This window comes from Pinus tabuliformis, chromosome 5_1 (genome assembly GCF_031772625.1).
Source record: "Pinus tabuliformis cultivar Carrire ecotype Pingquan chromosome 5_1, CPIR1, whole genome shotgun sequence".
NCBI lineage: Eukaryota > Viridiplantae > Streptophyta > Pinopsida > Pinales > Pinaceae > Pinus > Pinus tabuliformis.
The window spans coordinates 928668827-928792125 of NC_142305.1; the positions used below are offsets into that span (position 1 = coordinate 928668827).

The 123299-nt window shown below is 40.8% G+C and overlaps 1 protein-coding gene across 1 annotated transcript; it reads left to right on the forward strand.

Moving 5' to 3' along the window:
* The first annotated feature begins 50773 nt into the window (after window positions 1-50773).
* Window positions 50774-118570, forward strand: LOC149167827 (uncharacterized). The gene is made up of 5 exons (XM_089430603.1): window positions 50774-51418; window positions 51506-51873; window positions 52083-53459; window positions 53838-56127; window positions 118496-118570. The coding sequence occupies exons 1-5, from the start codon at window positions 50774-50776 to the stop codon at window positions 118568-118570; spliced, it is 4755 nt and encodes a 1584-aa protein (XP_089286729.1).
* Window positions 118571-123299: the final 4729 nt, after the last annotated feature.

A 123299-nucleotide genomic window follows, 5' to 3' on the forward strand; every position in this document is an offset into this window, starting at 1 on the left:
TACTTGCTGTGAGACACAAACAACTCCCATCTCCCTAACATACCTCCATGCTAAGAAAGTAATTCATGAGCCCCGTGTCCTTCATCTCAAACTCTTTTGCAAGTCCTCCTTGCAAGATTTGATCAGTTGGTCATCACCTGTAAGTATGAGATCATCAACATAAAGTACAATGATCAACAATTTACCTTCCGCCACTATGTTTTACAGGTTCGCATTCGCTTCACTCTTCGTGAAGCCTAACCCGGTGAAGTAGCTATCTATCCTGGTGTACCAAGCATGGGGTGCTTGCTTCAGCCCATACAACAATCTCTTGAGCTGGCACACATGCGACTCACGGTCAAAGGTCTCAAAACCTTTAGGTTGCTTTATGTACACCTCTTCCTCAATCATGCCATTAAGGAAGGTTGTCTTCACATCCATATGATGTATCTTCCAACTCATCTGTGCTGATAGTGCCAATATATATTTGATTGACGAGTACCTTGCAACAAGAGAAAAGGTATCGTCATAGTCAATCCCCTCTACCTATGAAAAGCCACAGGCCAAAAATCTAGCCTTACACTTCTTCACACTACCATCTGCAGTTGGCTTTACCTTGTAAAGCCAATGAAAGCTCACCACTGACTTGTCCTCCGATTTCGGGACCACATCCAAAACACTGTTACGAACTATGGATTCATACTCCACCACGACATCAACCCAAATCGGTTTCTGCACTACTTCCTTAAAGGAAGATGGCTCTGTCACAACACATTCACCCATAAGAACCATGTATTCATTGTACCTCTCAGGTGACCTCTCTGCCTACGTTGAGAAGTGGGTTCTCCCACATTCTCCCGTGCATCATCCAATAGTTTGTCAGCTTCTCTGTTGCACTTTCTTCCCTCTTTGGAAGACTCTGCCTAGGTGGATGTCTCCACTCCTGAATCCTCTGCATGTGGCTTCTCCACATTAATCTGAGGCTCCTTAAGCTTAGAAGCTAAAAGCTCCTCATCTACATGTATCTCAAGATCCCTCTCAAGGGAAACTCGCATGGCCTTCTCCTAATCGAATCTGAAATCCCTGGGAACCATTGTCATCCTGCTAGTCGACATGTACACCCGATAGTTTTGAGGTGTATCAATGTACCCCACAAATATACCCAACTTTGTTGTCGGATCAAGCTTCTTCCATGCATATTTGGTCACATGGCAATATATCGACGACCCAAAATCCTGAAGTGACCAACATCTGGCCTCTTACCGGAACAAGCCTCCTCTGGTGCCTTCATCTCAAGTATCTGGTATGGGCTATGGTTCTGAACATAAACCATTGTGTTGCATGCCTCAGCCCAAAAGTGTAGTGGTAGGCCCTAATCATGCAACATTTCCCTCACTACCCCTACTATGCTTCTATTCTTCCTCTCGACAACTCCATTTTGCTAAGGGTTATGGGGTGTCGTCAACTCCCGTTTAATCCCTTCCATTACACAAAAGTTCTTAAAATCGTTAGAGACATACTCACCACCATTATCACTCCGTAGAACTTTAACCTTCTTGCCTGACTCTTTCTCCACCAATGCTTTGAACTCAATAAACTTTGTGAAGGTTTGATCTTTCTTTTGGATGAAAAATATCCAGCATTTAAGAGAATAGTCATAAACAAATATAACATAATATGTGTGTTTTTTCTGTGGATGTTGTCGAGAATGGTCCACACACATCTGAATGGACTCGCTTTATAATAGCCTATGCTCAACTGTCTCTGTCGTGAAAGGAAGACGATGTATTTTCCTAAAGTACACCCCTTGCATGTATAAACTTGCTCAAGCATACCTTTGGGAACACTGATAGAGATCTGCTACAATATCTTCAAAGCCCCATGATGCAAGTGGCCCAATCACCTATGCCACGAATCGCCAACATCTCAGATTTGCACCCTTTCTACTTTTGTACTAAAAAAAACACACTCCTCTGCCTCTATCTTATAGAGATTCTTCACCCGAATCCCTGTATTCTTTACTTGACCTGTGGCTATGTGTCGAAGGAATGACTTTCCTTTCAAGAAGATCACATCATAGCCTCTATCCTCAAGCATGGAAACAGATACCAAGTTCTTCTTTAGCCCAGGCACATACATACCATTATTCAAGGTGAGTGTAGCCCTGTTACACAACTTTTTGTCACTGTCCCTGTACTCCCCGTTCCTTGATCCTGGAGGACCTCTACAGTGAACCCTATATGCTTACCCTTCATGAAGAAACTCCCATTGTGTCCCTCTTCATGAGAAAATCAATTCCCTTTTTCACCATTTCCTTTCAAACTTCTGTTTTGCCCATTTACAAGATCGGCGCTAATGGCCTTTGTCTCCCCCACACCGATGTGTAGAGATTAGCACTATCCCCAGCGCTAACCGGAGTGACTGAGCTGTGTTCCAGTCGCGTTGGTCCTGTTATGGAAAGTTTTTAAATTAGGAGCCGAAACTTCCAGCTCTAGAAGCTTCATAATGGGAGTCTGGTAAATGGTTTGGCTGAATGGGGTCGAGGATGTTAGTTTGGGCTCCTTTCCCCTATAATGATGGAACTACCTCAAGGTATAATACCTTCTCCCATGAGAAGAGGATCCATCTCCCATCCATTCATCCTGTATAAGCCTCCCTTCTTCCCAAGCACAAGTTAGTGTTAGTGTTGGAGTGTTAATGTTGGTGTGATAGTGCTATTTTGGTTTGGAGTAAACAACAAGCTATTCATAATTGTAGCTATCTAGTTGTGTGAGGGAAAAATGTGATTTGGTTTGGAGTGAATCCTAAAGGGAAGAGTCTTAAAACTATTGTTGATTCAGACCATTATGTAATGTTAGCAGAAGTGTGTGGGAACTTGGTCTTGTCAGAGGAGAACCGCAACGTCAAGACAATGGTTGTAATCTCTCTTTGATATCAATATATATGCAACTATCGATTGATTTCCTACATGTTTTGTCATCTTACATATTCATGGCTTAATGTTTCTTGACTTTTTAAGTAGGTTGAATTGCAATTTTTCTATTATCATGGTTTTTGTGTGCTATTGTTTACTTATTTTAGGTGCTTGAAGAAGGAAGCGAGAGATAGCTGGAGTGAGCAAGCAAGGACATCATCAAGTGGGATAAGCGTGCTAAGAGGTAAGCCCTCTTAATTGGTTCTAACCTAAGGAAATCTTCCATAGAATGTATCTATTGTGGCTAGACCCATTATCAGGCTAGAGGAATTTGTTTGTGTCTGCACTTATAATTTTACTTCACCACAAATTATCGACTCCACTGGGGATTGATCCATCTTTCTATTTGTTTGAAGTTTCATGATTTTGTGTGAACTTTGCTAGTTTCACCATTTCCCTTTAGATCTATTTGCTTTGATTTGTTTATTGCTCTGGGGTTAAATTTCACAGTAGCAGGTCTGGTCTCTGTTCTTGGAATTTTTTATTTTTTTCCTTGGTTTTCTCACTCAGTGCGTTTTTTATCTGATAGTCATATCGACCAGTGCGTTATGTTGAGAAACAGTCACGCCAACCCCCTCTTGGCACTTTTTGTCAGTTAGGCAGTCGCGTCGATGCCTATAGATGAAGATTAGAGTTTTCCCTGAATCTTGACCAATGTGTCTTGCTCTTTGATTTTTGCCTTGTAGGTTGTTTTCACTGTGTTTCTCCGTGAATAGAAAGCTTCATTTAGTGTGGTTTGTGTGCTTGTTTGGTATAGAACACCCTCTGATGTGTTAAGTTTGGCCCCGTGTGAAGTTCTTTTTTATTTATTTTTTTGAATCCCTCGATCAATGCTATTTTTGGCCAAACATTCATGCCGATCAACGCTACTTTTGGCCCAAAAGTCGCTTCGGTCTCCGAGTTAAGAAAAAAACAGAATTTCTCCCATTCCAGTGCCAGTGTGTCTTCACCCTCAGACTCTCTTCTTCCACCTAGAAGTGACTAGGATGCTTTGTTTTCAATTGAATGAGTAAAAGAATCTCGTTTGTTCTCTTATTCTGAGTGTCTCTTTTCTCTTTCCAAGCATAGATTACATTTCTTGGTTTGTCAATTGGAGAATTTATGTGTTTGGTTTGTTTGATTAAGGGAAGAAGTTGCTTTTAGTTTCATTTATAATGCTTTGGATATGATTGATGCTTGTTTCTTCGAAATTGTGAAAATTTTCATTTAAAGTGCTTTATGTGAAAGATTCATTTTGCATTTTATGAAAAGGAGAACATCATTCTAGTTGACTTAAGCGAAAATATTGCATTAGTAGCATTATTGAGAAGCTATAATTGCATCATCATAAGCATTGGAAATGAAATGAAACTTCTTATGTTGTTATAAGAAGATTAAGTGCATTTAGGAGATTTACTAGTGAAAGATTTCATTCTTTGATTGTTGCATTGATTTTGTGTTCCCTATCTCTCAATTAGTGTTAACTTTCATCAAAGACAAAGATCTATTTTCTCATATAGTTGCATGTAGGAGTTTTGTCATATGACAGCGGTAGGGCATTGCATTTGAAACCTAATTCAAGATCACCCATTAAAATTTATTGAATTAACCTAAGGAATCATTGAAACTTAATGCTCACATTTAGTGGTCTAGGCTAGAGACGTGTTCCGACCTTGTTAAACCTAACAGTTTTTGTTCGCTTCGACATTAGACAGCGATAGTATGGAATTGTGCTTCTCGTACCGTCACGTATATAAAGGGAGACCCCACTAGGTCTGCAATCCTTTATCTGTATGAAGCTGAGTCTGTCGCCTTGTAAGCGTGATACACCGAACACAACATTCGAGGAGATTGCCTACCTGTACTTCTCGATTCGCCAGGAGGTATTCTATAGTTCACGATTACTTGGTAAGCCTTTATGCCTAGATCATCCTGAGTAGTCATTGATATTTTTTACTCTTTAAGCTTAAAAGATCACTTGAGCAGTTGTCCTTTCAAGCTCGTTAATTCTGAAAGCAACTAGAGTCACCTTTCTTCCTTTTCTCGACTCTTAAAACATGAAAAGGCAAAGTTTTGTTTCAGTGCTCTAAAATTAACTTCCCATGAAATATTCCTGGTTAAATTATATTCCTTAGTGATTCTTTAGGGTGGATTCCAATGGAAACATTCTCAGAGTCTACCAGTCAAGGGTTCCCCTCAGATGGGAATCCTAGTCCTTTTCCTTCTTTTGGAAATGTTGTTGCTCCTTATATAGCAACATTGTCCCTCCCCGAGTTAACCATTGGTTTACCTGTCTGGTTATTTTTGACCTCGGTGGTCCCGAGTGTCCCAACTCCTGCCCCACCATCTCCTTCATTCGAATCACATCACGATGATTCTAAGGTTGAACCCTCGCCTTCTTCCCCCATTTCTTCACCCTCCTCTTCTACTTCGCTTGGTGAAAGTTTGAAATCCAGTAACCAGGAGGCTAAGAAGAAGAAGAAGAAGAAGAATTCAGATAAGTGAGAGGCCAACTGTGTGGCTGTTACTCCAAATGCACCTCCTGTAGACAAACCTTCTGATCTTCCACGAAAGGTTAGATTCCCTTAAAAGTTGTGTAAGGGTGACCATCTCCTTCGAGACCGTCCTGGCGTCCCCAGAGTCTTAGAGGTATGGTCTCAAGATCTAGATCGACCATCCCCATGGACCTCTGGAGATCATGTCGATGTTGCACCTTCGGTTAGCGATGATAAGAAGAAAGGGAAGATTAGATTGCCCTATACATTATGTGAAGGAGAGCATCTTCTTCACCTTTGTCCTTTTATGGATATAACTTCCAAAGTTTTGGGAAACCTTGCAGCTCCTCAACCCAACTTCCTGTTGGTTATCAGAGGCTTTCTTCTGAACCTCTCTCAATTGGTAAAGAGATTGACTTAGATTCATTTCATGCCCATCCTATTTTTCCTGAGCGAGACTCTCTTGTGTCTGTTCCTGACCAACCATTGGTCGAAAAGAGTGTCGACTTGATTCCACCACGAGTTGCACCTTTGGTTAGTGATGATAAGAAGTAAGGGAAGATTAGATTGCCCTATACGTTATGTGAAGGAGAGCATCTTCTTCACCTTTGTCCTTTTATGGATAAAACTTCCAAAGTTTTGGGAAACCTTGTAGCTCCTCAATCCCAACTTCCTGTTGGTTATTAGAGGCTTTCTTCTGAACCTCTCTCGATTGGTAAAGAGATTGACTTAGATTCATCTCGTGCCCATCCTATTTTTCCTGAGGGAGACTCTCTTGTGTCTATTCTTGACCAACCATTGGTCGAAAAGAGTGTCGACTTGGTTCCGCCATGAGTTGCTCACTCTGTTCCGGGAGAGAATTGTGATCATACTGCTCATGTTTTGTTCGTCTCCTTAGATTCTCATGAATCGAAGCGTGACTCTCCCATCCCAGTTGTTCAGGAGGGTCCTTCTCCTATTCATGTACAACATGGGGGCAATCATATGATACCCCCACCAAGTAGTTTTGTCGTCTCTTTTGATTAGGGCCCATTGACTGCTTTCTGCCTCCCATATTATGTGCCTTTCCAGATTACAGTACAAGCCTATCACATGGTAGTACATGGCACTATATTAGATGAAGGTGCATCTATTAGCATCATGCCTTCTACTACTTGGCACGATTTGGGTTCCCCACAGCTTGTGCCTGTCACTCAGAATTTGTTGGCTTTCAACAGAGGAAGTAGTCAACCCTTGGGGGTCCTTCCAAAGTTCCCTATTACTTTGGGAGGAAATACCATCTATATAGACGTGATGGTAGTCCAAGGTCCCTTAGATTTCAATCTTCTCCTTGGACGCGACTATGTTTATGTCATGGGAGCTCTTATTTCTTCGCTTTTTGTGTGTTTTGTTTTCCACACGAAGGGAGAATTGTGACTGTTGATCAACTCTTGTTTATTGGTCACCAAGTGCCTCCTTTGCAACCATCATCCCCTATCAGCTCTTGCTTGCAAGAATTACCTTCCCCGCCATAGGTCAATCATGTGGCTATGTGTTCCATGTCTACGCCTGCTGATGATCATACAGATGGTATAATAGATTATGTACTGGGGGCATTGGAACCCGATCTGTCTATGGTACCAATTGACATGTATTCCTCCCATAGCATGGTTTTTCTGTCTAGTGAAGACCTCTTGGGAGCCATGTTCTCATATGGTTCATGAACAGGGTCGTGAGGATAGTTCCTGGTCTTGTGTCAACCTCGTTAAAAAATGAAACAAGGAGTCACGAGGATAGTTCTTTTTCTGTGTCAACCTCGTTAAAAAATGAAACAGTGTAGTGAGGATAGTTCCTGGTCTTGTGTCAACCTCATTAAAAAATGAAACAAGGAGTCATGAGGATAGTTCTTTGTCTTGTGTCAATCTCGTTACAACGATCCTAAGGATAGTTCTTTTACTGTGTCAACCTCGTTAAAAAATGAAACACTTCACTTTTCCAAATCAATTCTTTGATTAAGATCTCGTAAAATCCCAGTCGAGTCTTTCCTGGATCTCGAAAGTGAACCTTCATTTCATCCACCTAACTGAATGAAATGAAGCTTGGGGGCAATGTACCTCGTTTGAGTCATTATGTCGGGGGCATGCGAACTTATCTCAAGCATAGTTTTTCATTTCAAGCTTGCGTAAACATGAAACCAAATGACTTGGTTGAAACCAAAGGGCCTTGGTTGTTTCATTCCATCGCCACCATCTATTTTGCCGATCATGTGCTTTCACTTGGTTATTTTTCCTTTCCTGAGGGACCGCAACGATGAGTGGTTTTATTAGCCAGCCCTCTTGACCATTACATGTTTTGAGCAGTTCCACCATTACCGGAACCAGTTGCTACCCTTTATACCACTCATTCCTCCAGGATGAGTCACCTTTCAACTCTTTTCTCGACTCGTTAGCTCATATGAAAATATTGTCGAGTATTTTTCCCTTTTGACTCGTAAAAGAGAATAAAATGGGGGTTTTGCTTTCAAGATATTTTCCGACCCTTTAAACACGAAAAGATTTCCAAGCTCTTGTTGTTTTGAACTCGTTAATGGATGTGAAAAGTTGTGTGCCCAGTATAAGTTTACCCCTTTTTCAGACTGGGAGGCACTATTTACGAAAAACATATTTCTTGATTGAAATGGTCAAGCAATTCTCTCAAGTATCGTTTTCTACCTTTTCGGGATTGAGAGACACAAACGTACAAAAAGGGACCATGTGGAGTTTTATTTTACGTGTCTTTTTCAAACTCTCTAAACATGAAAAAGATATTGAGTTACACCTTTATCAGACTCGTTAAACTATTAAATGACATCGGATTTGTCACTATGATGAACATGAGCTTCTCCTTCCTAGGGCTTGTTAAACTTACTACATCAGATTCGTCCGAAGGATGAACTTACAGTGCAAGCATATGCTATCCCCTTCAAGCTTGCAATTAAAAATAATTAGGGTACTTGCCAGAAATGGTGGGGGGAAATTTGGAAATATATCAGTTGTGTCGGCAGTTCACTCTTGAACATGACACTTTCTGCTTCATGTTGGGTTGGGATATCCTCCTTTGTATCGTTGACCTTCCTGGGTTGGGCCATCCATTTTTTCCTTCCATTTGATATCTGCCATGTCATCATGACCACCGATCCTATGGATCCAAAAGCTGCCAAAGTTCCAAGATGTGTCGCCGATATGTTCAAGAGTTTTACTTCTACAGTGACATTTGCCTATGATTCTCTATATCATCCAAAATCATTTTTCATCCTTTCATCTCGTGTCGATGATGTGGGATACATTATGGCCCTCCTTCGACACGGCTGCTTCTTATCGACTTCAACTCATTATCCGGGAAGTTGACCGAGAGACTCCCTTCCAATACCTTAGAGCTTGCATGCCCTAATGGCAAGTTCTTCGCACTCGATAACAAGTTCACATCATTGGCTTTCAATCGAGTGATTTCATGGGTGTTCGACTTTAGTTCCTGTATTCACATTCCATGGATTGTGCTGATTGTACCTTGAGGAGCATTGTCATTATTGGTGGTTTCTCTCGCGCTTGTTAACATTCTACATCATTGAGTGGTAATCAAGCTACTTTAGCATGTTCGACGTCAACACATCTATTCACATGTTAGAATTTGTACATTGATCGGGTCGTGTTGGAGCGCAAAACCCTGGACTTAGATCACAAAAGTCCAAGTTGTGAAGTGATGTGACATGGTTATGTTGATATACATGTCTCTTTCAGATGGATGGTTGCGCCCATACCATGATTTATCAGATGCGATCCTTCTCATTATTGGATAGCTGCGACCATACCTTGGTTTCATTATGATCCTCTTTGACGGATGGCTACTCCCATACCTGGATCCATTTACATGATCATTCTCTCGATGGCTGCGTCCATGCCAGGATTCATGTATCATTTGACAGAGTTCTCAGTTATGTATATGTATCTGTACTTGCTTGCAGGTTTTCCGACAGTAGATTACGGTTCCTCGCACTGATTCATAAAGCATTTCATCACTCACTCTAGTTCGGCCTTCATGCTTTAGGGGCATCTATTACAAATCATTTTTTCACTGTCCTTGTACTCCCTATTCCTTGATCCTGGAGGACCTCTACAGTGAACCCCACATGCTTTCTCTTCATGAAGAAACTCCCATTGTGTCCGTCTTCATGAGCAGACCAATTCCCTTTTGCGCCATTTCCCCTAAAAATTCTGTTTTTCCCAGTTTACGAGGCTGGCGCTAATGGCCTCTGTCTCCCCTGCACTAATGTGTAGAGATTAACACTATCCCTAGCACCGACCGGAGAGACTGAGTTGTGTTCCAGTTGCGTTGGTCCTGTTATGGAAAGTTTTTTAAATTAAGAGCCGAAGCTTCAAGCTCTAGAAGCTTCCTAATAGAAGTTTGGTAAATGGTTTGGCCGGATGGGGTCGAGGATGTCAGTTTGGGCTCCTTTCCCCTATAATGATGGAACTACCTCAAGGGATAAGAGCTTCCCACGTTAGAAGAGGATCCATCTCCCATCCATTCATCCTATATAAACCTCCATTTTTCCCAAGAACAAGCTAGTGTTAGTGTTCGAGTGTTAATGCTAGTATGCTAGTGCTATTTTGGTTTGGAGTAAACAACAAGCTATTCATAGTTTTAGCTCTCTAGTTGTGTGAGGGAGAAGTGTGATTTGGTTTGGAGTGAAGCCTAAAGGGAAGAGCCTTAAAACCATTATTGTTGAGGCCATCATGGAATGCTAGCAGAAGTGTGTGGGAACCTGGTGTTGTCAGAGGAGAACGACAACGTCAAGACAATGGTTGTAATCTCTTCTTGATTCAATGTATATGCAACTATCAATTGATTTCCTACATGTTTTGTCATCTTACATATTCATGGCTTAATGTTTCTTGACTTGTTAATTAGGTTGAATTACAATTTGTTTATTATCACGGTTGTTGTTTGCTGTTGTTTACTTGTTTCAGGTGCTTGAAGAAGGAAGCAAGAGATAGCTGGAGCGAGCAAGCAAGGACATCATCAAATGGGATAAGCGTACTAAGAGGTAGGCCCTCTTAATTGGTTCTAACCTAAGGAAATATTCCATAGAATGTATCTGTTGTGGCTAGACCCATTATCAAGCTAGAGGAATTTGTTTGTGTCCACACTTATAATTTTACTTCACCACAAAGTCTAGGTTGCGAAGTGATGTGACATGATTATGTTGATATGCATGTCTCTTTCAGATGGATGGCTGTGACCATACCATGAGTTGTCATATGTGATACTTCTCATTATTGGATGGCTGCAATGATACCTTGGTTTCATTATGATCCTCTTTGATGGATGGTTGCGTCCATACCTAGATCCATTTACCTGATCATTCTATGGACGACTGCTTCCATGCCACGATTCATGTATCATTTGACAGAGTTCTCAGTTATGTATATGTATCTATACTTGCTTGCAGGTTTTCCAACGGCAGACTACGGTTCCTCACACTGATGCATAAAGCATTTCATCCCTCACTCTAGTTCGACCTTCACACTTTACTGGGCATCTGTTACACATCATTTTGTCACTGTCCCTGTACTCCCCATTCCTTGATCCTGGAGGACCTCTACAATGAACCCTATATGCTTACCCTTCATGAGGAAACTCCCATTGTGTCCCTATTCATGAGCAGATCATTTCCCTTTTGCACCATTTCCCTTGAAACTTCTGTTTTGCCCAGTTTACAAGACCGACGCTAATGGCCTTTGTCTCCCCCGCATCGATGTGCAAAGATTAGCACTATCCCTAGCGCCAACCGAAGCGACTAAGTTGTGTTCCAGTCGCGTTGGTCCTTTTATGGAAAGTTTTTAAATTAGGAGTTGAAGCTTCCAACTCTAGAAGCTTCGTAACGGAAGTCTGGTAAATGGTTTGGCCGGATGGGGTCGAGGATTTCAATTTGGGATCCTTCTCCCATGAGAAGAGGATCCATCTCCCATCCATTCATCCTATATAAACCTCCCTTCTTCCCAAGCACAAGCTAGTGTTAGTGTTGGAGTGTTAATGTTGGTGTGCTAGTGCTATTTTGGTTTGGAGTAAACAACAAGCTATTCATAATTGTAGCTATCTAGTTGTGTGAGGGAGAAGTGTGATTTGGTTTGGAGTGAAGCCTAAAGGGAAGAGTCTTAAAACTATTGTTGATTGAGGCCATCATGGAATGCTAGCAGAAGTGTGTGGGAACTTGGTCTTGTCAGAGGAGAACTGCAACGTCAAGACAATGGTTGTAATCTCTCTTTGATATCAATATATATGCAACTATCGATTGATTTCCTACATGTTTTGTCATCTTACATATTCATGGCTTAATGTTTCTTGACTTGTTAAGTAGGTTGAATTACAATTTGTCTATTATCACGGTTGTGTGTGTTTTTGTTTACTTGTTTCAAGTGCTTGAAGAAGGAAGGGAGAGATATATGGAGAGTGCAAGCAAGGACATTATCAAACAGGATAAATGTACTAAGAGGTAGGCCCTCTTAATTGGTTCTAACCTAAGGAAATCTTCCATAGAATGTATCTATTGTGGCTAGACCCATTATTGGGCTAGAGGAATTTGTTTGTGTCCACACTTATAATTTTACTTAACCGCAAGCCCCATGCTCCCTCTGAAAAGTAATCGTTCCCAATACAGTAACACTATACTTCCCATCGTCACCCATCTCGATATGCATCTAGATATCTTTCTCCTCCAGGTCATTGAATAACTCTTTGTCGCCAGTCATGTGGAATGAATCTCCACTGTCTAAGTACCATACACTTCCTATCATCGATGACACCATACATGCAATGAGGGAAAAGTTCAATTTGAACTGAGAGGCCAGAGTCTCACCCACCGCTTCTTGAGTGGATAATTTGTAGCAAAATGGCCCAACTGATGACAATGAAAGCACTTAATTTTCATCATGTCTTTCTTCTTACCTCCATGATAAGAACCCAATTTGGAATGAGAAGCTTTCTCTTTCCCCTTCTTCGCCTTAATCCCTAAGGCATAGTTCTCTTCATCATTAGTATTTGATGAAGAGCCATCCTTGGTGTTCCTCCTAATCTCCTCCTATATCAAATATGACCACTGTCGTTCCCAATCTGGTAGCTTCTCCCGACCATTGACAGGGTTCTGATAACTATGCCAACTCTTTGGGAGTCCTAGAAGAGAAAGACTCACCATATCATCCTTGGCAACCATGATTCCAACACTTCCAAGTTCATCACGACACTGAGTGAGCTTGGTCAAGTATTTTGGAATCGTCTCGCCTTTCTCCATTTTGATTTTTCGAAGTTTGTCCTCCTGTGCCAGTTTCCTTTGGTCATTGTTGTTCTGATACAAGTTCATCAATGTTTTCCATAGAGCATATGAAGTTTCCTTTCCATGGAGACTCGACACAATGTGGTCTCGAACTCCCTCAAGGATTATCTGCCTCACCTTCGCCACACACTTCTTCCATTCGGCCAAATTTTGTGCATCTGATGCTACTGTCTTAGGAATTTCTTGATCAACGAATTCCTTCAAGCCATTATCCTCTAGCACGATCTCCATTCTGTCCCTCCAGGCTATAAATTAGAGCTGCCTTCCAAGGCATACTCAAGCCGCAAACCATAAAACACCATCTGTCGATCGTGAAGTATGTATTGCAAATTTGAATTTCACCTATAACCCAAAACTTAAAACTTCAAAATCTCCTCTAGTATATTGTTCTCAGCTTTGATACCATGTAGAAAATCCTGTAGATTCACAAGCTCATGCAATTTACTAAACCACAGGACAAGAATCTACTTATACTTTCAACCAACAGAAGCCAATAGATTGATGAAAACAATATGAATAAGAAGAAGATAAATCAATGGCACATAACACAAGACGTATCTGGGGAAATCCACTGCTCAAAACCCTGTTATCTGTATTCCATATATCAGAAATATGAGTGAAGATACAAAGCTTGTTCTCACTAGAATAATTTGGCACAAGTATGCTCAACTCTCTTAGCTACAAGCTATCTCTTGGCCAACACTTAACCAATTCTGCAGCTCTCCAAGCCCCTAATCTCTTGCGTAATTCCTAGGATGAATAACCTGTATTTAAAGGGAATTCATGCTTCCAAAACTGCGAATCCAAACATAGGATCAATCTCTGATGCATGCATGATATTTACACTCCAATAAATAATACAACTAATAATACACTGTCCCTGCACTCTAGTCTCAACTAGGTCTTTCTTTGAACTAACTTGCATGAGTTTCTCATGAGGGAATCTTCAGTTAAGTGGAGTAGCACTAATGGATGCACTGGTGCACCAACTGACTGTTAGTCCTCTTTAGATCCTCAAACAGTTTGGAACTAATTTAACTAACGGGCGAACGAAAAATGCATGCGAAGAGATGTGCTCGCGAACGGATGATCATGCAAAGATGTGTTCGCGGATGGATGGACAAGAAAACATGCAAGATGTTCTCATGGATGGACGAATATATGAACATGCACCTTTTGCGAACAGATGAGCCTGTCAAGCTTTCCAACATACAAGCAAGGATCAACGTGCCAAAGCAACATAAAGTGAACCAACGACCATCGAAGACCCCACACACTTTGCCATGTGGAGGTGAAGCTATGACACACCATGAAGACATCCATCACCTAGCAGCACTGCAGCTCGACATGCAATCTAGCAGCACGAATGTACCAGCACTGTCATATTGAGTCATGTTGTCCACATCTCCACTGTGGGCCATGTTGTCAAATCAATGTAATGTAATGTGGAAGTCCAAGAGACCCACTTGTTGTACAAAGAGTCATGTAAAGTCAAAAAGTCATGGAAGTTAAATAGTCATGAGGGTAGTCGAACAGCCACAAGCGTTAGTTTCACCCTTGGTTATAAGTACCCCCTCATTTCTACATGCAAAGCAATTTTCACCTCAGGTCCTTCCACATAGCCAAGAGATTATGTAATTTTTTCTTTGAGGAGAAAGTAGTGGCTCCAATGCCCCGCGCATGGGGTTAGTGATGTATGGTGTAATGATGCGTCTTGGAAATTTCACTTAATTCAGAAGCCTGCTAACAAGCCAACACGTTTTCACACATGTATTGTAACTGTTGTAAGACTGATCTTAACACTTGTAATGCATGTTGTTTTAACCTGTGTTGAACACTTGAACTTATTTCACTTGATGCAATGCATAATATATAAATGAATGTGTTTTATGTGTTGATAGCAATGTCTCGCCCATGGTGGCTATCTCCCTGGACATCAGACGGACCCTTCACATAAAACTTGTGGTAACAACACTTGCACTCGTGTGGACTCATCCGTTGAGTGTTGTATGTGTTATCTTCCCTTGTGTGTTGTGACTTTTGCATCTATGTGGACTGCTCCTCCGGAATTTGTGCATGTCCTGTTGTGTTGTGTGTTCCTAGCAGAGTTGGAGCTTCCTCCCAACTGACTTGGGACTCACTCTCACCCTCTCCCTTTACAGTGAAAGAACCATTGACACAAGTAACACTAGCAATCACCAGGCACGCGAACATCACTTCTTGAAGACAAAGCAGACCACTCTCCTGTGCTGACAAGAAAGAGTTGAGGAAAATCCTTAAGACAATGGCAACCGGGCCATCATACCGGATGGGACTCCCACACCAAACGGTGTGAGGTCTAGTTGGGACTTCATATCGGGGTGATCCCCTGAGTGTTGTCAGGTCCAGCATTGTCAACACTCTCTTATCAAGATATGTTTGTATCATATGTTAATAACCTTTTTTTTTATAGTTTTCTTTTTTAGGAAAGCTTGTTGAATACTCAAGGGATACCTTAAAGAATAAACTTGTAGCATGGTAGAAGTTCTGTTGCAAAGGAAGCTCTTCAATAATTGATGTCCTACAAGGTTTTTTAAGAAACAACTCAAAGGTATGTCTTAGACCATACCCTTTGTTCTCTTCATAATAAAGGTATATTCATTCCTTTTTAAAATTTGCTTTACATTACTAACATCATTATGTCTAGGGTTTTGAATCACAAAACTCTTGTTAGGGTGATTAATCTTTAAATTGAATCTACCCTCATTATACTATTATTCTTGTGGAAGCTTAAAATGTTTCATCGTAAAACCCTGACCTAAGGGTATATCAATATTAATTATGAAACCCTAGTCTAGTTAGGGTTATTGATGAAATCCTATTCTTTTGATGTTTTAGTATTGTTATGATGGAAACCATAGTCCTTTAGGGTTTGTTATCTAAAGTTATGAATCCCTGTATATTTAGACTGTGATGAATTATGGTTTATGATAAAAACCCTTATAATATCTATAGTAAGATCCTAGGAATGAAGCCCTATGTGTATGTTGGATCGAAACCCTGATCTGGTCAAAATTGTTGTATGTCTAACTTCATTGTATTGATATTCATGTCTTGGGTTTACCTAGTAGATATTGTTGTATTATGCTTGTGCATGATTATGAAATCCTAGATATGTATAGATGCTAACCTAATTATTGATGCTAATAGTTTGTAAATTATAGGATTTGTAACAAAGCCTTGTTAGAAGTTTGATATTCTAAGATTTGATGATATTATTTCCAATATGATCTAGGGTTTGCAACAAACCTTAGTAGAGTCTAAAATGTATAATATAATTGTTATTTGATTGAATTACTGATATATAAGAATTTCTGTCTCTAAGTTGGAATCTAGGGTTTGTAATGGATCACAATAGAATATGTCATATATCTCTATTGAGGCCCTAGATAGAATGAGATCGATTTCTAAATTAAGTTGCTTTATGTTGTATTCTAGGGTTTGTAACAAAACCCTTGCAAGGAGTTGAAGTTTAAAAGTATGTGTCTCTTGTTAATGATCGAGGTGGACGTTGGTGGCCACCCACCTATCCCACTTGGACCCACACAAATGTCTCTTTTAGTTTTTCAGTTTCCTTAATTGCAAGACAATTTACTATTTTTAGCAGTTTTCAGGTCCTAAACTTCCGAAGCCGTTTTGAGGCCCTAAACGACGTTTTTTGGGAAAACTAGGAGCAACATGGCTCCAACATGGGTCTATGGACCCATGTTGCTAATCCCAAAGTTGTATTCCTCGGATAGATATTTCTAACAAGGTATTGTGCGCGTCAAACGAAGATCGTATGCCAAAGTTACTACCCCGGGAAGTTGATGTACCAATTTACCCAAATGGGGCCCACAGTTTGGTGTTTCATCTCCTAGGGTTAGGTTTTTGGATGTTTAGGGTTTTCCATTGTTTCTCAACAATAAATAGGCCTTCGAGCCTCATTGTAACATAGTTCAGAGGCATGTAGCTGCCATATCTCTTCCTAGAGATAAGCTACCATCGCCCTAGCTAGTTTATTTCCATTTCTGTTTGTAAGCATATTTCAGTATTTGATATTAGTAGAATGAAGTATTATTTTTGTCGCATCTTTGTATTTATGGTTATTTCTGTACTTTATTGCGTTCCTATTTAAATATGGATCAGTGGTATCAGAGCAGTCTGCTCTTTCTCTGTTTTCTTTGCATGTCCCCAATGAGGTCGGGATATAAGGAATTAGGGCTTGAACTAGTCGAACCTTTGCAAGACTAGCCTCGCAAATCTCGATGGCCTCCCATGGTGGATGAAAAGAAAGACGAGGGGGTAGGAGATCCTATCAAAATATTGCTTGAAGAAGCCCTCGAGCGATAAAGGAACGTAATAATGGAAAACTTTGCCCAGATCCTTCAGCGGCTACCCAAGGGCGACACATTGGCTTTGAACAGCTACTCTGGAAACGCCACACCCTTTAAGGTACAAGTTAACTTTGAAATCCCCATATTCGAGGGTCAGATAGACATAGATGCCATAGATAAATGGTTAAATCTACTAGAACATTATTTTTCCATTCATGATTTTTCCAGCCAAGAAAAGATCACTTTTGCACTTCTCAAAGCATCTCCCCACGTCAAGGACTAGTGGGAAACCTACTGCGAGCAGAAGGATGAAATTACAGGCTCACTGTTTTCAGCCGCACCCACTTGGAATTCATTCCAGGATGCCATCAAAGAGTAGTACTACCCTGTCAAAGGCTATGAGGATAAATACATAAAGTGGACCACGCTGCGACAGGGAAGGGATGAAGATGTGTCGGAGTTCACAAATATTTTTCATACCCTTGGCACAAAGTTGGGTATCAAGGATTCTAAGTAGCATTTGTTGCTCAAATATCACGGCTGCCTACACATGTACATCCAGGATGAGATGGAGTTCCTGGACATCTCCTTGCTTGGCACGGTGTGCCGATACGCTGTCAAAATTGAGCAGAATTTTAAACAAAAGAAGCGAGACTTTGGATCTGGGAATCTGAAGCAATAGAAAGGCTTCCCAAAACCACAACACCAAGGACAAAGGCAAGATGGTGTGACCCAAGACAACTCATTGAAGTCGCAAGAAAATAACAACACCATGAAGTCAAAGAAGGACATAGGTAAGTGGTGTGAGTTCCATAAGAGCCCCACTCACAACACAAGTGAGTGTCAGACCAAGTAGTCGCTGGTGGTTGAGTTGAAGGCTTCAAAATCATATGCATGTTCCGACCCTAAGTCAGAACCCGATAAGAGGAATGACAATGGGAAGCAGATCATTGACGCGGAGCCCAGTGCCACTATTGCCACCGCCAAGATCCAGAAGAATGAGCCCGAAGATCTAGAGGAGGGGGAGCGTCTTTTCCACTCACAAATGTGGGTGAAGGGTTCGCCGCTACAATTCATTATTGATAGTGGGAGCCAAAAGAACCTCATTTAAGCAAAGGTCATGAAGTAGTTGAGCCTACTGACTACACCACACCCGCAGCCATACAGTATCGGGTTGCTTCACCAAGGACGAGATCTCCGAGTCCGCTAGCAATGGCGCCTTCCCTACAACATCAAGCCCTTCAGAGATAAGGTATTGTGTGATATTGCACCTCTTTATGTTTGTGATGTATTATTAGGCCAACCATACTTGTGGAGGTCACATGCTGTGTATGAGTCAAGGCCTCACGTTGTTATTATTTCTTTGTGTAGTACATTATATAGGATACCGGAGGTAGCCCCACCTACCGCCACTTCTTTGATCTCTGCTAAGAAAGGCAGTAAGATCATCTCCCAGACTAGGAAATTTATTTTCTACCTAGTTCGCTCTCAAAGTGAGGGGAAGATCGTAGCCACATCCATGGCCCTAGGAAGGGTACCTGTTGGCTTGTGGAGGTCTGACCTAGGTTCAACGTTAGTTAGCCAAACAAATCCCTACACTACTGGCCCTTTCGGCATCAGCCCGCGGAGTGCGGATTGTAGTCTCACTCGAAGTAGTATGGGGGGGATGCTGGAACCAAGTTTCCACACCTTTGAGATGGATGTGATGTTGTTTTATTCCAGCTATACCTGCCTTTTCGCAGGTTGCTTAACCCTCTGTTCCACCCTTCAATACCTTCGCGAAAGGGTATAATCGTCTTCCGCACAGCCCTAACTAGGGGCTGAAGTCCTTTCGCGCTGCTAGGGTAGCGAACTGCGATATCTTCCTAGCTAGGCTAAGTGTTTTATTATCAGATCTTAGTTAGATTCGCGTAAAAAAATGTTCCTACTTTGCGGTCACTTATCCAACACAATTACATACATTCACACATCATATAAGCATTATAAGTGAAATTTATACCCAATATAACAAATTCATAAACAGGAAATAAAGATGCAGAAATTGTAGAATACTTCTCTTTATTGATAGTTTCAAACAATTACAGACTTGACCTGCCCTGCACACTGAGCTGCAGGGGTCCGCACACTCAGCTACGGACTTCTAGGCCTCTGCGCACTCAGCTGCAAAGCCTCTACCTACGCTACGACCCAAAACTTAGACTTCTACTTAGAGCTATTTCTCATACATCATATCTTGCTTGATTCCCTTATTCCATAATTGCCTCTAACTACTTACATCTTGGCTCTATTTATACAATCCCATGGTCCGCGGACCATGGGTAGATCTTCTATAACCGACATTACATTTTCAAACTAAGGGTGGACAACCCTATGAATTTTTAACAATTACGCGCTCTGCGACCACAAATGTGGAGGCTTTACAATTGGATTACAAAATTGGACCAAAATATGGGCTTTTAGGCCCAAAACTGCTCTTGGGGGATCTCGCGCCCAACAAGCCCCCAACACAAACATCGTGACTCACCCTCGAGTAACTTTTCAGGTGCGGACATCTTAGCACGAAGACCTCCCAACTTTGTTTGGATCACCGCAACGTTGGCAGTGCATTGAGCGGTCGCCTGCTAGACTTCTTCCACTCATTGTTCGGTGACTGTTGCTGAACTGCTACTCTGAATCTTCTGCTGAGCTGCCTGCAGTTTCACGAGCTTCCCTTCAATGGAGGTTGTGATCGTGTAAGCCTCGTCTATCCATGGCTGTAGGCGCGCTTTTAAGACTGCTTCTTTATGCTGAGTGACATCCACCTATTCCTTGAGTGTCTTTGCCTCCTACATCCATGCGAGCCTGCCTCCTACATCCATGCGAGCCTCTCTGTAAGGGCATTCGTCTGCGCGGTCCCTTTTACCTCGTCATATTTTTGCTGTAGCAAGCGCGCCTCTGTCTCCAGGTGCTCTACATTCGGGTCCTCCTGCAGGGTGGTTAGGACCTCAAATGATTGTTCAAACAGCTACATGTAGTCTGCCACTGCACTGTCAACTGCCACTATTGTTGTTGTAACAATGGTGGTACATTGTTCCCTGACTTCCAGCAGAGTTGAAGGCTGGGCCTTCAACTGCAATTCAATGATCTGTAGGTTCAGCTCCAGTTGAACCTTGGTCATCTCTGCTCAAGCGTCACGCACCCCTGTGGCTAACTTGCGGACGTGCGCCTCCATCAGTTCTTCTGCTTGAATGTCCAACTCCGGGACCATCCAGCAGGCTTCCTCTACTACCTGTATAATCTGCTTATTCTACTCCACTTCCCCATTGCGCTACAGGCCCAACTGCTCAATGTTGATGCATTGCTCGCTCATCACCTGTAGAGCGCGACTCTCCCGGGTCTTGAGTTTCGCAGTGACTCCATCCTGTAAGAGGTAGAGTGTCTCCCGAGGGAGCGCAACCATGTTCAATCCTACCCCTTTCAAACTACTAACCGTGGGCCTGTTGGCCTCCTCCTTTGTACTAAGTGCCACATCTGGTAGCACTATCGTGTTGGTCACCCTTGTGCGCAACATCTCCTCGACAGCTGAAGTGTCAATCGCGAGGCTGGTGGACACTGTGCGAGCCTGTGGAGTGCGTACCTGCAACTCTGTCTGGAGAGCCCCCAATACCTACTACTCCAATTTGCGCGGCTCCAATTCAATCATTCCAGCCGTCATGTCAATTCGTTGGCGCACTAGCTACTTAGTCGCTAAATGCGGGAATTTCTCATGATCCACGAGGTCCCAATATTCAAACTTCAGTACAGGAACTCGCCCTAAGTGCGGCTCCTAAAAAAAAATATCATCTGGGAGCAACGGGGTTTGTAGAGAGCTCTTGCTCTCATCTATGTCCTTCGGCACTTTGGCTTTGCCCTTACGCGGAGGAACATATTCTGGCAGCCAGGTAATAGGGTCCGCACCCTTGGTTTCAACTTTCATTTCTTCGTCCTCTTCTTCCACCAGGATTTCTTCAAATTCTTCCTCGTAGGCCTCCAAATTAATGGCCTTACCCTTTTCCTGCAAGGTGAGCTTGGTCCTCTATGGGTTTCTTGGTGAGACGCACACTGGTATCATAGCTTGCTTATCCTTCTTAGGTCTCAATGTTCTGGGTGATTTTGGGACCTCAACTATTATTCTGGCTCTCTCTGGGGCTTCTACTACTGTAATTTCCTGCGTGGCTTCTTCGACTGTCAATACTCCTGTGTCCATGGCTTCTGCGGGTGTTGACATAACGTTATTCCATAATTCTTGCAGTGTCTCTGGTAGTTGCTCAAATAATGAATTCTCTTTCGGAGTATCGAATAGGTCTTGGTTCATGTATACTTGAGTGCGCAACAACTCAGTTCTCAAAATGCCAAGTGTTTTTCGTTGGACAACCACTTGTAATTTATAGGGACTTTTGAATTGAAATTCGACCATTTCCCCCACATTTTGTCCATTAATGCTAGATTGGTGACAAATTTTCAAGAATTTAACCCATAAATATCACCTTAAATTCCTGCCGCCCGCTCCATTTGGCCTCAAACCGACCATAAAATTGTGAATAGTGACTTTAACAATCACTTTGTGGCGGACTTGCGTGCTAGTGTAGCTGTCTTCGTGCTGTCGCGGACCCTGTGACACTCCACTGCTTCGTGCAGTCCTAAAATCACGCAACTCTCCAAACCGAGCAGTGTAGTTTATAGTCCCGCGCCTCCTTTCAGCTGCTTGGAGCGTTAAGACTGTGTTTTTGTCAGCTAGTCAGATGGTCGGGCCACCTACGTATGGCTTCAAGCGGCTGCCATTCACCTTTCCTGGGAAGGGATCTCCATTCAACTTAACCAACTGGACCGTGCCACCGTCAGTAATCTCCTTAATAACATACAGCCCTAACCAGTGCATCCTTAATTTTCTGGGGAATTTATCAAACTTACTATCATACAATAGCACCAAGTCATTCACCTTAAAAGTGCATAACTTAATATGTCAGTCGTGCCATGCCTTTTCGCATTGTTTTTGGACCTATTGATGAAATCCAGCCAAAAATCTATCTTCTTTGAGCTCGTCCAACTGCGTGAGCCTCTCTTCTAGGGCTCCGTGATCCGTCATACCTATGAGTGCTGCTATGTACAGACTAGGCACGATGTATTCCATAGGCATCACCGCCTCAACCCCGTATACCAGCCTAAAGGGTGTCTGTCCTGTTAACTTCTTGCATGTCGTCCGATAAGCCCACAATACTGCAGGTATGCATAGGTCCCAATCACTTCGCTGAGCATTACATACCTTGGTTAGCGCGGTCTCCAATACTTTGTTGAACGACTCCACTGTCCTGTTAGCCTGTGGGTGATAAGGTGTGCTCTTTTGGTGATACACCTGAAATTCCTCCATTAGTGCGCTGATCGTCTCATTCAGGAAGTGTGTACCTCGATCGCTCATCAAGATCTTTGGACATCCAAATCGTGTCAGTACATGCTCAAATAGAAAGTTCATGGCCATCGTGCCTGTGAAATCCTTCATCGGCTGCGCTTCTGCCCAACGAGTCAAGTACTCTATCGCAGTGATAATGTACCTTGCGCTTGTCTTTCCTTGGAGTTGAATAGGTCCTACAAAATCTATTGCCCACTTTTCGAAAGGCTGCAATGTCATTTGTGGATTCAAAGGAATTTCATCCCTCCGCGATGGCCTGCCTGTCCTTTGACATACATCACATGCCTTGCAGTATGCTTTTGAATCCTGATGAAGGGTTGGCAACCACAACCCTGCGCGTAGAATCTTCTGCGCGGTTGCTCTCCCTGTATAATGTCCTCCCGCGGTGCCCCCATGAGCGTCCGTGAGGATGCTGCTTCATTCAAACTCATGTACATACCTTCGCAGTATCTCATCAGTCCCCATCTTGTATAGATTCTCAACAATGACAGAGAAATCTATTGCGCGCACCACTAATTCCTTCTTTTCGTGGACATAGTATCATTCTGGTGCAGTTCCAGTTGTTAGGAAGTGTATTATATCCTCAAAATGTCCATCCGTGACACACACAACAAAGAGTTGCGCGTTAGGTAATCCGTCTTCCAAATTAGTGGGTTACTCCCTAGTCTCAATGCGCGACAGGTGGTCAAGTCCCTCGTTCAATCATCCAGGATTTACAACAACTTCAAAATCGTATTCTGGGAACAATAAGAGCCATCTGGAGATGCACCACCCCAACATAGGCTTATTGACCAAGTACTTCAGCGTGGAGTGATCTGTATACATCTTAAAGTGACCTCCTATCAAGTAGTGTCGATACTTCTGGAGCGCATATACCATAGCTAGCCCCTCATGTTCAGTGGTGGAATAGTTATTCTTTGCTTTGGATAATTTGTGGCTTGCGAACGCGATAGGGTGGTCCAAGCCTTCTCCTCCATCTTGTGTTACTACTGCCCCCATCGCTATACATGACGCATCAACATGTACATGAAATTATTTCTTCTAGTCTGGGAAGACTAGAATCGGCATGGTAACCATCTTTTCTTTCAATATATCCAAGCTTTTCTTACAGTCATCGTTCCAGCAGAACGAGACATCCTTTTTCAATATTTTTTCCATCGGTGCGGTGATCTGGGCATAACCTTTGATAAACTTTCTGTAATATCCCGTATGTCCCAAGGTAGCGCATAACTGTTTCACACTCTGCAGCACTTCCAAGTTCAGAATTGCCGCGATCTTCACGGGGTCTATCATCAACCCTTGTCTGCAAACCACATGCCCCAATAGGTTCCCAAAAGGAACAAAAAACAGACACTTCTTGAGGTTGAGCGCAATATGGTATCTTCGACAGGTATCCAACATCAACCACAAGCTCGCTACATGGTGCTTAACCAGTCCAAATACAGTCCAGTCATGAAAATAGACCTTCAGGAACGTATGAATGAATTCCTTAAATGCCGTGACAACCATGTGCGAAAAGATAGTCGGCGCATTCTTCAGCCGAAATGGCATTACAGTGTATTGAAAACAACCCCACTTAGTCGCAAAGGTTGTCTTGCTCCTATCCTCCGACACGATTTTGATTTGGTGGTACCCAGAAAACCCATCAGTGAAGGAGTATGCCTCTTGGCCCCCTACATTGTCCAACACTTCATCCGTGAACGAGTTGGGAAAGGATCATGCACACAAGCATCATTTAGTTTTCTGAGATCCACGCATATCCTTATTTCATCCTTTTGATTCTTCTCTTGCATCATCATAGGGCTTACCCAACCAGATTCTTCCATAGGCTCAATGATGCATGCTGTTAGCATTTTGTCTAGCTCTAAGCAGACCTTCTCCTTGTATTTCGGATTTAGGCGGTAAGGCCTCTGCTTAACTGGCTTCATGCGGGCTTTAGCATGATCTTCTTCACTCCCAGGTCTCTGATTATTCCTTACAATTTCGTAAACTTGGTAGGTAATAAGTCCTGATATTCGCAGAGTAATTCAGTGACCTTATCCATCATCGCGTCATCCCAGTAGTTTCCAATCTTCGCGAATTTGGGTTCTGCCTCTGTACTAGTGTTCACCTATCTAGTTTTCACTGGCGCTATTATATTAGGGTTCTCAGTCTGTGGTCCCTGAACCTCACGGTGGCCTTATGTTTCTGGAATGTTAATCTTTCACCGATACTCATCCTCTTCTTTAGCAGTTACATTATAAAATTTCAGCACACGATTCAACTAAGTAGCCCATTCAGACTGCGTCAGGTCTAAAGGATCCTGAGGTATCCTAAAGATGGCTGCTTTCACCTCTTGTAGCGCTTCATCAATGCCATCAAACTCGTCCTCAAAACTAAATGTCATCATGAATCCCGCGCGCATGATATCCCATTCACCTGTCCCATGGAAAAGTTATGTTTCTACCTACCAATTCATTGGGATAACATCCAGGGTATGACAAAATAGGTGAACCTACTCAGGTTGTGGCTTTTCTCCATAAGCCTGTGTCCATTTGGCCAGATGCATGCGCGAATCATTTTGCCCATCGTACTTGTATGTTAGTCGCATCTTAGGCTTCCCAAATCATGTTCACATCATTTTACTACAATCGCACCAATCATCGAAACTTCCATTGTGCGTACCCCACCATCTTGCAGGCATAGCGTGTAGTGCCCAGTCCAAGGCCTGGAAGCATTGCTTTTCTAGCACCTCCCTTTCAAATTCATCCAAAAATATATCTACCTCATTTAGACCATCATAAATAGGTAGATTTCTTACCTTTGACGATACACAACACAGCGACTGGGTCATCATGTTGCAATTCAGCGTAGTTACCTCATGTAACCGATTCTGCCAACGTTCTATTTCTTCGTCGGAGTCCGAAGTGCAGGAACTCTCGCGATCCCATGTGATCCATCCATCCGCGGTGGGATTCACCCAGTCTTGGTCTCATGCCGTTATCTTATAGATGCATTCCAGATCATCATCACTCTCATAAACGCGGACTGGTTCTGTGTAGCGTGATCCTTCAGCAGGATCCATGGGTATTATTATGCGTAGAGATTTCCTCTCAAAGATCATCTTTTGCTTATTCAGATTGATTACCTCATTCATATCAACAACCCAGTCAATTCCCAAGAGCGCAGGGTAGGGATTGTTGTCATCAACAATCTCTATTACTTCAAAATCTGCCAGCGCGCTCGCTCCCTCAATATCCACGGTCACTCCCTGCAGCCACCCCATGGGTATTATTTTCTGCTGATTCACCATCCTTAGCTGAATTGGAGACCATTGCAGCACAGGTCTCCCCATTTTCTCCCATGTTTGCTTTGGTAGAACGTTCGCATCTGATCCCAAATCCAAAATGACTTGATCCATTTCGTATTCTCTGATCTGCGCGATGAGTCTCATTTCACGCCCCGTCCTTGTCTTATGCTTTCCAATCTTGCAGACTACGTGCGTTTCACCTGGCGCGGTCCCAACACATCTATTAATAAGTTCTTGTAACCCTTTTACAGCCTTACTGCCGCGCAGTAATTTCAGATAGGTTTCCAGGAAAGTTGTGAGCATAGAGGGGTCCATCTCCAACTCAAGCTTACCCTTGCTTCCTAAAGTGGAGGCCTCAGTGAATCTCTTCTTAGCTTCCACGAATGCTTCATGAGCAGGCTCCAAATCAAACTTGGCCTCTTTCGTCCAGGCTTTGCGAACCCATGTATTGTCTTCCAATTGTTTCCCCTTGTCATCCCCCATTGAAATTCCACTCTAGAGCACTATATTTACGTTCGGGTCTTCCTCACACGGCTCGGACCTCATCATCTGCAAGTTCTGAGTCAGGGGAGGTGGTAGCGCCCCTTTTTCACGTATCTTAGATATCAACGTAGGACAATCTTTTGTTTCATGATCAAACAACGTGCAATACTTGCATGACAGGCGCATTGGATTGGTGCAATCTCGCGCATAGTGTCCTGACCCTCTGCAATTGTAGCAAACCAACTGTCCGCGACCTCTACCAGGTCCTCCTCCGCCTCGGCCTCGTCTACGCCCCTAAAATCCTGTCCACGCCATCCTTGTATTCTAGTCAAGGTGTTCATGTTTCAGCCTGAACCCTATAGGTGGGAGTTCTATCCATCATCAATTCATAGCTCCTGCAGGTACGCTCATCATATCCTACCGATATGCAAAAGTTGCAGAACAACTGTTGCGACATTTGCACATACTTCTGTAGCAAGTGATAGTTATCAGTGGCATGTTTTCCGGCTACCTGACAGATAGCGCACCATAAATCATGCGTTGCGCTAGGTCCTGCTTGAGCTTATGGCCTTAAAGGCATCGATCCTTCTCCTGCAAGGTAATTTGTAAAGACTGGGCAATGGTCTTTGTCATGACCCTGACTCTTGCATTTCAAACACCATGTTAGAGTTGGTCTTGAGCCCTCCATCAGCGATCAAAACTCTTTGCATTTGCATATGTAGGTGTCTCATCAGTGTCAATTTTTTGCATCCCATTAGGCATGCCAAAAACCTGATGGAGGAGCTGGTGTGTTTATACCCCTCTTGGCATTGCTGGCTCAGGTCATTTCAGTCATTAAGCTCTTTTAAGCTTGTCTTGTCTTGTCTTGAGGTCAATTTCCTAGGTCTAGGGTTTTGGTCAAAAATGTCTACAAGGTCATGTTTTGAAGGTCAATAAGTGCTCAGCAAGCCAGAGGGATGATTGTAAAGATGTTTATTCGAGATTTTTAGTCTTGTACAGTTAATTTTCACCTTGGATTTAAAAACTCTATTTTTAAAGCCAAGGTCATTTTTCAAATGTTTGTAAAAAGTGATGAAATTTCAAAAGACTTCAGTGGACAGTATGCAACCCTGGTCCCCTTGCCAAAATACCTCAGATGATCTACCTGCAAAAAGAATCAAGTCAAAGCACTAAATGAGTCAATTTCAGGACAAAGGAAGCCAAAAAGTCAGTTTTGTAAAGTGTTAATGAGAAACTTTAGAAAGTGGGTTTGAGCATGAAATTTTTTCAAATGGAGTTTATAAAAACCCAATCTCCCTCCTTTTACTCTCATTATGCATCCAAGGCATTGGAAAGTGTGAGTGAGAAAGTATCCAAGAGCTTTGGGCAAAATCTGGTCAAATTCGGGCTCAAGACAGGCGCGCGACCCGTCAGCGAGCATCCAGCAGTGTTGTTTTGTAACGGGCGCGACCCGTCAAGCGCGCGCGACCCGTTGGGTAAGGCGCGCGACCCGTCAACGTTTCCCCTGCAAACTCAACTAAAAATCGCTCAAACTCCCTCCAAATCTTCAAGTTGTTTGAGGTAGGCCCTCTACACTTCAATTTGGTTGTTGGTTATGATTGAAGGCCCTCATGCTTGTGTTTAAGAATCAAATTGTGCAAGTGGAAGAGGCTTCATATGACTGCAATATTAATGGTTAAAATGTGCTAGGGTTTGTGTTGTTTCAAGGTTTTTTCCCTTTGTAATTGTTTCCCTCCTTCCCCTTTCCACTCACATTTGTATTTTCCCATACTATTTTATAAATAAAATGCAAACCCTACCCCTCTCCCAAAGCATAAAAAAACTCAAACCCTAATCTTGCTGCACCATATGCATGTGTAAACACAAGAATTTGTTGGTGAATATGTAAAGAGTTTTGTAAATATGTTTCCCTATCTTCCCCTATTATATTCATATTCCCATATGTTCACTTTCTATACATGTATTCCCATATGCAATGATTTTTGCAAATTATTTCCCAATATTCCTGATTATAAACATGTATTCCTATATGCAATAATTGTTTGCAATGTTTTCCTTAAATTCCCTGTTATATTCATATATTCCCAATTCCTTGTAAAAAGGTCCCTCCCCTAACATTTCCCTCATGTCCTTGTCCCCTTGAAACAGCATAGAAATCAGCATTTTATAAAGCAGAAGCAGTAGTACATTTTGTCCACTTTGCTCCTTAAACAATGTCAGAAACTGAAACCTATGAGCAAAGTGATGACCAGTCATCAGCTTCAGAGATTGAGGTACAGAGGAGGCCTCATAAAGGTGGAAAGGGTGGACATCATAAGCGAGAGGAGCCCACCTCTTTAGCAGAGTTACAGGTCTGTCCTATGGCAGTCACATGTTTTCAGTATATGTCTTGCTATGAGTTTTGTGAGAGGATCTCTCGGATTCAGCACCACAGCGAGTTGGCTCGCCTTTTTGTTTTACACTTGCATGACGGACATGTCAACCTTGCAGGGGTAGATTTTACATTGACACCCGAGGTGATCTCACATGCCACAGGGATACCTAATGTTGGGGAGGTGTGGAACAAGCGCAAGGTGCTAGATTATGTTCATTTTGAGCCTTTTGTCCGGCCACCATTCATGAGACATTTGGCAGGTGTGTTTCCATTCAGGTTTCTCACGAGCGAGTATGCTCCCATGATGAGGCTCATCATGCATTATTTTACTTGTGAGGGCAGATTTTCACAGGTATATTCATATCATATTCGCCTCTTGATGCACTTCACCCGAGTGAGGATGATGAACATCCCTGTTTTCTTCTATCAGAACATTCAGAGGATGGTGCCCATGTTACAGAGGAAGAGCCCGGCACAGCAGTACAGGAGCCTTTATCATTATGGTTTGATTCAGCTAGTAGTATTGCATCAGTTGACTCAACAGGGCATCTCATGGGAGGAGTTCATCTCTCGTGATTTTTTCACAGCACCACCCTCGCCACATCTTGAGATTATTCATGAGGAGGGAGGACCATCACAATAGCATGACATTCTTGTCACTAGACATGTCAGCACCTCACCTCTGGTCACCTATCAGAAAGGCCCGAGGGCCATATTTGCAACAGCTAGGCGAGTACTATCTCCACAACAGGTGGAAGGGGTCTCGCCTTCATCATCAGCTCAGCAAGTGTTATCTCCACATCAGGTGGAAGGGCCTCGCTCTCTTCAGCAGCACAGGAAGCACAGAGGGGCAAGCAACCCAAGATTGATGAGGGGCCATCAGGAGTTCCAGATATTGAGCTTGTTGATCTTGAGGCCATTTCTCCGAGCCAAGAAGCAAAGGAGGTCATTCAGCATCTCAAGGCTGAAAATGATGCCTTACAGAGGAGATTAGAGGGTGCACAATGGACCATTACATACCTGGAGCAACGCAACAAACAGTTGGAGGAGGAGAAGGCACTTGATGAGCTATGGAGGATTCGTAGTGACCAAATCTTGAACCGAAGAAGACCCGGTGACCCATTGCCCGCTGACCGAGAGTCCATGCTCATCCAGGTAAATGCACACTTGGAGAGGCTGTTGGCTAAGGCCAACCAAGAGAAGAAATTGCTGAGGAACATGAAGAACCACTACTGGGCAAGGATGCATGTGTGCAAGGCAAAAATGAAGATGTTTCAAAGGCGGTTGACCGAAGCACTAAAACGGAGAAAGAGGCCTAATCCCCTCCGTATCTTGGCTGAGGCTTCACTCAAGGATAAATGCAGTAAATAGCCTAGCCACAGCACAAATCTCAAGAAATTTTGAGAATTTTGGGTGAATTTTGGCATTTTTTGGCAATTTGCAGGTTTTTCCCATTAACGGGTCTCACCCCCCGCGCGACCCTACATCAGGGAAACTCCTTTTGACCAAAACTCAACATTTCCAGATTTGTCATGCAAAGTTACATATGCTCATGGATGGACTTGAGATTTGGTGAAGTTTTAGGTTTCCAGAATGTCAAAACACATGCAAAAATTGACTTTCTGCCACTTTTTTGAATTGCAGAAAGCAGTCTTGGGAGATTTGAGTTTTGACAAGGCAAATGAACTCCAAATTCAGAAATTCCAGTTGGGTTGGAAAGTCGACTCACAGACCTTTCCAACAAGCCCACTCTTGCCCAATTTGGCCACCTGCAAGTGCTCCAAACATGGCTCCAAAGGCGCGCGACCCGTCAGGCAGGGGCGCGCGACCTGTCAGGCAGTTTTGTCCAGAACTGCACTGTACAGCCCAGAAAACGCAGATTTGACTTAGTTTGACTTTTTGGGATGAAATGTGATGTAATTATTGTACTTTTTAGACACTTTTTCTCTTATGTAACACTTCTAGAACATTCATTCATGAAAAGGGTAAATGTTAAGTGAATGAATTGGTTTCCAAGTTTATAGAGGCAAGTTGTTTTGACTGCCTAATTTGTAGTGCTTAGTTTAGAAGTGGTTGAAACAGCTCCTAGGATAGTGAGCTCGACCCATGGAGGCAGGGAAAGAGGTTAGATCATCTATATTATGTACTTTTTTGCTCATTTTCATGGTTGGACTCTTGAGGGAGAAGCTATCATTGTATTATTTCACTGTATCTCTGCAATTTTTGGCTAAGGAAGACCAGGGTTTTGCAGTCCTCTTTGGGATTCTTGTGGACTCATGTGTTGATGGTGTGTTTCTCAATGTTCTTGTAAGCTTGTTATGTGATTCATTTCCTTTCTTTTACTTCTGCACATTAAACAAATGAAGTGTTAAAGTAAGAATTCATGCTTGCCATGCTCTGCTTTTAAGTTTGTTTAATTTCAATGTTTTCTTCTGTCTAAAGAGAATTCAAAGTGATTGTTTGCTCTCTTTAGCTCCTCATCTTTCATTCCTGACCATTCACCTCAGTTAAAGGCATCAACGCTGTCTCCTACCTCGCCCCAAGGAACCCCCTGCAGAAACTATGTCCAATCCCCACACCCAAAATTGCCATCCCCTCAATTTGCCACCAAAAACCCCAAAAAACCAAAACCAAACTCTTTGATCAGTTTACTAGCCTAATATCAGTGTTACCTTATTGGTCATCTCAATCTATTGAAGATTTTACGAGATAGACCGGAGAGAGCCCTCTCGAGCCCCGTAGGGCTAGCTACGAGGCTAAGTGGTTTGATGTTGCCTTGAGGTTTACCTTTCTCAGCTTGAGGTGAAATTTCAAGCGCTAACATACTGGCGACCATACTGGGGAGAACACACTAATCGTTTGCTCATTGATGTGTTAATTCATAAGTCTTAGACGGAGCCTGAAGTTACGCCAGGTAGCCTTCGAAAACGCTCTTGTTTTACATCAGCGTTAGTAGATAAACGCTGCTTCAGTCAATCTCCGTGAGCTTGTGAACGTAGCGCTTCATTGACACTTTACCCCAGTATAATTGTTGACTCTGAGCCGCGGATGATAGGTTGAGAGTTTTCACAGGCTGAATGGTTTTTCTTTCCTAGTCTTTTGAGAAAAACAAGCTGGCTACAGATTCTAGACCCATTTTCAGATCTCATTCATGCCCAAGATTTAGATTTTGACGAAAGCTTTGAGTTGTCACTGTTTAAAGCCAAGTCTGAAAGTACGCTCGATTCTCTAGTCCTTGACCCTAATTTTGCAGCTGCTATTGAATTTGAGAAACATAACAAATTGGTCGAAAATTTCATCTTGAGACATCTCCAGACACATATTCAAGCTACTACCCTTGCTGATTTTGTTGAGAATATCTCTGATCATATTGGATCCACTATCACGGCTCACGAAGAATCTTATCCTCCTTATGTTTCAGTTTCGCCTATAATCACATATCCCGAATCCACAGTCGGTTCTCCTCCTACACTCCATACTCCTCCTACTACTCCTACCCCTCCGACTCCCCCAACTCCCCAAACTACACCTCCGCTTATTATAGTCCCTCCTATCACAACTCCTCCTCTTCATACTCATCCTACTCCTCCTCCTAGAGCAATGGCTGCTCGGTTTGCCCCACTTGTCTTGCCTGCAAATCTTCATGATATGCCAGCTGATTATCAAAGCAAAATTCCCATGTTTGATGGTGCTCCGCAAGGTATTACTGCTCAGCAACATATCGACAAAATGACCACTTTCTTTGATCTATATGAGTTAGATGAAGAAGATGTTACCATGCGGTTGTTCGTGCAAACATTTGCCGGAGAAGTTAGAAAATGGTTCAGAGGGTTGACAGCTAACAGCATTGCTACTTTGGAAGCACTTCAGAATCAGTTTTTAGATCGATGGGAAATCAGAAAAGATCCGGTTCAGATTAATGCCGAATACAACAACCTCAAGCGTAATCCGGGTGAGTCAGTTCAAGATTACATAATCAGATTCAATACAGTTTACAATGTTATTCCCGATGACTTGAGGCCATCTAGAAAATCTGCACTTCTTAAGTTCCCGGATGGTTTTGATCCGGAGATGGTTTATTCATTGAGAGATAGAGATCCTCCTACCTTGGAGGATATGCAGAAGATTGCTGTCAGTGTTGAGGCAAACTTGAATGACAAAAGAGCAAGAATGAAGGCTGAAAAGCGAGTCACAATCAAGGAGGAAGCATCCACATCAAATCAGGTTCTCCGTGAAATTGAACAGCTTAAAAGGGCATTTGAAAAGGTTACTATTGACAAGCCGGAGCCTCAGATTCGTAATCCAAATTTCAGAGGTCAACAGCAGCAACAATATAGGATCAAGCAGCGTGAAACAAAGGCACAAGAAGCAGCAGTTCAGCAGCAAATGAAACCTCCTTTTCAACAGAATTTTGTTAGTCAAGAATCTGATGATGAAGGTGATAATGTTGGAGAGGAAAACCACTTCTTCACTCCTGATGACATGCCCACTTACATTACAGAAGAAGATGTGTTGGTGAGTGATTCCGTCATTCCCCAAGATGAGCATTATATTTTGTCAAACGATGCAATACTTGAAGAAGAATCCGAAGAGTATCAAAGAGGGTATTTGCATGCATTATCAGCCCAGCAAGGCCAGCAAAGGCAATTGAGAAACTGAGCTATTCCCATAAATCCCATTCAGAAAAGGAAAGATACATTAGCAAAGCATGATTCAGCTTCCTCACACGCAAAAGGAAAAGATATAGTCGGTCCTTCAACAAGTCAATCATCACCAGCTGCTAAGATGGATCAGCCATCAAATGCACCAAAAGATAAAGCTGATAAAAGAGATAATCCGGCTAAAGAAGGTGAGAAGGTTTCAGTTTTCAGTTTGGAGAATGAGATTGCAAAATTGAAAGTGCCCATTCCTTTGACAGAAATTATGAAGAATAGCACATACCGTGGCAGCTCTCCAAGATGTTAAATTTTGATCCAATGCTAGACACGGTGAATGTACAAGATGATCAACCAGAGTTGATTTTTGGGCCAACTTTAAATGGTGAGTCTCCTGAAAGTGATGTTCCTCCATTTTATATCAGTTTGCGATTGCATGAGTTTGTGTTGCACAATGCCATGTTTGACTCAGGAGCTTCACATAATTTAATGCCGAAAACGATCGTGGAGAAGCTCGGACTTGACATAACAAGGAAGTATCATGATTTGTATTCGTTTGATTCCAGCCGGGTAAGATGTATTGGTTTGATTAAAGACTTGGTGGTGAGTCTAGATCAAATTCCAGCGAAGAATGTTTTGATGGATGTGGTGGTGGCAGATATTCCTCCGCGGTTTGGTATTGTTCTGTCGAGATCATGGGGAGCCAAGCTCAAAGGTACACTTCAGCTTGATTTTGCAGCGGGTAGTGGGGGCATCAAGGATGTCATTGCTTGATGGTTATTCCGGGTATAATCAGATTTTGGTACATGAAGATGACCGTGATAAGACAACATTTACTACTCCATGGGGTACATTTCATTATGCCAAGATGCCATTTGGATTGAAGAACGAGGGTGCCACATTTCAGCGGGCAATGGACATGGCCTTTGCAAATGAGAAGGATGTCTTTTTAGTTGTTTATCTTGATGATCTGACCGTGTTTTCTAAATCAGATGAAGAGCATTTGTTTCATTTGACTAAGGTGTTTCAAAAGTGCAGAAAGTATGGCATCTCATTAAATCCGAAGAAGAGTCTTTTTGCTATGAGCGAAGGCAAGCTGATGGGCCATATCATTTCTAAAGATGGCATTCGTATAGATCCTGCACGGGTGGAAGCAATTCAGCAATTAGAGCAGCCCCGTAGCAAGAAAGAAATTCAGTCCTTCAATGGTAAATTGAATTTTCTGCGTCGCTTCATCCTCAATCTTGCCGAACATCTTAGAGAGATAACCAACATGCTCAAGAAGGACAGCGAGCTCAAATGGACCGAAGAGGCGATAAAGTCTTTTAATTTGATAAAGGTAATTTTATCTTCAGCCCCAACTTTGATCAGCCTAGATTATACACAAGATTTTATTTTATTTTCATTTGCTTCTGAGCATATGTTGGCAGCCGTATTGATGCAAAAGACAGATGGGGTTGAGAGGCCCATCGCTTTTTTCAGCCGTATTATAAGAGATGGAGCGCTGAATTATAATATTATTGAGAAGCAAGCATTGGCGCTGATCAAGGCCTTGAAAGATTTCCGGGTATACATATTGAATTCTCATATTTTAGCATGTGTTCCCAATGCAGCCGTTAAGGATGTTTTAGTACAAACGGAACCAGAAGGAAGAAGGGGTAAGTGGATCGCTGCACTATTAGAGTATGATGTAGAAATTAAGCCTACCAAGTTGATTAAAGGTCAAGGTCTTGCTAAGTTGATGGCTGAAACAAATCTTCACGTCCTTGATATTAATTTGATTGCTGCCTTGTCCAATGAAGATGAAGAAAATTTAGTTCTACATGTATCTGATATCTTTGTGTCTTCTCCTTGGTATGCTGATATAGTTTATGTGCTTCAAAATTTGTCTTCACCTCCTGGGATGCCTAGAAACAAAGCTAGAACATTGAAGCTAAAGGCTGCCAAATTTTGCATTATCAAATCAACACTTTATTGGAAAGATCCCGGTGGCATATTGCTGAACTGTTTGGTCGAAGAAGAAGCTAAGACAACAGTAGAAGATTTTCATAAAGGTGACTGTGGGGGTCACTTGTTTTGGAAGACCACGGCTAATAAGATCTTGAGAGCTGGTTTCTATTGGCCTTCTTTATTTTCTGATGTGTATAAAGCGGTAAAGAGCTGTCATGAATGTCAAATTTTTCAAGGAAAGCAAAAGTTACAGCCGTTGCCTCTCAAGCCCGTTGAAATCAGCGCACCATTTCAGCAATGGGGCTTGGATTTTATTGGCGAAATCCATCTAGCATCTTCCGGGTAGCATCGATGGATCTTGACTGCCACAGATTACTTCACGAAGTGGATTGAAGCCATTCCCACCCGGCAGGCCACGGATTCGGTAATTATCTCTTTTCTTGAAAATAATATATTGTCACGTTTCGGCTGTCCACATAAGTTGATTACAGATAATGCTGCAGCATTCAAATCGAAGAAAATGGTTGATTTTTGCTATAAATATAACATCAGCTTGGGGCATTCGACCGCCTACCATCCGCAAGGTAATGGGCTGGCTGAATCTTCGAACAAATCTCTAGTGAACATCATAAAGAAATTGCTGGAAATAAATCAGAAAAGCTGGCACAAAAAGTTAGTAAATGCATTATGGGCCGATCGAGTAAGTCAAAAGAAGTCAATTGGTATGTCACCTTTTGAACTCGTTTATGGAGTTGATGCAGTGTTTCCTACTTCACTTAGTGTTCCAGTAGCCAAGTTGTTTCAAGAAGCTGGTGGCGAGGAGGATCCTATGCAACGGCGGATCAGTCAAATGATTCATTTACAGCAGACACGAGAGGAAGTTCATCAAAATTCCCTTAAGTTGCAGGAGCGCATAAAGAAAATCTATGACAAAAAGGCTAAATCAGAGGATTTTCAGATCGATGATGTTGGGTTGAGATGGGATGCCCGAAATGAAGACAAAGGGAAACATGGAAAATTTGACAACTTGTGGAAAGGTCCCTACAAAATTGCAGCATACCGTGGTCCAAATGCTTTTCTTCTCAAAGAAATGAACGGTGATGAATATTTTGGTGGGTCGGTGAATGGCCGGCTGCTCAAAAGGTATCATGCTTGAGCATTTTCTGCTCCAATCACTCTCATTGTAATTACTATTTTACTTTCATTCTGCAGCAAGTGTGAACTGATCTCCCATCTTCAGTTTGGGGCCCGCGGTGAAGGCTATAATTCTAAAAATGGTGATTAGTTGGTGTGAGTTTTTGAAGTTGTTTCAGTCAGTTTATTTTCTACATAAAGTGAGTTAGTTAGTGTCAAAGTTAGTCTAGGATTTCAGTCAATTGTCCAAGTCAAATAAAGTTGTTCAAATTTGGTCACATATGTAAGAGTTGACTCCATTTCCCAATGTTAAATAAGGCACTGGTCTGCTCTCCCAGAGGTCTAAAGTTCTTGGTACCTCCAAGGAGCTAGCATCCCCATTGGAGCCAATGTTAGAGTCGGTCTTGAGCCCTCCATCAGCGATCAAAACTCTTTGCATTTGCATATGTAGGTGTCTCATCAGTGTCAACTTTTTGCATCCCATTAGGCATGCCAAAAACTTGATGGAGGAGCTGGTGTGTTTATACCCCTCTTGGCATTGCTGGCTCAGGTCATTTCAGTCATCAAGCTCTTTTAAGCTTGTCTTGTCTTGTCTTGAGGTCAATTTCCTAGGTTTAGGGTTTTGGTCAAAAATGTCTACAAGGTCATGTTTTGAAGGTCAATAAGTGCTCAGCAAGCCAGAGGGATGATTATAAAGATGTTTATTCGAGATTTTTAGTCTTGTACAATTAATTTTCACCTTGGATTTAAAAACTCTGTTTTTAAAGCCAAGGTCATTTTTCAAATGTTTGTAAAAAGTGATGAAATTTCAAAAGACTTCAGTGGACAGTATGCAACCCTGGTCCCCCTGCCAAGATACCTCAGATGATCTACCTGCAAAAAGAATCAAGTCAAAGCACTAAATGAGTCAATTTCAGGACAAAGGAAGCCAAAAAGTCAGTTTTGTAAAGTGTCAATGAGAAACTTTAGAAAGTGGGTTTGAGCATGAAATTTTTTCAAATGGAGTTTATAAAAACCCAATCTCCCTCCTTTTACTCTCATTATGCATCCAAGGCATTGGCAAGTGCGAGTGAGCAAGTATCCAAGAGCTTTGGGCAAAATCTGGTCAAATTCGGGCTCAAGACAGGCGCGCGACCCGTCAGGCCAGGCGCGCGACCCGTCAGCGAGCATCCAGCAGTGTTGTTTTGTAACGGGCGCGACCCGTCAAGCGCGCGCGACCCGTTGGGTAAGGCGCGCGACCCGTCAACGTTTCCCCTGCAAACTCAACTCAAAATCGCTCAAACTCCCTCCAAATCTTCAAGTTGTTTGAGGTAGGCCCTCTACACTTCAATTTGGTTGTTGGTTATGATTGAAGGCCCTCATGCTTGTGTTTAAGAATCAAATTGTGCAAGTGGAAGAGGCTTCATATGACTGCAATATTAATGGTTAAAATGTGCTAGGGTTTGTGTTATTTCAAGGTTTTTTCCCTTTGTAATTGTTTCCCTCCTTCCCCTTTCCACTCACATTTGTATTTTCCCATACTATTTTATAAATAAAATGCAAACCCTACCCCTCTCGCAAAGCATAAAAAAAAACTCAAACCCTAATCTTGCTGCACCATATGCATGTGTAAACACAAGAATTTGTTGGTGAATATGTAAAGAGTTTTGTAAATATGTTTCCCTATCTTCCCCTGTTATATTCATATTCCCATATGTTCACTTTCTATACATGTATTCCCATATGCAGTGATTTTTGCAAATGATTTCCCAATATTCCTGATTATAAACATGTATTCCTATATGCAATAATTGTTTGCAATGTTTTCCTTAAATTCCCTGTTATATTCATATATTCCCAATTCCTTGTAAAAAGGTCCCTCCCCTAACATTTCCCTCATGTCCTTGTCCCCTTGAAACAGCATAGAAATCAACATTTTATAAAGCAGAAGCAGCAGTACATTTTGTCCACTTTGCTCCTTAAACAATGTCAGAAATGGAAACCTATGAGCAAAGTGATGACCAGTCATCAGCTTCAGAGATTGAGGTACAGAGGAGGCCTCATAAAGGTGGAAAGGGTGGACATCATAAGCGAGAGGAGCCCACCTCTTTAGCAGAGTTACAGGCCTGTCCTATGGCAGTCACATGTTTTCAGTATATGTCTTGCTATGAGTTTTGTGAGAGGATCTCTCGGATTCAGCACCACAGAGAGTTGGCTCGCCTTTTTGTTTTACACTTGCATGACGGACATGTCAACCTTGCAGGGGTAGATTTTACTTTGACACCCGAGGTGATCTCACATGCCACAGGGATACCTAATGTTGGGGAGGTGTGGAACAAGCGCAAGGTGCTAGATTATGTTCATTTTGAGCCTTTTGTCCGGCCACCATTCATGAGACATTTGGCAGGTGTGTTTCCATTCAGGTTTCTCAGGAGCGATTATGCTCCCATGATGAGGCTCATCATGCATTATTTTACTTGTGAGGGCAGATTTTCACAGGTATATTCATATCATATTCGCCTCTTGACGCACTTCACCCGAGTGAGGATGATGAACATCCCTGTTTTCTTCTATCAGAACATTCAGAGGATGGTGCCCATGTTACAGAGGAAGAGCCCGGCACAGCAGTACAGGAGCCTTTATCATTATGGTTTGATTCAGCTAGTAGTATTGCATCAGTTGACTCAGCAGGGCATCTCATGGGAGGAGTTCATCTCTCGTGATTTTTTCACAGCACCACCCTCGCCACATCCTGAGATTATTCATGAGGAGGGAGGACCATCACAGTAGCATGACATTCCTGTCACTAGACATGTCAGCACCTCACCTCTGGTCACCTATCAGAAAGGCCTGAGGGCCTTATTTGCAGCAGCTAGGCGAGTACTATCTCCACAGCAGGTGGAAGGGGTCTCGCCTTCATCATCAGCTCAGCGAGTGTTATCTCCACATCAGGTGGAAGGGGCCTCGCTCTCTTCAGCAGCACAGGAAGCACAGAGGGGCAAGCAGCCCAAGATTGATGAGGGGCCATCAGGAGTTCCAGATATTGAGCTTGTTGATCTTGAGGCCATTTCTCCGAGCCAAGAGGCAAAGGAGGTCATTCAGCATCTCAAGGCTGAAAATGATGCCTTACAGAGGAGATTAGAGGGTGCACAATGGACCATTACATACCTGGAGCAGTGCAACAAACAGTTGGAGGAGGAGAAGGCACTTGATTAGCTATGGAGGATTCGTAGTGACCGAATCTTGAACCGAAGAAGACCCGGTGACCCATTGCCCGCTGACCGAGAGTCCATGCTCATCCAGGTAAATGCACACTTGGAGAGGCTGTTGGCTAAGGCCAACCAAGAGAAGAAATTGTTGAGGAACATGAAGAACCACTACTGGGAAATGATGCATGTGTGCAAGGCAAAAATGAAGATGTTTCAAAGGCGGTTGACCGAAGCACTAAAACGGAGAAAGAGGCCTAATCCCCTCCGTATCTTGGCTGAGGCTTCACTCAAGGATCAAGGAACTAAATAGCCTAGCCACAACACAAATCTTAAGAAATTTTGAGAATTTTGGGTGAATTTTGGCATTTTTTGGCAATTTGCAGGTTTTTCCCATTAACGGGTCTCACCCCCCGCGCGACCCTACATCAGGGCAACTCTTTTTGACCAAAACTCAGCATTTCCAGATTTTTCATGCAAAGTTACATATGCTCATGGATGGACTTGAGATTTGGTGAAGTTTTAGGCCTCCAGAAAGTCAAAATACATGCAAAAATTGACTTTCTGCCACTTTTTTGAATTGCAGAAAGCAGTCTTGGGAGATTTGAGTTTTTTCAGAGAAAATGAACTCCAAATTCAGAAATTCCAGTTGGGTTGGAAAGTAGACTCACATACCTTTCCAACAAGCCCACTCTTGCCCAATTTTGCCACCTGCAAGTGCTCCAAACATGGCTCCAAAGGCGCGCGACCCGTCAGGCAGGGGCGCGCGACCTGTCAGGCAGTTTTGTCTAGAAATGCACTGTACAGCCCAGAAAACGCAGATTTGACTTAGTTTGACTTTTTGGGATGAAATGTGATGTAATTTGATGTAATTATTGTACTTTTTAGACACTTTTGATCTTATGCAACACTTCTAGAACATTCATTCATGAAAAGGGTAAATGTTAAGTGAATGAATTGGTTTCCAAGTTTATAGAGGCAAGTTGTTTTAACTGCCTAATTTGTAGTGCTTAGTTTAGAAGTGGTTGAAACAGCTCCTAGGATAGTGAGCTCGACCCATGGAGGCAGGGAAAGAGGTTAGATCATCTATATTATGTACTTTTTTGCTCATTTTCATGGTTGGACTCTTGAGGGAGAAGCTATCATTGTATTATTTCACTGTATCTCTGCAATTTTTGGCTAAGGAAGACCAGGGTTTTGCAGTCCTCTTTGGGATTCTTGTGGACTCATGTGCTGATGGTGTGTTTCTCAATGTTCTTGTAAGCTTGTTATGTGATTCATTTCCTTTCTTTTACTTCTGCACATTAAACAAATGAAGTGTTAAAGTAAGAATTTATGCTTGCCATGCTCTGCTTTTAAGTTTGTTTAATTTCAATGTTTTCTTCTGTCTAAAGAGAATTCAAAGTGATTGTTTGCTCTCTTTAGCTCCTCATCTTTCATTCCTGACCATTCACCTCAGTTAAAGGCATCAACGCTGTCTCCTACCTCGCCCCATGGAACCCCCTGCAGAAACTGTGTCCAATCCCCACACCCAAAATTGCCATCCCCTCAATTTGCCACCAAAAACCCCAAAAAACCAAAACCAAACTCTTTGATCAGTTTACTAGCCTAATATCAGTGTTACATTATTGGTCAACTCAATCTATTGAAGATTTTACGAGATAGACCGGAGAGAGCCCTCTCTAGCCCCATAGGGCTAGCTACGAGGCTAAGTGGTTTGATGTTGCCTTGAGGTTTACCTTTCTCAGCCTGAGGTGAAATTTCAAGCGCTAACATACTGGCGACCATACTGGGGAAAACACACTAATCGTTTGCTCATTGATGTGTTAATTCATAAGTCTTAGACGGAGCCTGAAGTTACGCCAGGTAGCCTTCGAAAATGCTCTTGTTTTACATCAGCGTTAGTAGATAAACGCTGCTTCAGTCAATCTCCGTGAGCTTGTGAACGTAGCGCTTCATTGACACTTTACCCCAGTATAATTGTTGACTCTGAGCCGTGGATGATAGGTTGAGAGTTTTCACAGGCTGAATGGTTTTTCTTTCCTAGTCTTTTGAGAAAAACAAGCTGGCTACAGATTCTAGACCCATTTTCAGATCTCATTCATGCCCAGCTATTTTTGATTATCTTGAAGATTTAGATTTTGACGAAAGCTTTGAGTTGTCACTGTTTAAAGCCAAGTCTGAAAGTACGCTCGATTCTCTAGTCCTTGACCCTGATTTTGCAGCTGCTATTGAATTTGAGAAACATAACAAATTGGTCGAAAATTTCATCTTGAGACATCTCCAGACACATATTCAAGCTACTACCCTTGCTGATTTTGTTGAGAATATCTCTGATCATATTGGATCCACTATCACGGCTCACGAAGAATCTTATCCTCCTTATGTTTCAGTTTCGCCTATAATCACATATCCCGAATCCACAGTCGGTTCTCCTCCTACACCCCATACTCCTCCTACTTCTCCTACCCCTCCGACTCCCCCAACTCCCCAAACTACACCTCCGCTTATTATAGTCCCTCCTATCACAACTCCTCCTCTTCATACTCATCCTACTCCTCCTCCTAGAGCAATGGCTGCTCGGTTTGCCCCACTTGTTTTGCCTGCAAATCTTCATGATATGCCAGCTGATTATCAAAGAAAAATTCCCATGTTTGATGGTACTCCGCAAGGTATTACTGCTCAGCAACATATCGACAAAATGACCACTTTCTTTGATCTATATGAGTTAGATGAAGAAGATGTTACCATGCGGTTGTTCGTGCAAACATTTGCCGGAGAAGTTAGAAAATGGTTCAGAGGGTTGACAGCTAACAACATTGCTACTTTGGAAGCACTTCAGAATCAGTTTTTAGATCGATGGGAAATCAGAAAAGATCCGGTTCAGATTAATGCCGAATACAACAACCTCAAGCGTAATCCGGGTGAGTCAGTTCAAGATTGCATAATCAGATTCAATACAGTTTACAATGCTATTCCCGATGAATTGAGGCCATCTAGAAAATTTGCACTTCTTAAGTTCCCGGATGGTTTTGATCCGGAGATGGCTTATTCATTGAGAGATAGAGATCCTCCTACCTTGGAGGATATGCAGAAGATTGCTGTCAGCGTTGAGGCAAACTTGAATGACAAAAGAGCAAGAATGAAGGCTGAAAAGCGAGTCACAATCAAGGAGGAAGCATCCACATCAAATCAGGTTCTCCGTGAAATTGAACAACTTAAAAGGGCATTTGAAAAGGTTACTATTGACAAGCCGGAGCCTCAGATTCGTAATCCAAATTTCAGAGGTCAACAACAGCAACAATATAGGATCAAGCAGCGTGAAACAAAGGCACAAGAGGCAGCAGTTCAGCAGCAAATGAAACCTCCTTTTCAGCAGAATTTTGTTAGTCAAGAATCTGATGATGAAGGTGATAATGTTGGAGAGGAAAACCACTTCTTCACTCCTGATGACATGCCCACTTACATTACAGAAGAAGATGAGTTGGTGAGGGATTCCGTCATTCCCCAAGATGAGCATTATATTTTGTCAAACGATGCAATACTTGAAGAAGAATCCGAAGAGTATCAAAGAGGGTATTTGCATGCATCATCAGCCCAGCAAGGCCAGCAAAGGCAATTGAGAAACCGAGCTATTCCCATAAATCCCATTCAGAAAAGGAAAGATACATCAGCAAAGCATGATTCAGCTTCCTCACACGCAAAAGGAAAAGATATAGTCGGTCCTTCAACAAGTCAATCATCACCAGCTGCTAAGATGGATCAGCCATCAAATGCACCAAAAGATAAAGCTGATAAAAGAGATAATCCGGCTAAAGAAGGTGAGAAGGTTTCAGTTTTCAGTTTGGAGAATGAGATTACAAAGTTGAAAGTGCCCATTCCATTGACAGAAATTATGAAGAATAGCACATACCGTGGCCAGCTCTCCAAGATGTTGAATTTTGATCCAATGCTAGACACGGTGAATGTACAAGATGATCAGCCAGAGTTGATTTTTGGGCCAGCTTTAAATGGTGAGTCTCCTGAAAGTGATGTTCCTCCATTTTATATCAGTTTGCGATTGCATGAGTTTGTGTTGCACAATGCCATGTTTGACTCGGGAGCTTCACATAATTTAATGCCGAAAACGATCATGGAGAAGCTGGGACTTGACATAACAAGGAAGTATCATGATTTGTATTCGTTTGATTCCAGCTGGGTAAGATGTATTGGTTTGATTAAAGACTTGGTGGTGAGTCTAGATCAAATTCCAGCGAAGAATGTTTTGATGGATGTGGTGGTGGCGGATATTCCTCCGTGGTTTGGTATGTTGCTGTCGAGATCATGGGGAGCCAAGCTCAAAGGTACACTTCAGCTTGATTTTGCAGTGGGTAGTGGGGCATCAAGGATGTCATTGCTTGATGGTTATTCCGGGTATAATCAGATTTTGGTACATGAAGATGACCGTGATAAGACAACATTTACTACTCCATGGGGTACATTTAATTATGCCAAGATGCCATTTGGATTGAAGAACGCGGGTGCCACATTTCAGCGGGCAATGGACATGGCCTTTGTAAATGAGAAGGATGTCTTTTTAGTTGTTTATCTTGATTATCTGACCGTGTTTTCTAAATCAGATGAAGAGCATTTGTTTCATTTGACTAAGGTGTTTCAAAAGTGCAGAAAGTATGGCATCTCATTAAATCCGAAGAAGAGTCTTTTTGCTATGAGCGAAGGCAAGCTGATGGGCCATATCATTTCTAAAGATGGCATTCGTATAGATCCTGCACGGGTGGAAGCAATTCAGTAATTAGAGCAGCCCCGTAGCAAGAAAGAAATTCAGTCCTTCAATGGTAAATTGAATTTTCTGCGTCGCTTCATCCCCAATCTTGCCGAACATCTTAGAGAGATAACCAACATGCTCAAGAAGGACAACGAGCTCAAATGGACCGAAGAGGCGGTAAAGTCTTTTAATTTGATAAAGGTAATTTTATCTTCAGCCCTAACTTTGATCAGCCCAGATTATACACAGGATTTTATTTTATTTTCATTTGCTTCTGAGCATACGTTGGCAGCCGTATTGATGCAAAAGAGAGATGGGGTTGAGAGGCCCATCGCTTTTTTCAGCCGTATTATAAGAGATGGAGCGCTGAATTATAATATTATTGAGAAGCAAGCATTGGCGCTGATCAAGGCCTTGAAAGATTTCCGGGTATACATATTGAATTCTCATATTTTAGCATATGTTCCCAATGCAGCTGTTAAGGATGTTTTAGTACAAACGGAACCGGAAGGAAGAAGGGGTAAGTGGATCGCTGCACTATTAGAGTATGATGTAGAAATTAAGCCTACCAAGTTGATTAAAGGTCAAGGTCTTGCTAAGTTGATGGCTGAAACAAATCTTCACGTCCTTGATATTAATTTGATTGCTGCCTTGTCCGATGAAGATGAAGAAAATTCAGTTCTACAGGTATCTGATATCTTTGTGTCTTCTCCTTGGTATGCTGATATAGTTTATGTGCTTCAAAATTTGTCTTCACCTCCTGGGATGCCTAGAAACAAAGCTAGAACATTGAAGCTAAAGGCTGCCAAATTTTGCATTATCAAATCAACACTTTATTGGAAAGATCCCGGTGGCATATTGCTGAACTGTTTGGTCGAAGAAGAAGCTAAGACAACAGTAGAAGATTTTCATAAAGGTGACTGTGGGGGTCACTTGTTTTGGAAGACCACGACTAATAAGATCTTGAGAGCTGGTTTCTATTGGCCTTCTTTATTTTCTGATGTGTATAAAGTGGTAAAGAGCTGTCATGAATGTCAAATTTTTCAAGGAAAGCAAAAGTTACAGCCGTTGCCTCTCAAGCCCGTTGAAATCAGCGCACCATTTCAGCAATGGGGCTTGGATTTTATTGGCGAAATCCATCCAGCATCTTCCGGGCAGCATCGATGGATCTTGACCGCCACAGATTACTTCACGAAGTGGATTGAAGCCATTCCCACCCGGCAGGCCACGGATTCGGTAATTATCTCTTTTCTTGAAAATAATATATTGTCACGTTTCGGCTGTCCACATAAGTTGATTACAGATAATGCTGTAGCATTCAAATCGAATAAAATGGTTGATTTTTGCTATAAATATAACATTAGCTTGGGGCATTCGACTGCCTACCATCCGCAAGGTAATGGGCTGGCTGAATCTTCGAACAAATCTCTAGTGAACATCATAAAGAAATTGCTGGAAATAAATCAGAAAAGCTGGCACAAAAAGTTAGTAAATGCATTATGGGCTGATCGGGTAAGTCAAAAGAAGTCAATTGGTATGTCACCTTTTGAACTCGTTTATGGAGTTGATGCAGTGTTTCCTACTTCACTTAGTGTTCCAGTAGCCAAGTTGTTTCAAGAAGCTGGTGGCGAGGAGGATCCTATGCAACGGCGGATCAGTCAAATGATTCATTTACAGCAGACACGAGAGGAAGTTCATTAAAATTCCCTTAAGTTGCAGGAGCGCATAAAGAAAATCTATGACAAAAAGGCTAAATCAGAGGATTTTCAGATCGATGATGTTGTGTTGAGATGGGATACCCGAAATGAAGACAAAGGGAAACATGGAAAATTTGACAACTGTAGAGCCTCTACTTTGCACTTGATTATCCATCATTTCCTACAGTTTTCCCTCATTCATCTCTCTCTTTTGCCTCATTTTCCTTGCAAACCAACCCAGATCATTACATTAGATGACTTTAAGCATGATTAAGGAATTTTGCTAATGTGTGACTGTTTTGTTTAGATTTTGACATATTTACAGGAATTCCGCAGCCATCTGATGATTCCGCAGCCTTTTTGTTAATCTTAAGGTTCCACGTGTCATTTTGCCAAACGAGCCACATGGGCACTTAGGAATCAAGGTGCTCGAGGTTCCTGTGCTATTGGTTCAGCCAGCCACGTCATCTGTACCTCCGGTCAACGAGGGTCAAGTTACGGTCAACAAAGGCAGCTTAACGGTGATACGTAAGCTGTTGGGTCACGTCAGTTCAAACGGTGATTTGTCCGTGTTACGCAGGTTGTGGGGGACATAATCCAACTCTGGATTCAATGCCCATAACGACCAGAACCTCCAGCTCATCCACGAGGCTTATGACGTGTTATTGAACCTTAATTACGCATGACAGTTAGTTTATTTTTCAAGTTTTAGCTGTACGCATTAGGCCATCTTTCAGATGCCTATAAAAACTAGCGTTTGCATACGCTTAATGTTACTTTTTAGTTGCTGTGTTTTATGAACTTGTTATCATTTTAGTGCATTCCAAGACTCTGTTTTAATAGTGCTGTTCTAGCACTCTTCACTGTAATTTTCTGCACATGGAGTAATAGAAGCAGTGCTGTTCTGAAGTTTTCAATTCCTTGAGTCTTCTTTGGGTATTATGAATGGAGGGCCCCTGTTCATGACTGCCCTTGTATAGTATTTTATGTTTATATTCTTGCTATTTCTTTATTTTCCATTCAGCAATTCCTTTTCTTGAAACATGTACAACTTAATTCACTTTCATTGTTATTTCATTTGCAGCATTCATTTTGACTGATCAGATTTGTTTTTCTGCAGGTTTTTAAACCCGGGATTGTGTGTGTGTTTGTGTATTTGCTTTATATCTAGTGGTAGTTTCAGTTGACAGATTCTAAGTTGCTGCCTTTCCTTTATTTTCATAGCTGATTTTTAGTTTACTTTCTCAAAGTTGTCTGCTAACATATGAATGATCTCTTTATCACAAATTGTCTATCTTTTAGAGATCAGAATACTAATAACTTACAGCTGGCTTTGAGTACTTTTTAGACTAATCCTTAACTACTTTCTAATCGTGCTTTACACAGTACTATGTGTTAGAAGCAGAGAGTTAGAAAGAGCAAAACATTATAACTAGTCTTTAAAGTAGATTTTTCTCATTTTTGATCACTTTTCTAACTCATCTTTAGCTACTTCCTAATCGTGTTTTACACAGTACTATGTGTTAGAAGCAGGGAGTTAGGAAGAGATAAACATTATCATTGGTTTTTAAAGTGATTTTCTTACCTTTTATTTGCAGCAGCATGAATGGTGTCTAATGCCATTAGAAAGTGGTTCTTTGCTTTCAAGTCATTTCAAGTTATTTATTTCTTTCAAGCTTTTCCTTTTCAGCAAGTAGTTAGAAACCACTAATCACACACTCTCACTCATCTAGAACTCACCTTACACACACTATCACTCATCTGTTTATAAATCACCACTCCATCTTAGGAAGATAAATTAACCACAAACAACACCCCAAACGACAAAAAGCTCTAAGAGGTTGCTTAAGTACATATAGTACACCTTCACTTCATCAGCTTACGAGCCCCGGGTTGACAATTAATGACATCAATTTAGGAACACTAAATTGACTAAACATTTTGGCGCCGTTGCCGGGGAAGTGAAATTAAGTAGCCATATTCTTAGAAAAAAAACATAAAAATTTCAAGGAAAGAAGTTGATAACCTATCAAAGTATGCTCTCCTCTTGCACTGCAAGGTGATCTGGAGGATCAGAAAAGAGAAAGTTATTGATTTGGTAGTTTCTTGAGTATGCTCTCTTCTTGCACCTAGAGTGAACTGGAAGATCAGAAAAAGAACTATTAACTTGACTTGAAGAAAAATAATAAAAAATGACATGCATAGAGCTAGAGATTCTAGAGGAAGGTTTTTAGCTAGAGCTCGAAGTTCAATTTTTACAAGTCCATCTGCTTCAAGGGATAGACAAGAGACACCCCCCTTATCTCCAACCGAAACTCCTAGTCCTATAATTCCTGGAATTCAAGAGCCAAGAGTTGACTCTCCTACACCTTCTATTGAATTTGAACCAGGAAGAGACTCTTCTCTTTCTCCTACAGAAAGACCAATTGTAATTGAGGAATTGGAATCATCTGAAGAAGAAGGAGAAATCTCTTCTCATTCACCTTTTGTAGAGGAACCAGAAGATTTTGAAATCCCTAGGAGAATCATCATGGCAGAGGAAGAAGGAGGTGGTAGGGGTAGAGGTAGAGGTAGAGGTAGAGGAGGAGGAGGAAACAACAATAACAATAATGGAGGAAGAGGTCCCCTTGGAGGAGGAAATAGAGATGGGGATAATTCATTTGGGTTTCCCATTGTTAATGAGGATTCCCGAGCCACCATGAAAAATATATCACCATCTGTCCTCCCTAACTTCCATGGGTTAAGGACTGAGGACCCTGAAACATTCTTATTCGAGTTTGAAGTGGTGTGTCGAACTTATGACTACCTGGATGACTCTCAGAAACTCAAATTGTTCCCTTCAACACTGAAGGATCAAGCCTTGAAATGGTTCATGGGGTTACTCACTCAATCCATTAGGACTTGGGATGAAATGAAACAGACATTTTTGGATAGGTATTTGGACTATTGTATGCCTACTAATCACAAGGACGAGGTTTTTAAAATGATACAAAAAGAAGATGAGAGCTTAGAAGATTTACTTGAAAGATTTCAATATAACTTGAAAAGAGCAAAAATGAGTACCTTGGATGAAGAGACCTTAAAAGCCCTCTTATTAAAAGCCATTAGGGATGAATGGATAGACATCTTAAACATGATGGGGAAAGGGGATATTTCTCAACTTTCACTCAATGATATAGCAGAACTCTGTATCCATCTCTCAAGGGGCAAATCAAAAACTCAAAAAGGGCCTAGAGATCCTTCTCTCCTTAGGGCAAATAAATCTGCAACAGGATCAGTGAGTAGGGCTGAAATCGGCAGTATGCTTGATGAATTTAAAACTGACATCTTAGGGAGTCTTAGTGAACAACTTGATACCCTTAAGATTCACAATAAACAAAAAGTAGAAGCTGAGGCTTTGGCTATCTTTTGCCCGAAGTGTAGAAAGAAACATGCTTTAAGGGAATGTCCCTTAGATGCACACGTTGTAGAAACATGTGTAATTTGCTCAGAAACTCATGAGACCAAGGATTGTCCTTCAATTCCTGGCCTCAAAGCAGTCTTTCAAGAGGATCCAGATACACTTGAATCTCTCTGTTTTATTGCAAGGAGACCTTGGCAAGGACAACAGAATCAAGGGTTTAACAACTCTATGAATTCTCAATCCCAACCAAATTGGAATCCTTGGCAACAACCTTGGCCTCAACCTCAAAATGCTTTTCAAGCATGGATGCAAATCATGCAAAATCCTTATGGGAGATTTGCTCAATTCTACCAATATCCTCCATCATTTCAGAATCAGCAAGCCCCACAACTTCCAAATCAAGGTCAACAACTATCATTGCCATACCCTCAACAACAACAACCTCCTCCACAAAATCAAAATTCTCAACTATCACTTCAATCCCAGCAGAAATCAAATCAACTTCCCTCTCAGCCATTACCAAATCCAAATAATAGGAACCCTCAAAATGCTTACATGATGGAAGGTCAACCATTCCCTACCTATATGGTTGTTCCTCTCAATGAAGTACAACTCAGATCAGGTAGAATCTTAGATCAACCTTCTGCAAGTGTTCAACAACCAAGCATTTCTGAGGAAGAATCTCTCAAAGTCAATAAAGGTTCTGAAGTATCACTTCAAAACCAAAATATCCAAAAAGAAAAAGAAAAAGAATCAACCTCTACAACTCCCATAGTTGAGCAACCTACACCTTTAGCTACACCTCCTTTTCCTGAAAGATTGCAAATTGACAAAGGGGTGGAAAAGCAGATATGGGTGCCTGACTATAGTTTCCTAGATGAATTGAAGAATGTCTGTATCAAGATCCCCTTGTTACAAGCCATTAAGGAAATTCCCATTCTAGCGAAAACAATAAAGGAGTTGAGTTTGAAGAAAACATGAAAAAGAACCAGAGATACTAAAAGGATACATCTAGTTGGAAAAATTGCAGACATAATGATGGGTAAGATTACCATGCAAAAATAATAGTTCAGAATTAAGTGAACGTCGCAGAGTGCGTAGATGCGTTTCTGTTTCTAATTACCTTTCTACACCTCCACACTCTTCATTGTCAAAACAAAATATGTTCTACCATATTGCTAACAACCCTTTGGAGTCTTCCCAGACGAAATAAAAAATTCGCGCGCGCGCTGCTGCTCTGAAGCCGCCTGTAGATTGCCGCCGCCAAACCCTTGGACGCTGCCATGAGCGGTCCCGGGGGTGGGGAGTCTGCTCCCACCCCTCCTCTTTCCATCGCAGATGCCTTCAGAAGGCTGTTAACTCAGAAAGGGAAGAAGCACCAGCACGTTGAAGTGCCGAAATTCATTAAAAAGCTGGACGAAATACCAGAGATCGCACTCCCAGAGGAACAATCGATTAAAATCGCTCTTGCGCTGTCTGACAGAGGCCTGGTAGGGCAGTTTATGGGCCGATGGCCGTCCACTAAGTCCACGGACGATTGGATACAACGAAACTGGAGACCGCAGCTGGAAAATAATGTGATTTGTTATGCTGTAGGGCGAGGCTATTTCATCTTTGAATTTACCACCAAGGAAGATCGCGACCTGGTTTTCAGAAACGGGCCGTATTTTATGGGAAATCAGGGATTGTATCTCAATAAATGGAGTCCTGATTTTGACCCATCCGTTGATGTCCCCAAGGAGGCGCCGGTCTGGGTGCGATTACCCAATCTCCCTCTTCACTGTTGGAGCTATCAATCTCTGCAGAAGATTGGTAATGGGCTGGGCCGATTCATTGACAAAGCTGATCACAAGGGCCAATATACTTGTGCCAGAATCTGCGTAGAAGTTGATCTGGAAGCCGGGCTACCAGAAGCGATTAAACTCAAAGTTGGAGAATGGCAGCATTACCAGAAGTTGGACTACGAGCAGCTGCCTTTCAAATGTCGAACTTGTCATGAGCATGGACACTTCCAGAGAAACTGCCCAAAAGCCCCATCAGGGAACACAGTTGAAGAAGATGGATGGAAAGAAATCAGAAAGGGAAAGGCCATCCCAAAGCCTCCCGGACAGAAAACTACCGGCCCATCGGGAAAGCCTCACATCAATCCAAAAGCCGCTGCTGCTTCTAAAGACGGATCTCCATCTGGAGAAAAGATGGATGATAAGGAGAACCAAGAAGAAACCGGAAATATGGAGAAACAAGGAAAAACAAACGAAGCAGAATCATCAATTCCCACACCAGAGGAGGGTCAGAGGGGAAATGAAGGTAATGAAGAACACATTAGTCTAGCCTCAGACTCTGAAGGCGATTCAGAAGAGAGAGATTCTGAATCTGACAATTCGTTAGCCACTCCAATCAAGACGACCAGAGGGCGGAAATCCAAGAAGAAACAGAGAGAGGAAGAAACCTACAAAGATGTCCTCCAGGGATCCCAAAAAACTCTCAAATCAATGATGAATACCAGATCTGGGCGCAAAAGCAACAAGGCTCCAATGGGAGCCTCCTCTCCCCACAAAAGTAAATAATGAAATACGTCTCCTGGAACTGCAGAGGTTTAGGCAGCAGGTCGAAAGAGGAAGCCCTGAAAGATTTAGTGAGAATATACTTGCCTGAAATCCTCCTCATCCAGGAGACAAAGCTGGAGGATCTTTCCCTCCTCCAATCTAGTAAAGTTTTTTGGAACAAAGGCCATGGAAAAGCGGTTAGTGCAAGAGGTGCCTCTGGTGGAATAGCCACCTTCTGGAACAGCACCATATATGACTTTATTCAAGAAAAAAGCAGCGCTCACTGGCTCTTCACTCAGCTACTCCACAAGGACTCTGGTCAGCAAGTAAGTATGTTTAATGTTTATGCTCCTGTTTTGTCAAGTGAGAAAAAAATCTGCTGGAATTCGCTCCATTCATTTCTTTTAGAGCAAAACCCCGAGAATATCATAATTGCAGGTGACCTTAATGTCACCCTTGATATTGATGAGAAAAAGGGAGGTTCCATTGTTAGGGACCCTGCCAGAGAATGGGTGGAAGACATAATGCTGGGCTGGGACCTGGAGGATATTAAACCATCTTCAGGGAAATTCACTTGGTCCAATAAAAGAACAGGCCCCAATCATATTGCTGCCCGTCTGGACAGATTTCTTGTCCATTCTTCCTTCCTAACCAGCGGTCTTATGGCATCTTCAAAAATCCTCCCAAATCTCACCTCTGATCATAAACCCATTCTTCTCGAGCTTTCCCTTGATTGCAATCTTGGCCCCATCCCTTTCCGGTTCAGCCCTTTGTGGATCCAGCAAGAAGGCTTTCAAGATGTGGTCTCCGACTCTTGGAATAGGCCCGTCCATGGTTCTCCTTTCTTTGTGTGGGAAGAGAAAATTAGGACTCTAAAAAGAAATCTAAAAGTCTGGGCTAAAAGACTGCAAACCCCCTCATCCAAAAGAAAAGAAAATACAAATAGGCTTGCTGATCATCAACAAGAAATGGAGCAAAATCCTGTTTCCCAAGGTATGCTTCTAAAAGAAGTCGAGCTTCAAAAAGAGGTTCATAGATCTAGCAGGGAAGAGGAAGAATACTGGCGGCAGAAGTCTAGAATTCTCTGGCTGAAATCCGGCGATAAGAACACCAGCTTTTTTCATAAGCAAGCGGAAGCCCGAAAGAACTTCAAATCAGTCTCAGAGATTAAACACCAAAATACCGTGATCAAGGATTTCGAAGGCATCAAGAAAGCTGCATACTCCTTCTTCCAAGATCTGTATTCGGCTCCTGAAGAACCAGCTATTGATCCCCACGCTTATCCGATCAATTTAATACCCACTTGTGTCAAGGAATCGGACAACGATATGCTGACAGCACCGATTAGTATGGAAGAGCTTGAGGAGGCACTGAACAATATGGAGCCTGATAAAGCCCCAGGGCCAGATGGGTTCTCTGTAAGGTTCTTTGTGACTTGCTGGTCAATAATAAAAAAAGATCTCCTGAGGATGGTCAGAAAATCCCAGAATTGTGTCAAGATAGGTGGTGGCATCAACTCAGCCTTCCTAGCTCTGATCCCAAAAGAGAAAGGCGCCTCTGACTTTAGTAGATTTAGGCCAATATCTTTGTGTAATTCCAGCTATAAGTTGGTCTCTAAAATAATAGCCAACAGGCTGAAAAATATCTTGCCAGACATCATCCCTGAAAATCAAGGCGGTTTCATAAAAGGCAGAAAGATTTTGGATAACATTGTGCTGGTCCAAGAAGCAGTCCACTCCAGTTGCCAAAGAAAGGAGAAAGGAATGGTGATTAAGCTCGACTTGGCTAACGCATTTGACAGGGTGAGACATGAATTTCTGTTTGCTGTGATGAAGAAGCTAGGCTTTTCAACAAACTTCATCAACTGGGTGAAAGCCTGTATTGCCTCGCCTTGGATTGCGCCCTTGGTTAATGGCCGTTCTACTGATTTCTTCCAAGCTTCTAGGGGCCTGAGACAGGGATGCCCATTGTCTCCGCTCCTATATGCTGTCCAAGCCTCGGTGTTAAGCTTCCAACTAGATCATAATCAGCAAATCCAAACACTGCCTGGCCTCAGAACTACTCACAAGGTGAAAGACATTAATCATGCCCAATTTGCTGACGACACTCTGCTGCTTGGAGGAGCCAGCTTGATCTCTGCAAGTCATTTCAAGAGGGAACTGGACATTTACAGACTGATTTCGGGCAGCAAAATCAATTATAGAAAATGCTCTATCTATGGCTGGAATTGCTCGACTAAAGAGCTGTCTGACATAGCAAGACTTTTAGAAATGGAAGGAATCCGAAATTGGGAGTCATTTAAATATCTCGGGATACCAATCTTCAATTCTAAGCCTAAAGTTGCTCACTGGCTGCCGCTGCTTGACAAAATAAAAAATAGAATCCAAGCCTGGGGTGCCTCATGGTTGAACAATGCAGGGAAAATCATCCTCATGAAATCGGTCCTAATAAGCATGCCTCTATTCCAAAACTCAATCCTCCTTGCCCCAAAAACCTTTCTCAGTAAGTTAGATAGCCTGTTGAGAAGATTTCTGTGGGAAGGTGGGAATAACAATGATAGAAGAATCCATTTAGTGAACTGGGAAATCCTCAGAAGTCCCTTTCAGGAAGGAGGCCTCCAGCTGCGCAATTTGGCTGCTCAAAATCTTGCTTTGGGATCCAAGATCCTTTGGAATTTAGTCTCTGGAAATACTAGCTGGAGTAAAAGAGTTATTTGGAAGAAATACTTCCATGGGCAGCGTTTGAGATGCCTGGACAAACCTCCAAGAACTCTAAAAGGTTCTCCAATATTCAATCTTTGCAATGCTGCAAGGGAGCAATTCAGCCAACATCTATATTGGATCCCTGGTAATGGAAAGAAAATCAATATATGGGATGATTCGATCTTGGGTGACCAGCCAATGAAGCATGTGAATGGGCTTGCAAACATCAAAAATTGGCTTCATTCTCGTAATCTGCACACATTGTGGGACATTTCGAACTGGAAAGAAGCTCCTGACAGAACCTGGGATGGGTGGAATCTGGGGGAGGTCCCCATAATGCTGCAGGGGGAAGCCTCTTTACTACTAGATATGCTCCAAGGAAAATCGCCTTCAAAAACCACTGCTAAAGACAAAAGAGGCTGGGGGTCCAGCTCTGGCCATTATACTGTTTCTGAAGGTTACAAAAGAATCATGGCTGTTCCTCATGTTCCTCCAAATCCGGCCCAATGGAAATTTATATGGGACTTTCCAGCTCTCCCAAAAATAGACTTCTTCTGTTGGACCGTGGCACATCAAAGCATCCTCACCAGAGATAACTTGAGAAGAAGAGGGATGGAAGGACCTTCCAGATGTCCTCTCTGTAAGTCTGATGAAGAAACTACCAATCACCTGTTGCTGCTATGCCCCTATGCTCAAGAAGTCTGGAGGGGGGTGCTGCTGTTAGAGCCCATCCTTGCTCTCCCAGACAACATTCCTGCCTTGTTCAGAACCTGGGCCAACTTATCTCCTTTCTGCCTTAAAAATAAAAGTCTTCTTAAAACCAGCTGGATGTGGATCCCTAAGTTTATTTGCTGGAAATTATGGTTGGAAAGAAACAACAGAATTTTCCGAGAAGAAAGCTGCAGTACAATAAAAGTTATCTCTAAAATAAAAGCATTGTTGGGAGAGGCACTGGAAGCCAACACTTCATCAAGGAACGAAACGGGACTGCTCAGAGAAGAAGAGAAATGGTTCAAAGAATTAGCTCCAAAGCTAAAGGAAAGGCCTCCTCAAGCTGTTCCCGTTCATTCCAGTTGGGAGATTAGGCTGGAAGAACAAGAGTTTATCAAGTGGAGATCGACCTTGGAAGATCACTGTTTATTCTTCGATGGGGCTTCTAAAGGAAACCCTGGGGTTGCAGGCAGCGGGGGAGTTCTATTGAGCCCTGGAGGCTCTCCGGAACTGAGATTCCATTGGGGTCTAGGAACTGAAACTAACAACAGAGCGGAGGCTCTGGCTCTGTGGCAAGGGCTGACACAGGCGATTAAAAGAAATATCCTTTCTCTCTCAGTCTTCGGAGACTCAAGACTCATCATCCAGGCCATGCTTCGTCCTAAGAACTCTCACCAGGTTCAGTTAGCCTCCATCATCAGGAAAATCAGACTTCTGCTGCCCAAATTTAACAAAATATCCTTCTTTCATATCTTAAGGAACCTCAACTCCCTAGCTGATTCTGAGGCCAACCTTGGCGTCCTCTGTTCTCGAAGATCCCTGGTTATTAACTCATCAGAATCATCTTGCTCAATTCCTTAAATCTCCAGCTCGATCCTTCATTCCTTTTTGAAATAGGGGTTCTCTGTTCAATCTTTTTTGTAATCCGACAACCCAAGGCTGATCCCAGATTCCGAGTTTGTTTTCTGTTATCTGATTTGTCCCTGTTTCCCCATCGAATTTAAAGGTCCCTAAAAGGTATATCCCAGTGAAGTTTCGCACTACCTCTGTCTCTTTCTTCTGAAGGTTTGGATCAGAAATCTCAGAGTCAGTCTTCCCCGGGAAGTAGCATTTGTGACTTCTCCCAAATTCTGCGTTGGAGATCCAAGTTGTTGAAGACTTCCTCTCATTCTGCGGTCACTCAGCTTCCTGTGCCAAGGATGTCTGCTGGAAAAGCACTTCAAAGATCCGCAGGCAGCCATCTGAAGCGAAGTTTTGATACACAGCTAGCTCAAGCTTGGACTAACATCTTACTCCAGATTCTCCAAACATCCTGGTTACACAGAAACAAATCAATGCAAATCTTTCCATTCGTTTATTGAAAGGATCCCTTTGCTCATCTTGCATCTGTTGACCGAAACCTTTTCGTGTGACTTACCCATCCGTTTATTGAAAGGACTCCTTAGCTCATCTTGCAGCTGTTGACCGAAATCATTCCAGTGAGATCAATTCTGCCAGATCGAAATCAGCATCCTTCCCTTTGCCGCACGCCCTTATACGTGCTCAGATATGGTGGAAAGGCGCAGAAATCAGTCTTAGGGTCACCTCCAGGGGTTTGAAAATTTCATTGCAAGGAATCTTAGAAGCACACCTCCTGGAACTTAAGTGCCACGCTCAAGCATCAGGACAAATCCAAGTATGCTCTCCTTCTACAAAATGGTGGACGACAGCGACAGAAACTCGAGTTTACAAGTATTGACAAACAAATGGAAAGTGCCAACGGTTATTTTGCAGAGAAATCCCTCTATTCTCTGATGAGCCATCCTTCAATTGAGGACATTGCATGGGGCGCCGTCTCATCTACAGCCATCAATATGCCGAAGTAGTTTATTTCTCCATTCCAGATCCTCGATTTGAACAGCATTCCCCCCGAATTTGATCAGCAAATCCTTGCACTCCCCTGTTCTCTGTCATGGACTCACCTGAATTGTAAAGCATGCGGTAGCTGATTTACCGCCCATTTCAATATAACCATTATTGTCCAAAAAAAAGATTACCATGCAAAAATATGTGGATCCCGGTAGCCCTATTGTCAAAACTCATATTAATGGGGTTGAAATCCCAAATACTTTGATTGACTTAGGAGCCGCTATCAACATCATGAGTAGACAGACCATGGATCAGTTAAAGCTTCCTAACCTTCTCTTTACACCTACTTTACTGCAGCTTGCAGATAGATCAATCATTAAACCTGATGGTGTATTGGAAGATATTCCAGTCTCTCTAGATTCTTGGGAATATCCAGTTGATTTTATGATTTTAACTCCCAAGAACAATCTAGGAGGACATCCTCTTATTTTAGGAAGACCTTGGCTGGCCACAGCTGATGCATTCATCAGTTGTAGGTCTGGGGACATGTATATATCAGATGGTAATTCCACCAAGAAATTCAACTTGTATCCTCCAGCAAAGGCGATAACAGAAATAGGAGAAGATGAGTGGGTTGATGATGAGGATAATATTCAACCTGTTCTAACCATCTCTGAAATCAGTGAGGATAGTCAAATTCTAAATACATTAGAAAATTTTGAAATACCTTTAGAATATGACTCTACACAGTTTCAGTTAGATGCAGACATTGAATATCTCTCCTCTAGACAGATGTCTCTCTTCTCAATGGAAGAGTTTGGTAGTTCTACAGTTGAAATCCTTCAAGGAAAAACATTGAACATTAACAAAAACTTGGGAAGACCACAACAAGAAGAATTAACTAAACTGTTGCAAAAACATTCCACTGCCTTTGCATGGGAATACACTGACATGAAAGGAATCGATCCTAAGACTTGTATTCATCACATCTATATTGAAGAAAATAGCAGACCTATTAGGCAACCACAAAGAAGGATGAATCCAAACCTTAGGGAAATCGTGAAAGAAGAACTCCAGAAATTGATCAAGGTAAACTTCATTTACCCCATTTCAGATAGCCAATGGGTTTCTCCCTTGGTTATAGTGCCCAAAAAGAATGGTAAGTGGAGAGTTTGCATTGATTATCGAGAATTGAATAAGGCAACCTTAAAGGATCATTTCCCTCTACCTTTTATTGATCAGGTACTAGACACTTTAGCAGGTAAAAAGTATTTCTCATTCTTGGATGGTTTTAGTGGGTATAATCAAATTCAGGTAGCACCTGAAGATCAAGACAAAACCACATTTACTTGTCCTTGGGGAACTTTTGCCTACCGAGTAATCCCTTTTGGATTGTGCAATGCACCCGCTACATTTCAAAGGGCTGTACTAGGAATCTTTTCAGATCTGATTCATGATTGTGTAGAGGTATACATGGACGATTTCACAGTTTATGGTAATACATTTGAAGAAGCTTTGGAAAATTTGGAAAAAGTACTGGTAAGATGTAAGGAAACAAATCTTTCTTTAAGTCATGAAAAGTGTTTTATGATGTTTATTGAAGGGATTGTTTTAGGACATCATATTTCAGGAGATGGGATTAAGGTTGATAGATCCAAAGTTGAAGTCATCTCTAAGTTACCTGTTCCAAATTGCCAAAAGGATGTTAGGAGTTTTCTTGGGTTTACTGGGTATTACAGAAGATTTATTGAAAACTTCACTAAGATAGCATCCCCTCTTTTCAAATTGCTTACCAAGGACTGTGAGTTCAAATGGGATCCTGAGTGTCAATCTGCCTTTGAAGCTTTAAAGACTAGAATATCTGAAGCACCCATCTTAAGGGGGCCAAATTGGAAACTCCCTTTCCACATTTCTACTGATGCTTCAGATACAGCTCTAGGAGCTGTTTTGGGACAAAAGGATTTGATCCCTTATGCCATTTATTACACAAGTAAGAATTTGACTCCCACTGAGTTAAATTATATTGTTACAGAAAAAGAGTTCTTAGCTGTGGTACATGCAATCAACAAGTTTAGACACTACATAACTGGCTATGAAACCTTTGTCCATACTGATCACTCTGCCATAAGATATTTGATGAACAAACCTGTCACTAATGGTAGAGTTACAAGATGGATTTTACTCTTACAAGAATTCAACATTACTGTGTTAGATAGACCTGGAAAACAAAACACAGTAGCTGATTTCTTGTCTAGAATCCAAAACACTAATGAAGATTCTCCAGTAGAAGATAAGTTTCCAGATGAATACTTGTTTGCAGTGACTACCAAGACTCCTTGGTATGCAGATATGGCTAATTATCTAGTTACAGGGAAGCTTCCTCTACACTTATTTCCTAATGAGAAAAGGAAAATCATTCAGGAGAGTGCACATTATTCTTGGATTCTAATGAATTATTCAAAACATGGCCAGATTGTATAATCAGAAGGTGTGTTCGGGAAGATGAAATGCCTGACATCCTTAAGGCATGTCATGATGAACCATGCGGCGGGCACTTTGCTGACAAGAGGATAGCCTATAAAATCCTTTCTCTAGGATATTATTGGCCTTCTCTCTTTAAAGATGCAAAGCAGTATGTTAGAAGATGTGACAGCTGCCAAAGAGTTGGGAAACCAACTCCTTCAAATGAAATGCCTCTACAGCCTCAGGTATGCATCGAACCCTTTGAGAAATGGGCTCTAGATTTCGTTGGACCAATTAATCCACCATCAAAGCAAAAGAAGTATATACTGGTTTGTACTGATTATGTTACTAAGTGGGTAGAAGCAAAAGCATTGCCTTCTGCCACTGAAAATTCAGTTGTTCAATTTCTTTTTGAGGATATTTTCACTCGTTTTGGTTTTCCAAGGGAAATTGTGACAGATCAGGGCAGCCAGTTTACATCTAAATTGATGGAGAAGCTGATGGAGGAATATAAGATCAAGCATAGAACATCTACTCCATACCATCCGCAATCCAATGGCCAAGTGGAATCTACCAATAAAGTTCTTGAAGGCATTATCACCAAGACTGTTCATCTTCATAGAAGAGATTGGGCGGAAAGGCTCCCTGAAGCCTTATGGGCCTATAGAACTACATGGAAGAACACAAAAGGACATTCTCCCTATGAACTTGTTTATGGGAAGGAAGTCCTGCTCCCCATTGAGTTCCAAATCAAGACCTTCAAGATGGCAGTCCAATTGGGAATGAGCCTCTCAGAAGCCCAAAGACACAGAATGGACCAGCTAAATGAACTAGATGAAATAAGGCAAGATGCAATTCTAAGGACCGATCTAGTTCAGCACCAAAGATCTAAATGGCATGACCGTCATATCAAAGAAAGAAAGTTTCAGAAAGGAGATTGGGCTCTATTGTTTGATTCAAAGTTCAAAGACTTCAAAGGAAAGTTTCAAACTCATTGGCTTGGGCCATATGAGATTGATGAAGTCTTTAGCAATGGAGCAGTTCGAGTGAAAACTATTGATGAATTTCATACTCCTCTTATTGTGAATGGCCATCGCTTGAAAATCTACCAAAAACCATTCTCAAAAGAAGAGTTTGTCAAGTTGTTTAAAGAAGATTCTGCAATCAGGTTGGTGGAGAAGAATTCTTCTCCTCCATCAGCCTAATCTTTGGTTTTTGAAAAAAAAAAAGAAAAAAAAAAAAAGAAAAAAAGAAAAAAAAGAAAATAAATAAATAAATGTATAAGCCTGAAAACCAATATCTGATTGGCAGTCTTATGCAGAAAACCTGAGGTGAAAATCAGGGTCACCTGACACCTCATGTTTTCCAAAAAAAAAAAAAGCTCTCTCTCTTCCATCTCATTTCGTCATTCCATCCACTTCATTCACCATCTCATTCATTTAATCACTCTCACTCCACCTCAATTCTTTCCATCCATCCATCCATTCATTACATTTCATTCCATCAATAAAGTCATTTTTTTAGATAACTGAAGTTGTTTTGTGCAGCCGGAGGGTATCACTGCAGTTTCCGCAGCTGTTTGGCAATTCTGCAGCCATCTAACGATTCCGCAGCTCTCTGCACCTGCATAAAAAAAACACAGTCTGTTTGAAAAGAAATTTACAGTTCAGAAGTCATCAACAATAAGTGGAGAAGAGTCATGCAACAACAATAAAACAATGAAGGGTTAGTGGAAATTGATCAAAGGCAATCCAAGCGCGGATCTGAGGTATGATCTAAATCTTAAACTTACGGTTATCTCATTTTGCAAAGTTTCCGGGGTTATGTTTCTTGCCATTTAATGTAATGATTACCAGTCTTTCCCATCATGCGACCAAAAATCCACGTATCCCCCACACTTATCGGTCATAATCCTCACGATTTTGAAACTCAATTGCGGCTGCTCTTCCATTAAGATTTTCGTACCTAAGTGACGTAGACTACTGTACTACGTCTCTCTACGTCATAATTCCCGCAGCCAAGTGTAAACCCATGACCGAAACCTAAGGACCTAACCGTTTCTACCCATCATTTCATAACCCTCATACTCTCGTATCATTCCATTCACGCTGTTTCATTTCCACAGTTCCCTTATTCCGCTGTGCTCACTACGCTGCTACCTCAGCCATACTCTGTTTTACTTCTTCCTCTCTGCTAATTCTGGGTATCAGTGAACGTATGTTACGGCTGTTACAGTAGAGCCGTAAACTTACTGTGTTAGGGCCACTGTTGAAGCCGTGTAACCTTTTTTCCAAAAGTCTTAGAACAGAGCCGTAGAGCCAATGGGTAAACTCTTAAGAGTAGAACCAGAGGGTTCAAAATTTCTGGAGGGATATCCTCAAGTTAAAGAAGCTTTGCAGAAAGCAAACTGGCTCCAATGCATCCAGAAATTCAGAGGTTACCACAAAGAGGTTACGAAGGCCTTTGCACGTTCCTTCAGAGACAAAGACAATCAAGTAGAGATAGGGGACCTGAAGTTTACAGTCACTGAGAGCAGTATAGCACAGGCCACTTCACTCCCACAAACTGGAGAAAGATGGTTTAAAAATAGATCAGTACAAGACCAACAGTGGAAGCAAATCTTAAAGAATCCAGGTATGGATACCAGCATTTTTACAAAAGGGATTCCTGTTACTTATGTCAAGGAAGAATGAACAACTTTACTTTTATTAGTGCAAAAATTCTTTACTTGTGAGGGAAGGTTTGGAGTTTTATATGTTTACCATGCCAAAGTCATGATGCATTTCTTAGGAGATGATATTAACCTTCCATATTTTCTACTCTCAAGTCTTAGAAAAATGTGTTCAATTGTCCAAAGGAACCCAAGAAACATTGAATCACATCTGTATCATCATGGTCTTGTTAAGATGCTAGTTGAGGAACAGTTGAAAGCAAAAAGAGATACCTGGGAGAGATTTCTTGTGAGAAACCATTTTGAAGAAGCAGGAGAAACCTCTGTGCCTAGAAAGAGTAGAAGAAAAAGAAAAGAGGCTACCCCTGAAACTGTTGTCCAAGAGGAAATTTTCCAAGAACAGATTGAGGAAGAAACTGATGTACATCATTCTGAACATGAAATTGATCCTGAGCCTGTTGTGGACATTGATCAAACAACTCAAAGAATCATCACATAAACCCTTTCAGAACTTGCCCAAGAAGTTGCTCAAAAGAGAAAAGAGAGTAGAAAGAAACAAAAGAAAGATAAAGGCAAAGCTGTAGCCCAAGAAACTTACGCTACTCTTGAGAACTCTAGTGAAGAAGATACTCAGCCCTTAGCACAAAGAATGGCCAAAATCCATGAAAATGCCCTTTCCAAGAAGGTGGAAAAACAAAAGCAAAAGGCACAAAAAGAAAAACAGAACATCACCACCGTGAGAAGAAGCAGCAGGTTACAAAGAAAAGTGGGGGCCACAAAGGGTAAAAAGTCACTCATCATTGACTTGAGCACACTTGAAAAGGTTGCTACAAGTCCTGACTTTGAGAAAAGCCCTCCACACGCTGAGTATGTTGAGACCAGTCCTCCACGTGAGGAAAGTCCTTTTGAGCATGAACCTGAACATGAACATGGATCCGAATTTCAGTATGAGCCCAGTCCTAAGAAGTCACCTGAGGTTGATCCGGATCAGCAGAAAGTTTATAATTACCTGGAGACTTTAGAACAAGCAGCTGCTGGTCCCAGTACTGTTCAACCTTTGGAGCAGCAAGTTCAATCACTGAAGCAGGAAATATTTGAGCTGGAGGTACTAAATCGCCACATCCAACAAGAAAATGAAAAACTGAAGGTACAGAGCAATGTGGACAAGATGGTCCAAGATAACACCATGCTTCATATGGGCCTGTGGCAAAAGGAAAACAAAAAGCTCAAGAAGAGATGCAGGAAGTTAAATAGAGCTTTGATTAATCTAAAATTCAGGTGTTTGATGAAAAGACCAAGAGTCAATATAGCCACACAGAGAAAGAAGAGAAGGCTGGATGTCTTAGCAGAGGCATCTCAGCGGGTGCACTGAACAATGTTCTGATTGCATGAGGACATGCAATGCCCTCGTAGTGGGGGTATGTAGAGCCTCTACTTTGCACTTGATTATCCATCATTTCCTACAGTTTTCCCTCATTCATCTCTCTCTTTTGCCTCATTTTCCTTGCAAACCAACCCAGATCATTACATTAGATAACTTTAAGCATGATTAAGGAATTTTGCTAATGTGTGACTGTTTTGTTTAGATTTTGACATATTTACAGGAATTCCGCAGCCATCTGATGATTCCGCAGCCATCTGATGATTTCGCAGCCTTTTTGTTAATCTTAAGGTTCCACGTGTCATTTTGCCAAACGAGCCACATGGGCACTTAGGAATCAAGGTGCTCGAGGTTCCTGTGCTATTGGTTCAGCCAGCCACATCATCTGTACCTCCGGTCAACGAGGGTCAAGTTACGGTCAACAAAGGAAGCTTAACGGTGATACGTAAGCTGTTGGGTCACGTCAGTTCAAACGGTGATTTGTCCGTGTTACGCAGGTTGTGGGGGACATAATCCAACTCTGGATTCAATGCCCATAACGACCAGAACCTCCAGCTCATCCACGAGGCTTATGACGTGTTATTGAACCTTAATTACGCATGACAGTTAGTTTATTTTTCAAGTTTTAGCTGTACGCATTAGGCCATCTTTCAGATGCCTATAAAAACTAGCGTTTGCATACGCTTAATGTTACTTTTTAGTTGCTGTGTTTTATGAACTTGTTATCATTTTAGTGCATTCCAAGACTCTGTTTTAATAGTGCTGTTCTAGCACTCTTGACTGTAATTTTCTGCACATGGAGTAATAGAAGCAGCGCTGTTCTGAAGTTTTCAATTCCTTGAGTCTTCTTTGGGTATTATGAATGGAGGGCCCCTGTTCATGACTGCTCTTGTATAGTATTTTATGTTTATATTCTTGCTATTTCTTTATTTTCCATTCAGCAATTCCTTTTCTTGAAACATGTACAACTTAATTCACTTTCATTGTTATTTCATTTGCAGCATTCATTTTGACTGATCAGATTTGTTTTTCTGTAGGTTTTTAAACCCGGGATTGTGTGTGTGTTTGTGTATTTGCTTTATATCTAGTGGTAGTTTCAGTTGACAGATTCTAAGTTGCTGCCTTTCCTTTATTTTCATAGCTGATTTTTAGTTTACTTTCTCAAAGTTGTCTGCTAACATATGAATGATCTCTTTATCACAAATTGTCTATCTTTTAGAGATCAGAATACTAATAACTTACAGCTGGCTTTGAGTACTTTTTAGACTAATCCTTAACTACTTTCTAATCGTGCTTTACACAGTACTATGTGTTAGAAGCAGAGAGTTAGAAAGAGCAAAACATTATAACTAGTCTTTAAAGTAGATTTTCTCATTTTTGATCACTTTTCTAACTCATCTTTAGCTACTTCCTAATCGTGTTTTACACAGTACTATGTGTTAGAAGCAGGGAGTTAGGAAGAGATAAACATTATCATTGGTTTTTAAAGTGATTTTCTTACCTTTTATTTGCAGCAACATGAATGGTGTCTAATTCCATTAGAAAGTGGTTCTTTGCTTTCAAGTCATTTCAAGTTATTTATTTCTTTCAAGCTTTTCCTTTTCAGCAAGTAGTTAGAAACCACTAATCACACACTCTCACTCATCTAGAACTCACCTTACACACACTATCACTCATCTGTTTATAAATCACCACTCCATCTTAGGAAGATAAATTAACCACAAACAACACCCCAAACGACAAAAAGCTCTAAGAGGTTGCTTAAGTACATATAGTACACCTTCACTTCATCAGCTTACGAGCCCCGGGTTGACAATTAATGACATCAATTTAGGAACACTAAATTGACTAAACAACAACTTGTGGAAAGGTCCCTACAAAATTGCAGCATACCATGGTCCAAATGCTTTTCTTCTCAAAGAAATGAACGGCGATGAATATTTTGGTGGGTCGGTGAATGGCTGGCTGCTCAAAAGGTATCATGCTTGAGCATTTTCTACTCCAATCACTCTCATTGTAATTACTATTTTACTTTCATTCTGCAGCAAGTGTGAACTGATCTCCCATCTTCAGTTTGGGGCCCGCGGTGAAGGCTATAATTCTGAAAATGGTGATTAGTTGGTGTGAGTTTTTGAAGTTGTTTCAGTCAGTTTATTTTCTGCATAAAGTGAGTTAGTTAGTGTCAAAGTTAGTCTAGGATTTCAGTCAATTGTCCAAGTCAAATAAAGTTGTTCAAATTTGGTCACATATGTAAGAGTTGACTCCATTGCCCAATGTTAAATAAGGCACTGGTCTGCTCTCCCAGAGGTCTAAAGTTCTTGGTACCTCCAAGGAGCTACCATCCCCATTGGAGCCAATGTTAGAGTCGGTCTTGAGCCCTCCATCAGCGATCAAAACTCTTTGCATTTGCATATGTAGGTGTCTCATCAATGTCAATTTTTTGCATCCCATTAGGCATGCCAAAAACCCGATGGAGGAGCTGGTGTGTTTATACCCCTCTTGGCATTGCTGGCTCAGGTCATTTCAGTCATTAAGCTCTTTTAATCTTGTCTTGTCTTGTCTTGAGGTCAATTTCCTAGGTTTAGGGTTTTGGTCAAAAATGTCTACAAGGTCATGTTTTGAAGGTCAATAAGTGCTCAGCAAGCCAGAGGGATGATTGTAAAGATGTTTATTCAAGATTTTTAGTCTTGTACAATTAATTTTCACCTTGGATTTAAAAACTCTGTTTTTAAAGCCAAGGTCATTTTTCAAATGTTTGTAAAAAGTGATGAAATTTCAAAAGACTTCAGTGGACAGTATGCAACCCTGGTCCCCTTGCCAAGATCCCTCAGATGATCTACCTGCAAAAAGAATCAAGTCAAAGCACTAAATGAGTCAATTTCAGGACAAAGGAAGCCAAAAAGTCAGTTTTGTAAAGAGTCAATGAGAAACTTTAGAAAGTGGGTTTGAGCATGAAATTTTTTCAAATGGAGTTTATAAAAACCCAATCTCCCTCCTTTTACTCTCATTATGCATCCAAGGCATTGGCAAGTGCGAGTGAGCAAGTATCCAAGAGCTTTGGGCAAAATCTGGTCAAATTCGGGCTCAAGACAGGCGCGCGACCCGTCAGGTGCGCGCGACCCGTCAGCGAGCATCCAGCAGTGTTGTTTTGTAACGGGCGCGACCCGTCAAGCGCGCGCGACCCGTTGGGTAAGGCGCGCGACCCGTTAATGTTTCCCCTGCAAACTCAACTCAAAATCGCTCAAACTCCCTCCAAATCTTCAAGTTGTTTGAGGTAGGCCCTCTACACTTCAATTTTGTTGTTGGTTATGATTGAAGGCCCTCATGCTTGTGTTTAAGAATCAAATTGTGCAAGTGGAAGAGGCTTCATATGACTGCAATATTAATGGTTAAAATGTGCTAGGGTTTGTGTTGTTTCAAGGTTTTTTCCCTTTGTAATTGTTTCCCTCCTTCCCCTTTCCACTCACATTTGTATTTTCCCATACTATTTTATAAATAAAATGCAAACCCTACGCCTCTCCCAAAGCATCAAAAAAAACTCAAACCCTAATCTTGCTGCACCATATGCATGTGTAAACACAAGAATTTGTTGGTGAATATGTAAAGAGTTTTGTAAATATGTTTCCCTATCTTCCCCTGTTATATTCATATTCCCATATGTTCACTTTCTATACATGTATTCCCATATGCAGTGATTTTTGCAAATGATTTCCCAATATTACTGATTATAAACATGTATTCCTATATGCAATAATTGTTTGCAATGTTTTCCTTAAATTCCCTGTTATATTCATATATTCCCAATTCCTTGTAAAAAGGTCCCTCCCCTAACATTTCCCTCATGTCCTTGTCCCCTTGAAACAGCATAGAAATCAGCATTTTATAAAGCAGAAGCAGCAGTACATTTTGTCCACTTTGCTCCTTAAACAATGTCAGAAACGGAAACCTATGAGCAAAGTGATGACCAGTCACCAGCTTCAGAGATTGAGGTACAGAGGAGGCCTCATAAAGGTGGAAAGGGTGGACATCATAAGCGAGAGGAGCCCACCTCTTTAGCAGAGTTACAGGCCTGTCCTATGGCAGTCACATGTTTTCAGTATATGTCTTGCTATGAGTTTTGTGAGAGGATCTCTCGGATTCAGCACCATAGAGAGTTGGCTCGCCTTTTTGTTTTACACTTGCATGACGGACATGTCAACCTTGCAGGGGTAGATTTTACATTGACACCCAAGGTGATCTCACATGCCACAGGGATACCTAATGTTGGGGAGGTGTGGAACAAGCGCAAGGTGCTAGATTATGTTCATTTTGAGCCTTTTGTCCGGCCACCATTCATGAGACATTTGGCAGGTGTGTTTCCATTCAGGTTTCTCAGGAGCGATTATGCTCCCATGATGAGGCTCATCATGCATTATTTTACTTGTGAGGGCAGATTTTCACAGGTATATTCATATCATATTCGCCTCTTGATGCACTTCACCCGAGTGAGGATGATGAACATCCCTGTTTTCTTCTATCAGAACATTCAGAGGATGGTGCCCATGTTACAGAGGAAGAGCCCGGCACAACAGTACAGGAGCCTTTATCATTATGGTTTGATTCAGCTAGTAGTATTGCATCAGTTGACTCAGCAGGGCATCTCATGGGAGGAGTTCATCTCTCGTGATTTTTTCACAGCACCACCCTCGCCACATCCTGAGATTATTCATGAGGAGGGAGGACCATCACAGTAGCATGACATTCCTGTCACTAGACATGTCAGCACCTCACCTCTGGTCACCTATCAGAAAGGCCTGAGGGCCTTATTTGCAGCAGCTAGGCGAGTACTATCTCCACAACAGGTGGAAGGGGTCTCGTCTTCATCATCAGCTCAGCGAGTGTTATCTCCACATCAGGTGGAAGGGGCCTCGCTCTCTTCAGCAGCACAGGAAGCACAGAGGGGCAAGCAACCCAAGATTGATGAGGGGCCATCAGGAGTTCCAGATATTGAGCTTGTTGATCTTGAGGCCATTTCTCCGAGCTAAGAGGCAAAGGAGGTCATTCAGCATCTCAAGGCTGAAAATGATGCCTTACAGAGGAGATTAGAGGGTGCACAATGGACCATTACATACCTAGAGCAGCACAACAAACAGTTGGAGGAGGAGAAGGCACTTGATGAGCTATGGAGGATTCGTAGTGACCGAATCTTGAACCGAAGAAGACCCGGTGACCCATTACCCGCTGACCGAGAGTCCATGCTCATCCAGGTAAATGCACACTTGGAGAGGCTGTTGGCTAAGGCCAACCAAGAGAAGAAATTGCTGAGGAACATGAAGAACCACTACTGGGCAAGGATGCATGTGTGCAAGGCAAAAATGAAGATGTTTCAAAGGCGGTTGACCGAAGCACTAAAACGGAGAAAGAGGCCTAATCCCCTCCGTATCTTGGCTGAGGCTTCACTCAAGGATCAAGGAGCTAAATAGCCTAGCCACAACACAAATCTCAAGAAATTTTGAGAATTTTGGGTGAATTTTGGCATTTTTTGGCAATTTGCAGGTTTTTCCCATTAACGGGTCTCACCCCCCGCGCGACCCTACATCAGGGCAACTCTTTTTGACCAAAACTCAGCATTTCCAGATTTGTCATGCAAATTTACATATGCTCATGGATGGACTTGAGATTTGGTGAAGTTTTAGGCCTCCAGAAAGTCAAAATACATGCAAAAATTGACTTTCTGCCACTTTATTGAATTGCAGAAAGCAGTCTTGGGAGATTTGAGTTTTGACAGGGCAAATGAACTCCAAATTTAGAAATTCTAATTGGGTTGGAAAGTAGACTCACAGATCTTTCCAACAAGCCCACTCTTTCCCAATTTGGCCACCTGCAAGTGCTCCAAACATGGCTCCAAAGGCGCGCGACCCGTCAGGCAGGGGCGCGCGACCTGTCAGGCAGTTTTGTCCAGAAATGCATTGTACAACCCAGAAAACGCAGATTTGACTTAGTTTGACTTTTTGGGATGAAATGTGATGTAATTATTGTAATTTTTAGACACTTTTGCTCTTATGTAACACTTCTAGAACATTCATTCATGAAAAGGGTAAATGTTAAGTGAATGAATTGGTTTCCAAGTTTATAGAGGCAAGTTGTTTTGACTGCCTAATTTGTAGTGCTTAGTTTAGAAGTGGTTGAAACAGCTCCTAGGATAGTGAGCTCGACCCATGGAGGCAGGGAAAGAGGTTAGATCATCTATATTATGTACTTTTTTGCTCATTTTCATGGTTGGACTCTTGAGGGAGAAGCTATCATTGTATTATTTCACTGTATCTCTGCAATTTTTGGCTAAGGAAGACCAGGGTTTTGCAGTCCTCTTTGGGATTCTTGTGGACTCATGTGTTGATGGTGTGTTTCTCAATGTTCTTGTAAGCTTGTTATGTGATTCATTTCCTTTCTTTTACTTCTGCACATTAAACAAATGAAGTGTTAAAGTAAGAATTCATGCTTGCCATGCTCTGCTTTTAAGTTTGTTTAATTTCAATGTTTTCTTCTGTCTAAAGAGAATTCAAAGTGATTGTTTGCTCTCTTTAGCTCCTCATATTTCATTCCTGACCATTCACCTCAGTTAAAGGCATCAACGCTGTCTCCTACCTCGCCCCAAGGAACCCCCTGCAGAAACTGTGTCCAATCCCCGCACCCAAAATTGCCATCCCCTCAATTTGCCACCAAAAACCCCAAAAAACCAAAACCAAACTCTTTGATCAGTTTACTAGCCTAATATCAGTGTTACCTTATTGGTCATCTCAATCTATTGAAGATTTTACGAGATAGACCGGAGAGAGCCCTCTCCGGCCCTGTAGGTCTAGCTACGAGGCTAAGTGGTTTGATGTTGCCTTGAGGTTTACCTTTCTCAGCCTGAGGTGAAATTTCAAGCGCTAACACACCATACCTCCTCGTGCACCTCTGCTCAAACCGTCTTGTCCTGCTTCAGACTTTGCATCTCAAGGCACAAATTTTGCAGCTGCGCATGGATTTGTTGAACTCCTAGATTAGTATCTTGCATCGGAGTCTCATGTAGTCTCATGGAAATCTTCAAGGCCACTGCTTGAGTTGTTAGCTTCTACTGCGACAACGCGCTCCTTAAGTGGGGTAGTAGTGAAGCCACAAATCACTCGCGATAATGTCCATCTGTCAAGTTCATATTGGCTTCGCGGTTTGACACTTCAATCTTTGATCCAATTCCCATGGTGTCTCACCTGGTCACATCGTGATTTCTTTGAATCCCACAATCAACTGCGACTCGGACTTAGGCCTGCTAAATTCCCTATTTAGTGCTGCTTGGATGTCTGCTACTCTCGCATTGGGTTATTGTTGGAGTACTTAATATGCCAGGTCAGCACATAATCCCGCAGAGCGCTAACTAGTGTCGCTTTCTTTATATGGTCATTTGTAACACCTTGAGCTTCACATACAACCCTTACAATGAACTAGAATTGGCTCGGATCCTCATTTCCCAAACTTTGAACAAAGGCAACATCACTGTGGTGCCATACTGAATCGCGGTGGTGGTGGAGGTGGTATGGGTGAAGTTGGAGGTAATGGTGGTGAAGATGGAGGTGGTGTGGGCGGAGGTGGTATTCGTGGAAACCCTTGTCTTATCAACTAAATATCACTTTGCGGAGAGACCTTTGTTGTCCCTTCTTCATCCCTTTGCGAAGGTGAAATCAAGGGGCTATACTCCGAACCCTTATTTCCTTCGTTTCTGTAACTTTTTCCACTTCACGTAGTCACAAACATCAAGGTAGATGCATAACCCGTTTTTCGCACAACAACATTTTAATCCAAGTATTTGAAGATTTTACGTACTTACCTCATGGTCCTTTGAAAAATCGTCGCTTCGCCTCGCTATAGATAACTGAGGTGTCGACCGTGAATTCAGTAACAAGTCCTTCTATGGTGCGAACAAGCCAATGGTCGACATCGTGCACAATCTTATCCCCTGATGCTTCCAACCTTCGCACTAGCTCTGGAGTCCACACAATAGGACCGTCAAGTTTCCATCTCCCTTGGCTATCTGCTAGCTTCGCGATCCACTCGTATAGCTCAGTAGGGAAAGGCGAAAAAGATTTTTTGGATCTTCATATACAGGTATCAGTCCAACCATTGTTCTTTTGATAGTCACGGGTTTCTGTTTTCTTGTTCTGCGAACTCGTGAATCCTTTTGTCCAACCAACCTTCGATTTCTTTCTTAGTTGGATTCCAGTGATACGACATCACACATCTCTATGCAAATTTCGGTCCTGACAACGAAACCATTTTTTGGCTTGTGGGGGCCTGACCTAGGTTCAATGTTAGTTAGCCAAACAAATACCTACACTACTGGCCCTTTTAGCAGTATGGGGGGATGCTGGGACCAAGTTTAAGCACCCTTGAGATGGATGTGATGTCGTTTTATTCAATCTATACCTGCCTTTGCGCAGGTTGCTTAACGCTTTGTTCCACCCTTTAGTACCTTCGCGAAAGGGTACAATGTCTTCCACGCAGCCCTAACCGGGGGTTGAAGTCCTTTCTCGCTTCTAGGGAAGCGAACTGCAATATCTTCCTAACTAGGCTAAGTGTTTTATTATCAAATCTTAGTTAGCTTCGTGTAAACAGATGTTCCTACTTTGCAGTCACTTATCCAACATAATTACATACATTCGCGCATAATGTAAGCATTATAAGTGAAATTTATACCTAATATAACAGATGCATAAACAAGAAATAAAGACGCAAAAATTGTAGAATACTTCTTTTTATTGATAATTTAAAAAAATTACAGACTCGACTCGCCCTGCGCACTCAGGTGTAGGGGTCTGCGCACTCAGCTACGGACTTCTAGGCCTCTGTGCACTCAGCTGAAAAGCCTCTACCTAGGCTATGAACCAAAACTTAGACTTATACTCAGAGCTATCTCTCATACATCATATCTTGCATGATTCCCTTATTCCATAATTGCCTCTAACTACTTAGAGCTTGGCTCTATTTATACAATCCCATGGTCCGCAGACCATGGGTAGATCTTCTACAGCCGACATTACATTTACAAACTAAGGGCGGACAACCCTATGAATTTTTAACAACTACGCATTGCACGACCACAAAATGCGGAGTCTTTACATTTGGATTACAAAATTGGACCAAAATATGGGCTTTTAACCCCAAAACTGCTTTTGGGGGATGCCGCACCCAACAGTTCCTCTACGCAGCAAAAACAGGTGGATACAGTCATGAAAGAAGACATGGACATCTTCTCCTCACCCATAGGGGTAATGTTTCACTGTTAGGTCAAGAATTCGTTTGATCTGACTTCCGGAGCACCTCTACCCAATGGGCTTATCTACCGCCACTCCATTCTAGAAAATGCCAAGTACAAGCAGCGACACGATAAGCATCAGGTACCACAAAAGTTTCAAGTGGGCGACAAAGTCTGGTTGCATCTGAAAAAAGAAAGCCTTACAAGAGCCCGTCAGAAGCTCAGACCACTCCGATATGGTCCTTACACCATTACCAAGGCCTTGGGAAACAATGCTTTGGAGCATAACATTCCCCCATTCCTTTGCTTGCACCCAGTTTTCAATGTGGACCGCCCTCGACCATGCTTCCCACCATTACTGGACACATCAGAGGTTACATAACAACTCACTAGGGACCAAGTTCGACAGAAGTTTCCTCATCTCATGGAGGAACTGAACACAATGGGGACCATTGCTTCCTAATGGGGGAGGAATGATCGAGGTGGATGTTGGTGGCCACCCACCTATCCCACTTAGACCCCCACAACTATCTCTTTCAGGTTTTTAGTTTCCTTAATTGCAACACAATTTACTATTTTTAGTAGTTTTTCGGGTTCTTAACTTCCGGAGCCGTTTTGAGGCCCTAAACGACATTTTTTTTTGGGAAAACTGGGAGAAAAATTGGTTCGTGGACCATGTTTCTCATCCCAAAGTTGTAGTGCTCAGATAGATCTTTCTAACGAGGTATTGTGCACGTCAAACAAAGATCGTATGCCAAAGTTACGGCCCTGGGAAGTTGATGTACCAATTTACCCAAACGGGGCCCACAGTTTGGTGTTTCATCTCCTACGGTTAGGTTTTTGGATGTTTAGGGTTTTCCGTTGTTTCTCAACAATAAATAGGCCTTTGAGCCTCATTGTAACATAGTTCAGAGGCATGTAGCTGCCACATCCCTTCTCAGAGTTAAGCTACCATTGCCCTAGCTAGTTTATTTCCATTTACGTTTGTAAGCATATTTCAGTATTTGATATTAATGGAATTAAGTATTATTTCTGCTGCATCTTTGTATTTATGGTTATTTCTGTACTTTATTGCGTCCCTGTTTAAATCCAGATCATTATGAACCTAACTAGGTTTAGGTATTTGATGTCTAAAGTAGAATGCTTCGATTATTGTATTAACATGATTTTGATGTAGTTAATTTCATTCTTCTATATATGTATTTGGTTGTACTTGCTATTTAAGTTTTGCAGGTACACAATCTTCAAGATAGTGTACGTATAAGCATGATGATGATGAAGATGAACTTGATGAAGTCGTGAAAGGTTGAAGCTTCTATGATGTTATAGAAGACGAAAGTAGTTGATCTCCCTAAGTTAAGAGGGAGTCTGGACAGAAGAAAGGGTATGCCTTCCCAATTGAGGGGGAGGGCACATTATGACAGTGAATACTTTGAATTAAACAAAATAACTACAGTTGAATGTTCGTGAAAAAGGCCTGAGAAGTATTGAGAACATATTTGGTGCTACTGAAGAAATGAAAGAAGAAGAAGAAAGCTTCCGACAAAATTGCATATGGATAACTTGATGATATAAACAACATCTAAATGAATAGGGACCCCAAAGGTTTGTGTTTACTTGTATTTTTGAAAGCTTATTATTGATTGAGGTTGTGTTTAAACAGGTAAATATATCCATAAAGAAGGACGAACACTTGGGAAGCATGTTTGGACAAATGGATATATCTAGTTTATTAGGGAGAGTTGAAGCATATAATGGCAGGTGCTTGGGAGGACATATGGCTGGGCTATGTGCGTTTGATGTCTAGATCCCAAAGAGGGAGGGTGGTGTTGGTCTCGGAGTTGTGACCTTGCATACACACCTAGACCCTTGGGTTGATGGTTAGTTAGTAAGCCTGATGGTACCTAGACTGGTTGGAAGCGTTAGTCCATCTTAGTCCCACTCTGATCAATTACCCTATTCAGGAATCTAGTCCATGGCACTAAGTGTGCCAAAACTCTTCGTAGTTCATTTTGGATATCTTCCATGTACCTCTATCGATATAGGTAATTATGAATACCTCCCTAGTTAAGAGGGAGTGTTGAAGAATGTAACTAGTGTCGATCTTCATAATTGTACTTGAGTCATAATGAAATGTATTTATCAAAAGAAAGAAAAATAAATTTGATTATTAAATAAATTGACTTATTAAAGCATGGTTTCATGCTTGGGTCAATTCTTTTTAGGTAAAAGCCTCCATTGAAGGCTTCTAGGGCACACGGGAGGGGGGGGGGGACTTGTTCCCCCCCGCGGGGGTCCTGCGGGGGGGGCTAATCCCCCCCTGCTGGGGGTTCGGGGGCCAGTGGTCCCCTGGTGGGGGTTTCGAGGGCAGCACCCTTGAAGCTAAAAACAGATGTAAAATTGCCTTGTAAAAGTATAGTAATTTCTAGTGAATCTGGGCCGTTCATTAGGTGAATGATCTGACAGTGGAATTTATGTTTAGTTTAGGGTTTTTTGCCCTAGAAGGCAACCCCTCTCTTTGTATGAGGGCATTGTATTGAGGTTGTGTAATAGATGTGTATTCTTCGAGTGAGAAATAGAGAGGTGAGACTGTGAGAGAAAACAGAGGATATTGCAGCGGACCTACTGTAGGTTGTGTCTCTTCATTTTGCTGGATAATAGGAAGGAAGGACTGGCTGTTCGGGGTGGACGTAGCCCAAACTGGGTGAACCACGTATACCTGTGTCTCTCTGGTTTTATGTGTTTGTGTTTTTCTGCATATAAATGTCTTGCATTTCTCTGTCATATATATAATTTTTGCTAACAAACTCGACCTCATTTGTCACTCATACACAACAAGTTCGATTTGCAACTTTTGGGGCCAGAAAAAGTGTGAATTTCAAGGAAGAAGAATAACGAAGGAGAAGAAGGCCTCTCACAAGCATAAGAAATTCAAAAATCTCTATATTTTTCCCACATGTGTGAGGTTGTGATGCTGTTTGAGGGGCTAAAATTCAGCAGTTGTTGGGAAGGATGAAATTCTAAAGTTGTTGGGAACGATGAAATTCTAAAGCTGTTGGTGAAGTTGGGTCGAAATTTCTGGGTTGACGCTGGGTTGAAGTTATTGGACAAGAAGAGACTATTGAAGGTTGATGTATCTAATTGAAGACCTAACTTGGTGGAGGAGGGAAGTCTGTTGGTTAAGGTCTTGGTTGTCTCATTGTCACATGAATCTATTGAAGGAAGAGTTCTTGACTGGGTTTTCCCCTATGTAGGGGTTTTCCCTTGGATGTGCACCTACATCTGGTGTCCTTGATTCTCATGTTTTGGTTTTGGTAATTGCTTGATGAACTAAGATAAAAATAAGAACATAATAAATATAATAATAATTTAAGGAAATCACAAGTAATTAACGATAAGAGAAAATCTTTCTGCCTTTATGAAGTTCCAACAGAAAAGTGGTGGAAGGACAAGGTAAGGGATATTCTTTTAGAAATTTGAAGTGGTGATTGGAGTTAATGAAGATAAGGGAAGGACTAAATCATGAATGAACAAGTTTAATATGTGGAAAAGTGGAAAGAAATCTAACCAATGGTTGAGAGAAGTTTTCTTGGTAGTGGAAGGAAGGTTGTGAAGGATAACAATAGAAATCTGAAAGTGTTTAAGGAAGTGGAGGAAGTGATAGAGGAACCACACTAGGAGCATGAATGTGATATAGACAATTTATAAAAATATATTGTATCAAGAAGATACCTCTAAAACATTTTTTGATTAGGCAATAGAAGAAGCCATGGGCATGGTTATGTATATATTTTAATTTTCTTCATTTTTTGGCTCTTTTTTGGTAAAAGGGAACAAAAATGTGAAAGCCAAGAAAAATAACATAATAGATGGAAGGGAAATAATTTTCAACATCAAACGTCATCTAGTAAATACCCACCCCCTTGTCCATTGAACTATGTCACAAGAACAAACTACAATAATTTCTACTACTTTGGTTTATTGTAAGCAATAATAAGCTCTCAAAAGCACATGCATGTATTATTCCATAACCATAAGTTTCTAGGCAAGATGGATAATGGTTTTTTTGATAAACTATTATTTTATTACGTAAAGACAAACTTATTCTATGTATGACAATGATATTGCTCACTACCTCTTTTCATTTCATTTCCACTAATATAATTTCATTAGTGAGTAATTGCATTGCTACATAGAGCATTACCAATTATATTCTAAATAATTATTTTGAACTTAATTCTAACAATACATCACAATATCTTGTATTTTATTTCCAAAACCATTTGAATAATAAAAATTAAACACTAAATTGCATATCAATAATTGCTTATAAAAAATAAACTAACATAATAATAAATAATTTAGAATTATAAATAAATTGTTTAATCATTAATTTACCATACCCATTTATGATTCTAATCAATTTAAATAAATAATTATTAAAAGGTAGTTAAGATACTTATTTATAATTTTCTTAAAAAAATAATTATTTAAAAATAAAATAAATATTTAAAATTCAAAGTTAATTAAATAAATATTTAATATTCATTTTTTACTTTGAAGTGTCCCATTGACTTTTACGAATTTTCCTCGTGTAACAATAGTGAGAGTGAATGACAAATTAACTCAAACGGGAAAAAGACAAATTTATTCAAGGTAACGTCATGCATTATTGAGTTGAAAAGTTGAAAAGTTTCTCATGATAAAAGTGAATGAGAGATTGATTGAAAACAAATCAATGTTCATTAGCAACAAACTAGACAACTATATTAATTATCTTATTATAATCTATACTAATTATATTTCTATAATCTATCTTGAACCTAGGGCATAAAAACATGACATTAGGTTAGGGACGTTGAATAAATGTAACCTAGGGCATAAATAGATGATCATTGAACAAAGTTGGTCATTATGCTCGTTTTCCACTTTTTTTTTATGGTGTTCATTTAAAAGGGAGATGAACTTAGAGAAAGAAAGAGGCAAAAATGTTAAATGATGCAAACTGTGGGTGAAGCATGTGGGGCTGCGAGGCAGTGTGGCATCCAAAACAGAGCAAAGTGAAAAGTGAACATCGAGTCAAATCAATTTCTTTTGCGAATTCTGATGCACGTCATCATATTTGTTTCATCAAACTTCAGTTTAATGGAAATCTATCGAATTGGGTCACGCCTTAATCAAACGGGTATTGGAAGTTGCACGTATTGACATGCTTGATGGTACATTAATATGATTACACGATAAGAGCGAAAGGAGTAAACCAATCACAATTAAAAAAAAATAATAAATATTTAAAAAAATAAACTAATTTCATTTGGTAATGTGAACTTTATATAATGTGATTTATTTTTTGGTCAAAATAGAGATTAATAGGTAGCCAATGCTGAATCAAATATGTATATCTCTGCCTGTGACAGGGATAATAATAAGGTATTTTTTCTTTTAAAGAAGATTTTTTTTTTTTTCTAATAATATATATATATATATATATATATATATTTTAAATGTGATCAAGTGAATAAAGTGATCAAGAATGGATTGTAATCCAGAAACAATGGAAGGAAAAGATTATAATTTGGAAATGGAGGGAAGATTCCCTAAAACTTCATATAACTATGCATTGATGCTATTTAGAATCAAATGGATTCTTGTAGGGAAATATGCTACTATTTTTATCTCTCCCGCCGAAATAAAACTTATATAAACCTAAACTCGCAAACCAATTGATCATTCATGAGTCAAAGGTAATAAAAAAATTAGACCAATTGGACAAAAAAAAATATGATATAACCAATTTACAATTAAACATTGAGGATTATACATTTATATCACAATTCTCTAAAATGGTACAGGTATAATAAGCCTACCTCAAATATTGTTTCATGAGGCTGATCTCGCGCTCTTCTTTGATCCCTATGGAGCGATTAAGGTGACATTATTATAGGTTCACCCTAGATGGAAACACTAGGGTCCTTCATCCAAAGTATGAAGAATACGGTTTTAACATTTACCTACATGAAGAAAAAAATAACACTTTAGGATGTTACACAAAAGTTAGATTCAGTAACACTAGAAGATATACAATATATCTCAAAAGTAATTCTTCAAGAAAGTCAAAAGTCAGTGCAAAATATGAAAAAAGAAGTTGACAAAATTATCGTTGACAAAAATGAAGAAATTTCTCAGCTTAAGGACCACAGTGAAAAACTACTTGCATAGACCAAGAAGTCCAAGGTTGAGAAGCAAAAATTAAAGTAAGGAAAGGAAAGTTTCAAGAAGAAACTCAACGAGAGTGTATCTGATAAAGAAGAAGAACATTTGCACTTAAAAAACCTTAATCAAAAGATATTAGAACAAATTAGAGATTTGAAAAATGAGAAGCTGGAGTGTCAAAATGAAATTAAATCAAAAGCTGAAGAACTTTCACATTTAAAAAATCATAATCAAAATCTACTTAGATTAAGAAACTTAAAGATGATAAAAAATCATTGAAGAACAAATTCAAAGAACTTATTGCAAAAGAAGCATCGAAATATTCAAACATAGTAGTCCAAGTTGAAGAAAAGAGAACAAACATAGATCCATTAGTTTCACAGTTCAGATAGATTAAAATCCAATTGAAGTGAAGACATAATTGGATGCTATAGTTAAAACTACAAAAAGTCCAAGAGGAAATCCGGTGATCAACTCATAAACATTAGCACTTGAAGTAAATCAAGAAATTGCCAAAAGCATGATCAAGGAAAATTAGGTCACATGAAATCCTTACTGGCATCCTCATCATAAAATTAGACCGTAATTAGTCAATGTGTCGTCATCATACAGAAAGGAAACAATAGACTTATGTTCCGAAGAGTAATGATGTCATGACAATTCTGTCATGATAAAAATTCATCTGAAGTATCTAGTGACCACAAGATTCCACAAAATATTGATTTAGGTAGTGAAATCCCTTCTCAATTAGATAATTTTGTTTATCACTCAAACAATCCTATCATCTTGTATCATCAAAGATGACAAATCAAAGAATTTTGAAAGATGAAAATAGATTATAAGACAAAGATACATATGACAAACCTTGTTAGCGATAAGCTTTGAAGACAAAAAATTTCTGAAGAGGAAGACAATGTTATGAATATAATATATAAAAATAGTATAAATAATAATAAAAGTAATCACAATAATGATTAATTGAATAATAATTAGTTATTAAAGAGAGATGTCCCAAAGAACATGATTATTCCTATATAAGTAGGGCCCTCATTTGTAACCAACCATATTCTTCATTCATACATTTATACATAATATTATTTATTCCTAAAATGGATTATTTCACTATATTCCAAATGTCTTGGACTATTTGACGTGTGTATACTAACTTTGTTCATTACAAAAGAAACATAGGGTTAAGGAACAAAAAAATTGAAGAGCTTATCATTCTAGAAAGGACTAGGTTAAGTTAACATACCTATCTTGTTCTCAATTTCCAAAAAATGGATTAAAGGAAGAAGCTAACACGCTACTTCCTTAAAGACTTGGAATAATGGTTAGTCTAACAAGGATCATGAAGCACATACCACACTAATATGCTTGATATATAATTCATTCATTCAATAAAAACACAAAAATAATATAAAAGAAGCCAACTAACCTGTTTTTCATGCATTCATCTAAGATCCACCAGAACCATCCATGAAAATAGATCAAATCCACATCAAGAAAGTCTCCAAAAAAATTTCGCAACTCATCCATCCATAGCCAAATTATAAAATAGAAAATTGTATAAATTTTAGACTTCCTAAGTGATTTCTTCCCCAAATCCAACCATGAGAAAATGAGGGGAAGTGTGTAACAACCCTCGTGAAAATTACATGTAATAAAAGTAAATAAAGGCAATTATAATAACCACGAATGATGGGACACTTGTTCCAAGCTGGATGTTGGGAAAAATCCTAGTGATGGGGATTACTTGTAATTGTTTATGGCTAAGGAAATTGGAAAAGGCAATGGCTAAAGCTTTGGAAAGGCAACAGGCATTTTGGCACATTTATTTATGAAAATAATGGAAATTAGGAGAAAAAGGAGGTGAAAGGTCACAAGTTGCATGTGAGGAGGAAATTGAAGGAAAGTAATGGAAAATGGAGAAAATAGAGGCCACATTAATAAAAAGGATTTTGAGGATTAGTTGGTAAAATTTTGTCAGTTCAGTTTTGGAGCTCTCTCATTACTCTCTCTCTCTCTCATACTCTTGAAGACTTAGAATTTTCTTGGAGCACTCTTGGTGGGTCTGGCATACTTGGATTCTTGGAGCAAGAAGGCAAAGGAAGAGTAGGAAAGCGCAAGAGGACATTAGGATCAGCAGCTACAACGAGTTTTTCTTGCAGGTATCGAGTTGCATATATGTTTTCCTCACTAGGTTTGGCATGCGTGGCACATGCATGTGGATTCTTGGTCATGATCTGTCACTGGCATGGAGGATTTCATGGATTAACAATGTATTTTTATAGCCTTGCCATTTCCTAGATAACCATGGAGATTGTGGATTTATTTCCTTGTTTTTTTGGTTGGTTCTCATGTTTCCTTAGCTTGGGTTGAGTTATTAGTTCGTGGAATCCTTGATTGGAAAAATGCTCTGAAAGCCCTGTAATGACTTGGGTTGAGTTACTAGTCTCGTAGCCTTGGTTGGAAAAATTCTCTGGAAGCCCTATAAAAAATTTGGTTGAGTTATTAGTCTCGTAGCCTTGGTTGGAAAAATTCTGTGGAAGCACACATTTGGTGGGAAGATGTGAAGAATGTTAGACGTATAAATGAGGAATATTTTACTTGGAGTGAGTTTGAGCGGCTATTCAAGAAGAATTTTTTTCGGAAAGATACTTTGATGACAGGGCGAAAGAATACTATGAACTAAAGATAGGATCTATGATAGACTATGAGTACACTAGCAGGTTCTTGGAACTACTGAGGTCTGTGCCTGACCTCAAGGAGGAAAACGCTAAGATTTAGAGATTCGTTAGTGGATTACCGGGTGTATTCAAAGATAACATTGAGTTCGACGAGCCTAGATCATTGGAGGAGGCCATTCGAAAAGTGAAGCATTACTATGAAAAATCGAAACCTAGAACTGAGACAAAACTAGATTGGAAAGGTAATGCAAAGAACAAAGGAAAATGGGACAAAAAGCGAGTAAGACCACAACATTCAGGTAACAAGGAGAATTTTGCTCCACCTAAGAGGTTCAATGCATTAGATAGATGATAGGGACACCGATCCGAGGAACAAAATAAGGATCCCATGCACTGTTGGACTTGTGTAGGAGATCATCGCAGGACGGATTGTCCATGGTACCAGAGTGGTAGGCTAAGATATACAATGCGCATGAGGCATAAACTGTTGGGGATGTTGGTAAGAGTATTATGCGTATATATGCAGCACTAGATAACAAACATGTAGAGCATCAGGGATCTATTATTGAGATGGATGGTAATCTTTGTGATCAAGTTATTTCTATTTTGATTGACCATGGATCTAATTATATCTATGTTAGTCCTAACTTGGTGGATAAGTGTGGTTTGAGAAAGGAATTGCATGCAGAATCTTGGTTAGTGCAGTTGGCTATAGGTATGAAGAAGCGAGTTCATCATTGGGTAAGATCTTGTACATTTCTTTTGAATGGTATGCCTACCGCAACACATTTGAATGTATTAGCATTGGGTTCATACATTATGTTGTTGGGAATGGATTGTTTGTATCTTCATATAACCAATGTAGATTATTATGACAAAGCCATTGAGTGTGTTGATGACAATGGGGAACTAAGAGCCTTACATGGTAAGAAGAAAGCTACATCAGTTAGGATGGTGACAACTATGCAAGCAAAGTGCAGTCACAGGAAAGGGTGTAAGTTATTTGTAGTGCACATTTCTAGTGATAAAGGTAAGGAAGTTGAGGATGCATATGTGTTGAGAAACTACCCAGTTTTACAATAGTTTAAGGATGTATTTCTTGAGGACATTACAGAGTTTCCACCTCAAAGGGAGGTAGACTTGTCTATTGAGTTAGTGCCAGTGGTAGCTCCAACATCAAAAGCACCTTACAGGATGAGCACACCTGAGTTGGTTGAGTTAAAGTTGCAGCCGAAGGAAATGTTGGACAAGGGATACTTTAGGCCAAGTGTATCACCATGGGGCATACCAATATTATTTGTGGAGAAGAAAGATGGTACTCTCAGATTATGCATGGACTACAGACAGTTGAACAAAGTAACCATCAAGAATATGTATTAATTGTTGAGGATTGATGATTTGTTTGATCATCTGAAGGGAGCAACAATGTTCTCAAAGATTGATCTGAGACTGGGATATCATTATGTATGCATCAAAGAAGCAGACATTTACAAGACAAATTTCCGGACTAGGTATGGGCATTATGAGTTTGTTGTAGTTCCATTTGGCTTAACTAATGTTCTAGCTACATTTGTGTTTCATGAATAGTGCGTTGCATCAATAATTGGATAAGTTTGATATTGTGTCCATTGATGATATACTAGAATATTCTAAAAATGAGGAAGAGCATGCCACACATTTAGCAGCAATGTTGAGGTCGTTGAGAGAACGTCAATTTTTTGCTAAGCTCAACAAGTGCAGTTTCTTTCAGACTAAGGTACACTACTAAGGACATGACTAAGGCTATTACAGGAGGTTCATTCGGAAATTCTCAAAGATTTCTTATCATATTATGTCATTGCAGAGGAAAGGTAAGAAGTTTGAATGGATAGAGGAGTGTCAGGCTAGTTTTGAGCAGCTTAAGAAGTTGTTGACACATTAACCGATGCTAAATATTGCAGATCCAAACAAAGAGTTTGTAGTATGAACAGATACTTGCAAGGGAGGACTTGGTGTAGTCCTTATGCATGATGGACAAGTGGTATGCTATGAGTCGCGGAAACTGAATGAACACGAAAAGAACTACCCCACTCATGATCTTTAGTTAGCAGTGATTGTAGATGTATTGAATATGTTGAGACACTATCTTCTGGGTAGGAGGTTCACATTGATGAGTGATCACAGTGGTTTGTGATATCTATTTGACCAACTGAATCTGAATGGTAGGCATGCTCAGTGGTTGGCTACAATCAATGAGTTTGATTTTGAGATCAGATATATCAAAGGTAAAGAGAACAGAGTGGCAGATGCTCTTAACAGACGGGTACAAGTAAATCACTTAGTAGCTATGAGTTCCTATGGAACATATCTACAAAATAGGATCTTGCAAGCAGGTCAGCAGGATGTTAGATATATAGAGATTATTCACAGGTTGCAGCAGAGTATAGGTATAGGTACAGGTGATGGTATTGGTAAAAGCGATAGTACATGTAGATGTATAGTGATGGTACATGTACATGTGATAGTACAGGTACAGGTGCACAGGATGTGGACTATTTCCTTAGAGCATATGGATTGGTTAGGTTCCGAGACAGGATATATGTGTCGAATAGCAGTGAGCTCAAGAAGGTGATCTTGAGGGAGTTTCATGCGAAACTATATTCGGTTCACCCAGGTTATTAGAAGACACTGATAATAGTGAAGAAATTTTATTATTAACTGTATCTGAAGAGGTGTTGACGGTGTTGGACCCACCAACATGTCAATAGATCTCCCCAGTAAGAAGTCCCAACTAGACCTTAGACCATTTGGAGTAGGAGTCAAAGCAGTGGGTAGTAAAGCAATGCCTTTGACTGCAATGGCGCACAAAGGTAAGTGTGATATCTTTGTCAAAAGCAAGTGTGTGACCTTGTAACAAGTAAAGTGAGATGCATGGGGGTTCTATCATGCAGAGGGGGAAAGGAAATGTGTCCCTTAGAACCTTTAATAGTACGCATCCTTAAAGGAACACATGAGCTGAATAACATCAGAAGCTTGAAAGCATAATAGTCCACAATCCAAAGTGACGGGTTAAACCAACAACACATTTGCAACAAGATTCATACAATTGCATACAAAATATTTCATAGACAAATGCGTAAGTTAAATAACATACATTGCTTAAGAAACCAGAATAGTCCAACTATAATAACAACATATGCATGAAAATGTGTTGGCTATGTTATATAATTTTAAGTGAAAGTTCCATCCATACATAAACCATTGAAAACAACTAGCCCCAATAATGGAACATTATAGTCAACACTGCCTGCTCCTCCAAAGAGATGTACTCGCTCTACGCCATGGAGAAGCCAAGGCTCGTCACAATACTCTCTAATCCTTCTCTAAGTAATGCCTAGCCAAAAGCTTGGCTCCCAAAATCCTGTACTATGAGTTAAGAGGTTCTATATAGAGCAAAGGGTGGGGTGACCCTTAACATTCCCCTTTGACTCTTGGACTATCCTCATGACTGTTCACATTACATAGTGACTGTTCACTTTCCACTAATGACACTTGGAATTTCACTTACAATATATTTACAATAATACAATTTCCACATATACCCATGTGGGACAAAATAGGCTTGAGTTAGCCTGACAAGACAAACAACGTCACTCGGAGCCTTGGGGAAAGACCAACTTGGTAACCTCCTCGCGATGGTATTTGGTGAAAAATTGATACCAAGCTTGGTACTGCACTATTGTGTCCCCATACTGTTTGGTGACATCTTTGTCGAAGTGGACGCTTACCTCCATAGATTCTGGTTATATGGTTATGAAACCTCTGTCCATCTCATCTTGAAGCATGTGGAGGCCTCTCTGCGCCAAACATGCTGATGAAGGTGCCACTAGGTGAGGCATACCAATCTACAATGTTAAGAAATGCTTGCATCGCTTCCTAGGACATGCAAGGTGGATCCTGTTCAAATATCATCATGTACAGTGGGGCGATGAAGTGGTTAGACAACCTCGCCACTACTCCTTGGTAGCTGCACTCAGAGAGAAACTTGCAATAGACGTTGACAACTTCCTCTTATGGTGTCCATGTCCAACCCATGCTAGGGAACTGCTACTGGGCACATATTACATCAAGCGGGTACGCGGACATAGAGAATCTTGCTTATAGATCCTTAGGTGGATTCTGAGCATTAGACACATGAACTTTCAATTGAAGAGAAAAACATGTCTGACCTATTGAAAGGCCTTCCTTCATTTGCCAATTGATCTAACATAACAACCCAACTCTACGGGAAGGTCTCCGTGCTCTCTTTACCATACAAGCAACATGCGAAGATGACCAGGAGTTGGTAAGCCTCCCTGAGTGACTTGGTCTTGTAGACCTCGTTGGGTGTCATCTTTAACTTCGATGGCTCTTTTACCCAATGCTTCATGATGTCTCTAGTGTTCACATTGTTATTGGGAGTGAAGAATAGTGCACCATGTAGTTCAACGACTATGGCAAGTGATACATTTGATGGTAGTTTTTCGACCTGATGGTGGAAATATGTTCCCACTAGTATTTCTCAATGTCATCATCTTGGTATCAGTATGTGAGACACCCAAAGAATGATATCTATGCAACGGAAGGCTAGGTACCTTCGTGTAACCCTATACAAGCCTGACTTGTGAATGTTGACATTGACTTGTCAATCTTCCAGATCTTCCTTGAAACTACATGCAAATATGTCCTTTATTTCTTGCCATGTGATCTTCATGTCCTTCTCTACGAACAACTGTGTGCCTACATAGATGTGAAAGTTCATTGGCACCTTTTCAACCACGTCTAGTGCTTCTCTCTATAGTGGCCTTTGATCCAACTCTATTCCAAATCATGATGCCTGTACTGCTGAGAGACTGCTCAACAAATGATGTACCTGGAGACAGAGCGAACACTCACGGCAAGAAAATGTCAGCATAAAAACATAAAGCACTTCAAGGATCGATCATGCAACAAGATGGGTGACTGTTGGGCAATATTGCGTAGTAGTGACTCTAAGGGGTTGGGGGACTGTTAGCTAGATCTGCACATTAGGCAGTCCCAACTGCTAGTGAGATGTGTTGCTGAATAGAACTACATAGAGTGTAGTCCACTGAGGCTGGCTGTGGACTGGAACTGTGCAATGCGCAGTTCAGTCTAGCTTGATTGTTGGCTGGGACTACGCATTGTGCAATCCCAGTGGGCAAGACTGGGCACTATTTCTCATAACTGCGCAAAACACATCTAGATACTAGTGACATGTAGCTTCTGTGAAATTCCTAGAACCAAGGCATAGCCTTGATATCTAGGAATGCACAGTACATGCAAGGCAAAGCAAGATCTGAGCCAAGGCAGCCCAGATCTGCCCAAGGGAAACTTGAAAATGAGTAGATATGAATGCATGAGTGAAGGATGGTGCAGATAGGAGTGAATTATCATGCATGCAATCAAAACCAATGCAGGAATCAGTCAAACGGATGAACAATGAAGCTGGTGAGGTGAGTTTCCGCAACGTGGACCATCAATGCAAAAACAATGTTATGTAGTCGATGCTTAGGAAAGACAATGCAAAACTTCAAACACCAATTATATAAGTTAAAACAAACTAAAATGCCAGTGGTATTTCAGTAAAACATGCAAAACAACATTCACACAAGCCAAAGAAACAAAAGCAACAGAAAAAGTAGCAAAATACTTGAAAAGAAAAACTTTATAGAAAAGCTGCGCTGAAGGTTCTTAGATGCCTTGGGAATGCTAGAGCTCCAAGATTGAATGTGTAGAATGAGTTATGGGATTTCCATTAAATAGATCTGCTAAATTAGGATTGATGAAGCGCATGCCAAAAATCTAGGAAAAAGTGACAAGTGGTGGGAAGTTTCTAAAATTGACTTGAGTGTAACTCCCAGTGCTAAAAATAGATCCCTATTTTTTAGGGATGTTTTTTTCATTTTTTTGTTGCTTTTTTGGGAAAGGATTCCATGCATGCATGGAGAAATTGCACAGTTCTGGAGGGAGTCGAGCAACTTGCTGACACATGCATCGGAAAACGACTGAATGAATGCCTCTACGTAGTTCCTGGGCTGGATGGCTCTAGCTCCCTCTCATGCTTTGCATAGTTTCCCGGCTGAAGACACGTTGCCAGTTGGGTCTTTGAAATTTATGAGACGAAGCTCACTGCCAAGATGCTTTGCGTAATTCTGGAGAACAAGGTAGGCTGCTGGGCTGCTTTGCGCAATTCCTGAGAGTAAGGCAGGTTGCTGGCCTGCTCTGCACAATTTTTGAGAGCAAAGCGGGCTGCCCTTTAAGACTGCACATTTTTCCAAAACAACGCAAGAATCAGATGTAAAGCAAGTCTCAGGGTTAGATTTTGGTTAGTCAGCAAAGTAAGTAAACGAACACAAGCTACAAAGTGAAAGACAAACTTGAATGAAACGCAAGTACTTGAGCAATGCAAGACAAGCTGCTAAGATTATGAGGAGGGAGGCTCCAAAACAAAGTGAAGAAAAATTTTGGAGGGTGGTTGTAGCCGCTACAACATTGGCGACACACTGGTAGAACTCAAGCTCTCTGTATGGACCTTGTTTCATGTAAAGCGACTCTAACTCCGGAAGTATTGTTTGATTATTTGATCATCATGGCTTCTAGACTAGCTTCTGTTAAATATATAGTCCTTGCCATTCTCTTGATTGGTTGGCACACATACCAAGCCAAGTCAACTGAATTGTTTCGATTGGGGATGAGGGGTATATTGATGCACAAGTAATATAACTATCAAAGTTTTAGTTTCATCTCTGGTGTTTCTCCATTTCCAGCAAGCCTGGACAGTACCCCGGCGGAGTCATGCAGGAACACAAGAATCGCTTCGTTGCTAGCGAGGCTGGTCAGTACCCCGACGAAGTTACTTGCATCGCCCCTCTACGTAGGAAGCCTTTCTCTTATTTTGCATTTATTTTATTTTTTATTTTTCATTCTTTTCATTTTCAAAGAACTGTGCATAGGCACTTATTTATTTCATGAGGTGGAAGAGGGATCCTGACTTATTGACAGCATAAGAGGTTGTCCCCCCTCACCTTACTCTACTTGATTGAGGTGACAAGGGTTAATTGGATATATAAAGACCGATTAGAGTAGGCAGTACTAGTTAAAAGTGCAAAATTTATGTTTTCACCAAGACTCCCTCTGAACAGTACGTATTTTCCATTAGGGTATCACCGACTGAAGACAACAAGATCCTAGATAGGACAACAGATAACCAATTGTTGATAGTTGTACAAGTCCTCTTGAACTTCACCCTACTTGTCTCAAGAGCCAAAGACAGTTTCATGTGAAGCTAATCCTATGGGTTCATAACAAGAAAACAAACAAATAAGTGAAGGACAAAAGTAAACAAAAGCAAAACAAGTAAGAAAAGAAAAACATGCAATCAAAGCAATCAAGAAAGAAAACACTACTCCTACTCCTAAACCAAACAATGCATGGGCCTACTCACATGAAGTGATATTTATAATGCAGCCACCGACACATTGGTTGGCCCATGTTGGTGAAGGCATGGTTGACAAGAAAGATATACAAGTAAACCAACACACAAAAAATATTAGGCAATGAAAACCAACACGCTTGAAGTTTTAATTCATCCATAAAAAAGAAAATAGTAGAAGCGCAAGAACAACACTCTGTGGATGTACCATGGTGTTGCAACACACTATGCATAGACAATGAGCATGTACACTCTTTTGACCGTGAAAAACTAGAAAACATGAAAAAACAAGACAACTTTTGCTTAGAAAGACTGTTCGTTGTGTATGATTCCTCCAATGTATGAGCGATGGGATCATGTGATTGTGGTGGAGGATGTAAAATCTATAGATTAGATTGATTTTCAATACAAACAGGAGAGTGATGAGGAGTCTGGGGTGTTTCAACAGATTTCTGATTGGAAGCGGAACTGACCTCAAGACAATGAGGACCTGACATAACCATCATCTCAGGTTGAAGTGCCTCGACATCTTGAGAGGTTTCCACTTCATCATCAAGTAGATCGTCAAATACTAGAGGATTAGAAATATCAAGAATATGTGAATTGACATCATGATCGAATGAAGGAGTAAAATGATCACGATAGCCACAATCAGAAAATTCGAGATGTTCATCGACATCCTCATGATCTGACGAATCATACAGAGGGGTTGACGAGAAACAAAAATGTTCACCCTCTGAGTTTTCAAAAAGAAAAGATGATAGATTGGTCAGATCTAGAAAGAAATACGTGTGCTCTCCGCAATCAAATGACAAAATGATATTCCGTGTGTTCCGTGAATGATCGGAAGTAAAAACATCTGAGGATGAATTTTCATAAGACAAATCAGAAATGGCAGAATCACAAAAGATGTTAGGAAACAATGGATGAGGTGTGGACGGAAGGAGGTCACCCTTCACTGTAGGTTCTTCTTTAGATTCCCACACATTCTCATCATAAATGACAATGTAGGTTGGCTACTCAACACCAACTCCATCGACAACTTGATCCTCGTGAACAACGAATGTGGAGTCCGAAAATGGGAGAACACAATAGAGTACAATCTGAAGGATCAACAGAACGAGAGGACGAAGGTTGAGAAAACGAGTTCACGTGACAACCAACAGGCTTGCAAGCCAATTCTGTGCAGATATGCAGAGTAGGTGGGGTGGGAGGATGTGACAGTTCAACATATGGTTTCACAACTTCTCCCACCTTGTACTATGGAGCTAGAGTTGTTTGATAAGAAGCAGATGAAGGGTCACTTATGAAAGAAACCTCGTCCGTCTCGGGTTTGGAAGTTCTAACACTGAGGTATGCTGGGAGGGGTTTGAATGATTCTAACACATTAGGATTTTCAGGCATTTGAAGAAATACTGAAATCTTTCATTGAGAAATTTCCAATCAATTTCATCTTCTGGGATTTGAAATGAGAGATTACAGAAGCAATTCCAAAATTGTAAAAGGGATTCACTAGGTGCTTTCTGTAATTCCATAAATTTTTTATTGAGTGGTTTGCGATCATAATGATAGAAAGCACGGGCCAACTCTCCGATCATTTGATCATAAGAGTGAATGGAGGCTGCGGGAAATGTGACACACCATTGCAGTGCGTGCCCTATGAGCATGAATGTGAACAAAAAGCAAGCAACGTCGTCTGGGAGGAATTCATTCCTTTAATGAAAACCCATGAAGGCAACTCTATGACTAAGAAAAACTGGTTCACCTTCACCATCATATGTGAAACACGAAAAGTCATTAAAGAGATCCTTTGATACTTCAAAATCACGTTGATGATACAAACATGTCAGAGGTTTAACTGTAATGTAAGTCATGAAGAATGTGTAGATATTCAAAATAGACTTTGAGGACACAACTTGTCATCTAGCCCTCCTTCTTGCAGCATAAATGTTGATGGTGCTAGACCTGCGAACATATCAGGGGATCTCCCCAGTAAGAAGTACCAATTAGACCTCAGATTGTTTGGAATAGGAGTCCCAAAAGTGAGTAGTAAAGCAATGCTTTGACTGCGATAACACGCAGAGGTAAGTGTGATATCTTTATCAGAAGTAAGTGTGTGACCTTGGAATGAGTCAAGTGATATGCATGGGGGTTCTGTCAAGCGGAGGGGAAAAGGAAGTGTGTGCCTTAGAAGCCTGTAATAGTATGCAGCCTGAAAGGAACACATGAGCTAAATGGCATCAAAATCTTGGAAGCATAATAGTCCACAATCCAAAGTGATGTGTTAAACCAACTACATGTTTGCAACAAGATTCATACAATTTCATACAAAATAGTTCATACACAAATGCATAAGTTAAATAACATACATTGCTAAGAATTCAGAATGATCCAACTACAATAAAACATATGCATGAAAACCTGTCGGCTCTGTTATATATTATTAAGTGAAAGTTCCATCCATACATACACCATTGACAACCACTAGCCCAAATACTGGAACATTACAGTAAACACTGCCTGCTCCTCCAAAGAGATGTACTCGCTCTACCCTGTGGAGAAGCCAAGGCTTGTCATAATACTCTCTAAGCATTCTCTAAGCAATATCTGTAGAAAATCTGCTCTATAGGTTAACTCAATAATGGAATATAAATCAAGGCAGAATACTATAACCTACTTCTACTATCAATTTGTGGAAGCTTAAAGATCGAGCTGAACAATATAACCAGAAGAAGAAGAATCAATGCACAATACACATGAAAATACTTTGGGGAAAGCCTCAGCTAAAAACCCCACTATCTGTATTATCATACAAGGTGGAAATACATAGATCCTGTTAGCGCTTGAAATTTCACCTCAGGCTGAGAAAGGTAAACCTCAAGGCAACATCAAACCACTTAGCCTCGTAGCTAGCCCTACGGGGCTGGAGAGGGCTCTCTCCGGTCTATCTCGGTGAAATCTTCAATGGATGAGATGACCAATAGGGTAACACTGATTTTAGGCTAGTAAACTGATCAAAAAGGGTTGATTTGGGATTTTTAGTGGCAAATTGAGGAGAGGGCAATTTTGGGTGCGGGGATTGGACACAGTTTCTGCAGGGGGTTCCTTGGGGCGAGGTAGGAGACAGTGTTGATGCCTTTAATTGAGGTGGATGGTCAGGAATGAAAGGTGAAGAGCTAAAGAGAGCAAACAATAACTTTGAATTCTCTTTAGACAGTAGAAAACATTGAAATTAAACAAACTTAAAAGCAGAGCATGGCAGGCATGAATTCTTACTTTAACACTTCATTTGTTTAATGTGCAGAAGTAAAAGAAAGGAAATGAGTCACATAAAAAGCTTACAAGTACATTGATAAACACACCATCAACACATGAGTCCATAAGAATCCCAAAGAGGACTGCAAAACCCTGGTCTTCCTTAGCCAAAAATTGCAGAGATACAGTGAAAAATACAATGATAGCTTCTCCCTCAAGAGTCCAACCATGAAAATGAGCAAGAAAGTACATAATATAGATGATCTAACCTCTTTCCCTGCCTCCATGGGTTGAGCTCACTATCCTAGGAGCTGTTTCAACCACTTCTAAACTAAGCACTACAAACTAGGCAGTCAAAACAACTTGCCTCTATAAGCTAGGAAACCAATTCATTCATTTAATATTTACCCTTTTCATGAATGAATCTTCTAGAAGTGTTACATAAGAGTAAAAGTGTCTTAAAAGTACAATAATTACATCAAAGAGAATCATAATTCACCCCAAAAAGTCAAACTGGATCAAACTGCGTTTTTCTGAGCTGTACAGTGCATTTTGGAAAAATCTGCCTGACGGGTCGCGCGCCCCTGCCTGACGGGTCGCGCGCCTTTGGAGCCACTTTTGGGGCACTTGCATGTGTCCAAATTGGGCAAGAGTAGGCTTGTTGGAAAGTCTGTGAGTCTACTTTCCAAGCCAACTGGAATTTGTGAATTTGGAGTTCATTTGCCCTGTCAAAAATCAAATCTCCCAAGACTGCTTTCTGTCGTTCAAAAAAGTGGCAGCAAGTCATGTTTTGCTAGTTTTTTGACTTTCTGGAGGCCCAAAACTTCACCAAATCTCAAGTCCATCCATGAGCATGTGTAACTTTGTATTAAAAATCTGGAAATGCTGAGTTTTTGTCAAATGGAGTTGCCATGATGAAGGGTCGCGCGAGCGGTGAGACCCGTTAATGGGAAAAACCTGCAAATTGCCTAAAAATGCCAAAATTCACCCAAAATTCTCAAAATTTCTTGGGATTTGTGCTGTGGCTAGGCTATTTAGTTCCATGCTCAGTCAAAGAGGCTTTGGCCAAAATTTGGAGTGGATCGGGCCTTTTCCGTCGTTTTAGTGCCTTGGCCAACCTCCTTGGATCCGACGATTGTAATTTTGACATTTCTCCAAAACCATGACACCTGTGCAAAAAGTGAAAGAGGTTTTTCTTCTTTGGCATGTTATGGACAAAAAACTCTCTCATTTTTCCAAAATTCATCCTTTATTTCTCTGGAACATCATTTGAGTGCGACTTGTCTCGATGTGTGAAACAAGGAATTTTGTCGAAATGGAGCGAAATGAAGGGGATAAGAGGCTTCTAAATTCTTGGGGAAATTTTTGGGAGTGGGGAGGGATGTTAGGAAGTAGGGGAAAGTGGAATCTCAGAGATTGAGCGAGGGGAAGGGGTCCAAAAGGGCAAAACACAGGCCCAACCTAGAAAATTGCCAGGTTGTAGCTAGAAACTAGGGTTTGTGCAAAAATGAGGAATTTGGGGGATCTAAGGGATGGGAAGCATTTGATAGGGTATTTTAAGGATAGGGGAAGGTGTATGAATATCTTGATACAAGTTTTGCCGATGACTTGACCGTCCAAGAGAAATTGGCTTCAAAACCCTAGGAGAGGGAAATGACCTTGCCTAGGCGCAACTGAAGCATGAACAAGGTGTAAAATGACTCATTAGACACTGAGATGATAATGAAAACCCTCTGAATGATGATAAACTCAGCTGAATAGTGACATAGATGGGTATTTGGGCAACTTTAGAAGGAGTGAAAGCAAACCCTAGACCTAATGCCTAGTGACCAAATTTTGCTTGAAAACTCTTTGAAATGACAAAATTTGACCTTGACACTTCAAAATCACTTTGTAAGAGCATGTTTGATCACTGGAGGAAGGTTGGAAAGACTGACACTAACAGATCCCATTAGTTTCACAGTTTAGATAGATTAAAATCCATTTGGAGTGAAGACATAATTGGATGCTACAGTTAAAACTACAAAAAATTCCAAGAGGAAATCCGGTGAACAACTCATAAACATTAGTACTTGAAGTAAATCAAGAAATTGCCAAAAGCATTATCAAGGAAAATTAGGTCACATGAAATCCTTACTGGCATCCTCATCATAAAATTAGACCATAATCAGTCAACGTGTCATCATCATACAGAAAGGAAACAATAGACTTATGTTCCGAAGAGTAATGATGTCATGACAATTCTGTCACGATAAAAATTCATCTGAAGTATCTAGTGACCACAAGATTCCACAAAATATTGATTTAGGTGGTCAAATCCCTTCTCAATTAGACAATTTTGTTTATCACTCAAACAATCCTATCATCTTGTATCATCAAAGATTACAAATCAAAGAATTTTGAAATATGCAAATAGATTATAAGACAAAGATACATATGACAAACCTTGTTAGTGATAAGCTTTGGAGACAAAAATTTTCTGAAGAGGAAGACAATGTTATGAATATAATATATAAAAATAGTATAAATAATAATAAAATTAATCACAATAATGATTAATTAAATAATAATTAGTTATTAAAGAGAGATGTCCCAATGAACATGACTATTCCTATATAAGTAGGGCCCTCATTTGTAACCAACCATATTCTTCATTCATAAATTTATACATAATATTATTTATTCCTAAAATGGATTATTTCACTATATTCCAAATGTCTTGGACTATTTGACGTGTGTATACTAACTTTGTTCATTACAAAAGAAAGCTCCACAAACATGCACAATCAAAAGATCACTAGATGGTCTTGGGGAGAACACCCTAGCAAAATGGTTTAAGGATTTTTGCAAAGAATAAAATGATGAGAGGATGGAGACCAATGCCTAATATTGCTGATATATTTTTGGAAACATAGGGTTAAGGAACAAAAAAATTGAAGAGCTTATCATTCTCGAACGGTCTAGGTTAAGTTAACATACCTATCCCGTTCTCAATTTCCAAAAAATGGATTAAAGGAAGAAGCTAACACACTACTTCCTTAAAGACTTGGAATAATGGTTAGTTTAACAAGGATCATGAAGCACATACCACACTAACATGCTTGATATATGATTCATCCATTCAATAAAAGCACAAAATCAATATAAAAGAAGCCAACTAACCCGTTTTTCATGGATTCATCCAAGATCCACCAGAACCATCCATGAAAATAGATCAAATCCACATCAAGAAAGTCTCCAAGAAAATTTCGCAACTCATCCATCCATAGCCAAATTATAAAATAGAAAAATTGTATAAATTTTAGACTTCCTAAGTGATTTCTTCCCCAAATCCAACCATGAGAAAATGAGGGGCCATGTGTAACAACCCTCATGAAAATTACATTTAATAAAAGTAAATAAAGGCAATTATAACAACCATGAACGATGGGACACTTGTTCCAAGCTGGATGTTGGGAAAAATCCTAGTGATGGGGATTACTTGTGATTGTTTATGGCTAAGGAAATTGGAAAACGCAATGGCTAAGGCTTTGGAAAGGCAAAAGGCATTTTGGCACATTTATTTATGAAAATAATGGAAATTAGGAGAAAAAGGAGGTGAAAGGTCAAAAGTTGCACATGAGGAGGAAATTGAAGGAAAATAATGGAAAATGGAGAAAATAGAGGCCTCATTAATAAAAAGGATTTTGAGGATCAGTTGGTAAACTTTTGTTAGTTCAGTTTTGGAGCTCTTTCATTACTCTCTCTCTCTCTCATACTCTTGGAGACTTAGAGTTTTCTTGGAGCACTCTTGGTGGGTCTGGCATGCCTGGATTCTTGGACCAAGAACACAAAGGAAGAGTAGGAAAGCGCAAGAGGACATCAGGATCAACAACTACAACGAGTTTTTCTTGCAGGTATCTAGTTGCATATATGTTTTCCTCACTAGTTTTGGCATGCATGGCACATGCATGTGGATTCTTGGTCATGTTCTATCATTGGCATGGAGGATTGCATGGATTAACAATGTATTTTTCTAGCCTTTCCATTTCCTAGATAACCATGGAGATTGTGGGTTTATTTCCTTGTCTTTTTTTTGTTGGTTCTCATGTTTCCTTAGCTTGGGTTGAGTTATTAGTTCGTGGAAGCCTTGGTTGGAAAAATGCTCTGGAAGCCCTGTAACGACTTGGGTTAAGTTACTAGTCTCGTAGCCTTGGTTGGAAAAATTCTCTGGAAGCCCTATAACAAATTTTGTTGAGTTACTAGTCCTGGAAGCCTTGGTTGGACAAACGCTCTGGAATCCCTTGCTGGGTTGAGTTACTAGTTCTGGAATCTTTGGTTGGACAAACGCTCTAGAAGCCCGGAAAATGATGTGGGTTGAGTTACTAGTCTTGGAAGCCTTGGTTGGATAAACGCTCTGGAGCCCGTCGGTAGTCGTGGGTTGAGTTACTAGTCCTGGGAGTCGAGTTGGAACAAATGCTCTAGAGCCCTGGATGGCTGGGATAGAGATCGATCTGATGATGGTTTTTTGATGTCCAAACGTGAGGTGGAATCACTATTTAATGGGTTGAGGTGGATAGCCCCTGGAAGCCCTGGATGAGTTTTGATTGATGTGTTCTATGAGATCCCACATTCAAGCTTGGAATATGACATGGGGGTGAATGACTGAAGAGAGATTTGGCTCAGCCATTCTATGGTTGGGTGGAACCTGGAAGTCCCATCCTGGGTTGGATTTTGCATCATCAATAAGAGGTTATTTCTCCTGGTATTTCTATGAGCATTATACTAGATTATATGAGGTTTATATGGCAGTGAGTTCATTGGTATTTATGTCCCTATTATGTTGGTTATGTATATGTTTTATGACAACAACTATGTATGGCTTTCACCATGTTTTTACTTGTAATTGAATGATCAATGTATCTATGGACTAATGAATGGAATGACAGTTAATGTGATAAGGCATTAATTCTTCATGGTGAATATAAGATAAATATGAGATCCTTATGCTCATATATGTTATTTACGCCTGTAGTTTACACCTTCGTGACATGTTTTACGAAATGCCTGTCATGGCTAGTAGGGGTCAAGTCAAGGTCTTACACAAGTATTTTCTTTAGTATTGTCATTTCCATGTTATTTTATTATTCTGAAGAGATGGTTCAATTCTGGGCAGTGACCTAGGCTTTGGGCTTGAAAAAGTGGCTCAAATCCGAGGGACGTTTGCATAACATTGAATAAATGAGTCTTTGGATGAAGGCATGCAAGCATGTGAGAACGACTCTGGGTTTCTTGACGTTGTCATGCTATAGCATGATAGAAACTGAGGCTTAAGTTGTCCAAAAGTTCGGTGGGACCCAAGGGCAAGCTATCTGAAGTGTTGGATTGGTTCATAAGGGTCATGAATTTGATGATGAATGTATGTATGGTGTGTTTCCATCGGTCCCACTTCCTTAACATGAATTAGGAAGTCGAATCATATCAAGTCATAGTGGTCTCTCGTCGCATGTTTACCTTGGCTAGCTGGTTGCTTGGGTAGATGTGGTAGGAGGGTGTTACAAAGTGGTATCAGAGCATGGTTCACCACTTAGACTAGATGGGTTATGTGTTGGTCATGCATGCATGTTAGTTGCATGTGTGTCTCTCACACTTGCATTCCATGTGTTTATTGCATTTGCATGATGTTGTTCATGGTGGTAGTGATGTCATCATGTGAATTTTGAGGTTGTTATTATGGAATGCAACATCGTGAGTGTATGACTAGTTACATGTCGAGCTATGTCACCTACATGTATTGTTGTAGTATGTTTGGTTACAATCTTGCATGTTTGATTACATCATTGTATGCTTGGTTTCATGTATCAATCTTACAGGTTTGATTTCAAGTATCATTCATTCATGGTTGATCATATGTGCTTATGCATATGTGTAGTTAGTTACGTATTTCTTATGCATGTTCATGTTTTCATGTGGTCAAGTGTATAGTGATGTAGTGGTTGTTGTCATGCATGAGGTCATAGTATGTTTTGTTTTTAAGGTCATGCATTACTGACTAGAACCTAGCTAGAATGATAGTTGCATGGTCATATGCTTATGTATTAAGTTTCTATATGTTGTCATGATTATGCTATACATGTATCACGTTGATTTGTTGATCTTGCAGACAAGGTATCCTCCCTGGTCTATTCTAATGTACATTAGGTTATTGTGATTTCGTTTAGTTGACATGAAATACCTTGCAAGAAGAAATATCAAATGGCTAGCAAGATGGTTGACTACAAAGACACTCCCTATGATTCAGAAGAGCAGTATGGTGTTGGGAACTCTTCCGATTTGGTAGTTACACTAAGAATTTTAAAGGACGAAATAAGGAGTTGTAAGGTAGATAATGATAGAATCATGCAAGCACAAGAGAAACAAGCAGAGGTAAATGTAGTGATACTTCAAAGTTTGTCAGATTTGCAGCAACAGGGACCATGTCAGATCAACTATGAGAAGGAGGATAGAAGTAATGGGGCATGTGGAAATAGGTCGCACGGTGGTCACGGGCAAATAAAGATGTCACATTCAAAGATGGAAGATTGTTGGACACTTTGGATAGGATAAGGAATAGACACATGTATTATTATAGTTCTGATTTAGATAGGCATCATGATCGTCATCATTATCATCCTTACATGAGGAGTGATAGGGGATATTTTCCGGATGCGTTTAAGAAAGCAAATCCACCTACATTTGATGAGAGATGAAGAAACCACAGGATGCAGGGGCATGGTTGCTTGGCATGAGGAAATTCTTCATATTGCATGACTATTCAAAGAACATGAAAGCTAGAGTGGCTACATTCAATATCAAAGGTAAAGCAGACATTTGGTGGGAAGATGTGAAGAATGTCAGAGGTATAAATGAGGAATATTTAACTTGGAGTGAGTTTGAGTGGCTATTCAAGAAGATTTTTTTTTCGGAAAGATACTTTGATGACAGGGAAAAAGAATTCTATGAGCTAAAGATAGGATCCATGATAGACGATGAGTACACTAGCAGGTTCTTGGAACTACTGAGGTATGTGCTTGACCTCAAGGAGGAAAATGCTAAGATTTAGAGATTCGTTAGTGGATTATCGGGTGCATTCAAAGATAGCATTGAGTTTGACGAGCCTAGATCATTGGAGGAGTCCATTCGAAAAGTGAAGCATTACTATGAACAATTGAAACCTAGAACTGAGATGAAACTAGATTGGAAAGGTAACCAAAGAACAAAGGAAAATGGGACAAAAAGCGAGTAAGACCACAGGATTCAGGTAACAAGGAGAATGTTGCACCAACTAAGAGGTTCAATGCATTAGATAGATGATAGGGACACTGATCTGAGGAACAAAATAAGCAGCCCATGCGGTGTTGGACTTGTGGAGAATATCATCGCAGGAGGGATTGTCCATGGTACCATAGTGGTAGGCTAAGATATACAATGCGTAGGAGGCATAAACTGTTGGGGATGTTGGTAAGAGTATTATGCGTATATATGCAACACTGGATAACAAACATGCAGAGCATCAAGTATCTATTATTGAGATGGACGATAATCTTTGTGATCAAGTTATTTCTATTTTGATTGACCATGGATCTAATTATATCTATGTTAGTCCTGACTTGGTGGATAAGTGTGGTTTGAGCAAGGAATTGCATGCAGAATCTTGGTTAGTGCAGTTGGCTATAGGTATGAAGAAGCGAGTTCATCATTGGGTAAGATCTTGTACATTTGATTTGAATGTTATGCCTACCAGAACACATTTGAATGTATTAGCGTTGGTTTCATACATTATGTTGTTGGGAATGGATTGGTTGTATCTTCATAGAACCAATGTAGATTATTATGACAGAGCCATTGAGTGTGTTGATGAAAATGGGGAACTAAGAGTCTTACAGAGTAAGAAGAAAGCTACATCAGTTATGATGGCGACAGCTATGCAAGCAAAGCGCAGTCACAGGAAAGGGCATAAGTTATTTGTAGTGCACATTTCTAGTGATAAAGGTAAGGAAGTTGAGGATGCATATGTGTTGAGCAACTACCCAGTTTTACAATAGTTTAAGGATGTATTTCTTGAGGACATTACAGAGTTGCCACCTCACAGGGAGGTAGACTTTTCTATTGAGTTAGTGCCAGGGGCAACGCCAACATCAAAAGCACCTTACAGGATGAGCACACCTGAGTTGGTTGAGTTAAAGTTGCAGCTGAAGGAAATGTTGGACAAGGGATACATTAGGCCAAGTGTATCACCATGGGGCACACCAATATTATTTGTGAAGAATAAAGATGGTACTCTTAGATTATGCATGGACTACAGACAGTAGAACAAAGTAACCATCAAGACTATGTATTCATTGTTGAGGATTGATGATTCGTTTGATTAGCTGAAGGGAGCAACAATGTTCTCGAAGATTGGTCTGAGACTAGGATATCATTAGGTATGCATCAAAGAAGCAGACATTTACAAGGCAAATTTCTGGACTAGGTATGGGCATTATGAGTTTGTTGTAGTTCCATTTGGCTTAACTAATGTTCTAGCTACATTTATGTGTTTCATGAATAGTATGTTGCGTCAGTAATTGGATAAGTTTGCTGTTGTGTTCATTGATGATATACTGGAATATTCTAAAAATGAGGAAGAGCATGCCACACATTTAGCAGCAGTGTTGAGGTTGTTGAGAGAGCATCAATTTTTTGCTAAGCTCAACAAGTGCAGTTTCTTTCAGATTGAGGTACACTACTTGGGGCATGTTGTCTCCAAGGAGGGCATTGAAATAGATCCAGAAAAGATAATAGCAATCATGGAGTGGGTAGCTCCTAATAATGTGGATGAGGTGATATCTTTCATGGGTTTCGCAGGCTATTACAGAAGGTTCATCGGAAAATTCTCAAAGATTTCTTATCATATTATGTCATTGCAAAGGAAAGGTAAGAAGTTTGAATGGACAGAGGAGTGTGAGGCTAGTTTTGAGCAGCTTAAGAAGTTGTTGACACATTAACCGATGCTAAATATTGTAGATCCAAACAAAGAGTTTGTAGTATGAACAGACACTTGCAAGGGAGGACTTGGTGTAGTCCTTATGCAGGATGGACAGGTGGTATGCTATGAGTCGTGGAAACTGAATAAACACGAGAAGAACTACCCCACTCATGATCTTGAGTTAGCAATGATTGTACATGTATTGAATATGTGGAGACACTATCTTCTAGGCAAGAGGTTCACATTGATGAGTGATCATAGTGGTTTGTGATATCTATTTGACCAACCGAATCTGAATATAGGCATGCTCAGTGGTTGGCTACAATCAATGAGTTTGATTTTGAGATCAGATATATCAAAAGTAAAGAGAACAGAGTGGCAGATGCTCTTAACAGACGGGTACAGGTAAATCACTTAGTAGCTATGAGTTCCTATGGGACATATCTACAAGATAGGATCTTGCAAGTAGGTCAGCAAGATGTTAGATATATGGAGATTATGCACAGGTTGTAGCAGAGTGTAGGTACAGGTACATGTGACGGTATAGGTAAAAGTGATAGTATAGGTAGATGTATAGTGATGGTACATGTACATGTGATAGTATAGGTACAGGTGCACAGGATTTGGACTATTTCCTTAGAGCATATGGATTGGTTAGGTTCCGAGATAGGATATATGTGTCGAATAACAGTGAGCTCAAGAAGGTGATCTTGAGGGAGTTTCATGCGAAATTGTATTTGGTTCACCCAGGTTATTAGAAGACAATGATAACAGTGAAGAAATTTTATTATTAACTGTATCTGAAGAGGTGTTGATGGTGCTAGACCCACCAACATGTCAATGGATCTCCCTGGTAAGAAGTCCCAACCAGACCTTAGACCATTTGGAGTAGGAATCAAAGTAGTGGGTAGTAAAGCAATGCCTTGACTACAATAGCGCGCAAAGGTAAGTGTGATATCTTTGTCAGAAGCAAGTGTGTGACCTTGTAACAAGTAAAGTGAGATGCATGGGGGTTCTATCACGCGGAGGGGGAAAGGAAATGTGTCCCTTAGAATCCTTTAATAGTACGCATCCTTAAAGGAACACATGAGCTGAATAACATCACAAGCTTGAAAGCATAATAGTCCACAATCCAAAGTGACGTGTTAAACCAAAAACACATTTGCAATAAGATTCATACAATTGCATATAAAATATTTCATAGACAAATGTGTAAGTTAAATAACATACATTGCTTAAGAAACTAGAATAGTCCAACTATAATAACAACATATGCATGAAAATGTGTTGGCTATGTTATATATTTTTAAGTGAAAGTTCCATCCATACATAAACCATTGAAAACCACTAGCCCCAATAATGGAACATTACAGTCAACACTGCCTGCTCCTCCAAAGAGATGTACTCTCTCTACGCCGTGGAGAAGCTAAGGCTCGTCAAAATACGCTCTAAGCCTTCTCTAAGTAATGCCTAGCCAAAATCTTGGCTCCCAAAATCCTATACTATGAGTTAAGAGGTTCTATATAGAGCAAAGGTTGGGGTAACCCTTAACATTCCCCTTTGACTCTTGGACTATCCTCATGACTCTTCCCATTACATAGTGACTGTTCACGTTCCACTAATGACACTTGGAATTTCACTTACAATATATTTACAATAATACAATTTCCACATATACCCATGTGGGACAAAATAAGCTTGAGTTAGCCTGACAAGACAAACAAAATCACTCAGAGCCTTGGGGAAAGACCAACTTGGTAACCTCCTCACGATGGTATTTGGTGAAAAATTGATACCAAGCTTGGTACTGCACTATTGTGTCCTCGTACTGTTTGGTGACGTCTTTGTCGAAGTGGATGCTTACCTCCATGGATTCTGGGTATACGGTTATGAAACCTCTGTCCATCTCATCTTGAAGCATGCACAACATTGCCATGAATGTGGTTGGAAGATCGATATACTTTTGCATGTTCTTTATGCTGAGATGCAAGTCATCACTGGTGGATTCACACATCAAATTCTCTATGTACTTGTCGACATCCAGCATGACTTGGTTCTTCCTCATGGCTTGGGTGAGGGTTCCAATGGAAGGGATCTTATTTGTTCGTACTATGACATCTAGACTCCTGAACAACGGTGCATAGGAAGCCTCAATACTAGTGATGAGAAGAGGGAGATTCTCATAGTTCCGGATCAACATACAAATACGTGCTTTGTCTAACTAAACCTCTGGCTTCATCCTCTTGTGCAAGTAAAGCGAGGTTCCCATGTACCTCATTGTCCATTCTTGCATGTGCGCAATAGAAGTGTGAATGTATTTGAGAGTTTGGGTTGTCTATGTGCACTGCTGCTGAAATATGTATAGATGGACCACCCTTTGTGCACAGAGACAAATCTGCTATACAATGTCCGCATGGTGACCTCGAAAGTTGATATCTCTTCCACTATTGATTTCTTCATCTCTGTCATGGCAGATCCTGCAGACTGCTCTGTTCTCTGCCTGGCCTCTTGCAAGTCCTTCGCCATTCAATCATTCTATGCTATCAAGAACTTGACCGTTGAACTCGTCACTTCTGCATAAGCCTTAGAAGCCTCGACCATGGAAACTGGATGTCTTCTGACATCTGGTACCATCACCCTTTCTTCTGTGTGTGCAGGTGATGTATGATTATGTGGGAGCTGCTTTCTTCGTGCCTGAATAATCCTCTGTTATGACTTGTCAAATTCCAGATGTACACATCCATCTCCGTATCATCATCAAGGAGAACAACTTCTCCTTGCTTTCCCGGGTCTGTTTGTGATTCTAGAGGTGGCAGAGACTGTGGTGCGACCTTAGATGCCCTCGACATTAGATCGATGTCTTGGTCCTGTAGCTACTATTCTGTCTCCATGTTTGTCACCTCAACTACTTGCTCAACCAATTGAGTAAGTTCCTGAACCTGCACCTACTCACCTGATTCTTCATTTTCTGGCTGTTCTGCTTATTCAACCCGTATCTGCACAATTTTCTCTATCAGTGCGCCTTGTCCTTCTTCCTATTCCTGTTTCTGCCTTTCTTCCTCTTCTCTCCTCCTAAGCTCTTGTTCTGATTTCAACTTCTTCTTCGTCTCCTGCAATCTCCTCTCTGTATCTTCCAACATTTGCTTCTCTCTCTTCTTCCACTCTACTCTCCTTTCACGTTGTCGCCTCTTTGCCTATATCTCCAAAGCTACTTTATCAACAAGAGTATTTTCTTTGAACTTGTAGCTTTGCTCAACCTCTTCGCTCTCGATAATATTCCTCTTTCCTTTGTCATGCCCCAGTTTGCTGCTCACTGCTATCGTTATTGTTGTTTCGTGTGGTGCTACTGCCTGCAACACTGCTTTCCATTCTACCGCTATGCTGACTAGTTCATTAAGCCTAGAGGAGTTGTAGCAATACCTCCAAGGATCTTCCTTTGGCCAATGGCATGCCCCATGGATCCATGGGTAGTACACCTTCACACAATGGTTCTTGCATATGCAATGGGGGTCATATGGATTGAAGCTCTTGGTGCTGAACCCAAACTTATTCAAGTCCTCAGCCTTGACATATCCATCTTTCAAGGTACGGATCTCGTAAAACCCAACCTACAAAGGAAGAGTGGGCCATGGTGCCTTCTTCCTCCTATGCAATCATGCTAATAACCATGCGGGGATGTGGTATGCAACCTCTTGCATGACCAACTTGTCCGTGGGTAACCTCGGTAGCTCATGTGGAGGCTTCTCTGTGCCAAACATCCTGATGAAGGTGCCACCAGGTGAGGCATACCAATCGACAATGTTAAGAAATGCCTAAATTGCTTCCTAGGACATGCAAGGTGGATCCTGTTTGAATATCATCATGTATAGTGGGGTGATGAAGTGGTTAGACAACCTCGCCACTACTCCTCGGTAGCTGCACTTAGAGAGCAACTTGAAATAGACATTCTCAACTTCCTCTGATGGTTTCCATGTCCAAACCATGCCAGGGAACTACTACTGGGCACATATTACATCAAGCGAGTACACGGACATAGAGAATCTTGCTTATGCATCCTTATGTGGATTCCGAGCATTAGACACATGAAATTTCAGTTGAAGAGACAACATTTCTAACCTATTGAAAGGTCTTTCTTCATTTGCCAATTGATCTAACATAACAACCCAACTATACGGGAAGGTCTCCGTGCTCTCTTTACCATACAAGCAACATGCGAAGATGACCAGGAGTTGGTAAGCCTCCTTGAGTGACTTCGTCTTTTAGACCTCATTGGGTGTTGTCCTGAACTTCTATGGCTCTTTTACCCAATGCTTCATGATGTCTCTAGTGTTCACAGTGCTATTGGGAGTGAAGAAAAGTGCACCATGTAGTTCTCCGATTGTGGCAAGTGATACATTTGATGGTAGTTTTTCGACTTGATGGTGGAAATATGTGCCCACTGGTATTTCTCAATGTCATCTTCTTGGGATTGGTATGTGAGACACCCAATGAATGATATCTGTGCAACAGAAGGCTGGGTACCTTCATGTAACCCTATACAAGCTTGACTTGTGAATGTTGACATAGACTTGTCGATCTTCCAGATCTTCCTTGAAACTACATGCAAATATGTCCTTTATTTCTTGCCATGTGATCTTCATGTCCTTCTCTACGAACAACTGTGTGCCTGCATAGATGGGAAAGTTCATTGGCACCTGTTCAACCACGTCTCTAGTGATTCTCTCTATAGTTTCCTTTGATCCAACTCTATTGGAAACCATGATGCCTATACTACTGAGAGATTGCTCAACAATTGATGTACCTGGAGACAGAGCGAACACTCACGGCAAGAAAATGTCAGCATAAAAACATAAAGCACTTCAAGGATCGATCATGCAACAAGCTGGGCAACCGTTGGGCAAGATTGCGCAGTAGTGATTCTAAGGGGTTGGGGGATTGTTAGCTAGATTTGTGCATTGGGCAGTCCCAACTGCTAGTGAGATGTGTTGCTGACTAGAACTACATAAAGTGCAGTCCAGTGAGGTTGGCTGTGGACTGGAACTGCGTAATGCGTAGTTCAGTCTAGCTTGATTGCTGGCTGGGACTACGCATTGTGTAATCCCAGTGGGCAAGACTGGGCACTCTTTCTCAGAACTGTGCAAAGCACATCTGGATACTAGTGACATGTAGCTTCTATGCAATTCCTAGAACCAAGGCATAGCCTTGATATCTAGGAATGCACAGTACATGCTAGGTAAAGCAAGATCTGAGCCAAGACAGCCCAGATTTTCCCAAGGGAAGGATGGTGCAGATAGGAGTGAATTATTTTGCATCAAAACCAATGCAGGACTCAGTCAAACGGACAAACAACGAAGCTGGTGGGGTGAGTTTCCGCAACGTGGACCATTAGTGCAAAAACAATGTTATGTAGATGATGCTTAAGAAAGACAACACAAAATTTCAAACAACAATTATATAAGTTAAAACAAAATAAAATGCCAGTGGTATTTCAGTAAAACATGAAAAACAACATTCACACAAGCCAAGGAAACAAAAGCGACAGAAAAAGTAGCAAAAGACTTGAAAAGAAAAACTTTACCGGAAAAGCTGCGTCAAAGGTTTTTAGATGCCTCGGGAATGCCAGAGCTCCAAGATCGAATGTGTAGAATGAGTTATGGGATTTCCATTAAATAGATTTGGTAAATTAGGATTGATGAAGAGCATGGAAAAAATCTAGGAAAAAGCAACAAGTGGTGGGAAGTTTCTAAAATTGACTTGAGTGTAACTCCTAGTGCTAAAAATAGATCCCTATTTTTTAGGGATGTTTTTTGCATTTTTTTTTTGCTTTTTTGGGAAAGGATTCCATGCATGCATGGATAAATTGTGTAGTTCTGGAGGGAGTCAAGAAACTTGTTGACACATGCATCAGAAAATGACTGAATGAATGATTCTACGTAGTTCCTGGGCTGAATGGCTCTAGCTCCCTCTCATGCTCTGTGTAGTTTCCCAGCTGAAGACACGTTGCTAGTTGGGTCTTTGAAATGTATGAGCCGAAGCTCACTGCCAGGATGCTCTCCGCAATTCTGGAGAGCAAGGTAGGCTACTGGGATGCTCTACGCAATTCCTGAGAGCAAGGCAGGTTGCTGGGATGCTCTGCGCAATTCCTAAGAGCACAAAGCAGGCTGCCCTTTAATACTGCACATTTTTCCAAGACAATGCAAGAATCAGATGTAAAGCAAGTCACAGGGTCAGATTGTGGTTAGTCAACAAAGTAAGTAAACGAGCACAAGCTACAAAGTGAAAGAAAAAATTGAATGAAACGCAAGTACTTGAGCAGTGCAAGACAAGCTGCTAATATTATGAGGAGGGAGGCTCCAAAATAAAGAGAAGAAAAATTTTGGAGGGTGGTTGTAGCCGCTACAACATTGGCGACACACTGGTAGAACTCAAGCTCTCTGTATGGACCTTGTTTCATGTAAAGTGACCCTAACTCTTGAAGTATTGTTCGATTATTTGATCATCATGGCTTCTAGACTAGCTTCTGTTAAATATATAGTCCCTGTCATTCTCTTGATTGGTCGGCACACATACGAAGCCAAGTCAACTGAATTGTTTCGATTGGGGATGCACAAGTAATATATCTGTCATAGTTTTAGTTTCATCTATGGCGTTTCTCCGCTTCCAGCAAGCCTGGACAGTACCCCGGCAGAGTCATGCAGGAACACAAGAATCGCTCCGCTGCCAGCGAGGCTGGTCAGTACCTCGGCGAAGTTACTTGCATCGCCCCTCTACGTAGGAAGCCTTTCTCTTATTTTTCTTTTATTTTATATTTTATTTTTCATTCTTTTCATTTTCAGAGAATTGTGCATAAGCACTTATTTATTTCATGAGGTGGAAGAGGGATCCTGACTTATTGACATCACAAGAGGTTGTCCCCCCTCACCTTACTCTACTTGATTGAGCTGACAAGGGTTAATTGGATATAGAAAGACCGATTAGAGTAGGTAGTACTAGTTAAAAGTGCAAAAGTTATGTTTTCACCAAGACTCACTCTGAACAATATGTATTTTCCATCAGGGTATCACTGACTGAAGACAACAAGATCTTCATAAAAATATAGGACAACAGATAACCAATTGTTGATAGCTGTACAAGTCATCTTGAACTTCACCCTGCTTGTCTCAAGTGTCAAACACAGTTTCATGTGAAGCTAATCCTATGGGTCCATAACAAGAAAACAAACAAATAAGTGAAGGACAAAAGTAAACAAAAGCAAAACAAGTAAGAAAAGAAAAACATGCAAGCAAAGCAATCAAGAAAGAAAACACTACTCCTACTCCTAAACCAAATAGTGCATGGGCCTACTCACATGAAGTGATATTTATAATGCATCCACCGACACATTGGTTGGCCCATGTTGGTGAAGGCACGATTGACAAGAAATATATACAAGTAAACCAACACACAAGAAAGATTAGACAGTGAAAACCAACACGCTCAAAGTTTTAATGCATCCATAGAAAAGAAAAGAGTAGAAGCGCAAGAACAACACTCTGCAGACGTACCATGGTGTTGCAACACACTATGCATAGACAATGAGCATGTACACTCTTTTGACCATGAAAAATGAGAAAACATGAAAAAGGAAGACAACTTTCGCTTAGAAAGAGTGCTTGTTGTGTATGATTCCTCCAATGCATGAGCAATGGGATCATGTGATTGTGGTGGAGGATGTAAATCTGTAGATTAGACTGATTTCATTACAAACAGGAGAGTGATGAGGAGCCTAGGGTGTTTCAACAGATTTCTGATCGGAAGTTGAACTTACCTCAAGACAACGAGGACTTGACATAACCATCATCACAGGCTGAAGTGCCTTGACATCTTGAGGGGTTTCCACTTCATCATCAGGTAGATCGTCAAATACTGGTGGCTTAGAAAGATCAACAATATGTGAATTGACATCGTGATCGAATGAAGGAGTAAAATGATAACGATAGCCACGATCAGAAAATTTGAGATGTTCATCGACATCCTCATGATCTGACGAATCATACAGAGGGGTTGATGAGAAATAAAAATGTTCACCCTCTGAGTTTTCAAAAAGAAAAGATGATAGATTGGTCAGATTCAGAAAGAAAGACGTGTCCTCTCTGCAATCAAATGACAAAATGACATCTGGTGTGTTCCGTGAATGATCGGAAGTAAAAACATCTGAGGATGAATTTTCATAAGACAAATCAGAAATGGCAGAATCACAAAATATGTCAGGAAACAACGGATGAGGTGCAGACGAAAGGAGGTCACCCTTCACTGCAGGTTCTTCTTTAGATTCCCACACATTCTCATCATAAATGACAATGCAGGTTGGCTACTCAACACCAACTCCGTCAACAACTTGATCCTCGTGAACAACGAATGTGGAGTCCGTAACGAGAGAACACAACATAGTACAATCCGAAGGATCAACAGAATGAGAGGACGAAGGTTGAGAAAACGAGTTCACGTGACAACCAACAGGTTTGCAAGCCAAATCTGCGCAGATATGCAGAGCAGGTGGGGTGGGAGAATGTGACAGTTCAACATATGGTTTCACAACTTCTCCCACCTTGTATTATGGAGCTAGAGCTATTTGATAAGAAGTAGACGAAGCGTCACTTATGAAAGAAACCTTGTCCGTCTCGGGTTTGGAAGCTCTAACACCGAGGTATGTTGGGAGGGGTTTGAATGATTCTAACACATGAGGGTTTTCAGGCATTTGAAGAAATACTGAAATATTTCATTGAGAAATTTCCAATCAATTTCATCTTTTAGGATTTGAAATGAGTGATTATAGAAGCGATTCCAAAATTGTAAAAGGGATTCACTAGGTGCTTTCTGTAATTCCATAATTTTTTAATTGAGTATTTTGCGATCATAATGATAGAAAGCACAGGCCAAATCTCCGATCATTTGATCATAAGTGTGAATGGAGGCTGCGGGCAATGTGACACACCATTGCGATGCGTGCCCTCTGAGCATGAATGTGAACAACAAGCAAGCAATGTCGTCTGGGAGGATTTCGTTCCTTTAATGAAAACCCATGAAGGCAACTCTATGACTAAGAAAAACTGCTTTACCTTCACCATCATATGTGAAGTGCGACAAGTCACTAAAGAGATCCTTTGATACTTCAAAATCACGTTGATGAGACAAACATGTCGGAGGTTTAACTGTAATGTAAGTCACGAAGAATGTGCAGATATTCAAAAAAGACTTTGAGGACGCAGCTTGTCATCTAGCCCTCCTTCTAGCAGCATAGATGTTGATGGTCCTGGACCTGCCAACACGTCAGGGGATCTCCCTAGTAAGAAGTACCAACTAGACCTCAGATTGTTTGGAGTAGGAGTCCCAACAGTGAGTAGTAAAGCAATGCCTTGACTGCGATAACATGCAGAGGTAAGTGTGATATCTTTATCAGAAGTAAGTGTGTGACTTTGAAATGAGTCAAGTGATATGGGGTTCTGTCAAGCGGAGGGAAAAAGGAAGTGTGTGCCTTCAAGCTTGTAATAGTACGCAGCCTGAAAGGAACACATGAGCTAAATGGCATCAAAATCTTGGAAGCATAATAGTCCACAATCCAAAGTGACGTGTTAAACCAACTACATGTTTGCAACAAGATAGTTTATACAATTGCATACAAAATAGTTCATACACAAATGCATAAGTTAAATAACATACATTGCTAAAGAAACCAGAATAATCCAACTACAATAAAAAGATATGCATGAAAACCTATCGGCTTTGTTATATATTATTAAGTGAAAGTTCCATCCATACATACACCATTGGCAACCACTAGCCCAAATACTGGAACATTACAGTAAACACCGCCTGCTCCTCCAAAGAGATGTACTCACTTTACCCTATGGAGAAGCCAAGGCTCGTCACAATACTCTCTAAGCCTTCTCTAAGCAATATCTGTAGAAAATCTACTCTGTAGGTTAACCCGATAATGGAATATAAATCAAAGTAGAATACTATAACCTACTTCTACTATCAATTTGCGGAAGCTTAAAGATCGAGCTGAACAATATAACCAGAAGAAGAATCAATGCATAATACACATGAAAATACTTTCGGGAAAGCCTCAGCTAAAAATCCCTGTATCTGTATTAAGGTGGAAATACATAGGAATTATACAAAGCCTTAGCTCTCACAGCTAGCCAGCTCTCAGTACAATCCTCACAGATGCTCACAGGAAATCTTGGCTTATATCCAGTCTTCCTCTCTGCCTTCCAAGCTCCTATTTCCTTGTGCTATTCCTCTGGGATGATCTCGTTTAACCAAGTGGAAAACTCTTTTTACCAAGTGGATGATCTCTTGATCTCACACACTATCAGAACTGTGCAATCCTCAAGGAATGATTCCTTCTGCATGCATAAGTTTGCTTTATAAGAAAAAACATGCAATTGATAGTACACTGTCCTTGACTTTAATCTCAACTGGGTCTTTCTCAAAATAGACATGCATGAGTTTTTGATGAGGGAATCTTCAGTTAACTGGAGTACACTAGTTGAGTGCATGCATGCATCAACTGACTGTTAACTCTCTTCCTCAAACAGTTTGGAACTAATTTAACTGGACTTAACTCACTAAACTAAGTTAACTAATTACAACTCAAATATAACTCAATATTATCTCCTTAATTTAAGGCTCATCTCCTTAATTTAAGGGATAACTCTTGCATGACTTCGGAAAGACTTCTAACTTGAATTTCCCCAACTAATTAAGTCAAAATAACTTAATTAATTATTTCCAAGTAGCTGTTAAGACTAAATTTGATTTTAATTCACAATTTAATTCAAGGACAAATTAAATTGGAATATTCTTGTTGCCACATTTCAAGAATACCTAGCCAAAAGCTTGCCTCCCAAAAGCCTGTACTATGAGTTATGAAGTTCTATATATAAAAAAGGGTTGGGTGATCCTTGACATTCCTCTTTGACTCTTGGACTATCCTCATGACTCTTCACATTACATAGTGTCTGTTCACATTCCACTAATGACACTTGGAATTTCACTTACAATATATTTACAATAATACAATTTCCACATATACCGATGTGGGACAAAATAGGCTTGAGTCAGCCTGACAAGACAAATAACATCACTTAGGGTCTTGGGGAAAGACCAACTCGGTAACCTCATCATGAGGGTCTTTGGTGATGAACTGATACCAAGCTTGGTATTGTGCTATTGTGTCCTCGTACTATTTGGTGACATCTTTGTCAAAGAAGACTCTTGCCTCCACAGCTTCCAGGTATATGGTTCTGAAACCTCTGTGCCACTCATCTTGAAGCATGTGCAACATTGTCTTGAGTGTTGTTGGACCACCGATATACTTCTACATGTTCTCAATGCTGAGCTGCAAGTTATCACTAGTGGCTTCACGCATCAACTGTTGTATGTACTTGTTGACATCCACCATGACTTGGTTCTTCCTCATGGCCTGGGTGAGGGTTCCGATGGAAGGGATCTTGTGCGTTCGCACTATGAAATCCAAACTCCTGAAAAACCATGCATGGGAAGATTCAACGATAGTGATGAGTGGAGGGATTTGCTCATAGTTCTAGATTAACATCTGAATCTGTGCTTTGTCTAACTCAACCTCTGGTTTCATCCTCTTGTGCAAGTAAAGCGGGGATCCCTTGTACCTCATTGTCCATTCTTTCATGTGCGCAATAGTAGTGTGAATTTCTTTGAGAGTTTGGGCTGTCTGCATGCACTGCTATTGAAAGTTGTATAGATGGACCACCACTTTATGCATGTGACAAATCTGCTATACACTATTGGCATGGTGGCCTATAAAGTTGTTGTCTCCGCTACTATTTCTTTCTTCATCTTTTTCATGGAGGATCCTGCGGACTGCTCTGTTCTCTACCTAGCCTCTTGCAAGTCCTTTACCATTCGATCATTCTCTGCTATCAAGAAATTGACCGTTGAACTCATGGCTTCTGCATAAGCCTTAGAATCCTCGGCCATGGCAATTGTATGCCTTCTGATATCTAGTACAATCACCCTTTATTTTGTGTGTTCCAGTGATGTATGATCATCCGGGAGATACTTTCTTTGTGCCTGTACAATCCTCTGATGTGAATCGTCAAATGCCAAATTGTACACATTTGTCTCCAGGTCATCATCAAGGAGAACAAATTCTCCTTGCTCGCTCGAGACTGGTTGTGATTCTGGAGGTGGTGGAGATTGCGATGTGACCTCAGATGCCCTAAGCATGAGATTGATTTCTTGGTCCTGAAGATCCTGTTCCATCTCCATGTTTGTCACCCCAGCTACCTGCTCAACCTGCTGAGCAAGTTCCTGAACCTGCACCTGCTCACCCTCTTCTTCACCTACTGGTTTTTCTGCCTCTTCAACTAGTATCTGCACAATTTTCTCTGTTAGTGCACCTTGTCCTTCTTCCTTTTCCTATTTCTCCTTCTTCCTTTTCTCTCCTCCTCAGGTCTTGTTCTGCTTTGATATTCTTCTTCATCTCCTACAATCTCCTCTCTATATCTTCCAACCTTTGCTTCTCTCTCTTCTTTTGCTCTACTCCCTTTTCGCATTGTCACCTCTTTGTCTCTATCTCCAAAGATACTCTCTCAATAAGGGTATCTGCTTTGAACTTGTAGCTTTTCTCAGCCTCTACACTCTCGAAAATCTTCCTCTTACCTTTGTCTTGCGCCGATTTGTTGCTCACTGCTGCGATTGTTGTTGCTTCTTGTGGCGCTGTTGCTTGCAACGCTGCTTTCGATTCTACCGCTATGTTAACTGGTTCATTAAGCCTAGAGGAGTTGTAGCAATACCTCCAAGGATATTCCTCTTGCCAGTGACATGCCCCATGGATTCATGGGTAGTACACCTTCGTAGAGTGGTTCTTGCATATTTAATGGGGGTCATATGGATTGAAGCTCTTTGTGCCGAACCCAAACTTCGTCAAGTCCTCGGCCTCGACATCCACATATTTCAAGGTACGGATCTTGTACAACCCAATCCGAAAAGGAAGAGTGGGCCATGGTGCCTTCTTCCTCCTATGCAATCCTGCTGATAACCTTATGGATATGTGGTATGCAACTTCTTGCATGACTAGGTTGTTCATGGCAAACCTTGATAGCTCATGCAGAGGCTTCTCCATGTCAAAGATCCTGATGAAGGTTCCACCAAGTGAGGCATACCAATCTGTAATGTTAAGTAATGCCTGCATCGCTTCCTGGGAAATGCAAGGTGGATCCTTTTCGAATATCATCTTGTACAATAGGGTGATGAAGTGGTTAGACAACCTCACCATGAATCCTCGATAGTTGCACTCAGAGAGGAACTTGCAATAGACGTTCACAAGTTTCTCTGATGGTGTCCATGTCTAACTCGTGCCAGGAAATTGTTGCTGGACGTAGATTGCATCAAGTAGGTATGCGAACATAAAGAATCTTGCTTGTCCATCCTTAGTCAGATTCCAGGCGTTAGACACATGCACTTTTAGCTAAAGATCCAACATGTTCGAATAGTTGAAATGAATTCCTTCATTTTCCAACTGATCTAACATAACAACCCAACTCTATGGGGAGGTCTCCGTGCTCTCTTGACCATACAAGCGACATGCGAAGATGACCAGGAGTTGGTAAGCCTTCTTGAGTGACTTCGTCTTGTAGACCTGGTTGGGTGTCGTCTTGAAGTTCGATGGATCTTTTACCCAATGCTTCATGATGTCTCTAGTGTTCACATTGCTGTTGGGAGTGAAGAATAGTGCATCAATGTAGTTCACCGACTGCGGAAAGCGATACATTTGATGGTAGTTTTTCGACCTGAAGGTGGGAACCTGTGTCCCACTGGTATTTCTCAATGTCATCATCTCATGATGGGTATGTGAGACAACCCAGTGAATGATATCTGTGCATGGTAAGGTGAGGTACTTGCAGGCAACCATATAAAAGCCTGACTTTGAATGTTGACATAGACTTGTCAATCTTCTAGATCTTCCTTGAAACTACTTGCAAATATGTCCTTTATTTCTTCCCGTGTGATCTCCATGTCCTTCTCTACATAAAACTGCATGTATGCATAGATGGGAAAGTTCATTGGCACTTGTTCAACCACGTCTCTAGTGCTTCTCTCTATAGTGTCCTTTGATCTAGCTCTCTTGGAAACCATGATGCCTGTATTGCTGATAGACTGCTCAAAAACTGATGTACCTGGAGACATAACAGACACTCACGACAAGAAAATGTCAGCTTAAAAACACAAATCACTTCACGGATCGATGATGCAACAAGCTGGGTGACTGTTGAGCAAGATTTTGCAGTAGTGACTCTAAGGGGTTGGGGTATTGTTAGCTGGATCTGCACATTGCGTATTACCAACTGCAAGTGAGATGTGCTGCTGACTGGAACTGCACAAAGCATAGTCCAATGAGGCTGGATATGGATTGGAACTATGTAATGCATATTTCAGTCTAGCTTGATTACTGGCTAGGCTTGCACATTGCGCAATCCTGGTGGGAAAGACTAGGCATTGTCTCTCAGAACTATGCAAAGCAAAGCTGGAGGCCAGTGACAGGAAGCTTTCGCACAATACCTGGAGCAAAGGAAGAGTCTTAAGATCCAGGAATTCGCAGTACATGTCAGGAAAATCAAGATTCGAGCCAAGACAACCTAGATCTGCCCAAGGGAAACTTGAAAATGAGTAGATTTGAATGCATTAGCGAAGGATGTTGTAGTTAGGAGTCAATGATCATGCATGCAATCAAAACCAATTCAGGACTCAGTCAAACTGACGAACAACGAAGCTGGTGGGGAGAGTCGCTGAAACTACAAATGTTAGTGCAAAAATAATGTTATGCATGCGACGCTTAATAAAGACAATTCAAAACTTGAAACAACACTTCTGCAAGTTAAAACAAGCTAAAACGCCAATGGTCATTCAGTGAAACATGCAAAACAACACTCACACAAGCCAAGGAAACAAATGTGGCATAAAATATACTTGAAAAACAAAACTTACCTAGAAAAGTTGCGCTGACTATACCGAAGGTTCCTAGATGCCTCGGGAATGCCAAATATCCAAGATTGAATGTGTAGAATGAGCTCTGGGGCATCCATTAAATTGATTTGGTAGATTTAGAGTTTATGACACGCATGCCAAAAATCTAGGAAAAAGTGATAAGTGGCGGGAAGTTTCTAAAATTGACTTGAGTGTAACTCCTAGTGCTAAAAGTAGATCCCTATTTTTTAAAGATATATATATATATATATTTGCATGGATAAATTGTACAGTTCTGGAGGGAATTAGGCAACTTACCGGCACATGCAATAGATAGCAGTTGGAGGAATGATTCTGCGTAGTTCCTAGGCTGAATGACTTTGGATGCCTCTCATGCTCTCCACAGTTTCCTAGCTAAAGACATGCTTCCAGTTGGGTTTGCACAATTTCTGAGCCGAAGCTCACTATCGGGATGCTCTGGTAATTCTTTAGATCAAGGATGACTACCAGGGTTCTCTGTGCAATTCCTCAGAGAAAGGCAGGTTGCTGGGTTACTCTGCACAATTCCTGAGAGCAAGGAAAATTTCCCTCTAAGACTGTGTAGTTTTCCAAGACAATGCAGGAACCAGATGTAAACCAAGTCATAGGGTCAGCTTGTGGTTAGTTAGAAAAGCAAGTAAGCGAACACAAGCTGCAAAGTGAAAGATAAACTTGAATGAAACACAAGTACCTGAGCAGTGCAAGAAAAACTGCTAAGATTTTGAGGAGGGAGGCTCTAAAACAAAGCGAAGGCAAGATTTTGGAGGGTGGTTGTAGTCGCTACAACAAGAGGGATGTAGCAGAGTTTATGGCTAAATATTTTATTTGTTAACATGTGAAGGCCGGATGTAAACATCTAGGTGGATTGCTACAACTGATTGTGATTGCAGAGTGGAAATGGAAAGTCACTTCCATGGATTTCATCACACGGTTGCCGAGGACAGTAAGACAACATGATTCCATCATGGTTATTGTGGACATGTTTACAAAGGTTGCACATTTCATTCCAGTGAAGTCTACATTCTCATCTAGCGATGTAGCATAGGTGTTGATCAGATATGTGTTCAGACTGCATGGTGTTCTGAGGAATATTGTGTGAGACAGGGATGCGAAGTTCACTTCCAAATTTTGGAAGGAGTTATTTGTAGGTTTGGGCATAGAGTTGGCCTTCAGTACAACTTATCATCAACAGAAAGATGGACATACAGAGAGGGTCAACAGGATATTGGAGGACATGTTGAGGATGTATGTGATGCATCAACACGAAAGTGGGAAGAGTATCTTCCAATGGTTGATTTCACATACAATAATGGGTATCAGGAATAATTGAGGATGAATCCTTTTGAGGCGTTGTATGGAAAAATTTGTAATACTCCAATTAGTTGGATTGATCCGATTAACAAGGTATTGATTGGAATAGATATATTGGCAGACATGGAACAAGAAATGCAGGTAATCAAGAAGAATCTAAGGGCAACATAGGATAGGCAGAAGATATCTACAGATCAGAACATGTTTTTCAAGGTGTTCTAGTTTTGGGAACATGTGTACTTGCGCATCAAACCAAAGAAGAGCTCCTTACGGATTGGATCATGTGCCAAATTGGAACCACAGTTTTGTGGACCCTTCAGTATCATTGAGAGAATTGAGCCAATAGCCTATCGACTTGCACTGCCTACGACAATGAAATTCCATGATGTTTTCCATGTGTAATTGCTTAAGAATTATGTTAAAGATGTTGATCATGTGGTTGACTGGTCTGTATTGCAGGTGGAACCAGATGGGGAATTCCAGCTAGAGCCTTTGTGTATATTGCAGAAAGAGGTGCTCATTCTCTGGAACTAAGAAATCGAGCAAGTTAAGGTGCAGTGGAAGCACTTGGGGCCCGATTAAGCTATATGGGCGATGGTGGATCAGATGCAGACTATGTATCTTTCCTTGTTTTCCGGTTGAGGAAAACTAGTTTTGGCTTGGTTTTTTGGTGTGATTTTGGTATATGATTTGGTTTATGTTTTGATATATGTTTTGGTGATGTTTGGTATATGTACATATGTATATGGATGTAAATACCACCATGAGCTATGTTATAAAGCTCCAATAAGAGGTATGGGTGTCATGTCATTATGATGTTATGTTGTTATGTTTTCATGATGGTTTTCTTTTCAGCAGGTTGATCATTGTAAATACTACACCGAGTTAAGTGATAAAGTTCCATTGGCTATATGTCTTTCTTATAATAGTTTTATGGTTATAGGTGATGTTGAACACCTAGGACGATGTTCCCCCAAGGGGGAGGGTTCTATAACAGCCCTGGTGAAAATTCCATGTAATAAAAGTAAATAAAGGCAAAAATAAGAACCACGGATGATGGGACACTTATTCCAAGCTGAATGTTGGGAAAAATCCTAGTTATGGGGATCACTTGTGATTGTTTATAGCTAAGGAAATTGGCAAAGGCAATGGCTAAGGTTTTGGAAAGGCAAAAGGGATTTTGGTACATTTATTTATGAAAATAATGGAAGTTAGGAGAAAAAGGAGGTGAAAGTTCACAAGTTGCATGTGAGGAGGAAATTGAATGAAAATAATGGAAAATTAAGAAAATAGAGGCCACATTAATAAAAAGGATTATGAGGATCAATTGGTAACCTTTTTCCAGTTAAGTTTTGGAGCTCTCTCATTATTCTCTCTCTTTCTCTCTCTCTCTCATACTCTTGGAGACTTAGAGGTTTCTTGGAGCACTCTTGGTGGGTGTGGCATACTTGGATTCTTGGATAAAGAGGACAAGCAAAGGAAAAGTAGGAAAGCGCAAGAGGGAATCAAGATCAACAACCACAATGAGTTTTGCTTGTAGGTACCGAGTTGCATGTATGTTTTCCTCACTAGTTTTGGCATGCATGGCACATGCATGTGGATTCTTGGTCATTATTTGTCACTAGCATGGAGGATTTCCTGGGTTGATAATGGATTTGCCTAACCTTGCCATTTCCTGGATAGCCATGGAGATTGTGGGTTTATTTCCTTGTTTTGTTTTGGTTGGTTCTCATGTTTCCTTAGCTTGGCTTGAGTTATTAGTTCCTGGAAGCCTTGGTTGGACAAACTCTTTGGACGCCCTGTAATGACTTGGGTTGAGTTACTAGTCCCATAGCCTTGGTTGGACAAACGCTCTGGAAGCCCTGTAAAAACTTGGGTTTAGTTACTAGTCCTGTAAGCCTTGGTTGGACAAACACTCTTGAAGCCCTTGGTGGGTTGAGTTACTAGTCCTAGAAGCCCTAGTTAGACAAACGTTTTGGAAGCCCAGAAAATGTTGTGGGTTGAGTTAGTAGTCTTGGAAGTCTTGGTTGGACAAACACTCTGGAGCCCAGCAACAACCGTGGGTTTAGTTACTAGTCCTGGGAGCTGGGTTGGAACAAACGCTCTAGAGCTCTAGATGGCTGGGATATAGACCGATCTGATGATGGTTTTGTGATGTCTATCTGTGAGGTGGAATCATTGTTTGATGGGTTGAGGTGGATGGCCTATGGAAGCCCTGTATGAGTTTTGATTGATGTGTTCTATGAGATCCCACATTCATGCTTGGAATATGGCACAAGGGTGAATGATTGAAGAGATATTTGGCTAAGCCATTCTACGGTCGGGTGGAACGTGGAAGTCCCATCCCTGGTTGGATTTTGCATCATCAATAAGAGGTTATTTCTCTTGGTATTTCTATGAGAATTATACTAGGTTATATGAGGTTTATATGGAAATGAATTCATTGGTATTTTTGTCCGTATTATGCTGGTTATGTATATGTTTTATGACAACAACTATGTATGGATTTCACCATGTTTTTACTTGTAATTGAATGATTAATGTATCTATAAAATAATGGATGGAATGAATATTAACGTGATAAGGCATCAATGCTTCATGGAGAATATCAGATAAGTATGAGACCCCTATGCTCATATATGTTATTTACACATGTAGTTTACACATTCATTATATGTTTGATGAAATACCTGTCATGTCTAGTAGGGGTCAAGTCAAGGTCTTAAACAAGTATTTGCTTTAGCACTGTCATTTCCATGTTATTTTACTGTTATGAAGAGATGGTTCAATTCTGGGCAGTGACCTGGGCTCTGGGCCTGAAAAAGTGGCTCAAATCCCAGGGACGCTGGCATAGCACTGACTAAATGAGTCTTTGGACGCTGGATGCAAAGCCTGTGAGAGTGACTATGGCTTTATTGACGTTGTCATGCCTATAGCATGAGAGTGACTGAGGCTTAAGTTGTCCAAAATTTCAGTGGGACCCAAGGGCAAGTTGTCTGAAGTGTTGGATTGGTTCCTAAGGGTCCTGAAGCTGATGTTTAATGTCTGTATGGCATGTTTCCGTCGGTTCCACTTCCTTAACATGACTTAGGAGTTCAAATCATATCATAATGGCCTCTCGTCGCATGTTTATCCCAGATGGCCGATTTCTTGGGTAGATGTGGGAGTAGGGTGTTATAAAGTGCACCTCTATTTAGAAGGAGGTGTTCAACTTCCTTTACATTTAAATATTAATTTATAGACTGAAAGTCACGTAAATTATCCTATGGAGGAGGAAAATGTCCTCTTCATTAATTAATTAATCTAAATTATGCAAAAGAAGGAGAATCCATGCCACATGTGTAAATATAAAGGGGTATAAACCCTTAAACATGACCAATCTCCAATAATTGAGGGAAAAATAAGGTTTTGGTGCAATATTTAGCCTCCAATGGCCCTTAAAAGCTACTTCATTTCCACGAAATCAACAAATACCATCTTTATGTGTGGACATGTGGGCCCTAGATAAGCACCTAGTTCCAAAACCCCTTTAAGTTGACTCAATGAGCTCACAAATTTGTTGGCGTCATGCCTTCAAAGGCCCTTCCAACTAAATTTTATTATAAAAAAGGAAATCAAGTCCCCTAATATTTTACACAAAGTTAGCATGTATGAACTCCAAGTGTGGGAAAGTATACTTGCAATATATATCCTTCAAAATATGAGTAAAACTCCTAAAGGGCGGGGGGGCATCACTTCCTCAAAACAAGTTCACAAATCAATATAAATATCCCATATCAATACAAGCACATCATCCAAGGTGGATAAATTAGCCCTAAGCTTTAGCAACAACCCTCTCCTTTCCTTTTGAGCTATCAATATCATCATTTAAAATATTTTCTAGGTAACCTTTAATGTAAACAAGAGCTTTAAAGGCACATATTTTAGCTACAAGCTCTCTCCAAAGGTGTCACCTCCTACATTAATAATACAAGCTACAACCCCATATGTGAACATGAGGATTTTCAAAGTACACAACGTAACCCTCTAATGTGTTAGTTAGAATCTGTCAAGAATCGCTTGAGGTTGACTTAGCCCTAATAAATTCTTATTTGCAATTGAGTGAGCCTTCAAATTTCTGCTATTATTCCTAAGAACAAAGTTAGACTCTATAATTTTTTTATTTATTATTATTTTTTTTTTGTTTTTTTTTGTTTTTTGGTGTCAACCAAGCATTTATTCCACAATGGTTGGCCCTCTATTTTTTTTCTAGTGCCAAAACTTTCCCACACACACACACCCTTGTTATATGCACATTATATGATCCAAAGTAAAAACATCATTCATCTAGCTCTAAAAAGATACCATAAAAGGTTGACCTATATAATGAACCATGTGCCTTTAAGTGATAGGAATCTAGTAGTCATAATCCAATTCAAGGAAGAAGCCTCCTTTTATAATGAATACAATGTAAAAGACAAGTTTTGATGATCCTAAGACTATGACTCTTGGTGTGTTGTGTGTCTATCTCTCTCTCTCTCTCTCCTCTCTCTCTCCTCTCTTTATATATTTATATATATATATATATATATATATATATATTATGAGACATGGGGTACAAAAATAATGAAAGGATATAATCAAAGGCTATGGTTTACATAACAATGTAACAATATAAAACTAATAACTTAATATATAGGTATTAATAAGGGGTTTAAGGTTAACATGGGGCTTGTCTGGGGCTTAACATTCCCCTCCCTTCAAACAAGTTTTGTCCTCAACACTTGACTAACTATGGGTGTTTTTGCATGAACAAATCATCTTCCCATATTGCCTCTTCTACTAGTAAATTCTTCCATTTGATGAGGTACTCAGTAATTACCTAATTTCTTAGTTGTTTAATCCTTATTTCTAGGATTGTTTTGGTTATAGTATGAAATTTCCTTGTTTATTACCAGGATCTTGTCACTGATTACCTCATTTAAGCAAGAAACATGGAAGACTAGGTGCACATAACGAGGGAGGCAACTCCAATTTGTAAGCATATTTCCAATCCTTTGTAATACCTTATGGGTACCCTAATACTTGGTGCTAATCTATTGTCCTTCTTTTGTTGCTCGAGGGACATTTGTTTATATGTTTGTAGTATCACAAATACCCAATCCCCCACTTCAAATTACCTTTCATTGTGCTATTTATTTTCTTGTTTGTTTCATCCTATTTTGTGTTATATAACCAACTTGTCCTTCAATAGTTTGAGATATTAGTTCCCTATGTAATCCTC

What these genes read in the sequence shown, in the direction of transcription:
- LOC149167827 (XM_089430603.1), top strand. Translation starts at nt 50,774, where the DNA reads ATGAGCGGTCCCGGGGGTGGGGAGTCTGCTCCCACCCCTCCTCTTTCC. An exon ending in GATTCTGAATCTGACAATTC is followed by an intron (nt 51,874 to 52,082) that starts GTTAGCCACTCC and finishes CTGGAACTGCAG; the next exon opens with AGGTTTAGGCAGCAGGTCGA. An exon ending in CCAGATGGGTTCTCTGTAAG is followed by an intron (nt 53,460 to 53,837) that starts GTTCTTTGTGAC and finishes CGCATTTGACAG; the next exon opens with GGTGAGACATGAATTTCTGT.